The following is a 144,179-nucleotide window of genomic DNA, read 5'->3' on the forward strand; positions in this document are numbered from 1 at the left end:
AAGTTGGAGGTGCGCTCGGTGATCTGCTGCAATGCTGGTGATAAGCTCCATGCAAGACGCCATGACCTCGTCCTGGGTAACCGGAAAATTATCGGAAATTAGCGTCAGAAACCGTTAAACGTAGAACACCACGTTTACGTGCTCGCGATTCCCCCAAAGAAGAAACGTTTCATACACAGCTTTATTCTTGGAGCATCCGAAGAGTTTTTGCTCCCAAGTCTGACCGTTCACGATGCTAGGAAAACCATTGCAGAAAAAATATTTTGTATAGAGCAAGGAGTCGACTTGAGCTAGAACAAAGTAAAAAAAAAAACTTTGCAGAACTTTAAATAGTTTTTTTTGCAATCTGTTGGCAAAAGGTACAGCCTAAGGCCCGTTCGAGAACCATGTAGCGAGAAGCCATGGAAGAATCTATACTTGAAACTTCGGAGAAAACAATATTTCGCAATCAATATTAGCTGTACGAAAAAATACTTTGCGTTACACTCTCACCAGAGTAATGGTTTCCGAACGAAATGCGACGAGCCGGAAAGCTGAAGCTGTGACGTCATGGCCGCGGGAATATTTTGCGCTGATGCGTATAAAATGTGCCTCCGTTACAGTTAAAATAGAACTGGGTGAAATTAGCGCAACTGTGTAGCATTATTGTTAGCGGTTCCAGGCCGACGATTGTAGATGAGTGTGTCGCGTAAAATGATATACTGCCCGTGGAGCAGCACTGCAGCACTGCATTCGGGCCGCTGAGACCGTCCTTCCCAATTCGTTATTATAACAAAGCCCAGAGATCAAATTTGAGTGACAAGACCGCATGCATGTGGCGAAAACAGTGGTATTATACACACTAAATATACACCCCGTGCGTGAGTGTGCGTGATTGTCGGTATCTGCGTGCGTGTATAAGCGTTCTTTTTGGACATGCGTGTGTGTTTGCGTGTGGCCAGTACGAGCGCCCTTTGTCTTCTTGCCAACTATTGCTAAATCCCCTCTCAAACGGTTAGCGCCCACGGTTGTGGCAGTTGTCCACTCGATCGACAGCGCCGAGGGCCGCTCCTGCGCTCTTTGAAGAGGGGGATCATGGCGGGTTGGTTTCATAGTTGGGTTTCCGGACAAAGGGGCTTGGGTTCGATTCCCAACGGTGATCGACTTACGAATTTATTTTTTTTTTTCACACAGCGGAAGTTTTCGAGGAGCACAGCGATGCTCCGCGGAATGCCAGGATTACTGCAACGAGCTGCTCTCATAAGCGAACAATACTTATAATAAAAAGAGCGCACATTTACGACTTCAGCTTGGTATAACACCTTCAGGCGCTGGTTTGGCTAAATAATTTTTATTTCGGAAGGCTCACTAAAGACGTACTTACACGACGCGAGTCACTAGAATTACTAATGCGCAAAGCCCCAGAACATCACGATGGCCTTCCCTGAGCCTGATACCTAGAAGGCTAGGGGACCTAGCTCTCCTCTTCATTTAATTATTCAGCGAACTGAAGTATCGTAAACAGCTCCTAAATATGGAAACGTAGACTGCCCTGAGCCTGCCAATGTTCAATTTTATACCGGGATATTGTAAGCGGCATTGTTATTCAGCTGAAACGAAAGCGTAAAAAAAAAGGCGGAATGAGTTTATCGAGTAAACGACTAACCACAAGTGTGAGCTCACTTGCGGCTTACCAGAGACGTAAGTTAACCTTGTTGAAGACGGAAAGTTGGGATAGGTTGACAACGTACTCAGCGTCGAACTCGCGTTTAGAATGGTTGACAATGTTCACAATGCCCCAAGGTTGACCATGTACCCAGTGTCAACCTTTTGTTTACGCAAGAGCGGCTGTCAGGGCTCGCGGCGTTCAAGGCTATAGGAAGGCCATTATTGTAACGAGTGTTATTAGTGAAGGTGTTACCACTACAATTAGTAACGGAGAAACGGTCACGAATCGAGCGGCGCAGGTAGATTTTTTTCTCTAAGTTGTGGCGATGATAGCTTGATGACTGAGCAATAGACATGGGGCTGATTATAGTTGATGATGGCTAAATATAGTTCATGAAGCATTACGTTGTTAAAAACGCCATTGCTTTCTCATTGTTTTTTTTAGAACGTATTTGTTTCGAGATATCGCGCACGGCCGATGACAATATTTCATCACAATGGGAACGTCCCTGCAGTAGCTCCCTCATCCGCGCTAAATATAAAAATTATAAAGCCTTAAACCCGTTGCTAGCTAGACAAATTAGCAGAATTGCCTAAATGGTCAGTGCAAAGGTTTTGTAGATCGGAGTCGTTTGTTTGTAACTGGGACATCCTGATGAGTGACCTTTTTTCAGGAATTAATGCGACAATGTTTTGTACGCGACTACATATAGTAATAAAGCGACACCACACTAAACGCGGCACTAGACGTGGAACACGGATCGCACATCTCGCTTCCCGACGTGAACGCCTGACTGTGCTGCCAGCGCAGATGGCACGTGACCTAGCTTTCTTTTAAGACGGAATCTTCGATTGGCGAGAGCGTAATTGACGTGCACAAAAAATTAAGAAGGTCCGTGTACTCGTTGGTGACAACCAATAGATCCTGAATGGATGCAACTGGGATGGTTTACGTAAGAGGAAAGTCACGTGCGCGACTTGGGGATGCGTTGCCCCTACGTTGCAACACTGTAGCCGCACGCGTATGGTTGGGTGAATTTGGGCCAGGTAATGATTAAATTGTGACGTTTATAACACGCGTCAGAATATAAGCCTCTCAAAAAATACTTCAGAACGGCGGCATGCGTGCGGCAACCGTGTTCATGCAGATTGCCCTGTTTGATTCTCATGTCCCCTCACATCCTGTGGCGAACGACGTTTCCGGCATGGGGCAAAGTCACTGACCCGCATACATGCCGAAGCAAAAAATATCAACGCAAAAAAAAAATGGCCGCGTATCTGCTCCTTTCGTTGCAAATGTCGACGCAAGACGATACTCGACTCGCGCCCCTGGCAAGTAAATGCATCCCTTCTCTTTCCCATTCACCTCTCATGCGGATCCTCTCCTGTCGCGTTCCACGATAACACGCTAGAGGTTCGCTCAAGTCAATTTAAATTTACCGCGTTCCACTGCTTCAAGCCACGTGCCTCGATGCCAGCGCTGGTGTACGACGGAGACGCGCGTGATTCGAGGCACCCCACTACAACGTTTATAGAACCTCGCTACCCTACTCCACGAGCGTTCCAAGCGGAACGCGAAACGTCTCATGGAACCTTTCGTTGGTGTTGCCGTTTGATATTTTGGAATTCCGCCAGGTAGCGCGGGCAACAGCAGGCGACCGTTTTCTGCAGTTGATGTAGTATTTTATTTGCTATCGCAAAAAGCAAGCACTCGTAATTTTTAATAAAGGAACACTGCAAATACTACTCATGTGTTGATTTTCTGCCTTATATTCGCTTAATGGCTTGTTCTTGTTCAATAATGTTGACAAGTATGAACATTACAACCGGACTTTGACGTTCAGATTTGAATATGAGTACACAAGACTACTGCGCAGCATGTGCTCAGTTTGGCCGGCTGGCTGAACCGAATGACCGACATACAGACAGACAGACCAAAATTTTCCTGTTCAAGTAGCTCAAGAAAGTCTATCGTCTTTAAAACACTGCATGTCGTCAAAAGCTCTTTGCACTCTACTCATCCACGTCATCCTACAGCTCATTCCACTGGGGTCCCCATCTCACCTCAAGCGTGGTGTTGACGTCCTTCTGGTCATGCGCTTTCGTCACGGCTCCGGAGTCTTGCGGGCCTCGAGGCACCGGTATGTCAGCATCGTAGACGGTGTCTGCCATGACGGGCAGCCAAAAAGCAGCAGCAGCTGTTGCCCGGGCACGTCCGGGCACGTCCTGAACGTTCGAACGTGGCAGAGGCTTGCGGGGGCTGATGATGATGATTATGACGAAGACGACAACGACGACGGCGACGACCGGGGTAATGATGATGATGCTTACTGGCGGCACATACCTAATCAAGGGTCGGCCGCGTCTGAAACTTGTTCGCCGGCTTGGTTTGAAATCATTATAGTAGTGGCGATGACTTGTAATATTGAAGTTGAATGTAATCACAATTATGGTGAGGCCTTAAATTGTTTGTGTAGAACCAAAGACTCACCTCACCTCAAAGAACCAAAGGGCTCACCTGATAACACCATTTATAGTAAAGAATAGGAAACACCACTGATGGGTGGAACCTGAAACAAGCATAATGCGCAAGAGCAAAAAATCCTCTCGGCAGAATTTAAGAAGAGGGTCTTTGAAAAATGAAAATGAAGGACCAGAAGCTGCACGTCGTGCCAGTTCCAGACCCTCGTGGCTCCACACGCGCACCAGGAAAAGTCGCCAGCCTGCTTGGTGTTCGTAAGAGCTGTCGGAGTGACTCTCATCGTGTCTCGGGTGAGAAGTGCTTCGACTCCCGGTGTATCACTAGCTTCTAGGTCGGCTAGTTGCCGCATACGACGCAAGTACGCCGACAAGCCAGCGTAAACCAATGCCAGTGGAAGCGAAATATTTTCGCATTCAAGACATGTAAGCAGGCTTAAGTTCTCCCCAAAAATTATGGTATGCTATGTACAAAGCGGGGAAGAACAGAAGACGCGACGCAGCCATATTAGACCGTTTACAGCAAGCAGTTGCGCTTACCTCGAACAGGTGGCGGTAGCGCCGCACTCGCCATGACTGGCCTTTAGCATGGGAAGGTTTCGGTTTCCGCCTTAGGCTGCCATGGTACTCAGCGAAGTGCACAGTTAGGAGATGGGCAATTCACGAGGGCAAACTTGCGCCGTAGTCTGATGTACCAGCTGTGATCGGGACCTCAAGGTGTGGGACTTATTGCCATGCGAATCTCACTGGCCGCAACTTCACAAAGACTGCCAGTGTGTGCGGCCTTTCGCAATGCACCGTTTTCCGCACATTGAGCGCGACATGGAGACCAGGCTGCGCTGGATCGACATTCTACGACGGAAGAATTTTGTTCCAAGAACATCGGCAAGGTGATTTTTTCAGGCCGTAACGGAAGGCTGCCGGCAAGCGTAGTGTAGTGCACACCAATCTGCATCGGCACGCTTGTACCGAAAGCACGCCTCCTGTTCTGTTTACGCGTTGCGTGCGTGTCTTCGCGACGAAACGAGTCAGCCTGGCGGTTTAAGCCGATCGGAGTTGCGACTACCATGCAGCGCAGTTCGAGCTGTCCTCTCTCGGTCATTGTTTCCTTTTTGCGCTGTTTTTTTTTTTTTTTTCAGATTCTTTTCTACTTTTCGCTAGCGCATATCAGCTTTGCCACGAAGTACAAGCAATTAGTGCCCTTCCACTCTATGAAGAAAAACTACCTGCGAAGCTGGGTGCAGCCCAAGGACCGCACAAAACAAAGCATGTTTGTAATTTGCGAGGTAGTATACTTCTGAGCAAATTAGCTGAATCAAACTTGAAGGAACTCGAGATTTAGTCTGACAGACAAACATGGAGCTGTCTGTTTCACTCCCGCGTTGTAGGCATTTTGCTGTTTTGACCGGTGCAAATAAAGGAAGTGAAGACGTTATCTGGTTAAGTGTGAAGATGGGAGGCAATTCCAACTGGAATCGATCTTGCTTTGTTCCGGCCTAACCCCATTTGAGGTTGAAATTGTCATCTCAGCCTTCACATAGGAAGTGACAAGGGGAGGGGGATGCCGACGTCATTCCGAGGCCCGCAGGTTGTACACCCCCCGTATACAAGGTTGCTGTGTACGTATAAAAATAAAATGCAGAAAAAAAAATGTACAGAAAAAAACGTTCCCGAGCAGTCATGAAACGCGAGAACAGGAGCTTAGGCGATGGGTCCCAGTCGGTACAGCGCTTTAAGAAGCTTTACGGGCCATTTTTTCGGCCTATAAGCAGTCTCAGAATATTGGCACACAATATCTAGTAGCCCCATAAGTGTCCATGCACAGCGACACTCCAAAATTGCGGAATTCGCCCTTAAAGCCGCTCCGGCGCTCGCCGATGCGCCCAGTCCCATGGAAGGCCACGGCGAGAAACGCGTTCTTGAAGCCAGCAGTGGCGAGTGACGCCAAACCATCCAACATGGCTGCGCCCAGGCCGCTGCTCTGCAAACCGTGTATATATTTTTTTCATTAAAACCAAATTGGTTGCTTTCATATTGCAACTAATGTGTAACTATTGTGCGCCTATACATCTCAAATCACTAAAGAAAAAAAAAACCTTCCGTATCACCATACATAAATTATTTATTTCACAGTGTTAGATATGTTTACTCATGGCGTGCCTCCTCTGAATATAAATATGCGAATGAAGAAAATAAGTGAACAAAATAGTCCTAGAAGCACTCGTTCCTCCGTCTTGCGAAGAGGGCCGCGGCACGCGGATAGGGCCAGGATCGTAGCCCTCCTCGATGAAGCATCACCGTTATAAATCCACAGCACACAGAAAGCCCGTTGGCACTTGATGCGGCTCGCGCACTTCTCTGTGTCGTCCTGTAGTCTGGGCTTGTGCCTGCTGAACGATTTGTTGAGGCAGGCTGGCCCGTCACATTGGTGAACTTAAGAGCAGGCAGCAAACGCCTGCGTTCAAAATAAGCAGATTTGTACCGAAGTATTGAAGCACATTGCGAAAGCTTGCACGTTGCAATTAGTTTAAATTCAGTTTTCATGAAGACGCATGCATAGCAAGGCGCAACGTACTTTAATTGCTCAAAAATTTCAACGACCTAACTTGATAGTTCTCTATTCCCGCGACGACGTTCGATGGTCGTTGGCAGACATGCGCGCTTCCTCTTTGGTTACTTGCTTGCTCGTGTAGGGGGCTCAAACAGCACTGATAAAACGCTGTTCGCAAAGATGTATCCTTGCCTCCGGGCTTAGAAGCAGCGGAGAAAGCGATACTCAGCTAGCGATTGGCCACACAACAGAAACGCCAAGCACTGGTCCACTTCACCATTGACGCGCTCTTCTTCCTGGCGTTTCCAAATTTGCTATTACTGAAGCCAATTCCCCTCATACCAGTGACGTGGATGGGAGGTAAAGGCGCGCCTTTAACGCAGTGAGAGGTTGCTGGAATCGGAAGTGGGTGAAGCAAAGCGAGAGCAACTGTTCCAATAAACATTTCAGGGCCCGTTCAACGTTCCGAGCGGCGCTTGGGTCACACGCCGCCCACCTCAAAGGCTGCTTTCCTGTAAGGCATCCAAGTGGTCGCTGCGAAGATGCCGACGTCACAACCGAGCACCGCTTCTTCCGGCAGCTCGCTAAAAGTCCCCGGCATTTGGCCGGCGACCAGCCTGCGCGTCTCGCTAAGGTAGCTGGCAGCCATGGTCCGCAACAAGGGGCTGCGTAGTGCGTGTTTACAGCGCAGTGTGTAATTACTCCTCGACTGCACACAGGACTCGCTACGAGTTGTGCTGTCGAATCACCCGGGCAGACAGTAACTGCTAAAGTAGTTAGGCATACCTGCATGGGGTGTCGGGCAATGCTTTGCAAACAGGAATGTTACCGTTTCTGTTCGCAAAGCATTGTCCAATACCCCAATGCGGTCATTCGCAGCTTTGTGGGTATGCATCACTTTGGTAGTATAACGTCAGCACCAATCGATTATGCGCTAGATTGCTAGTGCTTAGGCTGAAAGTTTGCTTTGAGTACGTCGACCTCTACCTCGCACCTTGAGGCACGCTGAATACAGCAAGTTTTCGAATGGGCGCCGTTTGATGATGTTTGACTTTAAAATGTAAATTTAACGTTAATTTCATATGATTAGGCCTAACGCTAGGTAACCAAGTTGAACCTTACGCCACACCAACCAATTTCATACTCAATTGAGAGTTTTAGCAGTCCGTCCGTTCCGTCGTGTACGTTGTTACCGGGTTTACCGGGACCCGTCTGCGCCTGCGTGCGTGGAAGGGCGAGGAGGAAGGGCGAGGAGGCGCGGACATGGCGAAGGCAGGCCCGCGGAACTTATCCCCCCACCGTGACGAATGCCCAAGTACCTTTACCGAGATTTAATAAACTTGTTATAGATATTGCTCAAAAGAACCCTATAAACATTTTGACAACATTCTATAGAATATTTCTATTGAGTTTTCATTACAAATTGGCCACCGCGTTTCAATTAAAAGTCTATAGAGCAAAGTCAGTAGGCCTTATCGGTTCTGAATGTAGTTTCTTATGAGTTTCTTATGGGGTTTTTATAAAATATATTCAATAGGTTTTCTATGCAATTCTTACTGAGTACAGTCGCAACAGCCTGCTGCGTGGAAATCAGGTTTGAATACAGTTTCTGACGGATTTTTATAAATTTATGGCAATTAATGTTTTATAAAATTCCTATTGAGTATAGTCGTAACATCGTGTTGCGTGTAAATAAAGTTTGAATAGAATTTTTGATGAGTTTTTATTAAATTTGCCTGGATCCGCTTTTTTTAAATTATTATTGAGTATGGTCGTATCAACCTGTTGCGTTTGAGTCAGATTTGTATACAGTTTCTGGCGGGTTTCTATTAAATTTATCTGAATTAAATTTCTATAAAATTCTTATTGTGCGCAGTCATCAAAACCTGTTGCATATGAGCTAGGTCGGAACAGAATGTCTGATGAGTTTTTATTAAAGTTATCTCTATTACCTTTCTATAAAATTCTTATTGAGTATAGTCATAATATCCTGTTGCGTGTGAGTTAGGTTTTCTGGCAAGTTTTAACAGAGGAGCTTTGCAGGGGCTCGAACTCTCCGGCGGTGATGTCCGCCATCCCAGGCGCCACCGCTCCCAAGTGCTCCCAAAACGAAGTGATGGGACGTCCACACGCGATCTCGCTTCATGAGCGGGGCAGGCGGCGCTATATAGCACCCTACATATATGCACCGATAAGCTACCAGACCTCCGTGGGTGGGCTATAGAAACGCAATACAGAGTCTATTGAAACTCAACATAATGAAGGTAATAAGATTCTTGCTGCGTGTTCGTTATAAAAAGTTTATTGCCTGTCTAATGACCACAGTCCACACATTCGGAGTTCAAACGACTTTATAGAAAGGCAGTACAAAGTTTTTTAAAACTCAATATAGTGAAGGCAATAAAATTCATGTTGCTTTTTTGCAATAAAAAGTTAATTTATTTTATATTGGCCGCAGTTTTTGAGATGGGAGATTTGGTTCACTCTATAAAAACGCAATATGAAGTGTATTAAAACTCAATATCTTGAAGGCAATAAAATGTTGGTTGAGGTTCTGCAATACAAAGTTTGTTGACTTTTTAACGAGCGCAGTCTATAAACGATGAGTTCTAATTGACTTTTTATTGACTCTATAGAAACACAATAGGGGGTCTATTAAAACTCAACATCAATTTTCATGAGGGGTGCCCAGACGGGTCCCGGTCAACCCGGTAGCAACGTACACGACGGAACGGACGGACGGCTAAAACTCTCTGGAGCAGCCGTACCGGCTGCTTACGATGTTGTACCTCAATGCGTGACGCTAGTCCGAAAGCCGGGCCGTAGCATACCCGCGTCACCTTCCACGCTTTGCGCAGGTAAGTTAAAACGGGAAAATACGGAAAGCATCACGCATTAGGCTCCTTTTCACGGGAAATCGACCAATGTAGTCTAATAGTGATTTCGCACTAATCAACACTATATTGTAAACGTGGTCCATAACTGCCAAGTATTTCGCTTTTAAAGAAGTTGACGTACCTTTTAAGTTTTGTCCGCACTTACATGGATCACGTTATATGATTATTAAACGAGCATTAATGGCATTGTTCGCGTCGTCGATTTTCGGTCGACATGAAGGCATTACCTCTTAACCTGTCGCCGACTCTCGGTGAAGGGTTCTGGGTGCAGAGGTTCTAAATATGCGGCGAATCCAGCAGCGAGGTCTCGGAGACGAGCTCTTGCGACGCATTTAACGACTGTCGAAAGTTGGAGGTGCGCCTGGTGATCTGCCGAAAGGTCGTTCCTGTGTTCCGTGTAGGTTCTCTTGACGCCATCCTGGATGGCCAGAAAATGGCCAGAAATATAGCAACAGTTAAAATGTAGACTTCACGATTTCTACGTAAAATAGCTTTACTCTCGTTTGTGGCTTCATAACAAACATTTTTGCACTGGTGTTACTCTCTCTGCGTTGCACTGAAAGAGAACTGGGTAATACTAGTAGCGTAGAACAGCATTCTCGTTAGGGATGTTCGGTCAACGGTTGGACATTCGTGTGCGTCTGAATTGGTGTTACCCGTGCAACTCTGAGGTCAGCTAGGCCACTGTGAGCACCGACTACCTTGTTTATTGCGGCGGCGCCAAACAAACGATCGTGAACCAAAAGATCGCTCGCATTTAGTTAAAAAAACGGGGGAGGGGAGGGTGCTGCATACGCACCGTACGATGGTTTAGGAAGGCGGCCCTCTACGGTGTGCGTGCGTGTGCGCGCGCGCGCGTGTGCATTTGTGGGTGTCGAAGAGGAGCGATGTGTGTCTATCCCTGCCGAATATTGCTCAATCCCGTCTGAAATGGTTAGCACCGCCGCTTGTGGCAGCTGTCTGCTCGATTATCGGCGCTTCCCTTCCTTCGCGTAAAAACTCAAAAGGGCTATCGCGGTGGTTTGGTTTCATACCAACTCAAGGAACAGTGGGCTTGGGTTGTATTTCCAGTAGTGGTTGATCTATGAATTCGATTTATCGCCCAAGTGGGGAGCAGTGCAATGGGCTTAATTCCCAGTCTTGTTTGAGCTATGCATTCGATTTCCGGTGCAGCTAGAGTTTCATTTCCGGGACAGTTAGACCCACCGTGGTGGCTCATTGGGTATCCTTGTGCTGCTGAACCCAAGGACGCGGGTTCGATTCCTGGCCGCGGTGGCCGCTTTTTTGATGGAGGCGAAAGGCGAGAACGCCATTGTGTTTAAGATTTCGGCGCACGTTAAAGATTCCCAGGTAGTCAAAATTATTCCGGAGACCTCCACTACGGCGCGCCTCATCGCCTGTGTTGCGTCGGCACGTTAAACCCTACAATCAATCAATCAATCAATCAATCAATCCAAGGCACTCAGCAATTGTGACAGCATTCATGTTCGGTTGAACACCCGAGACGCTTTGCTTCCGCCACGCGTTTTCGGAGGGCTTCTATTGGCTCTCGATGCGATTTACTTCGCGATCCGCTTCCGCCTTACACTTTCGAATCGTTTCTGTCTTTCGCTGGACGTTGCTCTGCTGCTCATTCGTGCTGCCATGTCCAGGGAGAGGTGACGACGACGGTGGATTTCCCTGTTGCCTCTTCACTCTCTTGGCCCTGTTCTTTCGCTTCCTTATTACATCTGCAGCCAGTTCTGGAGCGGACCACCCCCTTTCGATGCTGCCGAGTTTAAGCGCGTGTTATAGAACACCTCGCGCTGTGGAACGCCGCTGCAGCAAACCGATGCCAATTTTTTGTCGCTCAATTGGCGATTTATAGCTTTCGCAATAGAACATAAATCAGAGCAGCAACGTAGCTGCACGCGTCCCTTCTTGTCCTGCTGATGCGGGGGGTATAAATTGTCAGGATTGCAACACGCGTGAGAATATCAAACTCTGATACGGGATAGCCCCGTCTGATCCTCGTGTCCCTTCATATCATGTTTCGAACGACGTTTCTGGAGTGGGTGTACTGCAAAACAGGATGAGTGCGCTTTTCAAATTCACTTGAGGTTCTCGGAAGCTGCCCGTCGTAGAACTGAAAAAGTCGTCGTAGATATCAATTCGCTCACCAGAACGAAATATTTAGGAGCGATTCCCTCTTCAACGATTCACGCTTAACGACCATGCGGAATTGAAAGGGCGAATGTGAGCTCTTTTCACGAGGGTGAGCTCTTTTCCATGAAGTGCTCACGACAGGATGGCTTTCTGAGGAGCATCGCAGAGCACACGAAACACTTCGCTGGGGAAATGTAGAATTGACAAGTAGATTGCTCATTGAACTGCTGACGTGCTCTACTGCTTCAGAATTCCAGTGTACGGTCTTTATTGTCCACTTTGGTTAGTTCGATCTTTCGTTAATCCGAACTTAGATGGCGTCTCCTTGCGGTTCGAAGTAACCACCTTTTATTGTATTCACTTCGCATTCACTTGGCGTTCGCTTTCACATACGTTTCGGATTCCCGAGATTAAAAAAAGAAAGAAAGAAAGAAAGAAAGAAAGAAAGAAAGAAAGAAAGAAAGAAAGAAACGGCGTGTCATTCCACCACTCGAGGAGCGCGATTTGTTCTTTCCTGCTCATCTTTCCGTTTCTCACTTAGCGGGAGAGTGGAACGGCTTCCCAAAGGAGCGGAATTTTTATTAAACTCCAGTCGTGATAACGGTGACGACGGGGGTTCTGTGATAATCGGGTATACTTTTGCTTGGAGTAGGAATGCATCACATTCTACGTTAAAACTCGTGGATGGTCGCTGTGTCCCACTAAATGCGTCCAAAAGCAGCCATTATCCGAACGAAGATGTGCGCATCAGTGCAGACGAAATGGAGATGTCTATTTTCATTCTAAGGTGGCAGAACCTCCCTGCGCACATTTCCATGTAGTGGTTCATCGCACTTCGCTATCAAAAACTACGCCAGCGTGCTTGGAGAAACCTACGGCGTCCAGGTGCGCCATTTTCCACCGTGTTCATTAAGTTTGCGGTTTGCAGCCATGGAGACGCCGGATGCTGTGCTTCGCGTACTAGTACAACCAATTCCAAGAGTGCGAGGACTAACCTAAAACATACTCTGGTAAAGAATGCCAGTTAATTTTTTATCATACCACGAAATTTGACTCAATGTTTTCGCTCCTACACCATCACTACAATATTATATCCGCGTGGTTTTGTAGTGACAGTCTTGTGAAACCTATCTGTCTTCTGGCAAAAAAATTTGGGTTTGAAGATAAAATCAGAGCCCAACAGCTGTTGCAAGTCGTCTCCGACGAAAACTGATATTTGCGGACCAAATGTGGACAGCCCGAAACCCCATATTTTTGCAGCCAGAGTTCTTGTTCTGATTTCATGTAAAGAACCGAAAAAAAATCTGCACGCCTTTAAGAGCTCCTGTAAGTGCGGGTGATTCGACAGCACAACTCGTAGCGAGTCCTGTGTGCAGTCGAGGAGTAATTACACACTGCGCTGTAAACACGCACTACGCAGCCCCTTGTTGCGGACCATGGCTGCCAGCTACCTTAGCGAGACGCGCAGGCTGGTCGCCGGCCAAATGCCGGGGACTTTTAGCGAGCTGCCGGAAGAAGCGGTGCTCGGTTGTGACGTCGGCATCTTCGCAGCGACCACTTGGATGCCTTACAGGAAAGCAGCCTTTGAGGTGGGCGGCGTGTGACCCAAGCGCCGCTCGGAACGTTGAACGGGCCCTGAAATGCTTATTGGAACAGTTGCTCTCGCTTTGCTTCACCCACTTCCGATTCCAGCAACCTCTCACTGCGTTAAAGGCGCGCCTTTACCTCCCATCCACGTCACTGGTATGAGGGGAATTGGCTTCAGTAATAGCAAATTTGGAAACGCCAGGAAGAAGAGCGCGTCAATGGTGAAGTGGACCAGTGCTTGGCGTTTCTGTTGTGTGGCCAATCGCTAGCTGAGTATCGCTTTCTCCGCTGCTTCTGAGCCCGGAGGCAAGGATACATCTTTGCGACCAGCGTTTTATCAGTGCTGTTTAAGCCCCCTACACGAGCAAGCAAGTAACCAAAGAGGAAGCGCGCATGTCTGCCAAAGACCATCGAACGTCGTCGCGGGAATAGAGAACTGTCAAGTTAGGTCGTTGAAAATTTTGAGCAATTAAAGTACGTTGCGCCTTGCTATGCACGCGCCTTCATGAAAACTGAATTTAAACTAATTGCAACGTGCAAGCTTTCGCAATGTGCTTCAATACTTCGGTACAAATCTGCTTGTTTTGAACGCAGGCGTTTGCTGCCTGCTCTTAAGTTCACCAATGTGACGGGCCAGCCTGCCTCAACAAATCGCTCAGCAGCACGATCCCAGACTACAGGACGACACAGAGGAGTGTGCGAGCCGCATCAAGTGCCAACAGGCTTTCTGTGTGCTGTGGATTTACGACACCAAGCAGGCTGGCGACTTTTCCTGGCGCGCCTGCGGATCAACGGGGGGCTAGAGCCGTTTTGTGTATTTTGTGTTTTATTTCTACCCTTCGCACACCTTCGTTTGAAAGTCGTGTTCCACGAGCGCACGGGAAATTATTTTCGCCATCCGCTGCTCAGGTTGCGTATTTGACATGCATATGCACCTACACGCAGCTCCCCCCCGCCCCCCTCCCCCGCTCGCACCTCTTCCTGGCGTCGTACAAGAAGGATCGCAGGACTTACACGTGCTGGTGGGCTAAACCGACCTAAAAGATACAAAATCATTGTCATTTCATATAAAAAACTTCGGAAAACGTTTTGCCTTTAACTAACCGTGAGTCGTAGCAAAAAAAGAGCAATAATGTTGCTCTATAAGTTTGGATCCTGCTTACTTCCTGATTTGTGCATTGGCATCTCGACTGAAATTTTCTGTTCTGAACAAATAGAAACCATTATAAATGGAACGATCAGGACTATCCTGACACTCAAGTGGCCCGACGTGCGGCTTCTGGTCCTTCATTTTTCAAACGCCCTCTTCTTTAATTAGGCCGAGAGGATTCTTTGCCCTTGCGCATTATGCTTGTTTCTGGTTCCACCCATCAGTGGTTTTCCCTATCCTTTACTATGAATGGTGTTATCAGGTGGCTCAGTGGCTAAGGCGTCGCGCTGCTGAGCACGGGGTCACGGGTTCCTTTCCCGGCCGCGGCGGCTGCTTTTCTGAAGGAGGCGAAAAGTAAAAACGCCCGTGTGTACGAGATTTCGGCGCACGTTAAAGATCCCCAGGTGGTCAAAATTAATCCGGAGCCCTCCACTACGGCGCGCCTCATCGCCTGCGTTGCGTCGGCGCGTTAAACCCTACAATAAATCAATCAACCAATCAGGTGAACCCTTCCCAATATCCTTGGTGGACACAACCAATTTCAGGCCTCACCATAATTGTGATTACATTCAACTTCAATTTTACAAGTCATCGCCACTGCTATAATAATTTCAAACCAAGCCGACGAACAAGTTTCAGGCGCGGCCGATCCCTTTGATTGGGTCTGTGTCGCAAGTAAAAATCATCATCATTATCACGGTCGTTGTCATCGTCGTTGCCGTCGTCGTCGTAATCATCATCATCAGCCCCCGCAAGCCTCTGCCACGTTCGAACGTCCGGAACCGCAGTGGGAGGACGTGCTCGGGCAACAGCTGCTGCCGCTTTTTGGCCGCCCGTCATGGCATACACCATTGAAGAAGCTGACATACCGGTGCCTCGAGGCCCGCAAGACTCCGGAGCCGTGACGAAAGCGCACGACCAGAAGGACGTTAACCCCACACTTGAGGTGAGATGACCCCAGTGGAAGGAGCTGTAGGATGACGTGGATAAGTAGAGTGTAAAGAGCTTTTGACGACATGCAGTGTTTTAAAGACGATAGACTTTCTTGAGCTACTTGAACGGGAAAATTTTGGTCTGTCTGTCTGTATGTCGGTCTGTCTGTCACTCGATTCAGCCAGCCGGCCAAACTGAGCACATGCTGCGCAGTAGTCTTGTGTACTCAGCCAAATCTGAACGTCTAAGTCCGGTTGTAATGTTCATACTTGTCAACATTGTTGAACAAGAACAAGCCATTAAGCGAATATAAGGCAGAAAATCAACACATGAGTGGTATTTGCAGTGTTCCTTTATTAAAAATTACGAGTGCTTGCTTTTTGCGATAGCAAATAAAATACTACATAAACTGCAGAAAACGGTCGCCTGCTGTTGCCCGCGCTACCTGGCGAAATTACAAAATATCAAACGGCAACAGCAACGAAAGGTTCCACTAGACGTTCCGCGTTCCGCTTGGAACGCTCGTGGAGTAGGGCAACAAGGTTCTATAAACGTTGTAGTGGGGTGCCTCGAATCACCCCACTAAGCGCTGGCGTCGAGGCACGTGACTTTGAGCAGTGGAACGCGGTAAATTTAAATTGACTTGAGCAAGTCTCTACCGTGTTATCTTGGAAGGAACGAGACGGGAGAGGAACCGCATGAGAGGTGACTGGGAAAGAGGACGGATGCATTTACTTGCCAGGGGCGCGAATCGACTATCGGCTTGCGTCGACATTTGCAACGAAAGGAGCAGATACGCGGCCATTTTTTTTTTGCGTTGATATTTTTCGCTTGCGCGTATATGCGGGTTAGTGGCTTTGCCCCATGCCGGAAACGTCGTTCGCCACAGGATGTGAGGGGACATGAGAATCAAACAGGGCAATCTGCATGAACACGGTTGCCGCACGCATGCCGCCGTTCTGAAGTATTTTTTGAGAGGCTTATATTCTGACGCGTGTTATAAACGTCACAATTTAATCATTATCTGGCCCAAATTCGCCAAACCATACGTGTGCGGCTACAGTGCTGCAACGCAGGGGCAATGCACCCCCCAAGTCTCGCACGTGACTTTCCTCTTACGTAAACCATCCCAGTTGCATCCATTCAGGAACTGTTGGTTGTCACCAACGAGTACACGGACCTTTTGTCTTTTTTTTTCTTGTGCACCTACTTTACGCTCTCCTCAGTCGAAGATTCCGTCTTGGAAGAAAGCTAGGTCACGTGCCATCTGCGCTGGCAGCACAGAATCAGGCGTTCACGTCGGGAATCGAGATGTGTCATTCGTGTTCCACGTGTAGTGCCGAGTTTAGTGTGGTGTCACTTTATTCCTCTACATAGTCGCGTACAAAACTTTCTCGCATTAATTCCCGAAAAAAAAAACTCATCAGGATCTCCCAGTAACAGTGAAACGACTTCGAGCTAGAAAACCTTTGCACTCACCCGTCAAACAATTCTGCTAATTTGTCTAGCTAGCAACGTGTTTAAGGCTTTATAATTTTTATATTTAACGCGGATGAGAAAGCTACTGTAGGGGCTTTCCCATTGTGATGAAATATTGTCATCGGCCGTGCGCGATATCTGGAAACAAATACGTTCTAAAAATATACACTATGAGTAACAAATGGCGTTTCTAACAATGTAATGCTTCATGAACTATATTCAGCCATAATCAACTACCATCAGCCCCATGTCTATTGCTCAGTCATCGACCTATCATCGCCACAAGTTAGAGAAAAAAATCTACCTGCGCCGCTCAATTCGTGACCGTTTCTCCGTTGCTAATTCTAGTGTTAACACATTCACTAATAACACTCGTTGCAATAATGGCCTTCCTGTAGCCTGGAACGCCGCGAGCCATGACAGCCGCTCTTGCGTAAACACAAGGTTGACACTGGGTACAACTGGTGAAGTGTACGTTTAACGGTTTCTAGCGCTAGTCAACGCATAAATGTGGGCTAGTTGGTTCGAACTGTGAAACACGGTGAAGTAGCGCGGTATAGACGGGACAATATAGAAGAGAGCACATGTGCATATGTGCTCTCTTCTATATTGTCCCGTCTATACCGCGCTACTTCACCGAGTTTCACAGTACTATAGCGCTACTTTCCGATATTTTTCCGGCTACCCAGGACGAGGTCATGGCGTCTTGCACGCAGCCCGTCACCAGCATTTCGGCAGATCAGCGAGCGCACCTCCAACTTCCTCCAGTTGCCAATTGCGCCGCGAAGGCTCGCCTCCGAGACCTGGCTGCTGGACCCCACAAAAGACTCGCGGCCCAACATTTGGAACCTTCACGTGCCGAAGCCCCCAAAGCGAGGGAACGGCAGATTACAAGGTATTTACCTTGATCGACAACTGCAAGTGGGCATGGAATAGCATGCTCGATACAGCAACGGGAGGCTTCAGCGAAGTAAGAACAAGAACTAAAGATCCCAATCCCAACGTTAAATTTTCCTGCGGCAAAGTACTTAGCAGTTGCTATGTGTGCGGTTTCTATAGTGCCTTATAATGTGCTTCCGGTAGTGAGCGGGCTGTCTTCATATGTTAAACGAGTCGCGGACACCAGCATAACTCAACGGATGGTTATCAATGAAGCAGAATAAACAAACTAAGTGCGGTGCAATGAGGTCGCGTTTATTCATGTTGGGGATGAAGAAGCGGCATAAAGTATGGATACCACTGAATGTCGTCATCAAGACCCTTCCCATCTCCCTCCCCCCCCCACCCACCCACCCACACACACACACACACACACACACACACACACACACTTTTTTTGTATGTCGGAAAGCATCCACCACTCAAACAATCGCGGACTCTTACTCCGAAGAGGAAACTGGATTCTTAGTTAGAAACCTAACCGATACGAATTACGGGGAAAGCGTCACATTTGGCCGCAACCGGCGTGGAAACTTAGACTGCAGCTGCACCGCGTCATGTGTAGCGATGGCATCCACTGCGAGACAGCGCTTGATTTTGTAACTGCGTTATCCGGCTGGTTACGTGAATTGCTCCAATTCTGTTGGCAGGGCATAAAAAATATTCGGCAAGCGTGATTGTTTTACGAAAACAGCTGGAGTATTTGTTTTTTACGAGTACTCCAGAGTATCGAGTTGAAATAATGTTTGCTACAGCCACTACTAAAAAATTCAGATCAGGCAATTCCGGGGTTACGACGAACTCACAAATAACAGTATTACAAACCGCCTCGCCAGACTTTCAGGTACTTCAGTGCTGAACATTGCAGCTTTGTTTTCTTTTTAAACACCTAGCCTTTACATTTAGGTGGTGCGCCTGTTAAGACAATACGAAGCTCCGTGCGATCAGTTCACGCATTATCAACTTCCAGGATATTAGCTGAACTTGCACTTACGCATAAGCGTTTCCCACGTTGCGAAAAAAGAAAAAAAAACGGCTCCTCAGTCCACCACAGAAGGCGCGGGATTTGTTTCGTTCTCCTAGTTCCGTTCTCGCCAACCTGATTGGCACCGTGATTCGCTTCAGATACGTTATCCTGACCCAACTGAAACGTATCCGTCTCAATTCAGTGTGTAGCTGGTCACGACGATGACGCCGACTGTGATTCCGTGACAAACTGGCAAATTTTTTGTAGCCGGAATACATCGTACTCAATGATGAAGACGGCGGATGTTTTGTGATGCTAATCGCACTTTGCAAAGTGCCTGTGTCCCCAGTGAAAGTGTCCGAAAGCAGTCATCATCCGAACGGCAACGTGTGTATGAGTGCGGACATAGGATAAGATGCCCATTTTCATTCTGAGCTGTCGGAACCCGCCTTGCGTATATTCCCCAGTGGTGCTGGTTCATTGCTGTTCGGTACCAAAAACGCTAGCGCAACTTGGGGGACCTATAGAACACCCAGGTGTGCGCTTTCTATCGTGGTCAATACGTTGGTGGTAATCAGTGGGCGCTGCAAAGTCCTCTGTGATGCTCTTAAGAGGACCTGCCGTATCCAAACATTAGAGTTCCAAAATATAGCGCACTGCCCCGAACATACTATCTACTATATTTACTAATATACCTACATGCTATATTTAGAATAGCAAAAAGAAAAAAAAAATCCAATTGTGCGCCCTTAAGAGCAAGTCTGTCCAGGTAATTTGATAGCACGGCTCGTAGCGAGTCCTGTGTGCCGTCGTGACGTAATGATGCACTGCGCTGTGTACACGCACTACGCAGCAGCCTGTTGAGGACCAGGACTTTAAGCGACCTCAGCGGGACGCGCACGCTGGGCCACGGCCAAATGCTGGGGCCTTTGAGCGAGCTGCCGGAAGGAGCGGTTCCCGGATGTGGCGGCCGTCTCATCGCAGCGACCACTCGGCTGCCTTACAGGGAAGCGTACTTTGAAGGTGAGCAGCTACGTTCCCAACGCCGCTGGGAATGCTGAGCTGGTTCTGAAGCGTTCACTGGTCTGGAACAGTTGCTCACGCTTTGCTGCGCTCAGCTCAAATTCCCGGCACCTCTTGCATGCGCTAAAGTCGCGCTTTTTGTTCCCAACCCCGTTGCCGATGTCATACGGCTGGGATGCGGGGGAGTTGTTTCGGTACGATAACAGGGAAAGTGTCTGGTCTGATTGCTAGGGAGATCGGGGAGTGAAGAAGACCGGCGCATGGCGTCCCCTTTGTGGGGCCAATCACTTTCTCCGCTGGTTCTAAGCGTGGAACGGAGGATGAATCTTCGAGACCGGTGTTTTAGATGCGACGCTCAGAGCATCTCTTGTCGGCGGCCCTGTCCTTTCTGCGTGCGTCCGTTGTTGTCCGCGTGCGTCCGTTGTTGTCCTCGTGCGTCCGTTGTCCGCAGCCACTCTCCCGCTCTCCTCTCCGATAGCGAACACTCTCTCGCGAGGGGCATTGGATTGGATTGGATTGGATTGGCTTGGATTGGATTTGGATTGGATTAAAGTGGATTGTGTTGGATTGTGTTGCGTCATAGCCGCGGCAGACGCACTGGCGCCGGCGTGTGCCCAGGTGAGAGCGTGTGCGGCCCAGCACGCTCTCACTCCGCCGGTGGGCGGCGCTGCGCGAGGTGCTGCGCATGTGCAGTACTCTCTCTCTCTCCGCGGTCTCCTCTCCTTCGGCCGCGCTGCCCATATAACCGGTGTACCGCTCTCCGGCGGCCTTTCGGTCGACGGTTGCTCTCCGCATGCGCTTGAACCCCCCTCAGCGTCGCATCACACCAGGGTTTCCGCGAGGGGAGGTGGGCGTAATTTTTTTATCAGCGCCTGTAGCCGACGGGTATGGACGCATGCATTGGCGCATGTCGCTCAGTGACCATCGACCGTCTTCGCTAGTACAGATAATTACGGCCTTCGCTTCCAGAACAGCTTAAGCAAATAAAGTACAATGGGAACACCTTTGCACACTGCACCGTGCGATCTTAATTCAAGTGAAATGCAACATGTATCCTTTAGTAAAGTGGTCTAACAAATCTCCTTGCCCTCCACGCAGGCGGGGGCGTGTAAATTCACCAACGCAACGAGCCAGCCTGTCTCGGCGGATAGCTCGGCGCCGCAAACAGGGACTACAAGACAACCGAGAGTCTGCGAGTCGCATCGTGTGCCAGCGGTCCTTCTGCCCGCTCTACATTCGCACACGCCGGTGGCCGTCGGGACAGGCGACCGTACAGGCACGATTCTCGCCGCGACCCGCTACGAGAGACCCAGGGACAAGAGCCTATTCCTTCTTTTCTGTTTATTTTAATTATTTGTGAATACTTCATATTGGGCGCGCCATCAGTAAGACAATGAAGATGAATAATAAACGATATAATTGCCGTCACCCGAAAACGGTGTTGTGTGTGTTTTTGTGTGTGGGTGAGTGGGTTTTTTTTTTTTTTTTTGAGGGAGGGGTGGGGCTGACGTAAAGGCACAATAGTAGCAAATTACCGGTGAGATAAGTCGGGTGTTCATAAAAGTGAACGGTAAGCATCTTCTACAAAACAATTCCTGTTACGCCTCTACAATGTAGGCTTTATATCCACTAGTCTACAAGGCATCTATAACAGTTCCTAATAAAATAGTGAATAGCACCCGACATCCGCGCAAGACATGTCGCATGGTCCAGTGCAAGTAGTAAGCTGCAATGCCCATAAGCATTTGAACAGCAACGCTTAAACAGGACCAAATAGTGACAGTACAGGGGCGCTGCCCTCTCATTCTTTTGTCCCGCTTAAGCGCTGTTGTTCAAATGCAGACCATAAGCAACCAGCATTTGTAATGTGTGTGCGCATTCTTCGCTAAGAGTTGTTTCTTTGTAGGAGTTCGTGCGCCAGGCAGATCCCACTCCTCTTCTCTCTCTTCCCAAAATAGGCTACCAAATCACCAATAAAGTTTTATTCATTTATGTTTCCAAGCATTGTGGGGGTGTTGAAAGAGCAGTATATCGTGTTCAATTTAATAATGCGTATTTGAGGACATCATGCTATATTAGGACTAGTGCAATTTGTAGGTGTTTTATGGTGCGTACGTCTTGCCTCTCAAATGAACATATATCGAACTATTGATGGTAATTTGGGTAATAAGATATTGGTAAAAAATTTTCACAGAGATAATTTGGCACGCAGTTGGCAACGATAAAACGGGGTCATCAGCCAACTCAAAAAGATATGTTCGACGTCTCGGTACCCCTATGGGTACATTGCCCACGATGAGTCTTTGCTGTGGTAAACGCTTTAGGCGATGTAGTGGCCTCAGGGCCATACCCAGAGAAGGGATTTGGGGGTTCGAACCCCTCCTGAAATCTTTTCCAAGCAGCACGTAAGCAATACTTGCTGTTGCTTTCAGCAAAACTACCCCCTTCCCAAAATCCATAACCCCATCCCCCCCCCCCCCCCCCCGAAAAAAATTGCTGGCTACGGCCCTGAGTGGCCTCGCATATATATGGTTCAGATTGAAGTTGTAACGTTTCCCAATCAGTCCATCAGGAATTAAGTTGGCGAGTGAGTCATTTTATAGTTGTGTGTCTTAATGATTGCCCTGTAACTAACTTGGTTGTGCGCAATACTTTGACGGCCGCTACTGTGGTTTGGCGCTGGCGATGGCGTCGTAACCGAGCGAGCGAAGACAGAAAGAAAACGGCGGAGGAAAGTGTGGTGAACGTGTGAGGGGGAGATCAGTATATATGCTTAGCCCGCACGAGACGCTTGTCGGCGGTGACGGTTGACGCAAGCGTGAGGGAGAGGGGGGGGGGGGGGCAGTGAGACATGCACCTCGTTGCCTGGCTCATCAGAACCCGATGACATTTGCGCGGGAGATTCAAACACGATTTGCAACAGCATGCTCGGCGGCGGCGATGCGCTGCGACATAACGCCAGAGTAGCGCGTGCCGCCGTGCGCTCGCTGATCCTGCGATCACTTTCTGAGACACAGCAGCTATGCGCCGTGACCGAGAAGACAGCCGTTCGTGCTGTGCACAGATTTCACATTAAGGAGTACAGTAATCGTCAGCCACTTTCTGCGTAGTATAAGGAAGACAGACGATAATCATAAACGTCACAGTGCACCTTTTAAATGCGATACGAATACGTGGCCCACTGAGCGGCAAAGCCAGCGTCTATGGGAGCGAAACGGCGCATAAAATATATAGCCGAGGGCGCGAAGAGAACAAAAGTTACGAAATCAAGCCGAAAAAGAAACTAGATGAATCAGTGGCTGGGTGGGATTTGACCTCATGCCTCCGGAATGCGAGTCAAGCACGCATCTCTCCACTTCGACGCCATGGTAGTAGCTTACTGAAGGCGGACTCAGAGTCGATTTAAAGAACGTCTAAAAACAACTCCACGTATAAGTTTGACGCTGCTTGGCACGTGGGCAGGCTAAGCGTTCTGGTAACCAGACGCTACTCTCTATCACATGGTCTGGGAGTACCAGAATTGCCCAGACTTGGAGGCCTCGAAGACCAGCTGCACTTGATCCGAAGTGCTGTCGACGCTGCCCGAGCTCAAGTCACCCTGGAATGAGGACGCCTCTCTGAAGCTTTTCCTTGAGTTATTTAAAATTTATGCTCTCTCTCTCTCTCTCTCTCTCTCTCTCTCTCTCTCTCTCTCTCTCTCTCTCTCTCTCTCTCTCTCTCTCTCTCTCTCTCTCTCTCTCTATCTCTCTCTATCTATCTCTATCTCTCTCTATCTATCTATCTATCTATCTATCTATCTATCTATCTATCTATCTATCTATCTATCTATCTATCTATCTATCTATCTATCTATCTATCTATCTATCTATCTATCTCTATCTCTCTCTCTCTCTCCAATTCACAGTCCTACCTAAGAGTAGTCGGAGAGTGAACTTGCCAGCTCTGAGCTGAGTAGGCAGCTGTCTGACCGAAAGGGCAAAGACGGCGAGTAGAACCACCAGCTCTTCAGTTGAATAAAGATTCTCCTCCTCAACGCTGAATGTGGATAGGCCAGTGACCATGGCAAATGCCGCCACGAGCTAACGGCCGTTTTGTTTGCGGAGTAAGCATACCCACCCACCATTCTCACCGACACGTCTGAGGGGATTTGCGAATTATGCTGCATTGGACGTTAATTCTTTCGCATCACAACTCATAAAAATCGCTTAGGTGTCCTCGACGTCTTTTTTTTTTTATATGGAGGGTCATTTGTCAATTGCCGCCCCAGAAAGCATAGTTAGCTGCTGAGAGTTAGACGACCATTGGGGAATTTAATTCCGTTACATACTATACACGTAGTAAAGGGATATGTTAGCAGGAGAATGCTCAAGAAATATGAGACCGTGGTTTGGTGGTTCTGTCTTTTTATGTCGGTTTCAGCTACTTTTGTTAAATATTTTTTGTACACCATGTTTTTTTTTTCTTGAATGGGTTTAGATTAACTTTTTCTTTCAATTTGGGCGGTTTTGTCCCCTTTATGTTGGTTTCAGCTCTCCGAATAGGTCAACAAAGGGTAAGAATATATGTACACTATTTTCTACAACTGGGTTGTTTCCTCCATTTTCGGTTAGCTTTTGCTGTTATTTAGTTTAGTTGTGATGGTTTTGTGTGCTTTAGAGAGGTTTCTGCTGTGACATAACCCCCATAGCTAGCTCAGATGATTGCTCACTGTGCTTACTAGGAAATTAATAAAATTGCAGGAACTCCATACAAAGGGGGAATTGTCGAATAAATGCTTGGGCCGCCCCGCGGTTCTTTATAGTTGGCTTCACTAGTTTGCACAAATGCACTGCCGGGAAGACATTTTTTAGAGTTAAATATAAGCAGTCTGAAATCAAACTATGAGGGCCTTTCAATAAGTATCTTGTCAACCGGAGGACCAGACTCTCCTGGTGACACGGGCCAAGACGGCCAGGGCAACGCACGGATTCCCGGACTAGGGTTCCACTCTCACATTTGAGCTCATTAAAATGTTTTATATATCTCTCTCTCTCTCCTAACTACCCAATCTACCCATATAAGATGCTATGCACTGAGCCAACCTAAAGTTAGCTTCACAGAAATACACAAAATTATTGCTAGGGAGGCATTTTTAGGAAAAGAAAAATACTCTGATATCGAGGTATGAATGCTCTAGCGCATTTGATTAAATACTGCTATAAGACCCCACTTTCGCTATGGAGCGCTATACAACGAGCCCCTTTTAGATGAAGTTGGCTTCACTACTTCACACAATGCCAAAGTTGGCTTCACACAATCCCATTTTTTTATATAAGACCTCAGATCCGTTATCTCCTGATACCTGTCATAAACTGTCTGTAATTTCTCTTGCATATATTTAGCTTGACTTTGCTCATCTGGATCACGCTGCCGTCGTTAGGCACTACGGCTACCGGGATGGAATTTAAGGCCATTTTTCATGTACGCGTCGAGGGGCAAGTCTGCGGACGAGAGCCTCCCAAACCGAGCGCCCCTCAAACTTGTTGCGTTCATATCCCCAATTGCGTCCACAGTTAACAACTGCCACAGTCGCCAATACGCCGCAAAGGCTGGCCTCCGAGACCCGCCCGCTGGACTTGTCGAACATTTTTATCTTTCTGTGCACGAACTTTCAATAAGAGACGGCGACAGATTCAGAGGTACTGATCTACAATTGGCAAGCGACAATGGAAAGGATGCCACTAATACTTTATAGGTTCGATTGAATAAATAAATTTTAACCATGGAGCAACTTGCTGTTGTTAGCGCACCCGCACTGTGGAGGGCATCATATATCCGGGATTCACTGGCTATCGCTGGCTGTCTGGGACCTCTTCATCAGTTCTTGCTGGGTGTCAGAACCCTCGCGGGTCAGACATGCCATCCGCAATTAAAGGGCGATCTTGGGAAAGAAGTCATGGAATACGGCGTGCCGTGAGAAGGGAAGAAATTACAGGTGGTTGGGTAGTAAAGGGCACGGTAAATGACATAATTGAGGCTATTATGAGGATATGGATTAGTCTGTATACCCTCCGAAGGATGGTGGCTCTGTGCCGCGTCAACTTGAAACTTTGGGTGTGGCTACGAATATTTTCTTCATTAATGTGCCAAGGTGTTGGCGAGTCTTGGAAGCAGCAGGCGAGGTAAGGGCCCTTGGTAAGGGCCCAGAGAGCGTGCGCGCATGCAGCGGCATGTGCCGCCTCTTGGCCTCAAGGAACTCGTTTACGGGTATGCAGACTAGTTGTATTTCGGGGAACCATGAGATGGCCTCTTGAGCACGATCGTATGTATCTATCCACGGAGGTAATTACGGGAAGCCTGCTTTATCATTAGTATGTTGACGGCCTCTTCTTCTGTCGTGACGACTGGAGCTACTGTCGTTTATTTGGCAGTGCCCATGGAGTTAGGGCGGATGTTCCGGGGGTTTAATTCTTGTTTGTCGGCGGCGGTTATGCAGACGGCGTGCGCTGGCTGACGATGGTATGGAGACGCGCTGGTGTACCTTGCTGTCTCGTTGCCGCTGTATTTGTACTGCCTAACTCGTGCTCTAGCAATGCGTCTGGTTTTATAAACTATGTGCTTCTTTTAAATGCAGAGCATTTCAGTAACTCACGATGTCACCCGCGTTGACGTCCGTAGGCGTAGTCCGCACCCCTCCCCCTACACTATATATAAAAAAATACTATCCGGCGCCTGGTTTCGATCCCTCGACCCTGCGGGCGGAACGCAATGTACATGGTGCTCTACCCACTGCGCCACAAAGCCGACACAGAATGGGAGGCTACGAACGCGCCTTATATCCTTGACTCATTCAAACTACGTCAAGAAGCTGCTGATACAACGCATTCACTACCACCAACTCCCCAAACACTAAACGTTAACGCAATACACCCACCCCCTATGCGACGCATTTACTCGAGTCCCCCTCGCGGGGAGATGGGCCCAATTTTTCGGTATTGGGGCCTCCAATATGGATTGCTAGATGCGTTGGGAAATGCTGCCCGTGTGTTCTTGCGGTGGTGGCTCTTCGTGTGGATGTTAGTTTTCGGCATTCCTGTTGGAAGATGTGATGAGCGTCCTGTATCTCGTCCCATTTATTAAGCACCAGGGGTTGGCGATTGATTAATTATCCTTCCGATTAATTGTATAATGCTTTGTTCGCAGTTTTAACAGCGCAGCTGATTAATCTTGAGCTTAATCCGGTGGCGTTTGCAAAAAAAAAATGCCTTGCAAAAAAAAACTGCTGAGCCTGTAAAGGGAGCACCACCGCAGATAGGGTCTTATAACAGTGAAGACGGCTTTCGCGCCTGCTCGAGTGTGACCACAAGGTGCATATGCGCATGCGCACCGCTTACTGTAACATTTTAAAGGGGATAGTCTTTATTGGGCTACTAATTAACGGAAAAAAAATTGCGCAGCTTGCACTAGTGGTGCAATGCTGGAGAAACAGTGGAGCTGGGGGTTAATTCTTGTTTGTCGGCGGTGGTTATGAAAACGGCGTGCGCTGGCTGACGGTGGTATGGAGACCAGAACGGCCTTGTAAAATCCGGCTAAACTTGGCCTTACCCCTCAACACTTTGCCTATAGCCCAGAAGGAACATCGCAAAACCTAACAAAACTTAACAAAGCCTAGAAAGACCTAGTAAAACCGGAAGAAGCTACATCGACCCCTATCCCCGCTGTTTCTCCAGCCTTGCACCACTAGTAGAAGCTGTGATATTTTTTTTTCACCTGTTAATCGGTTCCTGTGATCAAAATAAACCACGAGTGCACGATAAAATTCTGTGCAAGCATATCGAGAATCATAATCATGTTCAAATAACCCGCGTTACATAATAACAGATGATGATTCAAGTCTGCTGCATAAAAAAATAATGCACCCGGATTTCCGTGCAAGCCAGGTGAAATTCCCAAGCGTTGTAGTCCCACACAAGGGCCGAGCGCCAGGCCGGGGAGTCGCTTGAACCTATTTTACCGGTAAGTGCCCGGCGCCACCAAGGCACACGAATGCACATGGTGCCTTCCACAGCCACGGTGGACGCTCAACTGGCAACCGCCTGTGGCAGGACATGCCGCCAGATGCTTTCACCCCCGGCAATGCGGCAACGCGGCATTATGGCCGGGGTCCCCGCCAGATGGACAAGGGTCAGGGGCCCCTCGCAAGGGTAAAGGCGACTTTCCAGGCGTGGTTTCCCCTTTCAAGGGTCCGCACTCGACCAGGAACGCCTGTAGCCATTAAAGAAACCGGTGGATGCCCGGCGGTACGAGGATTCGAACCCGGTACCGCCCGCATATACAAGGCGAATGCTGTACCTCTGAGCCATTGCTGCGGTTCTGCGATGTCCTGCACCTCCTGCACTTCCTGTCCTGCGCCTCCGCGCGGAATGCGTTCGGACGGCCGAGCGAAAACACCCCCTGGAGCTCGTCGACGACCCGTCATGCCAGCACCCGCAGGCGGCTGTCCAGACCCTGCCGCATCTGGTCCTCGAGTGCCCCCAGTTTACGGCAGGGAGGGTTGAACTGTTAGCCACCTTCAGGGGAAGGGCTCGGCCCCTCAAAGAATTTGTGTGGCCGCCGAGCAGTGCCAGAGAGCGGGTCGGAGTCCATGAGGTCCGCTTTCTTCCCAAATTGACTGAATTGTGGCGGCGCGCGCGCTCGTGCGTGCGTGCGTGCGCCCATGCATGTGTGTGTGTGTGTGTGTGTGTGTGTGTGTGTGTGTGTGTGTGTGTGTGCGTACATGCGCGTGTGTGTGCGTGTGTGTGGGGGGGGTGCGTGCAAGTGTGCGTGTGTGTGTGGACTTTTTAAATGCAGAGCATTTCTTTAACTCACGATGTCACCCGGCGTTGGCGTGCCTCGGCATCCGCAGCAGCCGTTCCAGGTGCGCCCTCTCCCCCACTCCTCCTCTCCCGCATCACGCTACCCTCCTCACTCTCAACAACAGGTCCGCACCCCTCCCCCTACACTATATAAAAAAATAACACTTACCGGCGCCTGGTTTCGATCCCACGACCCTGTGGGCGGAACGCAAGGTACATGGTGCTCTACCCACTGCGCCACAAAGCCGACACAGAATGGAAGGCTACGAACGCGCCTTATATCCTTGACTCATTCAAACTACGTCAAGAAGCTGCTGATACAACGCATTCACTACCTGTGGGCGGAACGCGAGGTACATGGTGCTCTTCCCACTGCGCCACAAAATCGACACAGAATGAAAGGCTACGAACGCGCCTTATATCCTTGACTCATTCAAACTACGTCAAGAAGCTGCTGATACAACGCATTCACTACCACCAACTCCCCAAACACTAAACGTTAACGCAATACACCCACCCCCTATGCGACGCATTTACTCGAGTCCCCCTCGCGGGGAGATGGGCCCAATTTTTTTTTACCCTAGTGTTCCAAGCATTTAGTCTTGTATATATTGTACATATATGTCCTTATTAGTCGTGTATATATATGTATCCTCCCCTTCTCTGGCTCATATCTTTCCTGTATACACTGTATTCCCCATTTCCCCCACCAGCAAGCGTTCCGGTGTCCACACTTACGTGAGACAACTACGCCTGCTGGTGGTCTTTCCTTTCCATTAGGCCATTAAATTCGTGCATTCATTCATTGCAGGACCGACAAGAAAAAGTCAATTTTTGTAAGAATACAAGGTCCTCTACGTACATAATTGGGCAAATGGGTTCGCTCGCCGTCTGCAACGTCACTTCAGACTATGCCGCTCTTCTCAACTTTGGCTCCAAAATCGCCAATTTTTGATCATCGCTTTCGCGCCGTGGATACGTGTATTTCAGCTGTCATGTGTTGTATCTTGCAGTCTTTCGTAAACAGACTATACGGGCATAAGGTTTTCAAGGGGCCAAATTTTGAGTGCAGTTGGCCTTAAAGCAAGTGTTCCCATCTAAGTACTGACAACCAAAACCTTTTAGTTTTGACATCTGCGCTGCAAATTTAATTACCACTTCTGATTGCATGCCCAAAAACGTGTAGACTGTCCAACTAACAGAATTTAATTCTTAAAAAGTTATCGCCCTCTTCTTCCAGCTCTCTTGGATCAGAAGGGGGTAACGTAATACACTCGCTTGAAATGGTACAGAACAACTCAACTCGTTTTATACTTTGTAATTACAACCGGACAGCAAGCATAACAGCCATGAAATCCAGCCTTAACTTGCCTTCACTTTCATCCCGTCGTAAAATGTTCCATCTCCACTTGTTTCACAAGCTGTTTCATCACCCATCGCTACAGGACGGTCTTATCTTGGCTCCTAGTTATATTTCACCTCGCCTGGATCATTCCCATAAAGTCGGGTTGCCCCTTTGCAAGACTCGCGCTTTCTCTCAGTCTTTCATACCACGCACCTCTGAGGACTGGAACCGCCTTCCCACTTCAGCGGCAATCATTGAAAATCACCTTCATTTCAAAAGTGCGTTAGCTAATTATGTGTAATTTAGGTCATCAAAGTATTGTATAACCTGATGTTGTGTTGTTCCTGTACAGTATTTATTTTCTTGTCATTTTTCCTTTCTTGGTCTAATTTTCATAATTCCCGCGCCTTTGTTTGCTATAAAGCCTGTTAGCTAAAACTGTATAATTAGGAACTTCTACTCAATGTAAGATTCACAGCTGCATTTTGTATAACTTTTGTGTTTTTTTTTTTGCAACCGCTCCCCTCTGTAATGCCTTTTGGCCCTGAGGGCATTGCAAATAAATAAATAAATAAATAAACGTGGCGGAGTAAATAGCTCCCACCTACCCTGCACCCTAAATTCAGGCCCCTGATGAACATAAAATGTCATATTTCTCATGGTACCAGGCTACATTTCTAATGCTAAAACATCAAGATTGGTAGCTCATGCAGACAAGGACTAAGGACAAGACCAATTGATTAATCTACAGTAGTGCTTCATAAAGACACATACTCCCAAAGCAAAGATTTAGTGCTCTATAAAGATATGCACTAGCAAAGCAGACAGTGAAGAGGAGGGCTCACTCCCACTTCATTCTCTCTGCCCTTCTTTTTCACCTTACCTTCCATTCCTCTTTCCCTGCCTTCTTAGGTGTCAAATGCCGAGGCCTTCCTGTTTTCCCAGAAAGGCCTTTGCGAAGGAACCTTTGCAGGTTGGATCTTATGCAGAGTCCAACTGTACAGCTCTGGGGCTTCCATGATCACTACATTGATTGGATAGACACACAAGTGTTCTCTAAAAACTGTTCCCATGAAGAGCTCTTCGTGTTGACCATGCCAGTACAACTGCCGCTACAGCATCCCTTGTGGTTTCCCCAATGCACGACGGTAGCTCATGACAAATGAGAAATAACGTGTACCAGGTGTGAAAAAAGCTAGCACAGGCTTGTGTTCAGGGTTTGTTCTGTGCGTACGTGTTTGCAAGAGCCTGTACAAAATACTGCAAACTAAAGTTCCCACTGCTAGCATATGGTTCTTCAGAGATAGTTATTGTAGTAATGGCACTGGCCTTGGCCATAAGGTTGCCACCTGCCCGGTTTTTGACCTGCAGTCCGACCGGTTTTTTAGACAGCGGATCGATTGTCGGCCCGTACTTAAAATCGGCCGTCATTGGTCGGTGTCTTTTTTTTGGCCATGTTACGAATCGGCCAACGTCGCCGTATTTTCCCGCATCAGCCACCACGTGCGAAGCCACCACGTGTGCCACAGCCGTCAGGCGCCCGCGTGTCGGTGAATCATACTTTCGTGTCTTTACATGCCCAGCTCGGACGCTTCGCTATCGGCGCGATCAACATTCGGCGGCGCGCCCAGGCATTCTTCTCGGACGTGCGCCCAGCCGTCAGGTGCCAGCACGTCGGTGAGTCACGCCTCGACATGCCCGGTGAGCCATGTCTCAGCATGTTTGAAGGACACTCTCTCCCCTCTCTCGGACTCCACGTGCAACGAGGCCATCGATGACTCACGAACTGTGGAAAGAGCGTTGTGTGTGTCTGTGACGTTCGTGGCGTGTTGCTACTTGGCGTTTTGACGGTTGCTGCTTTTGGGTATAAATAGAAGCAGCCCAAACGCTGAAATTCATTCCTGTCTGAGCAGCGAATCCATGCGGTCGCTCTGCTCGAGTCCTGTATTGTAACCTCGCCCGTCGGGGCATTGTATGTTTTTTTGGCTTCGGCTCACCTCTCACTATGAAGTAAACAGTTACGTTAGCCTACTGCTTCTGGACTGCTTCACGGTTGCAACAGCGGCTGGCCGCTCGCATCATACACGCTACCACTCGTATGTCGGAGGCCACGGAGCTCGGATCGGGTGCCCCCTCCCGGTCGCAACAACTGGTGTCAGCGCTGGGATGACACGGTTGCAACAGCCATCAAGCCGCAATTAATTTCTTTTGCACTTTATAAGGGTCAATTCAGCAATTACGACGATCAGCTCCACAATGACAAGCCAGCAGAGAAAATACTGTCACAAACTCCTCCCCCGGACAATTGCGTCCGCTAACAAAAACCAAAGAAGGGCGCGAGACAACAGTTATTTGTATTTTAGCAGGGTGGTCGGCCCGTGAGTTTTCACGTGTGCCGAGATTGCTGGGGTGAATGAAATCACAACGGAGATGCTCGACTACGTTTTGAACTGTATAGGTTTACTGCACAAACAAAAAGACTACAGGGCAACGCCCGACACAAGAAGAGAAAAAAAAACCTTCACACTGCCATCGGCCTCGTGCGCGCAGGCACTAATCGGCCATACACTAAGCGCACGCGCGCACTGGGAGGCTAGCGCACAGGGCTAACTACGCAGTAAAACAACAGAAGAAACCCAAATACACAGGGTGGCCACTATGACGACACTCGATCCACCGTGGCCTACGCCTTAACCTTCGACCTTGAACTTATAACTCAGACAGCCGCGCGCGACACGCGAAACACTCTAGAGGCAAACACGTGTTTAAACCTCGACAACGCAACTACCAAAAAATACTAACAAGTACACAACCGGCATAACACTCTAGAGGCCAACACTTGTTTAAGCCTCGACACAGCACTTACCATAAAAGAAATCTAGCAGCTCTGCAAGCTGTACACGGCGAGCAAGATGCCCTCCAACATCATTACCCTCAGAACACACTACTACAAACAAGACACAAACCCACAGAAAAAACTCTCAACCCGTTAACTACAAGCGACGCCGGAAGAAACAAACCCGGAGGAATGCGGCCATCTCAATCCGAGGCAACAAACAAATTACAAAGGCGAGGCGCGGCGAAAGAAAGTCTCTACGAGGAAGGAGAACCCGCAAAGTTCAACGGCGGAAAAGTCACGACGGGGAAGAGCCGGCCTCGGCGGGGCAGTCGCTTACGTGTTTCGGGACTCCAGAGTGCAGAAGCTGGCCGGCCATGGGACTCGCGGCGACGGGCGAACTCGAGCGCTAAGCCGAGGCGTGGACCGATCCGTCGCGAGCCTACCGATGCACTTCCGCTAAAGCGCGTCACCCCCGGACCGTTCCCCACGTAGCACGTTCACGAATCTCCAGCCGACCGCCACAAGTGACTGCGTGCGCTCCCTTAAATAACCTTCGCCGGCCGCTGAAGTCCTGCTCTGACGTCTTCCCATTGTTCCTCTTTCCCCCCTCTCGGGGCCCTCGGCAACTCGCCTCGATCGTCCGCGAGCGTCCGAGCTAGCGATCGTGACGTCACCCTACGCACCTGCACGCTGGAATGCGGCAGCTCGCATTGTCCTTGTAGCAGGCAGGGCGAAACAAAGGAGGTGAGCACAAAGCCGAAGGGGGGACCCCGAATTCCTCAGCGAGGCGCAAAATGGCCGGCTCCGTCCGGGAGGCCGTCATGTCGGCCGTCCGAATATAAAAAAAATGGAGGGTCTGGCCTGCAGTTTGTGACAAATACGCAAGTGAGCACACTCCCTGAGATGGAAGCGGACTAAGGGGAGGAACAACCACGGCGCGTCCAGACCGGCCTTGGAACAACACAACATGTTGCCACCACGGCCAGGTGGAGTCGCGTGTTCACTTGAAAAATATATTTATGCTTTGAAACGCCACTGCACAGGGTTGGGTCTCGAAGGGCAGTACTATGGTCCCTAGAATATACTCTAGGGGCCGTAGCAAAAAAACACACACACCCACACAGAATTTTTAGTACAAATTCAACCTTCCATAACCCCCCACCCCTCTCACCCCGAAGGGCCTTTTTTTTTTTTTTTTTTTGCTGGGAAAGGTGGCAACCGTATAAAATTACTAGGCTCCCGGTTGTATTACTGAACAGTTTCGTGACCTGAACTACTATATACAGGGTGTCCCAGCTATCATGCACCAAGATTTAAAAAAAGAGAAATTGCATAACTCGAAGAAAACCTAGTGCATAGTGTTTGCAGTACTGTGAAGAAGCGGAGAGTAATGTTTTCGTTAATGAGACTTCATTCATTAATTTTAATTAATTATCTAACTCGAGAAATACTGTCCTAATCACTAAAGTGTCAATGAGGCACTTGTAGGTAATCACGAGGGGCACCTAACTGCGCTATTCTCAGCGACGAACTAATTGCATACTCATTTATTTTGACTGATAAAGGACACCCGCGAAATATGAAAAATACCACGTGACGACGCTTACGCACGCATTGTAAAGCAGCGTCCCCAAACAAAGCTGATTGAAAGCAACTGCTTCGTGTGTTACCCGCCCGAAGAGACAGCGCATCACCTTGATAATAGCATGCATGGAAGCAGCAGCAGCAGCAAGATTCCGGGACGCGTGTGCAGATAAGGAACAAACTCGGTCGAGATTTCTTCTTTCTTTCTTTTGTCAATTTCATTCTGGCTAACTCAGAGGCAGCCAGTTTGAGGGCGTTGCTTTACGGTGCGCGCGGAGGCGCCGTCACGTGGTATTTTTCATATTTCGCGGGTTTCCTTTATCAGTCAGAATAAATGTGTACGCAATTAGTTCATCGCTGAAAATACCGCAGTTAGATGCCCCTCGTGGTTACCTTCAAGTGCCTCATTGACACTTTAGTGATTAGGAGAGTATTTCTCGAGTTAGATAATTAATTACAATTAGTTTATTAAGTCTCATTAAAGAAAAAAATACTGTCCGCTTCTTCACAGTATTGCCAACATTATGCACCTGGTTTCTTTCGAGTTACGCCTTTACTCTTTTTTTAAATCTTGGTGCATGATAGCTGGGACACCCTGTATACTCGCTTCGTTTTACCAGAACACAGCAATATAACCCGCATAAGCCAGGAATTTCAGTTTCGAGAAGGCAGAACCCACAAATCTCAACATCTTTAAGGATATGCAAACACAAAGTTTCAATGTAAATGCAAAACAAAAGTGGGCTGACTGGGCTGCGCCCTGGCACACCAAGTGTTGCACATCCATGGGTGCTCCCAATGCCTTATTCACCACTAGCACCGTAGTGCAATTCCGGTATGCCAGAGTTACCCTTTCTTTGATAACAGAACCAACATTAATATAATCGAGCATACAAAACAACACTTCATGTGACACAATCGAAAACTTCCTCGAGATCGAGCTGAAGCACTGTGATGCTTATTTGTGTGGCATCGCTGCACTTAAGCACACACCTGACCTTGTGAATGTTAGTATAGATTTTCCTCGCTTGATGAGAGCTAGCCTACTATTTTGTGGACCATTCCCTGTAGCCTACTTGCTAGCGATTTCATAAAAATTTTGTAATCTACATTCGTGAGTGAAATGGGCCTGTATGAAACAACTTGTTTGTGTTTACACATCTGTTTTTTGGGATCAATACCATGTGAGAACATCCATAAAAAAGTGGCAGGGCATTCAAATTAAAGGCTTAATATTGAAAACAGCAGTTAGCACCGCAACTATTTCCCTCTTAAGTTCTTTATAGAATGTTGCACTTAAACCATTCGGCCCTGGAAACTTCTCCAGGTTTAAAGGTTCTTAAACTTCTCACTGTTATTGGCTATTATATAACAGTTCCTGTTCCTTCATTTCATCATCCAGTCTCGGAATGTTATCAAGAAATTTTTCTTGAATCTTTACATATATCAACAACCCGGAAGGAGAAAAGTGACTTACGAGTGCTCAAAGAACGCACAATCGATCATCTGATGTAACACTGTTCCAGTCAACCTCGTTATGCGGTTCCGTCGGGCATGCGCTTTCTCAAGCCCCAAAACCCTCTTCAGAGGTCTTTCACCCGCTATCACCTGGTCTGCTCTTGCTCGCAAAAGCACTCCATGATAGAGTTCGTCTTTTATTTCTAGTTTGTTTTGGTTGTCTTATGTAGACTCTGTAAGCCCCAGGCTGTTTGCTTTCTTGTTCTGTTAACATTTGCAGCAGAACTCAGAGCAATGTTTTCTTTTTATTTTGTTTGTACTTAATGCAACTGGCCCATTCGATAGCTTTAATTTGGACTTCTTGTTTAGCTAGTTTTCACATTCTTGCTACCACATTTGGGCCGCACTGTCAATGTTGCTAAGTTAGTCCATAACTATGACAGTGAAGGTCTCGTCTCTTCAAAGCTTTGCATTTAACTTCCACAGGTTCCACAGAACCAAATTTGCACGCAACCAGACAATGGTCAGAAAAGGACATTGGTAGAACATTCTAGTTGCGGCACTTCAGAATCATTTCTAAAGATACATATATATATCCAATCCAGATGGGCATGGCTTGTGCCCTGAAAATGGGTGTGTTGCATGCTTCTGGCACCCTCCATACATTCAGCCATGTCCTCCAGCCTGAATTCCACAATCTGCTCACATAGCAACTCCGTGCTCGCATCCCTAAAAGGCTGGCTGCTTGTCTTGTCACGTGCGGTTATTACACAATGAAAGTCCCTTAAAGGAGCACTGACACGAAAATTTTATGTTACACTTTTATTGCTTCAAATACTTCAGCGCACGATAGTTAATTACATTGAACGGCCTGAAAATCGTTTGTTTCAAATTCCCGCTTTCATCCCGAACGGCGCATATGACAGCCTCCCGGTTTGACCTCACCGCTTTGTGCGGACGTCACCGGCGCCCGCTTGAGAGGGTGTTGCCCCGCTCGCCGCTCGTGGGGCCGCGCACGTGAAGTGACGTCACGAGTTTTTGGCGAGAGCTGTCGCGTCACTTCTTTTAAGTGCGAATAGGCTGCTTCGTAACATATCATTGGATCACATGAGGTCATTCGTCATAGGGGCAGTTCCTCATTTAGTAAAGTTGGTCCCGAGGGGGAGAAACAAATATAGAGTATATTTTTGTGATTTTTTGCCAGAAGTCACAACGCTGATTTCAGTGAGATACAATGAACGGCGATCTGGCGTCGCTCGTTTTCGGTCGTGCCGTGCCGATGCCTGCGACAGCAACATAAAATATTTTTATCAACACTTGCTGCGGCAGTCTTACTTTATTAACATCAGCATATCTCATGATTGACAACGCTCAAGCTTGCTTTAGAAAATTATCTTTATTACTTGAAGTTGAAGCATTAATCTCACAGGCTTCTCTTTTCCGGGTGCCCAATAGAACGTCGCTTCGTTAACTTCGATACGAGTCTGGCAATATCCGCCACGCAGTTGCGTCGCACACCCTCTTTTGGTGGTTATTAACCGCACGTAAGAATAAAGAGTGAGATAATTCAGAAAAAAAAAATACTTGAATATCCGTTGGTGGACCTTTCTGAAAAGCATCTCGCCCCTCTCTCCCTCTCGCAAACTGAGGCTCAGTTCGACGCGAACGCTTTGCTGGGGCTTCAGAAGTCCGCAACGCGGTGTTTTAAGTGCGAATGCACTTTATAAGCGACCCCAAACCATCCACCGCCGGCGGCGGCGGCGTCCGCAGTGCTCCTCTATATTTAAAAAAGAAACAGCATCCGGAGCCGGGTTTCGATCCGAAGACTTTGCGGCCGCAGCGCGACGCGCTACCGACTAAGCCACGGACGCCACGCTGATATCAGTGTGAGTAACGCGCCTTATATCTTTAACGCATTCAAACTACGTCGTCAGCGGCGTGCGTTGGCGACTCAGCGGCGTTATAGCGGCTTGATAACTGCGTGGTGTACACGTGATACTACAAACCCGATGGAAGAGATGGAAGAGAAGGCGGCGAGGCGGTGGGCTGCGGGGGCCGAGCGCAAGCGCCGCAAGCGGGCCGACAACCGTGCATTCGCACTTTCACATTCTCCCCCTCGGGGAAATGCGGGGGAATTTTTTTCCTCTCCTGGAGTGATGTCACGCTGATGTCCATTTGCTGAGTGCCGCTCCGCGCGCTGCTCCGTCGGCGCGATAAATGCGATGCAATTGAACTATGTTCTTCGCGTCGCAAGCCGCTCATATTTCAGCCAGGATATTCTGTTGAGTGAAGGAAGCGAACTGTGCAATAATATTAACGCCGAAAATTGGTGTCAGTGCTCCTTTAATAATTACTGTCCGAGTGGTCTGGAGCATTAGGTCTCTTGTTTTGCAATTCACAAGTCCGAATACTCGATAGCCCATGTCTTTTTTTTTTTTTTTTAAGTTGATTCATTTGATTTTGGGCAATGTTTTTTATACTGAATTCACCATTTTTTGGGCTATAACAATAATTGCCCAACGAGCCAGTTCGCAGAGCATGTGCAGACTGACACTGACACGCTGACAAGTTCTTGTTGGCGAGGTGTTGCCATAAGCACCGACTGCTTGCAGGAGCGGTCCCAAATCAGCCGACCCTTGGCCGAGTGCAAACATCCCTCTTACGATACAGGCATGAGCCAGGCAAGCTCCAAAGGTGGGAGAAAAGCGCATCAGATTTCAGCATCTTTGGTGATGTGGAGGGTATTCACCCACTGTGAACACCTCAGCTAGTGATCGTTACGATTCCAAGCTGTGCTGGCAAACTTATCGTCGCATTTTACAGCCGACAAGATGGCAGAAGTGCGGTATGCTGAAAACTGAGATATCGAGAATGCCCAGCCAACGATAATGTCGAATGCTAAGCATGTTGTTTCACACAACCGAAACCAAAACTGGTTTGAATTCAAATCTTGGTCATCGTCCAATCACAGCAGCACCTTGTATGGACGTCACTGCTTTAGTTGATGCGGCCGTCGCAGACCACGCTTGGTAGTTTTTCTACTTTCATGCTTTATAATGTAAATACTGCTTTATCGACGGGATAAACGATGAAAAGTGTGTTTTTTTGAGCCAGTCTACGCAATTCAAGCAAAAACAGAAGCTTGACAAATCCACTTCAGTGTCCCTTCAGCTGTACCATCATTGTTATTGTATGCCTCTAAAGTATGCAGACGTTCTTATTTGGGAAATTCATGAATACTGGGGGCTTGTCCCCACGCATTAAGAGTTTTATAGAAATTCAAGTGAACGTGCTGATCAATTACTCCAACCTCACTGAAATAAATACGGTATTTACATTTTTTATGGTTGTCAGCCCTCTTCAGGTAATTTGAATATTTGCATAAACACACTTATTTTCTCATAAACAAGGTCACATACTACGTAGCAAGACACCATGTTTTTGGAGTGTAAGACGGCTTGTGGCGTTGTATACTCCTACTTTGTAAAAGACCCCAGACATGGGTTGTCACGGTGGGTGTTTCGAACGCAGCACAAAATAAAAAGAATGTGGCAGCATTTGACAGCCATCAGGAGGGTGTCAGAAAATGTTTTTTATTGTTTTCACCCACGCCCGTTTCAGGTTTCTTGCGTGCGTAAAGACGCAGCTTTGCATCCATTAGATAACGTCAAATGTGGGGCTGCGGCCTTGGATCTCTCTGTTGTCCTCAAGAATGATTGTTCGCTTTGGCTGGCCATCGAGATCAACAAACAGGTAGCGGTACTCATACTTCTTGTGGCTGTCCTGTAAGAAAAAGTGAAACAAATAAAATGGGCAAAATGAATATGTAATCATGCATTCAAACAGTCGTCCATTCAATTCCCTGTTGGGGTTGAATATGTAACGAAAGAAAGACTAACACCACCTCACTCTGTGAGCAGTGAAGCCAACATGAAAAATGAAAAAGCCAAGCTAGAAAAGGACTCAGAAGGAACTCTTTTTGCTATCCAAAACCTCACCAGGGTTGGAGTCATCGCAAAGCTTCAAAGAAAGTCACAAGGAATTATCGGACGCGAGCAGCACACAGGCGCCAACATAGCGAGGTTATCAATTGGGAGAAAGAGATAAATCAAGCAGCTCTAACGAATTTTAAATGCTTATGTTTCTTTTCGTTACAGTATGCCAATGCGACATTCCTTTCGCAAATTTTATGCCACAAACTCTCCAAATGAACATTTACTTGGTAAGGGTGATGGCGTTTGATATTCTAGAAGTTTTCTCTAAATTTAAAGCCTTCTGACACTTCTCTTTCTTCACCTATACCCATTTGATGTTAAGCGATTTATAGGTGGTGATAAATTGAATATTGCAGCATGGTAACATTATGAAACCCACTATCGGCACTGCCCAGAGGGCAAACACAGTTACCTCATGTAGCTGCATTACCTTTGGAACACCACTAAATCTCGCAATTTCTGCTGTAAAAATAAGGCAAAGAGCATTTGCAGCCCTTAAACAGCTCAGCAAGCAATAGGAGGTATGGCCACATATTTTGCACTTTTTACACCATTATTTACACCATCATTTACAACAGTGCTTCCTTCCCTTACTGCATTTTTGCCTAGTTTTGTCCTCTGGTGCATCCCGCACCAGGGAGGACTTGAGGCTGATTTTATGCACTTGACACCACATTTATCTGACGTCTTAGTGTGCACTGCCGGATAATGTAGAAAGACATTCCGATCAGCCCACTGCATCGGATGTTTATCGGCTGCAGCAGAAAAGATTGCATTCTGGTAAAAACAATGAAGCATACGTATCTTGTGTGACAGACAGCGTGCCGTTCGTGCCTTTTTCTATCTTCCCTGTTCAAGCTTGTTTTCACGGCATAAACTTTTTTTTGTACACCGTGTGCTACTGTAACTTTAGCAAGCATCTGCTAAAGACACACAAAGTGTTAAAACAAATTGGCCTACTATATCAGTACATTACTGTGATGAGAAAACAAATACTGAAGTTTAATAAACTTAAGAAATGCCACAAGTGCAAGAAGCAGGCCAATGGCACCATAGTGGAACACGCCACATTATGGCTTCATGTTACAAGTTCCCCATCTTTTTATTTCCTTATCCATCCTCCCATCCCTCCAAGCAATACTTCTGAAGATCGTGCAAGCGAAGACAAATAAATGAAAAATGTCGGCACTCAGGCGTAACTTATTTGGTGGCTCTAGTGAAATCATTCTGCCACTTTGCTGGCCCCAGCCGGGCTGAAGGGGCGACGTGCACTTCGCAGGTGTTGGCACCATGCCAACATCAACTTTCTGTGTGCCTCGCCTATAGTCTCCTCTATCTTGCGTCCCCCACCTCCTGACATCCACTCTGTGTACGGCAGTGGAGGAGGGTGAAGGAAGGGGGGCACCCATGACAGCAGCGTCCTTTTTGGTTGCATGTTCATTCCCTCTTTCTTTCTTTTGCTGCGTGCTGTCAGTTCTGCTGAAAATACAGGGTGATTCCACGCAATACATCTGACACTTGGCGTGGGCGAAAGGCCACTGAAGTGACGACTGGGATCACCTGGTGCAATCGGCTGTACCAAAGCTGCACCCTCGCACATGTTTGTTATATCTTAAGCATCATTGCCTTAGTGCAGATGGTTATGGTCACGCTACACTCGTTTGTTATAACCGAGCATTTGTTATAACAGCAGCCATTAAAAGTGTACTTGGCTGTGTACACTAGCTGTGGATCAGCAATCTCATTACCTTACCCTTCATTCTTCACTCTGCCAAAGTTTCTCTCGAAGAGCTTCTTAAAACTATTCATACTCGCCAATAAGACAGTGAGCAGACTTGAGTTGCAGAATGTGGTTGGCTGCAGACCAACATGGCGAAATCTGCAACCACCACACCCACTATATGACCAACCAGGTAAGACATTCCTAATTATTATTGAAGGTCAATTTGTGTACCAACTTTATCAATAAAATGACTGCACATGATGTAGTTGACAGAATAGTGGGGCATAGTCTGTGAGCAAGTTTACTGCCTTTTTACCCTTAAAGTTTATATTGTTACAGGACTCAGGTGGACAATGCCTCACAGCACCTTGACCCAAGAACGATGACGACAACAACGAAGTGCCTGGCGCGCAACTTGCGTGAGCTCTGTCATGGCCGCTATGTACACAGTGTAAATAGATCTCTTCACCCCATCACATCATTCGTCTCATCTTGTCCTGCCGCCACGTAACATTTTGGTAAAAGTGCGGGGAGAATGACCCTGTGCAGAAAGCACGGAGAATGACCTGCGTTAATATAAGCGATATCAAGGGCTGCATATTATTTGTGCAATGCAGGTGAAATGACCGGTCTGTCAGAGTAGCCAAGATTGTAACCTGATGAGTGCACAATAAAAAATTACGATCTTATGAACAGCAGAGCTGTTTAGGCCAACACAAATCCGTCCGTCGTTGACAGAAAACCCCGAGTCCCCGAGAAAAAATATGGTTAGGGAGGTCCCGAGAATCGAACCTGGGACCTTTACGCCGTGAAACCGGCAACCTAACCACTGGGCCACTCCAAAGGCCCCAGGGGTACGGGTTAGCAGCAAAGGGGAACGATAACATCTGCAGCGAATTAGAAAAAAACGCTTCTTGTGGTCGGAATCGAACTTGGGTTCCTTGCGTTATGAAACCAGCATCTATCCTATTGAGCTATCATGGCATTCCAAGCGCACAGAATTTCCTTTGGGTTCCCAGCACGGGTGTTGGCTTTAGACTTGGCCACAGGTTCTAATGCGTGGTAACGCGGTCCACTTTGGGGGAGATGTGAAAACCTGCGGATGAAACAATCCAGACGTGCCAGTCATGGAGAACTGTCAGCAGCAAATTCAGAAATAAATGTGAAGTGATGACATATGGAGCAGAAACTTGGCGTTTTACTAAACAACAGGTCAGCTCAATGAGCCTTGGAACAAATAATGATCAGAGTAACACTTAAAGAAAGGAAACTAGCTTCCTGGATATATATATATATATATATATATATATATATATATATATATATATATATATATATATATATATATATATATATATATATATATATATTGTCATGTAGCCAAAGACACGCAGCTGTCTTGAAGGAAAACAAGTTTATTGGAGCGAACTTGTGCTCCCCTAACAACTCAAAGAATACACAGGCGGTGAAGCAGCAGTCAACAAAGAGATGTGCGCAGGCGAGTGTCGGCGAATCGAATGCCGCGGCCTTCTGCTCTGCGGGCTTTTATCTCTCGGCGCGACTGTTTCTCGAACCGTCGAATTGCATCCAGAACACTGCAGATCAAAGAAGATTATTCTAGGCTGGTGACGTTAGTTCGAAACACTCTCCCTATCAAAGGAGATAACACGTGCAGCATAAAGAATGGAACATGCACTTCCCTTGGCCCCAATGCATCGTTCGCGGCATTACCCCCCTCTAAGAGTGCATCAACCCAATGCTTCAATGAAAGACAGTCCGAACAAACAACAACAAAAAAGGTCCGTTATCTTGCAAAGTAAGGTTTCATAGGCGAACCACGTGGACGACTTCGGGACACGTGCGTCGTCGTGATGTTCCCGAATCGCCATCAGGGATCACTTCGTAGGTAAGTTGGCCAACACGTTGTAGAATCCGGTAGGGTCTAAAATACCATCGCAGAGGCTTCTCAGTGAGCCCACGTCATCGGATGGGAGTCCAAACCCATATACGATACCCGGGGCGGTACCCGGTGTTGGAGGTTGTAGCGTCCGGCATCCACCAGCTGCTGGTCCACTGTGCGAACTCGGGCGAGCTGGCGGGCCTCCTTCGCACGCTGAAGGTATCGTGGGACGTCGACGTTGAGGTCGTCGTCTTCTACGTGCGGAAGCATGGCGTCAACCATCGTAGTCGGCCGTCTGCTGTAGACAAGATCGAACGGTGTCATCTGCCTAGTTTCCTGGATAGCCGTGTTGTACGCAAACATGACATACGGTGTGAGGGGCGACGCGGGCCAGCGAGGGCCCGAGACGCGACCAAGGCACTCGAAGGCAGAAAACTAACTTTATTAGCGAGGCAAGACGCCTCGAGGAGCCTCTCAAGCTACTACCGCCGGCCGCGCGCCGCACACTCGCTCTGCTCGACTTCGTGCTCGCTTTCGATGTGGCAGGCAGGTGTCGCCGTAGTCTGTGCGCTTGCGGCGCTGGCTTCTGATGTGTCGGGCAGGTGTCGCTAGTAGTCGGTGCGCTGGCTCACATCCGGCTCCTCTCTGTTGGACCAAGTCCCTTTGGTCAGGGAAGTGGCACTGCTTGCTGCCTTCATTGCGAGAGGGAATAGTCCTTGAAGCGCTTAGGGGTTCGGGCGGCTTCCGCTCCAGGGGCCCCGCTGGCAGCTTCCACTCCAGAGGCTCTGGCCGTAACTTCCGTTCCGAGGGTTCTGGTGGTGGCTTCTGCTTTGCCGACACCGGGGATTCTTGAGCGAATTCTTGGGCTGATGCGATTTGGAAGACTCCTTTTTCTTCCGTTCCGACTCCTTCTTTCGCGGTTTGTTGGAAGGGGGAGGCGGCGGCGATGGTGGACGACGTAGCACGGAGCTGCTCATTGAAGGCTTTACGGAGGCGGGTTCTGCGTGCGCTGGCGGTGGAAGTGAAGAGACTTTCAATGCTGCTTCCTTTTGAGAACTGTGCCCCTTGGAGGAACGCTTCTTGGAGCTTTTGTCCTTCGACTTGTCTCGGTGCTTCTGCGTTGACTTCTCTGCTCGCCTTGAATCAGTTTCTGACGATGAACTTTTGGCCTCAGACAATTTTGGCTCTGGAATTTTGCCTTCCAACTGCTTTAGTTCGGGTGGCTTGTGCTCTGCATTGTGCTCAACATCTCCTGCAGATGAAGGTTTGGCGTCACATGACTTGTTTTTCTCCTGGGGTGGATCTTTGTGCCGCTCCTTGTTTCTTGAACTGCTCTTGTGCGCTTTACTGCTCGATGAGGACGAGGGCTTGCGGGAACTGCCACTTGTGCTGTTGCTGCTGCGACTTTTGCTCAACTTGCTTTTGGACTGGCTGCGTTTCTGCTCAACTATTGGAGAAGCAGCTTGCTTGCATTCCGGAGAGGGGCTGTAGGTGTTTGGAACATCATCTTGGCAAGATAGTGGTAACCACGGCTGCTCTTCTGGGAGTGGCAAACGCTGGAGGCCTGCTGATCTGTGATGTCCAGGCATGTGGTGATTGAAAGAGGGCCCCTGGATCATAACAGCATTCGACATCCTGGGCAACAGTCGTTCATGGCACCGAACAATCGTTCCTGTGGGTGCGTGGCGAATTTCAGTTGGCATGGGTGGCTGAAACACCAATTGTGCATGGCTTGCAGAAAACCAGTCTTCACCTAATATAAGTGGCACAGCATTATTATGGAGGGCGGCTGCTTCAACCAAGGCGGTGATAGGTCCGACAGAAACCTTCAAACATACGGCACCAGCTGGAGCTACTGTTTCGCCACCGACGACAACTAGAGGGGGTCTAGTCCAGGGCAAGAGGGGCAAAGAGCTGACCAGGCAGCGGGAAACAAGCGTCACTTTCGATCCACTGTCGGGAAATGCATCCACTTGACCAATCCCAGCAATTGTGGTGGTAACAAGGGCACACTGGACCAGTGATCCATCGAGGGTTTCCGAAGGGGTACTGTGGAGAGCTGGGGAAGAATGTGTACTAGACGTTGGAGCGGTAGCTCTAGATGGACACTTGGATGCGAGATGTCCTTTTTGGCGGCATTGGAAGCACACAGCTTCGGCCAAGTTCTGTCCAGGACGGTAGGCAGGAGCACCATGTTTAGCGGAGATGGTGTGGTATCGGAACTCTTGTTGGTCTGGTGGCAGGGCTGAAATTCGCTGTGGCCGGCTCGTTCTGTCTGACACAGCCTGAGGATTCATGTACGCTGAGTTGCGGGAAGGCGACTGTAGGCTTGGAGTGGGTGGTGTGGCGTTTAGATACCCTGGGCGTGAAAATGGAATGGCCGAATGGCTCAGTGTTTGATCAAGCTGAGTGACAATGTCCATATATGCTGCGACGGTCGCTGGGCGTTGTGCTGCTATAGTAGTGGCCAGGTTCGAGTCGGCAATGCCTTGAAGGGCGTACTCTATGCGCTGAGTGTCCGAGAGAGTGACTGGGCATCCAGAGATGAGCTTCAGCTTTGCCAGAGAGTAGTTGACAAGATTCTCTTCGTATGCTTGCACGCGACAAGTAACTGCTTGTTGCCACTGCAGCAAGGTCTGCTTGGCGCTGAATTGATCTAGGAACGCTTGCCTGAACGTTTCCCACGTCGGGCATTGACGGCCAATGACGGCTTTCCAATCAGCGGCCGCTCCACGAAGTTTGCCCATGGCGACGGCGAGTAGTGTTGAAGGCTGCCACGAAGCAAGGTTTTGAGTTCGCTCCAACTCTTCAATCCAGTGGGACGCTGAAATGCCGCCGTCCCCACTGTAAGTAGGAAGCGATGCGGACAGGTCTGGAAGAGTTGTGACTTGAACAGGGACTGCAGCGCGTTGCGACACATGAAGGAGCTGCTGAAGTAAACCTGTCAGCAACTCGGTAGTTTGTGCTGCATCGGAGCTCGGCGGAGGCGGTGCTGTGTCAGGGCGCTGGGTGGACGCCGCGGAGTCTGGGGAAGTGGGCGTGGCTGAGCGGTTTTGAGCGATGTCGGCGATAAGGCGGTTTATTACTTCTTCCTTCGGCCCGGTAGCGTCCAGATTTCGGCGAGCCAACTCTTCACGGAGATAATCTGCTGTAAAGCCTGCGAGGTCCTCTGGCGTAGCCTCGTTCCAATTCACGAGCGGCATGGCGGTACAAGGCACCAAACTGGTTACGAGACGAGAGGGCGAGTAGGGCGAACGGTTTGGGCACTGAAGGCAGGTTACTTCATCGGGCGGGCAGGCGCCAACACGACAGTCGGTGAAACACAGGGCGAAGCGCGAAATGGCTCCGGCGAAGTGGGCGGTAGCACCTGCACACGGAGGGAGCGCTGGGCGACGAAACTTCACGGGGCGATGCTCCAGGCACGGTTCGGGGTCGACTGCGCCAGTTGTGAGGGGCGACGCGGGCCAGCGAGGGCCCGAGACGCGACCAAGGCACTCGAAGGCAGAAAACTAACTTTATTAGCGAGGCAAGACGCCTCGAGGAGCCTCTCAAGCTACTACCGCCGGCCGCGCGCCGCACACTCGCTCTGCTCGACTTCGTGCTCGCTTTCGATGTGGCAGGCAGGTGTCGCCGTAGTCTGTGCGCTTGCGGCGCTGGCTTCTGATGTGTCGGGCAGGTGTCGCTAGTAGTCGGTGCGCTGGCTCACAACGGAAAGGCGCCGTCCCAAGTCTTATGTTCAACATTAACGTACATAAACAGCATATCCGCGATCGTCTTGTTCAGAAGTTCCGTTAGACTTCGTTTGGGGGTGGTATGCCGTTGTTCTTCAGTGATCTGTGTTGATGTAGCATAAGATTCCTTGCGTAAGGTCCGCAGTGAAGGCCGTTCCGCGGTGCGTGATTAGGACTTCAGGGGCTCCATGTCGCAGCACTGCTTGGTTTATGAAGAACTTGGCGACGTCTTGTGCAGTCCCCCTCGGAAGAGCAGCGGTATCTGCGTAGCGCGTCATGTAGTTTGTCGTTACGACAATCCGCTTGTTCTCGGATCGTGACGTAGGGGAACGGGCCCAGAAGGTCCATTCCAATCTATTGGAAGGGCCTCGACAGGACGGCGATCGGCTGCAGAAGTCCGGCGGGTCTCGTCGGAGACGTTTTTTGCCGCTGGCAGTCACGGCAGCTCCGGACGTATTGGGTGACGTAGGATGTGAGGCGGGGCCAGTAGTACTTTGTCTTGATTTTTCCAATAGTGCGGGCTGTACTGAGATGTGCGGAAGATGGGTCGTCGTGGCATGCTTCCAAAATTTTGTCCCATACCGTATTTACTCGCGTAATGATCGCACTTTTTTTTTTTCAAAAAATATGATGCATATTTAGGGGTGCGTTCATTACGCGAGGTAAATTGTTTGCGAAAAAAGTTTCAGCGCCTAAAACGCAAGCAAGTTGCAGGTCAGAATTTTTATGATAGGTCTCCTGAACATAATAAATATAATAAATAAAAACATAATAAATACCCCACAGACCACCACCAGCCGCGTTGCAAAGTGACGCAAAATGCAGTGTTTTCATGAATTACGTAACGCGCCGGAACGAGTTTACTGCAATGTGAGAACAGGTCGACCAACAAGTGGCTGCTGCCGTCACAGTGTGGGACATCAAAACTGCCGACACAGCTGCCGCCACAGCAAGCTGAACGTGTGTTTTTTTTCTTTGTCTTGTGGGTACATTATGTGCATTTAGTGACAGTTTCTTCCGCACCAATAATGAACTCATGCTAGCCGATATCGCTAATATTTGAAAGTCTGCGGCAATAACGTAGCCATGTCCACTTTGAAAAAGGAGGAAATATAGCTAAGAACGACCATCATCACCTAGACTTGACACACATACGACATATTGCTGCAGCAAGCTCAGGGTGTGATCATTGCGCGGGAAATAAAAAAAGTCGTATTTTGACGACGAACTTCAGGGGTGTGATCATTACGCGAGTGCGATCATTATGTGAGTAAATACGGTAGGTCTGCGGGGATGACAAGAAGGTAATTTGTTCTCGTTCCGGGGCTGAAACAAGTTTTTCAGGCTGAATGCTGGTAAGTTCCGTTTGAACACCCTAGGCACAGCCACGTTGCGCCCTTCGAGGTAGTCGATCTCGACGTGTAAGTCAGGGTCGGCACGCTGTTGGGCGGCTAGGTCGCCGTCCGTCACGACTCCGAGGAACGTGCTGTCTTCATCGGAGTCTTGCGGTGGTGGGTCGACGGAGGCACGGAACAGGCAGTCGGCGTCAGAGTGTTTCCTGCCGGATTTATAGACAATTGTAACGTCAAACTCTTGCAGGCGCAAGCTCCACCACCCAAGATGTCCAGAGGGGTCCTTCGAATTGGCGAGCCAACACAGCGCATGGTGGTCTGTCACAACTTTGAATGGTCTACCATACACATATGGGCGAAATTTTGAAATGGCCCATATAATTGCAAGGCACTCTTTCTCGGAGGCTGAGTAATTTTTCTCTTTCATCAAGAGACCACGGCTGGCATAGGCGATTACTTTCTCGCAACCGCTTTGCTTTTGGACGAGGACGGCACCCAAGCCTATATCACTGGCGTCCGTGTGCATTTCCGTTTCGGCGTCATTGTCGAAGTGAGTGAGCATGGGCGAGTTTTGCAGGCGGTGTTGCAGCTCGCAGAATGCATTTTCTCGGCCGTTTTCCCGGCTGAAAGGGATGCTATCTTTCGTCAAGTGCGTGAGTGGCTCTGCAATGCGTGCGAAGTTTGCAATGAAGCGCCAGTGGTATGCGCACAGGCCGAGAAATCTTCGCACAGCCTTCTTGTCTTTCGGTCTTGGGAAGTTCGCTATGGCTGAAGTTTTCGCCGGGTCTGGCAGGACTCCCACCGCGTTGACGACATGGCCCAAAAACTTGAGTTCCTCGTACGCAAAGCGACACTTTTCAAGCTTCTGGGTTAGCCCCGACGAGCGAACAGCCTTGAGTACAGACTCCAACCTTGCAAGGTGTTCGTCGAATGTTCGGGTGAATACCACAACATCATCGAGGTATACGAGACAGGCGTGCCACTTCAGGCCAGCTAGCACGGTGTCCATGAGTCTTTGAAACGTTGCTGGTGCCGTGCACAGCCCGAACGGCATCACCTTGAACTCGTTAAGGCTGTCCGGGGTTATGAATGCTGTCTTCTCTCAGTCTCTCCCATCCACTTCTATTTGCCATTAGCCTATCTTTAGATCCATCGATGAGAAGTACTTCGCGTGGCAGAAGTGGTCGAGGGCGTCATCGATTCATGGCAGTGGGTACACATCCTTTTTGGTGATTTTGTTCAGTCGCCGGTAGTCAACGCAAAACCTTAATGTGCCGCCTTTTTTCTCCACGAGTACGACCAGCGCAGCCCAGGGGATTTTCAATGGCTGTATAATGTCATCGCTGAGCATGTCTTCCACTTGTGTCCGGATGGCTTACCGCTCGTGCGAGGACGCAGTACAGTGACTGTCAGGTGGGTCGGGTTCCATCCTCGGTTATAATTCGGTGCTTCGCTAGAGTAGTCTGACGTAACTTTGATTTCGACGAAAAACACTTGCTGTAGCAATGCAGCAAAGCCAATAATTTGTTCCGTTCTTCTTGCGGTAGCGCCGGATTCACGTCGAAGGGATGTGGAAGCTTGAAGGTATCTTCAGGTGCGTGTTCAAAGTCGGCGACTGCGATCATGTCAATTGCTTCTTGCATTTCTTCGAGGAACGCAATTGCCCAAGAAATTGCCCAAGCCCAAGAACACAATTGCCCAAGCCCAGGAAAGCCCTAGTAACACTGCATGGCCTCAAATAAACAAGCAATGTGCCCACTGCGGGAGAAAGCCATCTGGGCACTGACAAAAGTGCCCAGCACAGAGGCTGCTCAAAAACAAAGTCAATGAAGTGACACAACAATGTAGGCCCCACCACAACAGTCAATGACACAGGGCACCTGCATCATCTGCTAGTTGTGCAATCGAAATAAGTATTTGCAGGAGTGCAAACTGCGGAACACTGCGCAAACGGCGGAACTGCGCAAACTGCAGAGTGCAAGGCTCCACGGTTACCTTTGGTGTAATGAATCAGCGTGAATTCACTGTTGCCTAGTGGTGAGCTGAGCAACGGAGGTTTTCTGTATTGCGGCAAAGCCTGCAATGTGGCGGAGCCTTCCATCTTGGTAGATGCCAACACACACAAGGCTCTTTCTGGCGAAAGATCTTCCTATGCATGCGTGCCAGCCTGAATGGCTGCTCGTAGCCTCTGAGTCACCACCTCTCCGAATAGTAGGAGGTGTTTCGTGTATTTTTAATTGACTCCTGTTTAGAAACTCTCGTGTGTCATGCGCAAACTCGACAGTACCAATTTGCGCTTATAAATGCTCGTTACGCCGTGAGCCAGTAATGCCAGTGAATTTTAGACAGGGCTCGAAGCATTCATTACCCTGCCAGTTTGAGTTCTCATGTTATCACACCCCAGTATGTTGTAACATGACTATGCTTTACTCCTCACCATGAATTGAACATTTTAAGTTTGGTACCTCGCTCTTCGTTATGAGAACAAAGGCAGCTCTTGCCTTTAAGTAGCTCACCAGTCATGCCACCTTGATGCTGACCAACGTCATGGGCTCGGTAGCAGTACTAATAAACAAAAATTGATGTGGGAGCCATCTGGCCTCAGCCCACAAGTGCAGGAAAAAGACTGAGAGAAAGCAGAAGCAGCTTAGGCAGCTTGGCAACAAAACTAAAATTAGCTCTCATGATTGACTGAAATGCAGCAATCCTTAGACATGACCTGAACAATGATTAAGCAGCAACTAGAGGGACAAACCAATCAAAAGCTGTCTTTTAAGCATAAATTGGCAGTACAAGGACAAAGCACGCATTGCCTCTACCCTGAAAGCAGTTGCTATGAAAAGGGAAATAATAAGGCAGCTCATTTTTCCTGGTTACACAAACATGGAAACAATTACCCCAGACTCTGGTACCAAAAAGGCTGCCAGTACTGGCACAAAATCAAGAAGTTGAAGCTCAACGCCAATCACTGACCATTGGCACAGGCTACCCCACCCACAGGGTTCTTTCCAGAAATTTTTGAGAGGTGGGCATTTCAAGAACAGGGTAGGGGAGATGTTAAGTTCAAGAATTTGAAATCTTCATCACAAAACTTAAACAACTCTGGTCAAATACTGCGTATTGTCGTGCCAGGCATGGTGAAAAGTGGAAGCTCTTAAGAAAAATAAAAAAGCGACAAGCACAAGCATTGACTCCAATATTTGCACACAGCTGCAAATTTTTCAGATTTAAAAGCAACTTGTTCAGACTCTTCCACATATACAGGTTGCAAGATGTGCTGCCCGCTGCCACTGGGGATGCTCTCGCACAGTGGCCATTTTTAGTTCCCCAGGCGCGCATTTTAAACGGGCCAGTCGGAGCGGTGGGGGCCTACTGAATCAAGGAAGTGGGCGGTGGATCCGAGTCATGGGTGGTGAAGCGGAGCAGTGGGCAGCATTTGCGCTTCCGCCCACCATGGAGGGAAGTCTGCACCCCCCTTGTCATCATCATCATCATCATCATCATCATCAACAGCCTATTTAGGTCCCCTGCAGGACAAAGGCCTCTCCCATTGACCTCCACCCACTCTTGTGTTGCGCTGCCCGAGTCTATTCTTGGCCTCCGCATTTTCTTATTTCATTTCTCCATCCAGTTATTGGCCTATACCCTTCTTCTAGTCCCGTCTCCCGGTATCCATTCTGTTAGCCTCGTGGTCCACCTGTTGTCGCTTCGCCTCACTACATGGCCAGCCCAAGTCTACTTTGTCTTCTTAATTTCAATTGAACAATGATATGTTCTACTCGAGTTTACTCCCTGATCCAGGATGCTCATTTCTTGTCCCCAAGTGTTACTCCTATCATTATTCGCTCCATGGCTCGTTGCGCCGACGTACGTTTGCTTTCCAGTTGTTTAGTAGGGTGCCAAGTTTCTGCTCCATATGTCATGAACAGAAGAACGCATTGGTTAAATACTTCTCTCTTTAGGGATAGAGGTAGCTTACTTTTCATTATTTGTGAGTGCTTGCCGAGTGCACCCCAACCCATTCCTATTCTGTGCCGGATTTCTTTCTCGTGGTTGGGATCAGCAGTGACAACCTGTCCAAGGTGGTTATATTCTTCTACTTGTTACGGTATTTCGCTACCTATGCTGAAGAGGGCACTTTTAGCATGCTTATTTATCATTACTTTAGATTTAATCATATTTATTTTTAACCCCGCTGCGAAGCTTCTTTATTGTAGATCTTCAATCATTTTTTCAGTTGTTCTGCTGGTTCACTGAGTAAGACTATGTCGTCTGCAAACCTCAGATGACTCAAGTATTCCCCGCTGATCCATAAACCTGCGTCTTCCCAGTCAAGCTTCCTGAATACCCCTTCCAGACATGCTGTGAACAATTTTGGTGAGATGGTACCTCCCTGTCGCACTCCCTCTTGGAACGGGAACTTTTCGCTTTGCTTGTGAAGAAACAGCCTGCCCGTACATTCCTTATATACATCGTCTAGGAGTCTTATATAGGTCTCTTCTATTCCTTGGTTTTTTAAAGCTGCCAACACTGTCCCTCATCATGTGCTGTAACATAAGCCAATGACACCAATTACCCTACCCATCATGCACTCCATTCTGGGCAACTTGAAACCACATGAGACATGACTTGAATCATGTCTGGGATCATGGAGGACTACCGTGAAATTCTGAACATGCGCCCCCACCCATGTAAGGCTTCCCCCTAAATTCACTGCTCATTTTAAATTTCCGTGCCATTTTGAGAAAGCGCCCCCTTTTGCTCCCCAGTGTCCAGATCCCGAAATCTACCACACCCAGGCAAAACTGGCATGCCACGGCCAGTCTATAATCCAATCCAATCAATCTTGGTTAGCAGCCCATTAGCACAATCTTTAAACGCCATTTCTCGCTTTTTTTTTTTTTTTGGCAGTCCTGGATTCTTTTGGCGGCAGCATGGGCTCGAATTTCTTGCCGAGGCGTGGGCCGCTGTACCCAAGGATACTTAGGTACAGCCCTTCGGGGGCTGGGGCCCCCGAAGGACTGTCGTGGAAACACGGTGGATGACTCGGAGAAAGGCAACCTGCATGGTGGACTGGCAGGGCACCAGGAGACCGGAGTGGACATCGAGCGGAATTCTGTGAACTTTTCTTCTGGACTGGCTCAGAGGAGTCTTTTGATGGTTTTGAGAGCGATGACTAACATTCTTTGGCAAAATGTTAGGGGCATGTGCATTCCACATTTTTTTCCTGGCGGGCAGTTGTTGTCACTGCCATCTTGAATTTTGGTGTTGCTCCAGTATAGCGCCCCCTCCCCACTTTGCTGGTGATCTCGGCTTGCCTGCAGAGGGGCGCTTGCTCGGAATTGTACGATAGACAAGCAGACTCGACTCAATCGGTAGTAAAAACCTCAGGGCCAGCCTTAGAACAGCGGAGCTGTTCTAGGGCTGGCCCTGACCACAGCCTTTGCTGGTATCGCGTCACGCTCTCTGAAGCAGGTTTCTCCACCATGCAAAAACCAGTTCCCAGTGCAAAAATTCGTAAAAAGAAAAAAAAAAAGGCCCTAGGGCTTTCACATTTGCATATAAGACGGCTTATGTTGCCCCTGAAAAAACGTCTTCTGAGCAATACATTTGTGATCAGAGGTAAAGCCGACTTTAAGGGGACAAATGAAAGCTTGGTCTTTGTAAGCTGGCTTTTCCACATTGTGTGTTGCACAGTGAAGCATGGCCATCTACGGAGGGTGTGTGATTACAGAAAATGGCTCGCACTCTTGTGTTATCAAAACTATCCTGAAACAAAATATACGACAATTAGCCGCTAAGACGACTCTGCCATTATGCTGAGTTTCATCTACTTGTCATAATGAGTTAGTTCTCAGTGAAGTTCCTAACGTTAAAGAATTGCTGCTGTCAATATATGGCCATCCACGGAGCTATCTGTTTTCTGTATGGTTACAGAAAACAGCTGTAAAAGTTGTTTTACCTATCTGGAAACAAGTTGTATGATAATTAGCCTCTAAAACGACCCTAACATTATGAACCACAGCTTCACTGGTCATCCTTCTCCACAGAGGAGAGAGGCACTGAATTCTTTAAAAATTTAGTACAGCTGAACTGTCCCCGGAAATTTGCCATAAATAAAAACATTTTCAACAAAATGGGTCAGCAGAATGACATGCAATACTCCTACACAAAACTTGGGAGCCATCATAAATCTGTACCATGGAGAGGACGCTTGAAATTCGTACAACGCAGTACGACTGCCCACTGAATGTGCTGGTTATGGAGACGATCGGTGACAGGCTATTAGCTCTGACACACTACGTGAGACCATCTGTTCAGCAGTCAGGGAGCTGCAGAAACTTTTCCCACTGACGTCGCAGCCCCAAGTCACTTTCATAAGCGATGTGATGCAAGCAGAAGTGTAATAGACAATGTTCCCAGTCTAATTTAATGGTTCCGGAAAGAAGAGTTCCGAGGGATAAATGCTTGCCGGGCAAACGCCGTAGCATTCCATTTGCTGACTCTCAACTGTGCATATCAGTTTGTTGACTGCTTCCTTGATGCTTGCGATTTTTACGGAGCACAAGTTTCTTTCAATAAAGCTTCCTTACTGAAAGAACCCTGCATTGTTCTTGGCTATGTGACAATATGCCCTTAACTTTGTGAGCATGGGCATTTTCATATTGTGCTGCAACCGGAAACTAAACCTCCAACCTTAGCAGTGATATATCCTCACCACTGAGTCCCAGTCGAACCTCAATAAAACGAAGTCTCAGCTACTAGTGAAAATTCTGCTGAATAAAAATTTTCGTCAAGCTGAAGTTGCTATCTTTACATGAAACTAGAACCAGGAAATATTTTTGAAATATTTGTTATGCTGTAAGCTTTGTTGGATCAAGGTGCATTACATTGAGCTTGTGTTATGACTCCTCTAAATATCTTCTTAATATGCTGATGTACATAGAGAGCTAACAAAAGTGCATATGCTAGAGTACGCAACCACTGGGGAAAGTAGTTTTCATAACAAAAACAATAAAGAGTTCAACAAGGCATACCTCTCGCACTTCAAGATGCACAGTGCCAGACCTGATAGACCCCTTGATGTAGAACTTCATGCGCATGTAGTTGATGCCATCCTTGATGTACTCCATGTGACTGACATGCCTAGTGAGAAAAAAAAAAGAGGATTTCTAGCACTTCACAACTGGTTTTTACATGACACCTGAGCAAAATATCGCGTGTTGCAATATTCACCGAGCGTAGTCCTTCAATATGTACATGCATGTACAGTGGAACCCCAATAATATGACTTTCAAGCGACCGTGCGAAACCATCATATGACCGGAATGTCATATGATTGGGGTATGGGTAAATGCCGGCCTAGTAGACGGTCTCACACAACAGGTGGGCTAAGAACTTATTTAAACTACTACATTTAGCCCATTCTCATGTAATTTGTGAACCTTTAGCTAAAATCAGTTTCTTAAAAATAAAATAAAGAAGCCCCTATTTTGCACCCCCCTTTCCTCCATGGCATCTGCGCTAGCGTGCCAGCCATGTGCCACACACCACACGACTCCCATGCTATGGTGTCTAGAATATATGTACAGTCGAACACGGATATATCGAACACGGGTATATCGAATTATTGTCTATATCGAACTCATAAATTATCCCCTTGAAAATTCTGTGTAAAAATATAGGAATTCGTACGTTTATATCGAACCGTTTTTTTCCCGACATTGGGTATATCGAATGCCGCGCGAGCTGGAAGGTGCTCTTCGGCGGTCGCGGCACCCACGATTGAGGTTCAGGAGGATGTGGGGGAAAACGCGGGCATGGGGAAGACTGGCTCGCGGAATTAATCCCCCCTACCGGAACGAATTTGCACTGGCCCAGTCGGGCCCCGCTGCCGGCCGCCGTAGCGTTAGCGGACGAAGCCCGGTATGCTAAATCTCTCTAGGCACACAAGCCCGAACGCTCGGAAAATGTGACAGTGCGAGGTAGGGATGCCCCGACTGCGCAACGTCCTTTTTTTTTTGCGACTGCGTACGTTCCCTGGTTTGCCGAAAAAGAGTTTTTTTTCTCTCTCTCTGGGTCTGTCTTCCCCCGATGTCGTCTCGGGAAAGGGTAGAGGGAACGAAGGCGCTGGCGGCCTCTTCCTTCTTTTGCATTTTGCTGCTGTTGCTGCTGTTTGGCGAGTTGTCCCGCACCTTTCGGAAATCACTGTTTCTCTCGGAGATGACCATCGCGAGCACTTTGTTGGAGTCCGTTGAGAGAGCCTTGGAAAGGTTACTTTCAAAGTTCTTGTGGTACGTGCGCGCTGTTCTTCTTTTGCGTGCGTGTTGTGCATGGTGTGCGGCGAAGGCGCAGCTTACTGCTGGAACTTTCTACTTGTGCAGCCTCGAGAAGATCGAGACCAGCGTCTTTAATTTCATTTCCCGGACGAAGAAGCAGGCCAAGATCAGCGATTTTTTTTCCCGAAAATAAAGCGTCCTGTTTGTTGCGTCATGAGTGCGGAATTGGTTGTCATTCTTGAATGCGACGATCAGTTAGTGATCGACCGCCATAGGTGAGGTCTCAGAGCCCATATTTTTTATATCGAATTTTTTATATATCGAACTATTTCGCGATCCCCTTGGAGTTCGATATATCCGTGTTCGACTGTGTGTGTGTGTATATATATATATATATATATATATATATATATATATATATATATATATATATATATATATATATATATATATATATATATACACAGTCAAACACGGGTATATCGAATTATTGTCTATATCGAACACATAAATTATCCCCTCGAAACTTCCGTGTAAAAGTATAGAAATTAGTACGTTTATATCAAACGGTATTTTTACCGTCATTGGCTATATCGAACGCCACGTGAGTTCGAAGGTGGTCTTTGGCAGTCGCTTAGCGGGCGACATCGCGCGTTCGCCGGAACCCGACACGGACAGAAGCCCGAAATGCCAGGAAAATGTCACAGTGCAAGGTAGGGATGCCCCGACTTCGCTCCGACTGCACACGTTCTCCGAAATGAGGAACACTTCTTTTTTTCGGCTAGCTACGTTCCCAGGCTTGCCGAAAATATTTTTTCTCTCTCTCTGGGTCTGTCTTCCCCCGATGTCGCCTCGGAAAAGGGAAGAGAAGGAACGAATGCGCTGGCGGCCTCCTCCTCCTTTTGCATTTTGCTGTTGTTGCTCTTTCGAGAGTTGTCCCGCACCTTCCGTAGATTGCTGTTCCTCTTGGAGGTGACCATCGCGAGCGCTTTTTGGAGAACGTTCAGAGCGCCTTGGAATCGTTATCATCAAAGTTCTTGTTTTGCGTGCGCGTTGTTCTTCTTTTGCGTGCGTGTTATTTGTGCATGGTGTGCGAAGGCGCAACGAACGGCTGGAATTTTGGAGTTGTGTAGGCGTCGTGTACGTGTCTCACGACACGTGTGACTGGGTGAGGGTGAACCGACGAGGAAGCAACGGCCGCTACAACTGCGGCCAGCGTAGAGAAGCGCAAGAACCTGGACTTTGCGACAAAGCTGAAAGCCATTCAGCGGGTCGAGGCGGGAGAAAAAGTCGACGGAGTGTCTGGCGACGACTTAGTGAACGCTGACAGCAATGTTCAGGCTGTTTCGAGCGTCGATGACGAGAATATCGTAGCTCCGGCAGCAGTAACCCAGGCTGTAAGCTCGAGTGGCGCAGATCGTCCGGACGAGGTGGCGGCTGCTCGATCGTACTCCGCCGGTGAAGTGGCGGCTGCGTTCAGCTTGATTCGCCGTTGTTGCAGCGACATGGAAGGAACTGGGCTGTCGCACCTGGATAGTCTCGAGAAGATCGAGGCCTGCGTCTTGAATTTTATTTCCAGGACGAAGAAGCTGGCCAAGATCAGAGATTTTTTTTTTCACGCAAATAAAGCACCCTGTTGCGTCGTGAGTTTGGAATTAGTTGTCATTCTTCAATGCGCAGATCGGTAAATGATCGTCCACCACAGGTGAGGTCTCAGAGCCCATATTTTTTTATATCGAATTTTTCATATATCGAACTATTTCGCGATCCCCTTGGAGTTCGATATATCCGTGTTCGACTGTACTGGCTAGTGTGCTGAGGGCAGGCAAGGAGATGGCCCCAACGCTGATGATTTGTGGCAGCGCCCGCTTATGTGCTATTGCGCGAGTGGGTGCATCTGCGTTCAACCCGCACCATCCATGTAGTGATCCACGCGCTTCCCAAGCGCTGCGAAGCTTCCAGTCAGCCAACCAGCGTGACGCAAGCATTTACTTTTTCTGTGTATTTGGAGTGTTTTTTTACAAAATGCCATGTTATATAAGAACTACGCCAGTTCGTTTACAGTGCACGCATTTTGCAATACAAAATGTAGATAAATTTGTGACGTATACCTCGCCGTCTGCTCCCGCCCGCGAAAAACTTAACTTGACAGTAACCCCTCAACCGATTTTTTTCTTTCTTTCCCTTTTGAGAGCAAGAAATGTCCCAGAAAGTTCAAAAACCCTTGCACATAGCCTGAATTCGGCCAGAAATAAAAGTGAGAACAAAGAATGACAACTATGTCAAGCAATTAACCTGGCACTAAAGCAATGCTTGGGATTTAGAAGCTTCTTTTTGCACTGTAAATCAGAAGTGAAATAGAAAACATTATAGCAGTGAAATTTAAAATGACACCTTCGATTTGTTTTAAATGGACACTGATATTTGAAAATGTCTCTCAGGGGCTCTCTTTGTTGAAGACAAACAATTAACAACTTAACGATAACTTCACCTTATACTAGGGGTGTGCGAATATCATTTTTTTAATTTCGAAGCGAATTCGAATAATAAAAACAAAGTTCGAATCGAATCGAATATTTTTCGAATATTTTTCGAATACGAATACTTATTGTTTTTTGTAAAATTAATGTTTTCACCATCTAGAGACACAAAAACTGCAACTTTATTGCACAACAAATCACACAAAGTAAAATGAGGAATTACACAATACCATTGCACTCAACAGGTTAAGGTTTGCACTCACTTAAATGTTAACATGGAGAAAGGTTAACTGCTCGACATGTTCGGGGAGCAGTGACAACCTCCTGCTCGTCACCACTTTACCAGATATCGAAAACAGCCGCTCACTTGAGAGAGAGAGAGAGAGAGAGAGAGAGAGAGAGAGAGAGAGAGAGAGAGAGAGAGAGAGAGAGAGAGAGAGAGAGAGAGAGAGAGAGAGAGAGAGATACAACTTTATTACGCAATAATGCGAGAGTGGTTCCTCAGTCCAGGAGCCCATGTGCTGTCCAGGCTGCCGTAGCCCTGGTCACAAGCAGGAGCTGGTCCTCAGGTCGACAGCTGGACAAACTAGTAGCTGGCATGCCCTAGCCCGTGCACATTGCCGCGCGCTGATACAGTAAAATCTTGATGATACAATCTCGCGGGACTGCGAAAAATATTCGTATCATCCGAAATTCGTATGAATCAACACAGACCAAAAAATTTAGCGCTGAAAAAAGTTTTCGTTTGTTTTTTTTCCTACTTTCGCGTGAAGAAATTCGTGATTTTTTCTGCTTTTTTGAACCCCCCTTTCGCAAAGCAGTCCTTTCTGGAGCACGTAAAGCTTCGCGCTCGTCTCCTTACTCGCTGTGCCCAAGCTCGCTACACGCCGCAACAGCCAAGCATGAACCGCATGGTGCGTTTTTGCACGCGATTCGCTCGCCTCGGCTCTGCGAGCGCTGTATTTTCACGCCCACATCGACGATTTCGCGCCCGCGGTAGCGCCTACCTCGGTCAGAAAATGACGCACGACGCGCGCGGCAGAATGGAGGAGCCTGACTACTTGCGATGAGATCGAGACAGCCGGCTTGGCTCCGCCGGAGATGGTTAGGCTTAGCACCCCGGCAAATATTTAATGGGCGCTTTCACTAGCGGCGCGGATGATGTTTTACAGTACCGTTTTCGCATGCATTATCAGCTCCTTTACCGCACAAGCAACTTCGTGTCTCCCTTGAGCCGCATTTTAAAGAGCGTAGAAGCGGTCGCTCGAGCGCCCGCGCCACTTCGCGGCTGGTGCCGACGCCATGTTGACGCCGCCGGCCGCGCCGCGCGCAGCGTGGGGGTGGTTTCGCGGCGGTGTCAGCGCGTTGGGCGTGCGAAGAGCGTTTTCGCGAGCAGAAAACAATAGCCCGGCCGTTTCTGGAGAAAGAGTGACAAACAGGGGAGCGAGAGCCTTCACTTGCTCGTTCGGCAGTCGGGTGCCTCGCCGGCTCGTTCGTATCTTCCGCCGGGCCCCGCAGGTCCGTTCGTAACAGCCGAAATTTTTACCATTGCAAACGATGCAATTTCGCCGGGACTTTTCGGAAATTCGTATCATCCCGAAATTCGCACCCCCGGAATCGTATCATCGAGAGTCCACTGTAAATAAACACCGATACAGACACGCTCTGAATTTTTTTTTTTTTTAGTTTTGGGTGGTTCGAATATTTCGAACAATAAAAGTGTCGTTCGAATCGAATCGAATACCAAAAAATTCGAATCGAATATTCGAAGTTTCGAATATTCGCACACCCCTACCTTATACAGCTTTAAAATACTACAAAAAACATGTATTGGCTTTCTAGAAAACTGTTTAATAACATTAATATTGGCATTTGAAGTCTTACAGCAGCTGTTGTGCTTCACAAGGCAAAGGATTAAAAAGATTGTTCATCTCCTACTTTACATTGATTCTCATGAAGGGAACCACGATTTATTATTCCTCAACCGATCCCAAGAGTTTACCCTTGATTCAACTAACCCACTTGCCAAATAGCTCAGTGTGACGTTAAGAACTGAAGCACTGTATTCAGTGCAGCACGTAAAGGCTGGTGTGCCAAAGAATGCATTTGGCCCGTTTCTCATTTTGCATTCTGAAAAAAAAAAAAAAAGAAACAAGCTTTTTCTGACAAACCTTATTTACACCAGTGTTCAAGTACTCTGTCCCTATGAGTCGGGCCACTGGTAAGTGTATGAATTAGATCTAGGGATATCTGCAAACTATAAAAGTGATACAAGTATGAAAAAAAAAAAAAAAGCTCAGCAAGTTTGCAAGGCATGAAACGAAGTACTTTGTTTACAGAGCACTGAACACAGTAACAGTGCATATTGTGCACAAGTCAGGCACTATAGAAAGGTACTATAATCAAACCAGTATTATACGCACTTCACCCTGTTGGCAGAGGCGCAACATAATGAGTTTTGTCGCTGCCTTTGACCTTCTCTTTTCTTGTTCAGGCTCTTAACATAAAATCTGAACCTTAACAAGACAGAGAACTTGACCACTTCGGACAAATTTTTTTTTTCTTGGCTAGAGCAGCCAAGCCGCGGCAGAGAAAGAAAACGTAGGCACTTTCCAAAATCGAGCAAACTCTTTTCATGCAAAATGTTCTTGCTAAAGAAGGCAGTGAATTTGTCATCGGTTAGCTTGACTGCAGCCAGTGGACGGGGTGGAACTGAGACAAACAAGCCCACCATTGTCAAAATGAGTCAAGTAAGAGCTCTCATCCGTTTTTGCGTCATTTGGCATAACACAAAGGCAAGATGCACACTGCGTTTCTTGCCATTGTTTTTCTCGTCATATAGCCCTCAGCATGGTAGATCAAGGCAGCGGTACTTTTCCTTTCTACATACCTGGCATGATCATTTAGAACAGAACACTGTCAATGGCCTCCTAAACTTCATCAACCTTTCCATGGTCAAAGAAGTCATCAGTAATGTTCAAAAGTAGCGCTGCCCCAGTGTTAGACTGTGATGTCGGTGCTTCGTTCAATAGCGCTTTGGTAACATCTGATGAGCAGTTTGTTCCTCACGCTGGTTTTTCCAGGTTATAAAACGACATTAACTTACCAGTCACCAGAAACTGTGATGTAGTAAGACAATTGTTACAACTGGATGAGTGCCTCACAATGCCTAAAACGCTTTCCAGTTTGTCTTGACTTACCGTATTTACACGATTGTAAGGCGACTCGAATTAAGGTCAATCCCCCCTCTCCCCCCCCCCCCCCCAAATTGCATCTAAAAAAAAAATAAGTGCCACCTACAAAATCGTATCACAAAGAGAAGCTCTTCCGTCAACTACCAACACCCCCCATACGGCGCCTCTTCCATCAGTGATCGATGCTCCCACAATAGCCGTGTGGTCGTGGTGTGCGGAGTAAATGTTAAAAAAGAAAAGCTTTTGTATAAGCACATTTAATAACCATGGTCTGTGGGTTGAGCAGGAAACTTTATTCGCAAGTATGAGAACACATTCTCTGCGAGATGAATCGAAGCAACCGGCAGTGGCCATTGCCATGCGATACCAAAACAAACAACATAGTGGCTGATGGAAGCGGCCGCAAGCGGTTTCCTTTTATTTATGAGTACGTTACTCGCATTCAAGAAGCGTTTTGTTCAACTCTAATAAACCATTTTAAAATGAGTATTAGTGAATCCATTGATTCAATGCACAGCACTAACGTAGCCACAACCACATCACATTGTTCTGTACACTTCCGAACGCGATGGTGGCAGGTTAGTCGATCTAAGTATGGTGGACAAAAGGTACAGATCGGGAACGCCAACTTTAAGTCGGCATCACCTATATTGACGCCACAATGTGTGCAATGGTAAATTAATATGCTATGCTTTGACCATAACCATGGAAACAAGGGTGCAAAGCTGTCCCCTTCTCGTAGCACTTCTGATTTTTCATTGCTCTTGCCGTTACTTGCAGTACACAGTTCGATGTCGATTCTAAGTCGACCCCTCAACATTGGATTGTCAAATTTGAAAAAAAGGGTCAACCTACAATCGTGTAAATACGGTAGACGCGATGGGAAGAGGTATAGTTGTACTTGACAGTGGAGCCAAGATAAGGTAGCAAGTCTAACGAACTTCTCATCGTAACCCTTCATCTACAAGCCATGTTGTCAGCATGAAATCTACCCCCAGCTGGTTCCGTGTTCCACTCCCATGCGTCTAAGTAATCTCAAACATCTTCTAGGAACTTTGGATCTGCATAACAGGCTTCAGAGCCCTTTGGCTCATCCTTGAGGTTATTATGCGGATAATCCAATTCATTCGCTTGCTAAATTCCTCTGTTGGTCGCACATTTGTGTACACGGAATCTATATGTACCCTGTGCACATAAGAGTACTTTGATCACCTAATCCCCAAAAAGTTGGAACGTTAAACTAACTCTCATGGAACACTAAATCTAGCGCACTTTGCACGCTATAATGCGGTAATTACCCTCAACAACTAGAGACATTCCGCCGGCATCCCAAGGCCCACTCGGCACTGCTTAGACCTAAGACAACAAAGGTGCGGCTCGCCACAAAAGGACATTTCAACCATTCCCTGGCTGGGAATATTTCTATCGACTAGACGCGCATTCGGGCCTTCCCGGACAAACGATTAAAGGCAGAGAGAATTTCTGTGGCTGCACTATGCCCCCCTTGAATGCCACGTAAGCCCAAACAGCATGAAAATAAGCACAAAGGAGCCATTCAGGCTATACAACAACAACTGAGCTACCAGCAGTCTTCATTGATTAATTGAGGTACTCAAACTTTACAGCCTGTCTCCTGCCCAAGCAGCTTTCGAACAAGTGAGAAAAGAGTAAACTGCATGAGGACTTCGTGACAGGAGCTTGGCAGCTTTCATGCACCCACTTAGGGTGCCTCAATTTACTGATTGTGGAGCTAATAATGTGGGTGAAAAGTGCACTGTAAAATGTCATACGCGCCACTTAGAAAAATGCCCATAAAAAAAAACTGGGCTGCGGGATCTACAAAATGTGCGCTTGGGAAGAAGCACCACGAAGTTACGAAGTGTATCTCCTTTTTCACACAGGACAAAAATCTACCCCATTGAATAATGAACAGTCTAGATGAACTTATAATTGCTTAGGTAAGGAGAAAAGCACCAACACAGGTAAGGAGAAAAGCACCAAGACAAGTATCACCTCACCATTTACGCATCACCGTAAAAGAACAGCGAGATAACAATACACACGTACCACGCTGACTGCGCTAACCTAACTCAAGCCTACAGGTAAGCACCAACACCGGTAAGCAGGGGTTAGACAGCTGAATCAGATTTCGGAGCAGTTTCTGGAGCAGCGAAATCTCGATTTTGGAGCAGAAGAATCTTGATTTGGAGCAGAAGAACGACATTTATTATGTCACCTTAGGAGCCTAACGAATCACATTTTTGGCAACTCATGGGGGAAAAGTGCACTTTTTAATCGGTTTTGAACGTGCACAACACTGAAACAGCCTTTCAATAAAGTTTTTTCTACCAGAGTATCACAAGGTATACCAACTGCACTGCCTTTTTAGAAACCATTTTTAAATGCTTAGGCTCAATGTACAGATAACGTGGAGTGCCGTTGATAATATCGAATTGAAAAACTAAGCAATTGTAAGGCATTTTTATTGTCATGTAAATGCCGAAATTCTTACTCTTCTATTCCCAGATGGGGCTTTACGCACAAGTGTAGAGCCACGGCAAAAGTTGCGCAAAGCGCGGTGACAGTCGTAATGCCCCACCAGCCCTCCCACTTCAATCCCCAAAGTGCACGTTCACTACGATCGTAATTTGAGTAACGTTGATAATTTTAAACTCCTCCCTCTTGGCATGAAGTTTCACTTCAGATAGATGAACCATTAATACTAGCGTGCAATAATAGCCCGTCCCGCTTTCGGACACTGCTTGAACATTTTGCGGCCATGTAGCCTGCGCCACCACTTCTCCAATGTCGATCATCCCATTCCCGCCGCTCGCAAGCTCACTGTCAAAGGCAGCCATAGCTCAGCGTTTTATAACACCGCAATGAGTCCAAAATTTCCCTTCAAGCACGCACAGCGCCTCACACTCAAGGCCAAAACACGGCGAATTTGCGGGCACCCCTTTGTTTTTGATGAACTCCCGTCTTTCAAGTCGCGCAACTTCCCGCAACAGATCAAACGACTAAATGTAAACCCAGACACCCACATAACCAAAACCACGGTAGAAATCGGCGAGGGGCCCTCTGCCTGAACCACGAACAACTGCTTCGCCCAGCGGCCATGTTTTCCAATCTTCACCACACCAAGATGGCGGTGCCCAGTGATGTCGTTCCGGAGATACAGCACTCCCAAAATTGCCGTTTTTTCATCAACTTGCACAAGTACCTTGCGCATCAGTACACATAAGTATTGTTTTACAAGACTTTTCAATGGTTTTCAATGACAAAACTTTAAAAAACTCCAAAATATAACATTGCCAACCCGACATTGCTACGTTCGAAAAAAAAACTATCTCGGGGCCAATTTTATGCGGGTTTTTTTATTGAATGATCAATCAATTACCTTTACAAACAGCATCCGCTTGGGGGTGCTGGAAAATTATGCCATCAGTAATCATTCTTCCGCACTGAAACTGATGGGAGCACTAAAATCCTTGGCTTTCAGACTGTTTCGGAGCAGTTTGGCGCAATTTTTGCAATTTTCAAGCTTTTGGAGCAGTCTGGCGCAGGAAAACACATCTGTATCAAAACTGCGCAATGTGCGCAGCTGTCTCACCCCTGGGTAAGGAGAAAAGCACCAACACAAGTATCACCTCACCATTTACGCATCACCGTAAAAGAACAGCAAAATAACAATGCCCACATACCACGCTGACTGCGCCTGTCGCGGCATTGCCGGACTCACGCGACCCGCATTTCGTCGTATGAGGCATAAAAATTTGGTCGCTACTTCCGGTCTGAAATAACTTGCGTTGAAGTCGCGTGATGCAAGTAAGGTGTTTATTTTTGAGTAAAACAATAATATATACCAAGAAAACTTATACAACATCAAAGTTGTTACAAAAATTACATTTAAATTGCAAGACTGTGAAACACCTAACTCAAGCCTATTTCGCGAACAAGCGACATATCCCGTGACTGTGGTGATCATCCACTGCCCAACGCGATGTCCTCTGCTCAACTCTGCTTTGCGTTGCGTCGGCGCGTTAAACCCCACAATCAATCAATCAATCAACTCTGCTTCCAGAGGTACATACCTCGCTCGCGAACAGCGTTAATCAATGTGCGTCAGTTGCGTTACCCATGGATGTTCTGGCATATATTTCCACGTGGTAAGTGATAAGTATGAGTCATCACGTTACCCTTTTTGCACTTCTACCGTATTTTCCGGTCTATAAGTCGCACCTTTGTATAAGTCGCAGCCCCCTCAAAATGCCAGTTTTTCCGAAAAAAAACGTATATAAGTCGCACCGGTGTATAAGACGCCCGGGTGTACAAGACGCACTTGTTAAGTAGGTAAACTCATAGTGAATCAGGCCGTTAAAAAGAGCGGCGAAAGTACATGGTTGCGGCGGCGACCGCCTATCAACTCGCCGCCCGGTAAGGAGGGCTAGACACGTGCAAAGTCTAGACAGCACTACTTTCTAAAAAATGGTTTATTGATACACACGGATGGCATGTACTTACAGACGGCGTTTAGGCAAAACCATCTAAGTCTTCTTCCTCCGACTCGCTAACAAACAATTCAGCAACTTCAAGTGGGAGTTCCGCCGGCACATCACTGTCCTCCTCCGACTCACTGTCTTCTTCGCCAACATCGTCACCACTCGCGGAACGGATCATTCCGGCCTTTATGAACCCGGCTACAACTGTTTTTGTAGAAATGGAGTCCCAAGAGTCTGAGACCCATTAAGCCACCTCTCCAAACGTCGCGCATCTCTTGCGTGCTGTCGTATATCGGCACAATAAAAGGTGTCATGGCGGACGGAAGTGACGCTGGTGACGCGCCCAGAAGCGGCCCGAAAATCGAAACTTATCACCAAGCTGTCATTTTAAAAATTAGCAGCACGTTTAACTCCTTCAGAGTAATTCTCTGTAATAATTTATAAATAAACTGCATTTTATTTTTGCAACCCAGTTTCATATTACTTTGAATTTATTCTGAACTGTAGTTACTGCGCATGGCAGAAATTGGCGCGCGGTTATCGCAGGCCATTATCATTGTTTTTGAGTAGAAAAAGCTCCTAATTCTTTGGTTTAACTTCCCGACTAATGGGCTATGAGAAACACCGTAGCGGTGGGCTTTGGATTCATTTAGACCACAGAGTTGTGTCTCTTAACGTGCGCTGGCCACGTGCGGCCGCCACGAACCGGATTTATTTCATACATAAGTCGCACCGGTAGATAAGACGCACCAACAAAAATTTCAGAAAAAAACCGCGACTTATACACCCGAAAATACGGTACTCTGCCCAGACGATAAAAATTTCTGCGTGCCCAACTGTAAAATGTATTGCTTTTATCTCCACTAAGATGCGTAATTGGCAAAGCTAACCCAATTAATAGTTCTACCGTATTTTCCGGTCTGTAAGTCGCACTTTTCTATAAGTCGCACCCCCCTCAAAATGGCAGTTTTTCGGAAAAACAAAAAGGATATAAGTCGCACCAGAGTATAAGACGTATCAATGTACAAAACGCCCTTGTTAATCAGGTAAACTCATAGAGGATCAGTTCGTTAGAAAGTGCGGCGAAAGTACATGGTTGCGGCACCGCCTCTGAACGAATCCCCCGGTAAGCAGTGCTAGACAAGTGCACCTAGCGTCCAAAGTCTAGACAGAACTAACTTCTCAAAAATGTTTTTTTTTGACGCACATAGATGGCATGTACTTACAGACGGCGTTGAGGCAAAACTATCGAGGCCGCCTTCCTCCGACTCGCTAACAAATAATTCATTCATTTAGACCATAGAGCTGTGTCTCGTAACCTGCGCTGACATCATGCAGCACACAGGCACCTTTTCGAACGCGGATTACGCGCAGCCGCCATGTACCAAATTTATTCATACATAATCAGGTGGATAAGACACACCAATTAAAATTTCAGAAAAAAAAAAAAAAAAACGCGAGTTATACACCGGAAAATGCGGTAATTGTGTGACTGTACACGATCGATACCTTTCAAATTCGTGAGGAATGATTTAAATGAAAAACAAAAACAAAATCCTCGAGGAATTTCATAAAGCCTGCTTACGTCCTTTGACGAAGGCGAAAGCCTGGCGTTACTTATTAGCAACTCCTTCACTGGTGCTTTGTATTTCCGTATATTTCTTTGCATTCGTTTCTTCATCTTATGACAAGAATCACTTCAAGCGGCTTTTTCTCTACTACACCATGTTTGTTTCTCTTTCTTCCCTCTGCTGACTCCAAAAACGTGGGATCGATACAGGTCACGGCGGCTGCTTTTCTGATGGAGGCGAGAAACAAAAACAAAACAACAACAAAAAAAAAACGCATGTGTCGAGATTTCAGCGCACGTTAAAGGTCCCCCGGAGGTCAAAATTAATGCAGAGCCATCGACTACGGTGCACATCATAGCCCAGGTTTCTTCACATCAAACTTGTTTCTTCGCTTTCATTTCTCCGCCTAACGGTGCAAATTACGTCTTTATGTATCCAATTTTACGTTTGCAGTTCACAATTTTGTGAATTTTAGGGAGGGGGCACATCGGTGCCTCGAAGCTCTCGATTCCTGGCCAATCCCTCTCGTGATATGGGCCACAGGAACACCACCAACAACTTTTGTTCCACTCAGTTTGAGTAGCCCGTTCTCTACCGCAGCGAGACAGAGAGGATGAACGTCTTTGTGAGCAATAAATTAGCAGAGTGGCGTCTTCATTTCAGAACTCCATTGAACCAGAGAAGTGAACTAGAGAACTGTAGGCCGTCTGGCCTTAAAGGCACATGGTTAAGCAACTAACGAAGCAGTGCAGGGAGATACGGGCTGGGCGTCGTTTGAAGTTCGAGAAGCTCAAGGAAGGTGAGAGCAATGTATCAACGTAGGTGGACAGCTAAAGTTTTTATGGACATAAGCATGAAAAGCGTGGACACACAGAGGCTAAGGAAGACTAGAAGGCTAACGATGAACTGTGAAAAGAACAGTGGAGTATCAAAGACAGTCAAGGTAACCAAAAGAAGCAAGGCAGACTGAAACAAAAAGAGCACACCGGGACACTCATTTTCCAACGCCTCGCGCTAAAACGTTTTTTTCTCTATGGGCAAAAACACGAACTAAAATCCCGGGCCATCTTTAATACCGTGAAACCTGGGGAGGGGCGAAGCATGCAGTGTATAAGTGTATTCTTGGCGCCTTGGCGTTTTTGCCAACGGAGGTGAAACTGTTGGGGGCGAGGTATACAGCTTTGCTGTAAAAGTTTGGCATCTTTAAAGAACGAAGCGTTCTATCACGCGGCGTAAATGAGTGTCCCGGTGTTTTTTTAGTACGCGTTACGTTCTAGCGTGAGGTGTAAAACGAGTGTCCCGGTGTTTTAGCACCACGACTACATGAGACAACGGTTACGATGATGACATGCGATGTCAACAGCCTGAGCCTCTGCTGCGGTAAGCCTAATCATCTCTGGCGGGGCCAGCCGCATCCCTGAACGCTTCGAAGCTCCCACCATACAGTGCGCACCTCCCCATTGGCGAAAGTCGTCTGGCTCCTCCCACTGCCGTGCATGGCGCGAGTTGCTTTCTGGTTGAGGCAGAAGCCGGCGGCGGCGCGCAATAGCGGATGCAGGCATGAAAAAAATGCGTGCGCCAGGCTCATAACATAAAATTTCTTACAATAACAACTAGAGAGGATTCTGGCGCTGCGATCGTCCGCCGCGATGGGCGTGATTGGTAGCTCTGGATTCGGATTGGCGCTCGACGGCTTGCAGAAGCTATTTATTGAATCGTGTAGCCAGTTTCACTTTCATTTTGGACTTGCATAAACGCATTTGCCTATGATGGAAGAAGCGTTCAAAAACATGTTTCTCCTTGAATTGAATGCCGCACGCGCCAACGCCGCCCTGAGTGGAAATGTTTTGTAACTAAAGTTGCGAATCGGGTTGGTTATGAATTCATTGCCGGCACAGCAAGCACTCAAACACAAATGGTGGTGCTGTATGTGGCGAAGTTGCCTGCGAATTAGGAGTTGCAGCGCTGCTCATTCGGAAGAACAATGTATTTTTTGAAGCCGACGATGGTTGCGAACTGCTTGGAACAGACACACTTTTCGTGTTAATGCCGGCTCCTACAGCGTAAACCAATTGTACCGCCGGCTGATAGGAACGCAGCTTGAATAATGTCACTAATTCTAGCTAGAATAACTTCTCCAAAGGTAATTGGTTTCTTTTTTCTTTTTTTTTTCTTCGTATTAAAAACTACAAGCTTAGTACTACAAGCGATGAAACTTTTACAAATCGTTTTTAAAGAAGTCCGCATCCTGTTGTAGTTGGCAGCCATTTGCCGCCAACTACACAAACCTCTTCAACTCCGCGTCTGCTTTTTATTTAAACACGCCATTTTATTTAGTACAAAACCAGATTTTGGTCACTAAATTACTTGTTTGCCATGTGATTCGTAAATGGTGAACCAGGCAATAAGAGTTTTTTTTATCAAAAAACACAATTAGTGCAGCATCCTACGCAATCCTATTCCAGAACTACCCATCATCCTCATCGAAGCGTAAGTGCTGCCTCAGTGTTCGCGTTGATACTAGTGCCAGTTCCCCCTCTAGTTATTATTGTATGAAACTCTATGGCTCATAAAGACCCACAAATGAATCGCCAAGCACTTGCTGGAATGATGGAACCCAACAAGCATGAGCGAACTCGAACGAAGGGCAAAGCGGCGGCATACAGCAGCGGCGCCATACGCACTTATAGGCAAGGAGCTTGTAGGCAAGGAGCTTGCAGGCAAGGAGCTCGCTCACGTACTCTGTGACTCGATGCATCCACGGCATTGGGCAGCCCGAGTCGCCGTTCGCGTTTTATCAAGACCCCATTTTGGCGCTTGCATCTCCCAAAATCTACTCTACAACCAAAATTTCGTGCCTAGTTGTTCATGAAATTTCATGCATTGAAATTTTGGCAAACGGGACTTCGTTACACAGAGGGTGAAAATACATGGTGTGCATACACTTGAGGTTAAAAAATTATGCAGTTCGTTACATAGGGGGTTTCATTGCATTGAAGTTCGTTACATCAGGGTTTGACTGCATTATTACTTTTTCTAGACAAGCGATGTTTTGCAGATATGTTTAGAAATGTGTGGCCGACACTACTACCACTTTCAAGTTCCGTCATCGCAGATATGGAGATTGGGGGCGACAAAGTGAGCAACAATCTAGCCTCCGGTGTGATTTCATGATTTATTTTTAAATTTCTTGTTCACAGTAGAACGCAAGGTTTGCTTTTAACTGTCTGTCATTCTGGAGTAGCTTTTGGTTTCAGACAAATTTTGGACAGAAGTCTTACACCTTGCTGTGCGCACAGCCCCAAAGTTGGAAAAAACTGCAGCTATCGGAAACCGCGTGTCACCCACACCATCTTTACCAATTTTCTTCTCGCAAAGTAGGCACTTTAGAGGAAAACGGACCGCATTATTGGTCTATTCTCTAGTTTGCACATAGCTCATAAAAATATGAATAAAAACAAAAACAAAAAATGTGCGTGTACATGCATGTTCAATCTATCATGGAATGAGCGGATAGCACATAAGCGTGCTGGAAGCAATACTGATTAATGAAAAGTGTTGGCATCGACACAGAGCCGTAGATGGAAAGACAGCATTTGTATAAGTGACCCGCCGCAGTGGCTCAGTGGCTAAGGCGTTGCGCTGCTGAGCACGAGGTCGCGGGTTCGATTCCCGGCCGCGGCGGCCGCTTTTCTGATGGAGGCGAAAAGCAAAAACACCCGTGTGTACGAGATTTCGGCGCACGATAAAGATCCCCAGGTGGTCAAAATTAATCCGGAGCCCTCCACTACGGCGCGCCTCATCGCCTGCGTTGCGTCGGCGCGTTAAACCCCACAATCAATCAAGCATTTGTATAAGTGGCTGAAAGAAGTGGCAGACTTTTCAGCATTATCGTGAACTTTCTGATGTTCACGAAAAAGTAATACTCAGTTGATAAGTCTTATAGCACGCACCCTCACAACTGCTCGAATTCGTTTACAATGGTCACAGTGTGCTCTAAGACCCCTTTTAGGCACATAAGTGTCTTCAAGGCCTAACAATGATAAGAAGTACATTTTCAGCATGCTCTTAATATAATGACGGTAGCAAATCTCCTGAAAGGTTTCTGTCATTTTTTTTATATATTTTGATTTAAAACAACTTTTCTCTATGAATTCAAGAAAGGGGTTTTGTTTTCTTTACCATTTAAAACCATGCTCAAGACAACCTAGATTTTCTTCGATGCTAAACCAAAATGCCCAGAACGGGGGATTGGTCAGGGTGGGTGATTATTTGTTCATTTGAAATTCACGACAAGGTTTCCATGGCTCCTCTATGATGCCAGACAGCACTGTCTAAAGCAGTTACAGCTCTTTCAAAGCTAAAGGGCTTAGGCTGCAGGGCCTGAGGCTGACACCGTTTTCTATGTTCCAATTTAGTAAGTCTAGGTACTCTGAGCCCCAATGAACAATTGGGTATCCCTAGAAGGAAAAAACAAACATGCCTGCGGCGTCCACGACTTGTGGTTTCCCCGTGTCCCTGCAGGGGTTCACCAAGTGCAGCCTTCACCCCGGGGTCTGCTCGGCAGCGTTCCAGGGCTCGTGAGTACACAGAGTTGGGGCTGTGTCCCGAGAAGAGCTCGTGGAAAATTGTATAGAACATCAGCCCTACATTGAAAAGGCCCAACTGTTTCAACAGGTCCAATAGTTTCACTGTTATCAGCTCCAGATAACAGTTAAACTTGTTGCAATATAACAAGTGAGTATATAGGTGTGCTTGCACCTGAAAATGCCATAAAAGCAGTAACACAGTTCTTTTAAAACCATGCAGAAATTAAAACACTGAGGGGGCCTCATTTATAGGCACGAGACTTGGCTAATTAGCTCGCAGGTGCAAACCCAGGCCCAGAACAGGCCCACATCATTTTACCTAGCTCAACCTGGCCCACACAGCTCCGATTTCAGCCTAGTCTGAACCACATGGCGCGTCTTTGCACGCAATTCATGCATGTTGGCGCTGTGCGTGCACTTTTTTCATGCCTGCATCGGAAATTCCGCGAGTACAGCGGCTTCTGCCTTGATCAGAAAATGACGCACGACACGCGCGGCAGTGGGACAAGCCTGACAACTTGCGCCAATGGGGTGGCGTGCGTCTCATGGCGGCAGTTTCGAAGCGCTCAGGACAGCCGGCTGGCCCCACTGGATGGAAGCAGATATTTGATGGCCACTTTCCCTAGTGGCACGGATGATGCTTTACAGTGCCGTTTTTGCCCACATTATCAGCTCCTTTTCTGCACAAGCAACTTCGTTTGTGCCTTGAGTGGTGTTTGAAAGAGCGGTTAGAAGCGATCACTGGAGCTACCTGCACCACTCCGCAGCCATTGCCGCCGCCTGCTGTGCTGCATGCACCGTGCGGGTGGTACCACAGCGACATCAGCACACCTGTAGCATCCCCAGTGCATTTTCGCTTGCAGAAAACGCTCCATGCGGTTCACACTTAAGGCCTGGTTATGGCTCTGCTTGTGCCAGGCTCACCAGTGGTGCCAGGCGTAGTTTCCTGGGGTGGCAGGGGAATAAGCCAGATGCAGACTGCACAATGTAAAAATGTAGCTAACAAACATAACTAAATCAGTCAAAGCAGAATTCGCGAGAAAGCTGGTGCCCAATAAGAAGACCCAATGCAAAAAAAATGCGTCTGTCTTTTCAAATTGTCACACTATTTGTTTATACCATATTTTCGTGCATATTACCCTAAACCCCCTCGTTACACCTCAAAGAAAACAAAAAAGAATATCCCCACATATTGCCCGCATCATTGACCACATGATGCAACCTATCTTCAAAAAAAAAGGGGGGCTATTACCACACTAATACGTCATATTTATTGAAAAAATGAACATACCAGCAGTTATCAAACTTTGCTTCCTTTCTTTTCTTTTTTTTTTAAAAATAAACAGTCCATTCGAGGAGTGGGGTGGGAAGTTGCAAGCAAGAAAACCCACATTGCTTCTATTGCAAGGCACACCTACTGAGCACATAACTTGCAGACAGCTGCAAGGTTGTCAGAAGCTCCCCTTTCCCTTGTGCCAGGGGCAGCGCTTATTATCTCAGCTTCTTTGACTATGGCATCTGTACCTTGAAATGCAAGTGGGCTCACGACAAAGATAGGATGGCACAGGTTCAACTCTGAACAGTAAAACTTCTCTGTTTTTGACTGACAATAAGCCATCTCAAATAGAGCAGGAGGAAGTCCGCAACTGATGGCCAATGACGACGCACACATCACAGCACAGCCTACATTGCAGTTAAGTGGCACTTCTGAAAAACAATTCACCTATTACCTGCACTCCAACTGTAAAAGGATCATTAAAAAAAAACATGATCTATTTAAGAGTTAACTTTCGTAACTCATTCAACTTCACTGTTGCCCCTAAGGGCACTGTTGTCACTGAAAGATGATAAGAACTACGGAAAAAATGTGCATGCGTGCATGTGTCCACGTGCATGTGTGTTAGCATCACAGTGGACAATGAAGCGGAACTAGAGGCACCATTACGATCGCACGGTCATGTTTCTCGGCAGTGGCTTCAGTGGGAGGCTGCCAATCGCACAAATAAGTCTATGCAACATCTAAGGGCTGGAAAAACAAAACGGCTCGTCATTTGCACTACATCTGTTTTCTTTATTCTCTAGCTAAACTGTCTGATGTTTACATTAAAATTTGCAAAATTATTATGGGAATAAAGCAGCCTTTTAAATGAGCCCAAACTTGTATTTTGCCTTCATGGCATTTGCCATTTATTGGTGCAGGCTGCACGCATGACAATACAGCAACTTTTTGTTTCAAGAGCCGAAAGAAGCTTGGTGCATGCATCTTGAATAAAAAGCATTAATCAGAATTACGTGTGTTTATTTTCAATCAGAATGCTTCGTATGGCCCTGTATTGTATCTTAGTGGCCCTTCATGCATCTTAAAAGCTTCCCTTTTAAATCTGCATGGTGAATATGAAACAGGAAGGAAGCTGTTTCTATTCACAACAGCTGGGATCAGCCCCGTACTGCACAACTTTTAATTATGCGTATCCCGGTACTGCAACAACAACCTATGAATGCTATAGTTGGTGCATATATTTGTATAGCTGCTTTATAAAGCAACTATAGGAAATACTAGGCTAGAGAGACAATGCATAAAGCTACATTAATTTAAAAAAAACGTAGTCAGAGCAGACTTTTATAAAGAGCATTGTTATTTTTCCTTTTTCAGGAGTTGAGATTACTTGCATTGCAAGCAGCCATAACTACGACCAACCAGCAATGTTCCCTTACCTGTAACTCCAAGTCCTGCAAGTATCACACCTAAGTAGCTTGCATCTTTCGTGCTCTGCTTCACTGCAAGAAAAAGAACATCTTGTTAATTACTGTGAAACCCTGTCCCAATGTACCTGCTTAAGCTACAGCTTATGATTTAAAAGCAGCCATGTCAGACCTCAATCCAGTGTTCCCAAATTTATCGAAATTGGTCAAGCCATTTTGTAAGTGGCACATCCATATCCTCACCAAATACGTATAGCCTAACAAGGTTCCGTAGTATTAAATGTAAACTGGATATAAGATTAGCATTATTATGCCAGTGGCCACTACAGACAGACTCATGTTCCCGAACATGTGCATAAATTTAAATATCAGGCACATGCAAACGCCATTTCTAATTACCCTCCCAGAATTGAGCTGCATTGTGGGTTTCATGTAGAGGTGTACAAATTTTCTAAACTTTGAATATTCCCGAATATTGATTGCTAATGGGTTCGATTCGCAACACTGCTTTACCTTTGAAGTGTTGGATGTTTCCGAATATTCAAAATTTACGAATAACAAAGGACTAAGAGTTGGCTTTGCCGCATGATGTGCAAAATTTAAAGCTTCACTGCATGGCATGTTTCTTATGGTCTGCCTTTACGCATGACACTGAAGCTGTGCAAAAAGCCCAAGACGTTTAAGTCTTGCGCGAAGCAACTTCGATGTATGTTAGCTGAAGTGGATTGTTACTTGTGTAACATTTATAAACCCAAAAGTAGTTTCCTGTCAATACAGTGAAGAATCAAGAGTGGAATAAAGTGAGGAATCAAGTATTATTACGAGTTCACATACCAGCCATTATCCTTCCTAGACCTTTTCAATGACTGAATGGACTAGTCAAATATACTTCCTTTTTTACCACATGTTGAGGAACCCGCATTTCTTGATGGCAATGTACGCTAAATACTTGTTCCATTGGTTTGCCAGGTTATCCACACCCTCTAAGTTTAAGTTTTGCACCATTTTTGCACCATTTTCTCATTAAGCCCCACTACATGAACCCTTGGATGTGTTAAGTCCTAACTGCCCATGTTATCATTTTCTTTTTTGTAGACATGTTTTAGAAGCTCTGTAAAGCTTAGAAGCTGTATACACACTAAAGCAAAGATAAACATTTTTGAAAAGTATTCTATTAGTTTCCCAGTCGGAACTAATTGTATTAGAACATATTCAATGCAATTCAGAGCCAGTTTTTACTATTCGTATTCAATTTGCAGTGCCAAGTTTGTTCAAGGCACCACTACTTTTAAGACAAGTGTTACCCCCTAGTGTACACATTCATGCAAGAGGCTGCCTCCTGTCTTTTATTTCTTTCCCTCATAATACAATAAAGTGTGGCTGTCACAAGGGTGAATGGGGGCAGAGTGTTGCCAATACTCTAGAAAACTTGTGTACGACCTCTAGCTGTCCATCACCCTCAGCACATTGCACACATCCCCTTTATTTACGCTACAGAATTTGCTGCTTCTCCTCCCCCATTTCAAAGATTATCTGCGCTCCTCAACTCAGAGCCTGAGAATTCTGAAAAGGATGCATAAAAGGTGATCATGTTCCTGTGCATTCTAAAACAAAGGCAGCTGCTGCATAGTATCGCAGCTACAGTGCCATATCTTGAGCTTGTGAACAGGGAATGTGCGCTTGTCATCTGCAAATTCTTCGTGACTTTGGTTGGTGCAAAGATCACATGCAGATGGTGCAGTCCTGTAACACGCGATCTTCCCACCAACCAGAAGCCAGAAGAATGTTTCAGGTAACAACCCTGAAGCAGCAGGGATTGGGAGTGCAGATAACATGCTGACAAATGCCATGCAGCACATGTCTTCTTTCTAAGTGTACACTGTTTCATAGCATACAAAGCCTTGGCTGCATTTTTTTCTTAATAGTGTCAAGGGACAGGTGCATACCCCATGGCGCCATGGCCTGGCACCGAAGACGATGAGGAATAGTCTGGCGTGCAGCCTGTGCTACCTGTCCCATGAGAATATTTTGGCCTTAGGGTGAAAGGTGTCACCTTTACATGAGTAAATAGAGTATCCTTTGTGGACCTTCAACTAAACCAAACATGGTATCTTAATAAGATGCCTACATGTTAAGCAGGCATGTTTACTTGTCAACTATATATGTTAATGTAAAGCCCTCTTCACTTGGTTTGAACTCTAGGCTTTTATTAAAGATTTAACTTCCTGCATCTGGTTTTCTGCTAGACCTTGTCACCATGCTCAAAATATCTACCAGACAAGTTTCCTGCCTTGAGGATCATTCCAAACCAATGTCTCTGATGTGATTTTTTATTATGTTAGATTTGATTTATAAATATTTATGGTAGTTAATGAAACGAATTTTGCAAAGACATTACTAGTAACACATGGTGTTCAGTCCCACAAGGGTCATTTTGGGTTCCATGTGCAATAAAATGTTTGGATCAGCTAAAGAAAAACTAACGGTGGAAAAAAACACCGACTGCATTTTACAAGACCTCATTTTTGAGCTTTTTATGAGTTATGAACAGCCCACCCATTGACTCCTGCCAAAAACTTGGTTGGTCAAAAAATCTAGGGGGAGTTTTATGTGTTAAAGCTACGTCAGGGCTATGAGGTGTGCCGTAGTGGAGGGGAACCTTTAAAGGGGCCATGCAGACAAAACACATGTTTGGTTCACACTAAAGATTGCCTGGTTAGAATCATACTGACACCACTTTTAACAGAAACTTCGTTCAAATAAGCTACATAATGAGGAAAAAAGGGAACGGCCATGTGACCCACTAGCTCATTTCCCGCAACAAAACCTATGATGTCGTATACCCAGCTGTGCGATTGGCTGAGGCCGGTAAAAGCAAATGCAAATTAGGCAGGGCTTATAAGCTTGCTGCTGAACGAGATATTTACGCTTAAATGTAGGGCACCTTCTTTTTATAGCAGTAAAAATTGTAGGGTCAACAATTAAAGTTATGAACGGACACGTAAACACCAAAGCAGTTAGTGCGGTACTTTGCCGGCTGACACTGCCTAACACAGCCGTCAGACACGCTGGACTTGTCTGACACAACACTAACTGAAATAAGCGGCACGGTCACTTACATGACCATGTTTGTCGAGTCATAGCTTACGTATTAGGAAGCGATTAGCATAAACCATAATAAAAATATGGCAGGAACAGAAGTCCGGCCAGAAGCAAAGTGCAAACACTGGCACTTCAGCGGTTTTGCAGTGTCATCTATGAAAGTGGGCGATAAATAAGATAACCAAATGGCCGCCTGTGAGATAGTGGCAGCTATGGTCAGCAGGCTATATTTAGTTTCAAGGCCCTGCTCTGGATATGTCATTGTCGACAACACGAAAACACACTATTTAGTGGGGAACTGAAATTTTGGCTTAAAATGTTTAATTTCTCAGTGAATAAAGCACCGTTTGCTGCCGGACAAGTGCTAAGGGCACTATAAAACACTAAATCTTTCGAATAAAAGAAACTTGTATTTTGTCTGCATGGCCCCTTTAATGTGTGCCAAAATCTCAACAAATGGGCATTGCACAAGATTTTTTAATTTGACATATTCGACACGAAAAGTCCAAAATTGGCTCTCTCAGTTCTTTTTATATATATACACAAAGAGTGCGAGTTAATGAGTGCTTGTATGCAACAATTAGTAGGAATTACTAAGTACATTCACAGGTGGCCCCAATAAATTCCAAAACAGTGACCCCAAAAAGCCATGATATCACTGTTCCCTGCACTAAAATACATCGTATGTGTATGTAACCTTAGCAGAAGCTCTGCATGGCGCACGCGAGCATGTGGCATGGATGGCTTCAGAAGCAATGTAGAAAAGTAGCGCAAAACGCTCATAGTGACTACAGAAATACTAAAAATAAATAATCATTTCTTCATTTAGCACAAGAATCACACACGTCAATATTTCTAACACATGCATTGCATAGCCTTTCAAACTTATAACAGAACCACCCCAGCATGCAATTTGTGGCTTGACACAAAATAGAACAGACTTCCTCCATAAACCTCACAATTTATTGCGAGAAACAATTTTGGGGGGTAGTATATCTGCTTCAAAATATTTCCGACACCCATACAACCACAAGCAACAAAAATATTTTTGAAGCAGCTCAAACTCACTAATAAACAAAAAAACTTGCATTTTAGGTTTTCAATTTCTGACAAATGAAAAAATTCCCTGCAATATTTTTTGTCATACTTCTTTGATATCAAACTCCAAAGACACGGTGAAAAACCCACAATGTACCTATCAAACCACACTACTTATGAACTGTTGAAGTGCATTAATAGTTGTGTGCTTGGCAACAAAACAGAACTCATGAGACCAAACAGTTCTTCATCACAGAAAATATTATGGCAAAGAGTTGCCTGCTTTGGCATAAAGAACACTGAATTTTCTTCTATCCCAGAATAGTCCATGTCACCTGTGCAAAGTTCAGCACAGGATGACTCCTGAGAAATCGGTAGATAGGACGACAATTATTATTTTTTATGAGGCCAGAGGAGGTTTGTCGCTCGCTCTATCAGCAGCGAAGTTTGTGAACTCAACTATCACACAAGCAAACGAAAGCCATGAAAGGTGTCAGTCACCTTTCTGGCCCAAAGTAAGTTGCCCAGCGTCTGCATCCTTGGCTTCAGAAAGTGCACTGGTGTTTTTGTTGGTGGTCGTTGATGCGGGCCGCAGCCACAAAACAGCAGGACGAAGTCCAGCGAGCTTGAGCAGCATGCCATCCTTCTCACTCGACTGCAGTTGTCCATTTACAGAGCGATGGGCCAGGCTTGAAAAGCTCCTGAAACCTTTGGCTTTGCAGCCTGTCACCAGGACTTGAACTTTGGATGTAAGCGTCATCTGAATGGGAAAACAATTCACTTCATGAACACAGCAGCATGAGCAATTTTTTGCCAGGCTTCTGAAAGCTATATGCTCATTGACTCAGAAATTACTGCAGCCCACAACACAGTGATTAAGTTGAACAAGTGATTATCATTTTTTTCCCTGAGTGTCAATGCCTTCCCTAAGGTATGTAATAACCAGACAGAAAGTCAAGACAGCACTTCAGCCACAAATTTAACTAGGAAGAAAAATTGTTTTTTTAGTTTTAGTACCAGGCATGCTATGTGAAAATGTATAGAAAATGTATAATGAGAGATTAATGCAGCATAAAGCAGTTAATAGGGCACTAAAGAAACGACACAAGTATCCCTGTACCGATAGGTTGCTGCACCTAGCTTCCAACTAAACTACATTTTGGGACCATATTGACTTCATTCACCAGAAAACAAAAAAAATGTAGGAATTGGTGAGTTATCCCCAACTTTTTTCCACTCTATGGCCTTTACTGTCGGAAGTCACGAAGACAGTTTAGCAGACTGTTAAAAAGCTAGAACCTTGAACTTGGCATATAATTATGACAGTCTAAATGCACCTGGCAACTTCTGGTGCACAGTTTATGCCACTGCTACATTGGGAAGAGCTGTGACAAAATATGCTAAAGGATAGATAGGACATCTTACATAAACATTAAATGTTGACCTTCAAGTAAACGAACTACCTTTTGTAGCCAAACTAACGTTGAGAAAGCTATAAAATGACAGTGTTTATATTAAAACAATTCAATTTGCCTTTAGTGTATCTAATATAGCCAATACAATCAACAAGCACTTAGGACAGGAGATGCAGCAAAGCAACCAGAGGCACTCATCTTAAAGTGGGAGCAATCTTGATTCAAATGACTGCGCACAAAAGTGATTGTAGCTGCAGGAACACATGCGATATGGAGAATAAAAACTCTGCCAGGTGCCATGAAAGCTCTGCCACGTGCCAGGCGAGCAGCCTTTAAGGAAGTCCTTGAGGAGCCATGAAGACTAACTACAAGCTTGGTTCACTCAAGACTGTGACAAGTGTGTGGCGCCCCCCATCCCTGATATTCGTTGGCCGCTAAGTTCAGTGGCCCCACCAGGCTCGGTGGGCAACCTTGTGTGTGGCCGGGCAATAAACACCTCCGAGCACGGCTGCTCGAGGGTCAGTCACCGTCACCACCAGCACGCTGCATGTCGTCTCTCGGCTGGAGGGTACCCCTACCCTCCCAGGTTCACGAACGCGGGACTAGATCGTGACACTGGCGACGAGGGAAGAAGCCCGCGGAGCGGCCGAAGCCACCGTGAACGCCGCCACCGAGAACGCCGAGACACCGCCCCCTCAAGCCAGCCGCCATTACGCCATGCCGCTGTACGGGAGGCTCGAGCCGTTCGAGGGTGAAGGGTCCGCCTGGCCGGTCTACGAGGAACAAGTCGGCGTGTTTTTCCGGGCTAACGACACACCCGAGGCGAAACAGCGCGACATCTTCCTGGCCAGCTGCGGGACCCGCGTCTTCGCTCTCCTGCTCGACCTGCTCAAGCCGGCCACGCCGCACGACAAGTCGCTGGGTGAGCTGCTCGCGACGCTACGCTCGCACTACAGCCCGGCTCCGTCGACGCTAATGGAGCGTTTTCGCTTCAATAACCGGAGCCGCCGAGACGGAGAGACGCTCGGGCAGTTCGTCGCAGCGCTGCGAGGGTTGGCGAGCGGCTGCGCCTTCGGGGAGCAGCTCGACTCGCTGCTCCGGGACCGTTTCGTCTGCGGCATCAACGACCCCGCCATGCAGACGCGACTCCTGGAGCTTCCCGACCCCTCGTTGGACGACGCCGTGAAGGCAGCGCTGGCGATGGAGGCTGCGGCCAAGGACGCGGGCGAGCTAGCACGTGCGGCCGGCTCATCGTCGGCGGAGGCGGCGGTGAACAAGATGGCGGCACGGCATGGCAGGTGCGTTCGCTGCGGTGGTGACCACCCCCCATCCCAGTGCCAGTTCGCGCAAGCGGAGTGCTTTGCGTGCGGAAGAACTGGGCACATTGCTCGGGCGTGCCAAGGGGGGACGACGGCGGACGGACGGAAGCAGCAGCCGGCGCCGAGCACAGGTTCCGCGCCAGCCCACGGCCGAGGGAGTCGGCGCAAGGGTAGGCGGCAGGGGCGTGCGGCAGCAGTTTCGGGTGCAGCGGCTAGGCTTCACGTCGTGGCCGAAGACCCGCAGATGTTCGACATGTGGCACGCGGCCACAGTGCAGCCGCCGGTGCCACCATACTGGCTGACCGTCGAAGTCTGCGGGCGCCCCATCTCCATGGAGCTGGACACAGGGGCCAGTGTGTCTGTCATGGCCGGGAAAGTATTCAGACGCACCTTCCCTGGCGTGGCCGTCGAGGCGTCGGGCGTCATGCTGCGCAGCTACTCCGGACAGCTCGCCCAAGTCGAGGGTAAAGCCCAGGTCAGCGTCCGCCTTGGCGACAGGGAGACCACCCTTCCCCTGTACCTGACCAAGGGGCCGTCACCGACGCTGCTGGGCCGGAACTGGATCCTGGCGTTGGGCGTGAGGCTGCCGGAGTACCAGGAAGCAGTGCATGCAGTGGCAGACGGCCCGAGCCTCCTGACCAAGTTCGAGGCCCTGTTCCAGCCCGAGGTGGGGACATTCACCGGCCCGGCGGCAAGCGTTGAGGTGCCAGAGGGAGCACTGCCCCGTCCAGCCCGACTGCATGGACGGCGTCATCGAGCAGCTGCTGCACCGGCGAGAGGCCGGCACCAACGGCGTCGGGGTGCTGGGCACCAACGGCCGCCTGCTGCACCTGGTGGTTCTGGGTGCCAGGGTCAGTGCCCAGAAGGTGGCGCAGGCTATGCGGCAGGTGCACCCGCAGGGTTTCCGGCTCGACGTCAAGGCCCAGTACGCGCTGGATTTCAAGATCGACGGCGACGTGGGCCTGCCGCACAACTCGTTCCACACGGAGCCCCTGCCCCACAGCTGCCTGTGCGTGTACACCAGCCAGCCGGGGCTGGAGTACATCCGCGAGAGCCTCGAGAAGACCCTGCTAGCCAACCTGGAGCAGGAGGACCGGCTGCCCTTCCACGGCCTGCCCCTGGTCATGGTGTTTGCGGGCCAGGGGGACTGCCTGCGCGAGGAGGGCATCAACCGGGCCAAGAGCCTGCAGTGCCCCTTCGTGGACGACGGCGGCGGCCTGGACCCCGTGCGGCTGGAGCAGGCGCTGTGCGCGCTGGTGGAGAGCATCGAGCGGCTGCACATCTACCAGGCGCTGCCCGCGGTCGCGGGGCCCCGGCTGGACATGCGGCTGATGCTGTGCATGCTGTGCGGGGGCCCGTACGCGCCCGAGCAGGTGCTGGCGCAGCCGGGCTGCCTGGCCACGGGCCCGCTGCACTGCCTCAGCCCGGACTCCTTCAAGGGGAGCCAGCTTCACCGACCGCTGCCAGCACAGCACCAGGGGCTGGTGCTACTCGCGCCACTGCGGCACCACGCTCAAGTCCTTCGACACCTGGAAGGCTGACAGCTGGTGCGAGTGTGACACAGGCAGCACCTAATGCTGCCACAACGGCCTCGACACCTGTGCTCCGGCGGAGTGAGAGACTGCGGAGACCTCCGGACTGGTACTTGCCGGGGGGACAGGTGTTGTTTTGTGTTTGTGTAGGACAAGCAAACTTGGGGGTGAGGGGTGTGACAAGTGTGTGGCGCCCCCCATCCCTGATATTCGTTGGCCGCTAAGTTCAGTGGCCCCACCAGGCTCGGTGGGCAACCTTGTGTGTGGCCGGGCAATAAACACCTCCGAGCACGGCTGCTCGAGGGTCAGTCACCGTCACCACCAGCACGCTGCATGTCGTCTCTCGGCTGGAGGGTACCCCTACCCTCCCAGGTTCACGAACGCGGGACTAGATCGTGACAAAGACTATTTTGTACCAATAACCATAATGCCGATTTTAACGCAAACTTTTAACAACTAAGCTAGATATTCCTCAAAACAGATGAAGCAGAGGTGACTCACTGGCCACTTTCTTGCCAGTTCCTAATGACATCCACGGGAGAGAGACAAGGAGAAAAACTTTATTTGAACTGAGCTCGCTTATGATTGTGGAATGGCTCCTGCTGTTAGCTTGGTGGCGATGAGTGCAACTAGTTGGACCAGGGAGGTTTGAACCTCTAGGTCAGAGCTGCCCAAAGCTTCCTCCCATAGCTCACCAGAGTTAATGGAAGGGAAGGGGTCTTCAGTACACTTCTACACAGAGTGTGAGAAAGTGGCAAGGGTGTCACATTAAGGCAATTAGGGGGAGGGGGGAGATCGGGAGGGATGAATGCGATGCAATACTGCCTGGAAGGGCAGGGAAGAGGTTTAGAGGAGCCGCCATGGTCGTTCATGCCTGTATACGAGCTGTGTGGGTGCGCCAAGGGATATGTGCAGTGAGCAAGGTGGAAAAGCGCGACTGGATCGTGAAAGGTAGGCTATCCCTAGCAGATCGGGCTCCATGAACTTGTTTGTGTGATAGGGTTTGCAGACCAAAGCCACCCCCCAGAAACAGTGACTTTACGATTGTGGTAGTGCCTCTAGTTCCATTTGACCACATCATTTGAATGCTAATGTGCCGTTAACAAATTGCTAACTCTGTTTTTAGTATTTCCTCTATTGTAGCATCGCTGATGTGTAATGCAAAATTAGAAAGTTCCTCAATCTTTCTTACCTTCCTTAGATTCAAAAAACACCTTTAGGTGTTGGAATGGAGTTATGCGAGTTACAAATTGAACAAGTTGTATTTTGTCTCTGTGGCCCCTTTAGGCGAGTCGTTCTGGACTGAAAACCACTGCCACACTTGCAGTGTTTGCTGGCAGCCGCATAACAAAAAAATTTTCTCGACTTCATGAATCCATGCTCTGTTTAACTTTGACTGCAGGTGTCCTGTTGAAACGGCAAGTGACTTTAAATACTGAGACGTGCTTCGCCTTACTGCCAGTCTCTTGCCCAACCTAAAGAGAAAGCAAATATTACGCAAGGACCAGCGATCATTTTAACTGCTTGTATTGTTGTAAGCATTTTGTAAGCATTTAGCTTATCAGCTTTTCCCAGCAGACGACGCAGTTAGCTACAGCTGAGCACCTAAAGCATGTCTTTGCACCATTGTTTTAAGTGCTATGACGATCACACTTATGGGGAACACCATAGCGCGTGGCGCTAGCTACTACCAGAGCTTCCTAACGGCACCGTGCAAAAACAGCTCGCATGTGCAATGTGGGGGTAGGGAGATTAGAGTCATTGCGCGCATCCCGCCATCAGGTGGCAGCGCATCATCTGCTAGTTACCTGCTGCCGGCGTTAAATGAGCACCTGATGTTGCCAGTGGCCGTGAACAGCAATAATAAATAGTGCGCCTCTGAAGAAGTTTAGTGCTTTTTTTTTCTGCAGAGACGCAACGATTTGATACTGGCAATCAAGAACACATCTCGGTCTTTCCTTCAGATGCACATCACCATTCTGCCGCCTTGACGTTCACAAGCATAAAACGTCACCGCGAGCTGCTGGATCTATTTCATGCGCAGCCACCGCACGCATCGTATGGGAGTGTGATCTTCCAGGAAAATTTCATATTTGTGGGCGTAAATATGCAGAAAATATTGGTTATTTTGTAACACGTTTTATGCCAGTAAAGTGGGGATGCACGCTGCTATTTGTGGTGCGTGTTTCAATTTTTATCAACAAGTTTCCATCGTTTTCCTGAAGTTTCACTGTCTGAAAGACGCTGTAAAATGGGCAAGCAATCACACCAGCAACAGAAGGGCCGTAGGATCTCCGTATGGCAAGGGTCCCGAAGAAGACAGGCGTCGGATCAGCGATATGTTTTGCAATCCGTGGCAACGTTTTATGCTTACGAGCATCAAGGCAGCAGAGTGGTGATGTGCATCTGAGGAAAAAACCGCAATGTGTTCTTGATTTCCAGTATCAAATCATTGTGTCTTTGCAGAAAAAAAAAGCACTAACCTTCTCCAAAGGCTCACTATTTATTATTGCGGTTCAGAGCCACTGGCATTGTCGGCTGCTCGTTTAGCGGCGGCAGCAGGTCAGTTGTGGACGACGCGCTGCCGCCTGATGACGCGATGTGCGCGATGAGCTCTGTACTTTACCTACCCCCACAACGCGCATGCGCACTGTTTCCGTGCGGCGCCGTTAGGAAGCTCTGGTAGTATTAGCTCGCGGAACACGCTCCCACGTTCCCGCTAAGTGTGATCGCCATAGTACTTTTCAAATAATGCTCAGATCAACAAGTTATGCGTCAGGAATACCTGAAAAAGTGGAAGGTGTTGATGACCTCATACATCGGCCACATTTTTCACAACTTGAAGAGGATTAAGGAGCTACTGAACGTTGAAGTGGTTTCCTTTCAGACCCAATAAGCTGAACAAGTTGCTGAACCCAATGACAAAGCTGAAAGTGCATACCAAGAATGAACAGTCCCCCAAACAAACACCAAACACAAGTTTGTTAATTGTATGAAAAAGTGTATAGCGTCTCATCGTGTGGCAGGCATTATGCAGGCCAAACCGAGATATGCCTGCACGGCCACTTTCGTGAATGCTCCCAACAGCTTCCAAAACCAAAACAGAGTAAACCTCCATCTACCGACCAGAACGTGGAGACGTCAGCCTCCTCTTGGAAGGGGCGTTACTGCCAGCGGAATAGTCATTCGCAATGTCCAACACTGCGATTATTTCCATATTATATAACACAAGAACACTACCAAAAAAAGCAACAGAGCTAACTTCTAACTTAAACTACTTTCCTTAGTTGTTTGCTCACATCTTTGCAACAGAAGGTTTTGGCCGGTTTTTCAAGGGAGTGGAGTAGCCATACAAAGCTTCCCAAAGTGAGCATCAGCCCAAAACATTTCGGTCCCAAAGAATGATCAGCATAATCACAAAATTTCAGACATTAACAACAGCATCAACGCATGCAACAGCTTAATAGATAGATTGATTGAGCACCAACAAGCTCATTGGTGGATAGAACAAAAAAACCAGCATACACTTGAAACACACCTCACCCCCAATCATTTTTCACATTGGCTGAGCTCCCATGTATGCAGGAGTGCATCTGAACTAATGTGGTGCAATGCAACAGCCCCGAAAAGCTGTCGGTCTTAATGACAGCGACGACACAGAGGTCCATCTGCTGCTATGGCAATGATGATGTTGAGTTAAACAAGCCCCTATGCAGCCAGCATGCCTGATTGTTGGGTCTTGGCATGGTATATATGTGCTTTCGATTTTAATAAATCTTTCAGTTGATAGTAAGCACTGGTGTCGTTTCCCTTTCTCGCCCCTGTGTCTGTTTGCGCTTAAGTTTCACTCATGGGCATTCCTAGTCCGTGGTGGGCAGCTACTATCCATTCTTAGCCAATGCTCCTCGTGGGCACGCGCAAAAAAATACACCAGCAGGTTCTGAAGTAATCATCGCCTTTTTTTTTTTTTTTTTTTTTTGACACGAGATCATTTTGTAAACCTATTTTACACTTCGATCACAGCTTTCTCCAGGTGAAGAAAAATTGTCAACTCAGGATCGTTATATTACGCGCCCTGGCGTTTTAACAACCTCTAAAATTTGGGTAAGGAACTCCTCTGACTCCCCTTCATAAGAGTTGTACCACAATGGGCATCCTCGATTTACCGGTCCTGGACGATCCGCAGACAGTCCAAGGACTGTGTTCCGACCGAAAGTCCCATAGGAATACATGGGAAAATCGAGCGCTGGATCGCGTCTCGGGCAGTTTGCGGACGATCCGGGACTGATAATCGAGGAGGCCCAATGATTACCGCCCTGGCTTCGGAAACGGTGGGACTGGGATTCGATCCTCTAGAACTGACAACTCGTGGTGATAAGCGGAAAGGGTAACAGCATCTTCAAAAACACGCAGTGAACAACCTTGAAGGCACACACCATTCTTTTTAAATGTTAATTTTATTACTTGCAGGGTTTTTCTTTCTGCGATCACGACACAGAAGAGGTATTTGCCTTTTCTGTGCTCGACTACGAAGTTCCAAAGAATTCCGAAACTCACACTTGCACAAGAGGATCTGCATTATTACGCGTTACTTGGCAAAAACTGGTAAAACAGGAAAACATCTAAATAATTTGTGCATAGTAAGAATAGCTCCACCAGTTGAACAATGTCGAAGAAGATTACTAAGTCTAAAAACGCTAGGATTTTGTACTCACGACGGGTGTCCGAAGACAAGCTGACTCTAACTTCTTAAGTTTTGATAATATTTCACATCAGCCCAAAATAATGAACACATGGGACTGCGAAGACTAGATACGAGCAAAAGTTTGCAAGCACGGGGAAACGCACGATGCCCACAGGACGACCTGTTTACAAGAAGTTAATAAGCGCAATGTCAGCAGTGTTGCCTATCTATTTTCGAGAAACCCCCAAGCTAGCCCCGCAGTTTTTACTACAGTTTTTAACTTGTCTCATTGTTGAATAAGTCACACTAATACAGTAAAAAATCGCCACAACAAGCCATAGGTAAAACAATCAGTGCAGAAAAAAAACTCACTGGTAAACGATTATCTCTCCCGTGCATGGGGCAGAGGCAAATGTTAATCCATTCCCGCGCTTATTTAAAACAAGGATGCGTGCTTTCCTTTCCTTCATGGATGCATGCCCGTGCGCCGTGGGATGGAAGCAATCCACGTTTCCTCAATGGAAGCAATCAAAGTGCTGATGCCGAGGGGATATGAGGCAGGAGTCGTGGAGGGCTATGAAATAAATGACGAATACCACCTGCGTTCTTCAGCGTGCACAAATCACATGCCTTGGCGTCTAGCGCAACCCTGCGCTGCAGCTGAGGGGATCTCGCTTGTCGTAGAATTCCACAGCTGCTACTGCAGGGAAACGTTGCGCAAAAAAAAAAAAAAAAAAACAGACAAGCGCAGAAAGACGTGGTGACGGGGAGACAAGCAGGGGCGGATCCAGGTGCCTACTTTGGGGGAGCGTTCCTTTCCTCCATGTCCATAATGCTAGGAAGGGGGTGGGGAGGGTGCAACCGACCAAAATGTCATGATTTGTTCTCGGTTTCACGTCAAGTGTTTTTTTTTTTTTTTTTCATCAACATATCCTTCAGACAACCATGCGACCGATTTAAAAATGCTCCCTCTGATCGCTGCCACGCGATACTCTTTGAACGGGAACAATTAGCTGTGGGGAAAACGCGATTAGCACGCTCCCACTAAGGCGGAGGTTGCGTTAGACGATATCACGCCCAACGTTACTCTGAAACGTTGATGATGCTCAACAGAAAGTTAGAAGTGAGGGGCGCTTTGCTCGCCGCGGACAGCGATGGTCCCGACCGCGGTCTAAAAAATTACACGTGCCGAAAAATCAGTGCCGATGGGGTGTGGAAGGAGAAGGGGGATTATTTAGTGGCTTTTATGGGGGTTGGTGGGGGGTGGCAATCACCCCCACCCCCTTCCCTGGATCTACCACTGGGCACAAGACGCTTGTGCCCGACCCGTCTTCTGAACTTGCCCGTTTTTTGCGCTACACAAAGCTATGGACCACCGATACCAACTAGCCCAAACCGAAGCTCTATTAAGGTTAACTGATACATCATAACTAGTAAAAACTCGACAAAAAATGTTGATAGAGTCCAATATTCGATATGCTTGCCTGAACAGCAAAATTTGGTGACATAAAATGGACCTTTTTCCAGTAGCGATCTGCGCATGCGCGGGCTGCCGGTCCGCCATTCTTGGCAGGCGCCTCGGGCAAAATAAACAAAAGGGCGCCCCTCAGTTCTCTGCTTAGGTTTTCTTTTTTCTCTCTCTCTTTAGCCACCTCGTGGTGGGTTCGTACGTGCACACAATAATGGCTTTCTAAGAAAAGGGGCAAAGACGTTTGAGGCTGACCACGCTGCCATCACATGGCTGCCAGTGAGGGGGTAACGAAAATGAAAAAAAAAAAAAAAAACAGAAAAGGGGCGCTTCGAACACTGCAGATTAGTCACGGAACGTGCGCCTGCTTTGATGACATTCATGTGAAAGGTAGGGGTGACGGGTGAGTGCGGGAGAGACTGCAGTTCCAGGATATTTTGTGAACGAGTTCTCCGAAAGCTTAACAATGTTGGGGGAGTGCCTTACTGCCATTTTTAGTTCGCCGTGGTGGCCGCCAGAGGGACCGGTACTAGAAAAAGGTCCATAAGCTGTACATAAGCTAGTGAATATGGGGGGGGGGGGTCACTTATACTCACCCCGCACTCTTTGTTGTTGAACTGATGCGCGGTAGCGCCGAATCGCAGTATCGAAAGGCAGTATCGAAAGGCAGTATCGAAAGGACACGAATGAAAAAGGTCAGTGGCTACAAAATCTGTTGCTGCTGTAGCAACCGCACCAAAATGGCAGTCGTGATAGAAAATCAGATATAATTTCACAAGAACAGACCAACCAACCGGAGAGGGGATATCCGCCTTAAAGGGGCCGCGCAGACAAAATACAAGTTTGTTTTATTCGAAATATTTGGTTCTTTATGGTGCCCCCAGCGCTTGACCGGCAGCAAACAATGCTTTATTCAATAATAAATTAATCAATTTAAGTTAAAATTTTGATTCTCCCGCCAAATCGTGTGTTTTGTGACGTCCGCCATGACGTAACAGGGACGGATCTTCAAGCGAACTGTGTGTTTAGTCTGCATCGTACTGGGGAGCTTTACCGCCAGTCCTCCTAACCCTACTGCGCTGCACCGCTTTCTGCCTTTGTTGCTTCTGCCTTTGTTGCCTCTGCGTAAGACAACGTCGCTTACGCCAATCGGCCAGTGTCGTGCGAAACAACCCCAAAGCGCCGCACTGCTGTGCAGTTATAACAAGCACCCGCCGCGGTGGCTCAGTGGCTAAGGCGTTGCGCTGCTGAGCACGAGGTCGCGGCTTCGATTCCAGGCCGCGGCGGCCGCTTTTCTGATGGAGGCGAAAAGCAAAAACGCTCGTGTGTACGAGATTTCGGCGCACGATAAAGATCCCCAGGTGGTCAAAATTAATCCGGAGCCCTCCACTACGGCGCGCCTCATCGCCTGCGTTGCGTTGGCGCGTTAAACCCCACAATCAATCAATCAATTATGAAATGTTCCTCGTCGTCGTCTTGGCGGGCTTGTTACTTGCGCTCGGCTTCTCCGGCGGCAGATCCTGACGCATGAGCTCGCCCTCGAATGACGTCAACCCTCTTTTCGCAAGCAGCTGCAAACCTAGTCTTTACCAGGGACACACAGGGGGTTCCATCGTTCACAGGAGCCTTATCATCTATCGTGCGGTTTGGATGCTTGTTTTCCGGGGTTTTTTTTAATGAATACTGAACATAATTCAGAATGAAGAATGCTGTGTGCTGATTGCAAAGAAATATTGCGCTGGGCTTCTCTGGCGGCAAATGCTGGGTCCTGCCAGCCTGACGCATGCGCTCGACGTCTTGGGCAAGAACTTCTGTACTCCTTTGAAGGACGTGACCTGAACATTTGCGTATGATTGCAGGGGATACATGTGCAGCTTTCCCGCTCATGGCAGTCCTTTCAACAGTGATTACTCTGCAATTTTTTAGCGAAATGAAAAGTTCTTTTGCACAGCTAATATTTGGGGTGAATACTTGCTTTGTGCACAGTTTCCAGTCGCGCACGTTGCGCGACTGGGTTTGTGAGCCATGGGAACTATCCCACAGAAATGCATGGGGAGTTAGATTTGACAGCGAATTACACAAAAAATATTCAGAAACCTGAAATGTTCTTTTAGCGCTTTAACCTTCACGTGGACTTCTAGCTTTATGCCAAATATCATTTTCCTAAAGTGACCCGCCGCGGTGGCTCAGTGGCTAAGGCGTTGCGCTGCTGAGCACGAGGTCGCGGGTTCGATTCCCGGCCGCGGCGGCCGCTTTTCTGATGGAGGCGAAAAGCAAAAACGCCCGTGTGTACGAGATTTCGGCGCACGATAAAGATCCCCAGGTGGTCAAAATTAATCCGGAGCCCTCCACTACGGCGCGCCTCATCGCCTGCGTTGCGTCGGCGCGTTAAACCCCACGATCAATCAATCAATTTTCCTAAAGTGGTTTTTCTAGGTTTCCGAGAGGTTGTAATTTTGAGCGAGAAAGCTGGGTATGAGGTGTATTCGTGCGCGCACGCACTGCGCTCCTCAGCTGAAGTTCGCTCCACACTGACGTGGGCAGTGGATGACGCGCATAATATAACTGGATCGTGATTGCGCTAAATGGCATGTCGACAGTGTCGCTCATGAGGAGAGGCATGCCCTGATCTACTCTGTTGTCTGCTTACTAACCCCTGCCTCCAAATTCGTCTACAAAGAACATATATGTGGGCGCTCTAGTAAACGTCCCTGTCAACAACTATGCACCAATATACTTGTGGTTTTTCTCATGGGAGACCAGCTCGTCCTTAATAGGCGAGGGTTATGCGCACGTCGGCATTCGCGTAAACGCAAGCACTACGCGTTTACTGTCACATACTTTCTGATCGTTGTCTACGCATGCAGGAATAGGTGAGATTTGCGCTTTCACGGCCCCACTCACATGCCGACGATTTGCGGTATCCACCCAAATGCATTTTTATCTTCCGTGTGCATCGGCAGATGAATGCATGATGAATGCAATGAAGGTTCGCTCAGTTGAATTCAATTTTCCGCGTTCGCAGTGCTCGAGCGCCATCTGTTGGACCCTTTTGTTTGTTCGGTGCTGGGCGCAACTCAAGCTCCAGTTCGAGCTCCGTCGTTTTAATGTCCGCATTTATCTCTCCCCTCTTCGATGCCGTTTTAATGCGCTGTTTTTTTTTTTATTTGCCAAGTTTAAAACCAATTCCACGCGTATTTTCATTAAAAGAACGCTGCCTGCTACTCTCAAGTTACGTGTTTACGTTTTGTTTTAAATATGCGTAATGTTTTCTTTGCACTGAGCAATGCTGACACGCCACCAGTTTTAGTGGTTCGGAAAGGTCTTGCCTATACATACAAAATCCTTTTACTGCTTTTTGGCCGGCCGGTTGAATCGAGAGCTAGACAAAGGATAGACAAAGGGCAGACATAGGACAGACAAAGGACAGACAAAGGACAGACAAAGGATAGACGGCGGGCGGACGAGCAGGCAGGCAGGCAGGGAAGTGCCCGATGATTTTTTTCGTTAACATTGAAAAGAATGTAATTGTTAAATGCTGCATCACAAAAGTCCCAACAGAGCTTCCGCTCTCAAAATCTGGGCACGAATTCACGTTTAGGCATGAATTTCAGAAAGCGCTTTCCTCCCTGCAGGTTGGACACATAACAATAAGTTTACCCGGAGAACATCTTTCTTGTTTCTTTTTTTTAGTGTTATCCTGGTTCAAAAAAAAAAAAGAAAAAAATAGAAACCTCTCTTTTTCCTAAATTTTAACAGCGGAGCTGTTGCACAAGCCGTAAGTTCGGTGTTGCAGGAAAAAAATACCAAGAAAATGCCGAGCGCTCGTGAACGCGGGCACTGCGGCGACCACGGAGCGTCCTCGGCACGCGCAGTGGCTTTAGCAAAAAATAAAAAAGCTGGTAAAAACCTCGAGGAGCGAGAAAACGCCCAGCGCTGGTGAGTGCGCGCCTCGCGGCGACCGCTGAGTCCCCGGCTCGCGCAGTTGCTTTAGCAAAAAAGAAACTCCAGAGCTGTTGTCAAGCGCTACCGCGCATCTAAAAAATACTCCAGCGCTAATGCTAAAGATGAAAAGGCACCCTGCTTGGGAGGTCACCGCGGCCGCCGCATTCCCTAGTCTCCATTATGTATAATTGGAGACATGGCTTCGAGTGTGCCAATCCTTCCCGAGACGACTTGCAGATCCCGCCACCGCTGCCTCGAGTCGACGACGAAGAGCTGTTGGAAGTATATATAATGCTGAGGATGACTTTGCATCCACTATTCGCCGCGAAGAAGACGAATACCTAGTCAATGCATGGCACGACGATTACTAGCACCGCAAATATGCAAATAAACGATGATACTGAAACTTAACTATGTGTCCGGCAATGCTCACCTACAACAGCTTCGCCATTCAAGTCTTGCGCGAGAGTGCAAGCTTTCCTGATTTTTTTTTTCAACCGTTCACGCGTCTCTAACACAGGTAAGACTCCTGATCTTACCACGCCCTGTCCTAATCGCGCTTAATATGGGTATTTACGTGTTCTCGTCTCTCAGTGTGTGAACCTCATGCGTGGTTAAACAGGCACGCACGAACGCAGCACTCAAGGACGTGCTTAGGCGTTCATGAGCACGGGGACGCGGGGTCGATTTCGGACGTGGCGGTCGTTTTGTGATGGAGGCTAGAAACGAGAGATGGCCGCGTGTCGAGATTTCGGAGCACGCTAAAATCCGTAGTACGCACGGGGCTGCCTTAAGCCAGTTCTACATGGTGCGAATGTCGCTGCGAATTCGCAGCTGCGGTGCCACTCGTGCGGCAAAAAGATTTATTTTCCTATTTTCACTTATGCGACAAATTGCCAAATGCCAAGCGGCGTTCACAAGAGAAGACTGTTCGAAACATTTGAAAATTTGCCTCTGCAACGAGACTGGATCGTTTTGCCGCACTAGAGGCGCCGCAGCTGCGAATTCGCAGGCGAAGTTAGCACCACGTAGAACGAGTTTAGCTTACACTTTAAAAAATTAGTCCTCTTTAGATCTCCTGCTGTAGAAAAGAAGCCGTGCATCTTGCAAGCCCAAACACGACCCCACCGGTAGAACGGGTTCAGTAAATTCCTGAACCAGCGCTGCACGTTTGCTGCACCTTTTGAAATGAACAGCAGGGGGCGCCAGGCCGCGCTGCTGAAAGGAATGGCGTGGAGAGTATGTAGTACCTTTGCGTGAACCTGTTCAAGGAAGCACCCAAATCGAACGGATCCTGGAGATGGGATCACGCCTTTCCCTTAATGGACTTGTATATGCGTTTCGCAAGCTTACAACGCATTGGTTGGAAGTGAGAAAGCGGTAACTGCTCAGGGGGAACAAACGTCTCGTGCTTATCGCTGGCATTTTACCTGTAGCAGTACTAATACAACAAATATGCTATAAACTACAATGTGCCTATCCTAACGCAAAAAAAATATCGCTTGAAATACTAGATGGTCAAGGAGTTTTCTTCCTGTTTAATTTTAACATCTACTCAACATGACCTTTTAAAATCAAAAATGAGTTGCGCCGAGAGAGTAGTGTTGTTCAGATGTACACATTGTTAATGCAGAGACCCGCCTATTGTAGACTTTTATACTTTGGACTTCCAGGCGAGGCACAGTGCCAAGATGACGAGGGGAGTAGCCGTATTTGGAAATTGTGCGGGCCAAGTTGATAGCTCGTGCAGGCTAACGAACGGTGGAAGCAAGGAGTGTTTCTTGGAGCCCGAACGCAGAGATGGTCAGTTCGCCCCTGCCCTCCCATGCACGCCGCTTCACACGTTTCTCTCGCAAACAGGTTGTCCCTGCAGTGCGAAGGTAAAATCTTGCTAATCTTACGCACGTAATTGTTAAATAACGGTCTCTAATTTGTCGGGTTAAACGGCGCAGTGGTTGGAGGCAGTTGATTAGGCGTCTGTGCACGCGAGGGTGCAATACAGCATATCTTTTCTTTCACCCTGAAAGAATGGGCGAGCCAGCAGCCCACGAGGCAGCGTATGATGTTCGTCAAGACGCAATGAAAGGAGTCGGCGGCACCCGATACGTGCAGCGAGCGTTCCACTGCACAGGCGGGCCGCCGTCGCTGCGCCCCGGGGTCCGCGGGCCGGAGTCCTCAGCGGCCAGGGCCCGGGGCCCGCCGCCTTTGATCTGGCGCGCCAAGGGGACCCCGTGCTCTCTCGAGGACCGGCTCGAGAGGGGCCCGCCGGGCACCTTATTGATGCTGGCCGCGCCGCACCGCCACGAGCCACTTGTTCCCATCCTCAAAAGGCCGCTCGCTCTTTGTGCCGCCCCCGCCACGGTCTTCCCACAGTGGGACACAACCGGTGGAGGCCCCGAGCGATGCCGCTCCGCGTAACGTGGACTCCATCCAGCGTATGGACGGCTCATTTTATTGGATAAAAGAAAGAGAGAAGTTTTCTTTTTCGCTCGTTATGCATAATGCATCCGCGCACTGAGATGTTTAAACGAAGACTCGGTTTATTTTCAGGGGCGATTCTATCTTGAAGCGCCCCCAAGTCCATCCGTTTGTCCACCCGCGCGTGTGTGCTCCCCTTGTATTCACACACAAACGTATGCAAAGCAGTGTTGCCAACCAATTGTGGCCGCAACGCCCCACACCGCACCCAAAAAAGCCCTAGATCGCCCTATATACGCAATAACCTTTGTGGCCCTACGTTACGCCCTACTCTAAAAAATGACTATTTCCCGATATTTATGTCATTTGAGTTGAGACTTTTATTTGTGTTGATTCAAGTTCATTCTTGCATTTTCTCTTCGTTTGTTTGAGTTATTTTACAGCGAAGCTGTGTTTTTTTTTTCTCGGTATTACAACCTGGCGTGCGCGAGAAATCGGCGTAGAACGGAAATTTTTGTCTCCAGAGCTATGGTTTTGTGTTACCTTCTTGAAGCATTCCTGGAATTATCTGGCCGTTGTTTGTGCCGTGAAGATGCGAGTACCTTGAAGGGTTCCGGAGGGACGTTTTGGCCAGTGTTTTTACCGTCTAAGCACGCGGACATCACTGGTCACCCCTTTATGCGTGCACATGGTTGGTGGGCTAGCCCACGCAACCAGGTTTCACGCGCTCACTGATTCAGAGCCTTCTGGTAGAATGGTAAAACTATCACGAAACACCATATATGGCAATTAGCCGCAAAGACGACTCTAACCGTACCCCGAGTTTCATTTAATTTTCGTGATTACGTAGTGCACAGTGAAGTTTTAAATATTTGGAACTGGAGTCTACAGTACACTCTATCCTACGGGAGGAAAATGGACGTCCTCGTGTCTGTCCGCTACAATAAAATTAGAGACCTTCCCAGTATCATTCAAGAAATTAACTAGGACGCATGCTGAATCGCAAATTACCTCTAAACGTGGTTTGTTTCGTCCACTCCTTTGACTGCACCCGGCTTCGCTGGTCATCCTTCTTCACAGAGTAGAAGGACACTGAATGTTTTATACACTAACCGTCGGCTTCCGAATCACGAAATACTTCGATCGCATGTTGACGATGGACAGATACTAACCCCGTGACGTAAACGGAAACCCAATACAATTGGTACAGTTATAGTTTCATAATATTATACGCTATATATTAGTGGCAATATTCAATCTTTCTTACGCAAGTAGTTACTCTTTTCTCCGTCATTATCATGGAGGACAGCTTACTTGCTGATAAGGAACATTCCGTTCATAACTATGACGTCTTGCCTCTCTGCACGCATACCGTTCGCGCTCTGTCGTTTTCTGACGAGTCTGATTTTATATCGCTCCCTCTCTGTAGGTCGAGCTACAGAAATGCAATACGCAGCAGGAGCCAAAGTTGGCGTTATAACACGTTAGATGAAGGAATAATTTCGCACGTTAGCCGGTTTATTTGGATTAGAATAGCAAGTTGAATATCAAAACTCAATAACGCCCTACGCCTGCAGAGAAAAGGCTGAACGGCCTTACGGCCCTACGACGGCAAAAAATTGCTAAAACGCCCTACATGTAGGGCGAAACCCTACAATTGGCAACACTGATGCAAGAGCCGCTATTTTTGGGCACCGGATCAAGCTGCTCTTTCCCGTCACGAGGTGGTGGTAGCGCGCCAAGTTTGAAACCGTTTGAAACTACATATAGCCAACCACTGAAAACGTTCTCATTAGTTGTGAATCTAAAGTCCCTTCATCGGCTTTCAAGCCGATGAAGGGACTTCAGGTGAATCTAAGGAACTTTGAGGAACCACTAAATAATTACCATACTTGGTTGCAGCATTAATTCGTCTTCACGTCGAATCAGCTCGAGCTAGATTGCGTCCCACTCAAATGTTTGTGAGCAATGAAGAGTTAAAGATCATCGTCCATAGTGCCGTGCTGGTGTTCCTGATTGCACCAACAGATGATGCTAATGTGACCGGTGTTAAATGTCCCGCCATGGAGATTAGCAAGAAGCGACTAGAGTGCTGTTTAGGGAAAAATACGCGGGAAGATACAGTGACAGGAGCGTCACATGAACCATACTTTGAATGTGTATGTTCAAGAGGAGCTTAATATGAACCTTGAAATATTGACCAAAGGAAATATGAACCTTAGTCTGAAAAGTGTAAATAACAACAGCTAATTATATAGCGTACACAGGATATGTTCGTGCACGTGTGCATCATAGTGTCCCCCGCGCCGACGGGCCGATTGTCTCCAGAGCTCCGACGATCGCCGACCTAGGTAATCAGCGCCTGCTGGTGTTGAGGGCCGCTGAAGCTGGGAGGAGCCTTTTCGCGTGAACCTAACCCGTCTGCCAGCCTGTAACGCTTGATGTATGATACTTTCGGCGCACTAATAACAGGTGTTAGGGCCATTATAGTTTGGTTTCAGATATTCTGTATTTCCCCTAATGGATCTTCCAAACAATGCATTTTTGTATAATTGCAATGCCGACTCTTAAGGGGCCCCGTGTATAGCTTTAGGGATGCTTAGGGTTTAACAGAGGTGTGATGGAAGAACTCAGAGCCTTTATAATTTTATATAAGACTTTCTATATTGCCCTAGAAAATGTCTTTCTATCAAAGCATTTATGTATAGTAGTAAATCCGACTTTAAAGAGGTTTGGCAGACAGTGCTGTATTTACACTATATGGGGGTATTTATAAAACGATCTATGATTTCCTACTTTGGTATCAGACAGCCCCTGAAAAATGTCTTCCCGGCAATGCATGCGTGTATTAGTGAAGTCAACTTTAAAATTATTTGAAATTCTTACTTTGGAGTTTCTGACATTTTTTTTTTCTTTTGGCAGCTCTTTCTCTCTCTTGGGGAACGTACGTTGAGATTCATGAGGCGGTATTGATGATCGAGCATTTCGCTATCTCCACACACCATATACATCACCTCCTTAACTTTTTTACACTTTAACCAGCCGCCGCTGGGGCGTTGCGTTGTTACAAGAAAGGTCGTGAGATTTATTCTAGGGCACGAGCGCTGCATTCGTGATGGGACAGAAAAAAGCAGGAGACCCGTATGTAAATCGTACTTCTAAGCGCGCTAAATAACCCGAAGTAGTCCGAAAAAATTTCATGGCCCTCAACTACACCACGCCTCTTGTTTCACAGCATCAAACCACAAATTACAACTATGCAATGATGGACAATTTTTGGCTTTACTCCACAACCCGTTCCACACAGCATCTATGTTCAGCTCTACCTGACAAAACCTCGACGTTGTTCGCCTTTTTAAGAAGACAAAGAAGAAAAGGGGAGCCGGTTTGGTAGAGCTGGGTTCCGCACCTTTGCACGATAAAGATCTCTTTAAGCTGAGCGAATAAGTTTCCCATAGTTATTTTTTTTTTTTTTGCAGCTGCTTTCGAGGCGATAATTATGTGCTTTGTGATTATGTCATAAGTGGGAATACAGCATAGTAAACGATCCCATGTTGAAAAACTGTACCTTCCAACTGCGGGTGTAATCCGTTCTTTCTTTTGATCGTGCCTCCAATTCTAGGGCCTCGTGCAAGGCTCTCGGAATTCTTTGTTATACATTGTCGCTCTACCCCAGGATAGCGGCTGCATCCATTCACCTCATGCTCTTCCGTACAATTTTTCGGCCTTTAACTTCACATCAAGGATATTCCCCATGCGAAGGTGTCCGGAACATTGCATGTGCGTGGTTGCAATGGCGTACGTAGGACTTCGTTTCGAGGGAGGGAGGGGGGTCTGAAAAAAGGGAAGGCGAACATAAAAAACCGTAAAGATAAAAAAATGGCTGCGGCGTAGCCTTGGATATGCAAAGCAAAAGCTTGGCTTAGTCTGGTAGAGTCTTGGTCTCGCTTGGTTAAACTTTGATGCAGCTGTGTTGTCGACCACGGCTCAAAGCCGTTCGGTCCCGTGCAACGCTCACAAGAGGAGCAGCCGGCGTCGCTTTCATTCACGGCGAACGTGGTGTTCCTCTTCGCAGGGCGCGAGACGTCACGTAGCCCGAGACGACCCAGCGGCGCATGCATGGGAAGCAATGGGGTTGGTCGGCTGCCGATCAGCTGAGCGCCCGCAACCGCGCGTGGCTCAGCTGATCAGTTGAGCAGAACGGCTGAAAACGTGGTTTTGTGCGCAGCGCCGAAAGCGGGCCCGGTGAATCACGCGATGCGCTTCGAGGGGTGTGTCGCAGGGGGTGTGTCTGCGGTCAAAAGGTGAACTTGCGCATCCGCAGCGAAACCACTGGACGAAAGTAGTAAAGCTTTGCTTTAAAACAACAAAAAAAAAGACGAAATAAAACGCCATAGCAAAAAAATTATTCAGATTAGAACAAATACTTCGCTATCACGGCGTGCATAACAACTTAGTTGTTTTGTTCCTTATTAAAGAGCACCCGCCGCGGTGGCGCAGTGGCTAAGGCGTTGTGCTGCTGAGCCCAAGGACGCGGGTTCGATTCCCGGCCGCGGCGGGCGCTTTTCAGAAGGAGGCGATAAGCGAAAACGCCCATGTGCTCGAGATTTCGGCGCATGTTAAAGATCCCCTGATGGTCGAAATTAATCAGGAGCCCTCCAGTACGGCGTGCCTCATCGGCATGTGTAGCGTCGGCGCATTAAACCTCACAATCAATCAATCAATCAATCAATCAATCAATCAATCAATCAATCAATCAATCAATCAATCAATCAATCAATCAATCAATCAATCAATCAATCAATCAATCAATCAATCAATCAATCAATTCATTATTAAAGAGAAAGCTGTCTTGGTGGGACAGATGGCGTCCTGTCAAAAAAATTGGCCGCGTATCTGCTTCTTTCGTTGCAAATGTCGACGGAAGACGATGGTCGACTGGCGCCCCCGGGTAAATGCATCCCTTCTCTTTCCCGCTCACCTCTTATGCAGTTCCTCTCCCGTCTCGTTCCTTCCAAGATAACACGCTAGCGGTTTGCTCAAGTCAATTTAAATTTACCGCGTCCCGCTGCTCCAAGTCGGGTGCCTGGATGCCAGCGCTGCCCTACGGCGGAGACACGCGTGAATCGAGGCATCCGACTACAACGTTTATAGAACCACGTTGCCCTACCCGTAAACGAGCCGGCGGTGCAGGGACCGACCTCCGCGGGCGGTCAGCGTAAATCGCGGCGGATATTTGAGCACCGCTTTGAAAACCACAGCTAATGACACAATCTAGCACAATTTTTCACCACACTAACATCCACTTACACCAATCTGGAACTTCTTTTCTACGACTTGTGCGGTTTTAAAAAGCGGCGACAAGTTGTTGCTGCCTCGACCTGCATCGGTTCGAGCCGCTCCGTCGGCCGTGCGGGCAGGCACGGCGGGTGCGTGTGCGGAGAGTTCATGCGAGCAGTAAACGCTTCATGATTTCCTGCTTTATACATTTCTTGCAAACAAGAGAAATCTAGAAACTTAACTCGGCGATGGTCATAGTCTACATTGCTGATCGGGGAAACAAGCCGCAGCTTACGCTTCTGTCGCATACGTCATACACCACCACGCTCAAGTTGTTTGAGGACAGTTGATACAGTTATATAGTCCCCATGAGGTTAAACTGCGCTTGACGCACTGAGAATTAACTTCAAACGGCGGATATTAACACGAAAATACTTTTAGAACGCACGTCCTAAACGGATCCGAGTGTCACGCGCTGCATGTGCAGCAAGATAGGAACGGTGATCCTACAAGTGACGTCAAAACGATTGTAGCGCCGGCCTCTCCAGTGGTGGGCCTCGCGGTTAATAGGACCTCTGCAGAAGTACGACCTATGTTTACAATATCCACATGACTAAATAATGGTGCTCACAGCAAACAACAAATCCTGAAAACTATAGCTCACTCCATTAAGACGGTTTCGTGTGAATCCAGGCCCGCTGCACAGATGAAACCTAACATGGCATACACAATATTAAAAAAGATGTAAGCAATACACTATTACCTGAGCTATTACAATATATAGCTGCTTTTACTGACTCTCTCACCAAAACGCCAATCCACTATGTTTCCAAGGGCATGTAACCCTCCTTTAGTGACACCACAACGTCGCCTACACTGAAAGCCCGCTTGTTCAACTTACCAGAACGGCCTCTCCAGTGTGTCACCAGTTTCTCAGAAACAGGAGCGTTGCACCAAAATTTATGACATAAAACTGCAAATCAAAGCACGGCACATATTCATTACATGTGACAAATAAGACCAGTTTGTTGAATATACATGCTAGAGTACGCAGTTCATGCAAATGTGTCACAACAGGAAGCTGCTTCTATCTGACTCGCTAATGGCTAAACCAGAACAGGTACGGGCATGTGGATTGTTGCCTTTGGTAACTCCATGACACTGACCACACCTAAAAACCTGCTTGTTGAGCAACTTACCACAACTGTCTTTCTCTTACACAACACACGTGTAACAGAATATCTTCATCATATAAAAACAGGACAAGCAAAACAAAGGATGGCAATATCGTGCTTGCATTGTGGAGTCACCAGCATAGAGTGGAAAGACAAGAACGTCGATGGTATCAAGCGACCATTGTGATGAAAGCTAGAGGTCGGCGAGTGATACATTAGCATACCGATTGATCGATTAATGCATTAATCACGAGGAAATTTTTTGCGTTTTCATCGCTCGAGCACATTAAACCAGAAATCAAGCTTCCAGCTTATCTCACGCTGTCATATTACATAATAACAGCACGCTCGTTTGATGTCATAATTAAAACCCCGCGTATGAAGTGCCAACGACGAAAGGCTCCGCGTTTGCTTCTTTGAGAAACAGCGACACTATAAGCACGCGTTCCAGCCACGATATGCCAGCTACATTTACTACGCGAGGAACTGTTTAGCGCGCCATCTGGACAACCACACACATAGGCGATATATGGCCTTAAAATTCAAGAATGTATGTGATTTTGTCTCTTCCGCGGGGAAGACCCCATAGCAAAAGAAAAAAAAAAGTCTTCGAACTCAAAATGTAGTTTTTGGCACCGACCGATCAATTAATGGAATAATGCCTGTCGACTAATCAAATTAATTTTTAAATAGATACCCACCCCATGCCAGGCCCGATGCTAGCTCATATTCTAGGGCCGATTAGCCTAGCCACAGCCAGCGCATATCGAAATTTGACACGAATTGTCCGATCAGGTGTTCGTCGATAGGCTGAGCTAAATGCGCCAAATGCCTCGCGCTCTGCGTTCGCATTTATTTATCGCGATCGGATTGGCGGCGATGACACTTCTCACTGCCGACAGCGCGTTTCGACGGGCGGCGTGCGACAACACCGCGCCCTCCCGCTTGAATTTGGCGCCTCGGCGCCCTAGAAGCAGACGATGCGCTTCCATGGCGCTTGCCCAGAGAGCAGTGGGGGTGAGATCAAGTGCGAAAAACCGCTCCCGTTGCCCTACTCCACGAACGTTCCAAGCGGAACGCGAAATGTCCAGTGGAACCTTTCCTTGCGGTTACCGTTTGATTTTTCCAAATTCCGCCAGGTAGCCCGGGCAACAGCAGGCGATGGCTTTCTGCAGTTGATGTAGTATTTTATTTGCTGTGGCAAAAAGCAAGCACACGTAATTTCTAGGTTAAAAAAAAAACTCTGCAAATATAACTCATGTATTGATTTTCTTCCTTATATTTGCGTAATGTATTGTTCTTGTTCAACAATGTTGACAAGTGGGAACATTAAAACCGGCCTTAGACGTTCAGATTTGGCTTTGAGTACATAAGACTACTGCGCAGCATGTGCGCAGTTTGGCCGGCTGGCTGAATCGAGTGACAGACAGACAGACAGACAGACAGACAGACAGACAGACAGGCCAAAATTTTCCTGTTCAAGTAGCCCAAGAAAGATTATCATCTTTAAAACACTGCATGTCGTCAAAAGCTCTTTGCCGTCTACTCATCCACGTCATCCTTCAGCTCATTCCACTGGGGTGAAATCTCACCTCAAGCGTGGTGTTGACGTCTCTCTGGTGGTGCGCTTTCGTCGCGGCTCCGGAGTCTTGCGGGCCTCGAGGCACCGGTATGTGAGCTTCTTAGACGGTGTCTGCCATGGCGGGCGGCCAAAAAGCAGTCGCAGCTGTTTGCACCTCGACCTCCTCCATATAATTTTTAAGGGGTTCAAATTATGTATAATGAGAACATAAGCATAGTTACGTATTTATTTTAATGTATATAATATAGTGGTAATTATAATTAGTTAATAATATTGTAAAATAATAATTTATATAGTATACTTCATTAATATATTAACTAATAGCAATGTACGTTACACATTCCGGAAAAATTCTTGAACCCTGCGTACTGTCAAAAACAAGGAAAATAAAATATTTATTTATAAAAAAAATTATTAGTACGTTCCGAGAATTGTAGCAAAACTCCTATCACAGCTTGCCAGTTTCTGTTTTGTCTACATAAGAAGAAATAACACTTAAAGAAATGGGGAAATGTAGAACAAATATAAACATATATACTGAACTAACATGGAAGCAGAAGACTTAAAGGTAAAGAACTACATTAATCTAAAACTAACAAATGATCACATGGAGCGGATATTATAAACGTTAAAAGCACAAAGCAAACAACTTGTGGGTGGACGTTTTATTTTAATCTCGCTTTGTCATCCAATAATACTTCTTTTTTCATTTTTGAACGCATGTGGTGGTTAGGGACAAGTCTTAACGCCGCTGTGTTTTATGTCAATTTATTGTGTAGGAGCAGTTTGTCAACCGTCGCGCATACGGCGGATAATGGCACCAAAATTAATCACACAAAAATACGTCAAAATGCACACTTGCAGTGAAAAAAGCGACGAGATTACGTTTTGTTCCGGACAGCAAAAGTCTCACTGGAAACAAAGTGCACATTTATACAGAAAGCCCGTTCTACATGGTGCGAATTTAAGTGCAAATTCGCTGCTGCGGCGCCGCTCATGCGACAAGACGACCTGTGTTAGTAGCTGTGGCAACAGATCGTTTTGCCGCACGAAAGGCGCCGCTGCAGTGAATTCGCACGTAAATTCGCACATGTAGAACGGTAGAAATGGGGGAGATCAACCTGAGAAGAAAGTCCGCGGTAAACCCGCCCCGCCCGGCTACTTGCAGGCCGGCCAAAGCTCTCAGGAACTACGGTGGAATACCGCCCATACGTTTTTCACCGGACCGGGAAAACAACCAGGAAAACGTAACAACCACGAAAACGCAACCGTGAGGAAACCTTCAAAAATGAACGAGAACAGTGTAGTATTGACTTGCAACCATGCATGTATTTCTGAAACTTTGGCTTTCTAGCCTTAAAAAAACGAGAATTTGGGATTTCTGCTTTTTGCGATCGCTGGAAAACACCACGCGTGGCAATGTAAGGTCCCTAGCAATGTCGACTCTCTTCTGCGCTGGCTGCTTGTCTTCTGCGTTTAGTACATCAAGCTTTTCCTGAAGGGAAAGCGCCTCGCGTTTTCGAGACGCCATCAAGGCACGACAAAGTTCGCGGTAGCAAGCTCAATGGTGTTCTCAAAGCTTGAAGAACACGTTGACGACGACAGCGCGTTCTATTCTTGCGGTGGTGCTTTTATGGCAAACACGCATGCACTTCCCGCATTCCGAAGCGAAACTACGATGTAGTGAAACTTCCGTTGTAAGCGCAGTGACGATGGTGATAGCATAGACCATAGAGTTACATAAGGTCATCTAGTGATGACGAATCGCAGCCGCGTGCGGCTTCATACAGTCAGTTCCGTAACCAAGCCTGGTCAAGGCTCGCGAAACGTCAAAATGGCGGTACACGCATGTTGTCCGGTCGGCGTCAGTGTGTCAGATGGCGACGCGTGTTCCGGGAACGTACTCTGAGCCACGACGTAACAGTAAGGATTTTAATACGTGGGACTCTATGTGGGACTCTATGTGAGACTCTACGATATACGAGCCCCGCCCTGCGGAGCTCGTATATCGTATAGGTCCGGGAGGTGTTCACGAGAAAAAATAACTACGGCATCTTCGCGACACCATCGACCTGCGGAAACGAGTGTCCACACCTTTGAGCAAAAAGTATACGGCAAACGCTTTAAAAAAGAACACATGAAACCAACTGAAAATAACCCGCACGGAACAAGATTCACACATGAGTAAATGCAAGACGGGGAGAGACGAAGCCCGAAGTCGTGAGCGCACTGGTTTCAGGCGGTGGCCCTGGTTGCACGGAGTTACTGAAACAGCCAGGCCTGCGGTTTCGCCCGCGAACCTCCCCTTGTTTGTTCTGAGCAGCGACCCTCCGGCTCTGGCGATCCGTTCGGGTCCTCCGGTGCTCCAGCAGCACCCGCCACAGCAACCACCTCCATGAACGGCTCGGCCCGGCCACAGGCGCCGCCATGGGGTCCAAGCTGGACTCGGGCTCGGACCCTCTGAGAAACTATCGGGCCACTGAACGAAGCTCTCTCTCTCTCTCTCTCTCTCTCTCTCTCTCTCTCTCTCTCTCTCTCTCTCTCTCTCTCTCTCTTGGATGAAGGGCCTGCCTAGGAGTTAGGCATGCCAGGAGGCAAAACGGGCCACGAGGGAGGGTGGGTTCGCGCGGCATCCTTCTTGTAGCAAACTGAAATTCCCAAATTTATAATTTATACTGGTTCCTTAAGTGTTCTGCGGACATTGTTATCTCAGAAACGTTCTAAAACCCATGTGGTCAATCTTCTCATTAATACCATTATGTCTGTATACGCGTTAAACCTGGAAGTAACCGTGTGCTGGGTGCCAGATCACTCTGGGATTGCAGGGAACGAGATCGTAGATCAAATGACCGCCGCTACTGCATTTACAACTACAGTTGACGTAACACTACCCTACACCGACCTCAAGTCACACATCAGACAACCCCTTCGCAAAACATGGCAAGCACACAGGAATGAACAGACAGACAACAAACTAAACGTACTAAAGCCACTCTTGAGACGATACACCAGCGACACACGCAACAGACACAATGAAGTTACCCTGGCTAGACTACAGATAGGCCACACACCAGTAACCCACTCCCACCTGCTCACGCGATCTCCAAGACCTCTGTGTAGCAGGCGTGGAGACGGCCTATCCGTAATTCCACGTACTACTTCAATGCAAAGCACTCCACACGACACGGCACAAACACTTCTCCGAACTCTACAGACAACACATTCCAGCACATCCAGCGTTTTTCCGGTCTGACAACCCAGGCTTTTCGTCAATGTGTTTTTAACTATTTAGCAGAAGTGAAATTTTTAAACCTAATTTGATACCACGCATAATCACAACCGGGCCTTCTACACCAGCCATCCTCACTGCCTTTGACTCCTTTTATTTGGGCTCTTCCTCACCGATTTTAGTGCTCACGTCTTCATCTCTCATATATAACCATTGTTTTGGCGCTCTTTGCCCCAGTTGGCCTTAAAGGGGCCATGCAGACAAAACACAAGTTTGGTTCATTCGAAAGAATGCCTCGTTAGAATCATACTGACACCACTTTTAACGTAAACTTCGCTCAGATAAAATACACATTGGGGAAAAAGGGAATGGCCGTGCGACCCACAAGCTCATTTCCTGCAACAGAACCTATGATGTCATAAGCTCTGCTGTGTGATTGGATGAGGCCGGCGAAAGCAAACGCAAATTTGCAGGGCTTACACGCTTGCTGAACGAGCTATTTGCGCTTAAATGTAGGACACATTCTTTTTATAGCAGTAAAAATTGTGGGGTGAACAATTAAAGTTACGACCGAACACGTAAACACCGAAGCAGTTAGTGCGACATTTTGCCGGCTGACACCGCTAACACAGCCGTCGGACGCGCTGTACTTGTCTGAAACAACACTGACCGACTGACACAAACGGCACGGTCGCTCATGTTTATCGAGACATAGCTTAAGTATAAGGAAACGATTAGTATGAACCGTAATAAAAATACGGCAGGTGTAGAAGTCCGGCCAGAAGCAAAATGCGAACACTGGCATTTCAGCTAAGGCCCTTAGCCACATCCACATGAAGAAGGAGCGGCGCTGGTCGCGAAGGGGTATCTGACGGGCCTGCCATGACAAAGTAAGCTCGTGGATGCTTTCAATGCGAATTTGAAAATAGTCACTCGTAGTACCAAAATCTGAGTTACCGCATGAGGGCGAAGTGGCTGCCAACTATAGTATCAGGAGACAGCCGAGACGCAGCGTGGTTTCCTCATTGGCAATGATCTGACTGAAGATGTAATATCTGACTCACTCTCCACTACCACCAGGTTCCGCGGGCTCGTGCGTGGGGGCTTTAACGTCGAAACGATACGGGTACTAGCCGGCATTGTGTGATGCGCTGTTGTGTAACAAACAAAAATAAAGAGAGTACTCAAAATTTTGCGAATGAGGTCTAGAATGTAGCAGTGTGTATACTAGTATTCATGTATGACGCCATAGGCATACTTGGAGAGTTCTGTAGCCATAAAATCGTTCGATAGCAGAGTTCCTTGGAGCTAAATGGAGCGTCTTTTGGTTAACGCTTGTACAGCAAACTTCTTAATCAACAACCAAGGCATTGCTTAGAGCAGGCCCTAGATTTTAGTGCACATAGACAGCATGCTCCGCCGTAATTTATACGCCCATCACCGGAAATGTTGGTTGCTATCCTTTTGCATCTTGAAACAATTTGCCGGAGCTTGCAAATTGGCGCAGCTTGCACTAGTGGTGCAAGGTTGGAGAAACAGCAGAGCTGGCGGCCCCGCTCCCTTTGTCGGAGAGCCGGCTGTTTCCCCTCACATGGATTTCCGAACTTGCCGCTGCAAGTTCTGCATGACTGGCAGACCCGGATCGTTTTGTACGCATGCCTTCCACATCTCCCCCAAGGTGGACCGCGTTAGCACGCGCTAGAACCTGCGGCAACAGGCTTCGCGAACTCGGCGTCTGTGCTCTCACTTCAGGCACGAACACACGTGAACTGGCCACGAACTCTGGGCAGAGTGTTTTCGAAGGTCGAGATGGCCAAATTCAGGCGCTCCTTACGAGGCGCACACTCACGTGCAATTAGTATTTTTTTGTTTTTTATAGCTCCTCAAAGAAGGGTCTGCTCTCATGCGACGTCCGCCCCACTTCCCGAACCTGCCCTCAACAACCCCGTCGTTGAACGCCGTATCCGAAAAATGCGGCGACGCCGACACCTCAAGGAAACGACCCCAAGTCCAGACCAACCAGTTTCCGAGGACATCCCGCGAGGCCTCCAGGTCCTTCTACACAAGGCCCGCTCCGGCACAGCGGTCACTCCTGACGTCCGCGACCGATGGACCTGGTACCGGCGTTTCGGCAGAAAAAGACCAGATGGCTCCACACCTGTTCCCCCTCCTACCCTTCCCTGCCCCCTGTGCAGTGCCGACCAACCCACCATACACCACCTTCTCTGGGACTGTGCCGGACTCTCCGAGGAACGGCGTAGGTGTCTACCTCCTCACGTCACTTCCCTTCAAGAATGGATAACGCCTTCGAGCGACGTGAAAGAGACTTTACTGACCCTGTGGGCATTTGCTGAACGTACTGGTCTAGTGAAAATGACCTAAATCAAGTGGTCCGTGTGCGGGGCGGACATGCGTTGTGATTGAACCCAATCCCCCCGCTGGTTTATTTCCCCTCCTCTACCTCCCCTTCCCCTGCACGAGGCGTTCGACCTCTCCCATCTAAATAAATTCATTCATTCATTATAGCTCCTCACGTGGCGCAGGCCCACGTGCAAGCCTGGCCGACGCCGGGCACTCCTCACGAGGCGAACCCTCACGTGCGCTCCGTCTTTTCTCTCAATATTTTTTTCTGGTAACGCTACGCAGCGGAACTTCTGGTAACGCTATAGACTGGAACAGCGGGCTTTTCCATAGAGACCCTTCCCGTTCCACCAAGGTATAATGGGTAAAGAAAAATACACTAAAATTTTATTTTTGGATTTAAAATCGGGAACAAATGTAAAAAAGGTAGTTACACGAAGAAATTACACAGAAAATAACTCAATGTAAAACGCCAGATAAATACACAAGATCTAAAAGTTATTATCGCGTTATTTGCCGCTGATTTTGTGTGTGGCTGTGTGTGAAATTGTGGCAAAATATTAGAGGGTTAGTATTGTCAAGTATTACCGTTACTTATAAGATTATTATTTCTTCAAAAAATTTTAATGTCTCTGTATTTTTTATTAGCTCAGGTTTCTTTCCTATGAAATTATTTCTATACACAGTAAAAAAGTTGTTCTCTTTGTTCTTTTGTTATGGGGCAGTCCTGTAAATAAGCTGTCTGCTGGTAGGTTACATTTACATTTGTTGTTATTTGTAATGGAAAACCTGTGACAGTAGAATGGAAATCTACCGTGTCCAGTAATAACCTCCGAGGGATAATAGTTTGTGGGAAAGTGGGCCGGAATTTCGTGAACATTTTGTATCCATTGTAATGTGTAGCTTTTATATCCGTCTTGTTGCCTGTTATTACAAACGTTATGCCGTAGGCAAAAGCCTGGATGCAGCCATCACTAGGAAAGGTGACCCCCGCGGAGAATTAACCTGACTCACAATCTAATTGAATTCTGGATTTCTCCATGTTATAGGTAATTTTTCTATTTAAAAAAATAATGAGCAGGAAGGATCAGATTGCTTGGACAGCCTGATTTTTTTAGAAAGTTTACAATGACGGATGATTTGACGCAGCTAAATGCGTTCTTTATATCTACAGCGATGACAATACATACCGGTTTATCAGATATTGCTTGCTCAATTTTCTCTTTTTTTTAACTCTGTTAAAGAGATGCTTGCTAATGTGTTATGATTGAATCCAAATTGTTTTCTGCTATTGAGCTTTTTCTTTGTAAGACGTAATATTTTGGGTTCTTAATTATTTTTTCCAGTATTTTCCCTAATATAGAGTTGACTGCTATGGGTCTATATTTGTTGGCTCCTTGATTGTCTCCTGGTTTTGGTATTAGGGTTATATTTGATTTCGTCAACCATGATAATGTATCCTGTTTTGGTACATGCGTTGTAAAGATCAAGAAAGAATAATTTAATATTATTATATAGACATTGTACAAAACGTGGCTCGTAGACCATCTGGTCCAGGGGCTACATTTCTGCGCGATTCAGAAATAACTGTGTTAATTTAATTTCCTGATATAGTAGCTTTATCGTTATCGTTTTCAAGGAGCAAATTTCTTCCTCGTCACAAAACGTGTCGACGTCGTATAACTCTCTTAATATATGTTCAACTGTTTCTTCAGTTGATTTGGTTTTTCTCCATTTTCTTTTTCTAAACTTGAAATGATGATTGGTTGCTTTACTGTTCCTCTGGTAAATTTATACGGTAATGTGAAGGGAAATAAAAGCTTAAACCGCTCTTCTGTTAAAACACCTGTTTATTCGCATTTTCTCCTTGCAAAACAAGTATGTAAACTGTGTTATTAACGTGAACTTTCTTAACAGCAAATATCGGACCCGTTTTACAAAATATCATTTTGCCTCGGTCATGCAGCCGAACCACATTTATGGTGAAACCACTTCTACTGCATCCATGGCTTAAAATTTCCTTAGAGAAAGCACACAGTGTGAAAAGTAAAAAAAAAATGGAGGACAAAATCTTCAGAAAAAAATTGGCGCAGCTTGCACCAGAAATTGTCATCATCCCTGGCGAAACAGCAGAGCTGGGTGTTGACCTAGCTTCTCCCCACACTGACAGCGGATCTCAGAAGAGAGGGAGCAGCCGGAGCGCAGCAGGGAAAAGCCGTTTTGTACGGCACTGCAAAGGAAATGCCATTAAAGTATGTACAGTATTTTATTCAGTAGAAATTGTCATCATCCCTTTCGCCGACGACAGGTGATGATGATTACACATAAGATTTCAATAAGTGAAATATTGTGACGCGGAAAACTACAGTGCGTACACTAATTGTCCCCCTAGTGAAAGGCGGACGGCCGGCCGCTGGTGTTTACGAAGCGCGAGAATGGAACTTTTTGAGACGAGCGGCATGCACAACTTCTGTTCGACAACAGCGACGGTCCGTGCTTGGAGACACTGGGGGGACCCGATAGTTGACTGGCGACGTTTCTTCCACAACTGTATAAGGGCCGATGAATCGCTTAAGAAACGTTTCGCATAGCCCAGGCACACGAATGGGAGTCCGTTACAATAAATGTATAATGTCTACTGCAGGGCCAAGGCCTCTCGCCTACCCGCCGCGGTGGCTCAGTGGCTAAGGCGTTGCGCTGCTGAGCACGAGGTCGCGGGTTCGATTCCAGGCCGCGGCGGCCGCTTTTCTGATGGAGGCGAAAAGCAAAAACGCCCGTGTGTACGAGATTTCGGCGCACGATAAAGATCCCCAGGTGGTCAAAATTAATCCGGAGCCCTCCACTACGGCGCGCCTCATCGCCTGCGTTGCGTCGGCGCGTTAAACCCCAAAATCAATCAAACAAGGCCTCTCGCCTCTCCCAGAGACCCCCAACCACTCTCCTGCCCTGCGCTGCCCGTGGCCAATCTTTTCCTGCATGCGGTCTTCACCTACTTGTTTAGTTCCATCTCTCCGTAGCCACTACGTTCCCCTGGTGCTCCGCCGGGTGTCATTTCCTCGCATTGCGTGCTAAGCCCAAGCCCACTTAGCTTGAGCTATGATGTCTTTACCCCAGTTTGTTTCCTGATCGAAGACGCTCGTTTCCTGCTCCTAAGCACTACATCGTTTGTTTTATTGCTCGATGAACTGACCAGGTGTTTAGTAAATCGCCAAGCTTCGGCCCCACAGAAATTCTCGATCGGCAATACGCCTTATCTATGTCCCAATTTTCTTGTGAAAGAGGTAGCCTATTTAAGTGCGCTGGTCGAATGCACCCCAGCACATACCAATTTTGCGCCGGATTTGATTCTAGTGGTTGGGGCCAGTACAGTGGACGACCTGCCCAAGGTAGCTGTGTTCGTGCACTTCAAGTCCTTCCTTGCCCATTGACTAAAGAGGGCGCTTCCTGCACGTCTATTTAGCATAATATTGATGGATTCGTCAAAGGGGAAGGCCAATAATATGATGGAGGGAAGAAATATTCGGGAGCCAACAGTGGACTCGAGCCACGCAGTACAGGAGTGGTTGGAAGTCAATGGGAGAGGCCTTCGTCCTACAGTGGACCTGCGTAGTCTGTTGGTACTAGTGATGATGATGATGATGATGATGATGGTCGTGACGACCACGCTTTCCGGGCGCAGGTCCTGAAGCATTTTGTGCAGGTGTTCTTTGATATTGTCGGCTCTATAAAATTCTCAGCTCTTTTAAAGCGAAGCTTATTACCTCTACCCCCCCAAGGGTTCTGTCGCGACCGTTGGTGTCAATATAAAACTCCCGCGAAAAAATAAAAGAAGTTGCTGGCACCGCCAGGAATCGAACCTGGAACGAATAGAGGAACGGAGCGAGAGCCCGTTGTCTTGCCGATTGAGCTACGAGCCCAAGCGGAAACGCGGGAGACAGACGGTGCACTCACCGAGTACATCTGCGGGTTTACCCCCTGCGTTCTGGCTGAATAACGCGTGATAGAGTCACGCACCCTCTCGCGTCGCTGTGCGCTCCACCCACGGTGCGTGTAATGGCCGTGTGCGCGCCTTGCGCATGCGCTAGGAGTGTTTGAACATTAAAGGATGCTCATACCAATCCGTGGCATCGCACTTCTCCATCTCTGCCACCGATCTCGTCGCCTCCTTCGGCGGCGGCAGAGACGGAGGAGAAGTGAGAACGTCCAACACCGGGTTTGAGCTTCATTTAATTTTATAAAGTGTCCACTCATGTGCTTCGCCAATACGATTCAACCAACCACTGTTATGAATCATGCATTGATTTAACCTTAGCAAAGAATGTCTCTTTCATGTAATAAATGGTGTGGTTAAGTGCAATTCACTTTTCTGTGGTTTCACTCTTTGTAGAGCCACGAGTGTTAATTCAAGTGACGTCGCATGGGTAATCGTTGTGGGTGTCGTTTACAGCTTCGCTTTCCACCCCCTTCACAGGGTATTCGCCCCGAGCGCGAACACAGTCGGCCCCTGGCGGCAGCGGGACGAACCGCTCCTAGTGTGGATGGCGCTCTCGCGTCGTCTGCTTTTTCACGTTGCGCGCGGCGCAAGACGCGTGCTGCACACGACAAAACAACCAATATGTGTGCTCGTTTGGCAGTAAGCAATGACATAGTTACCTCTGCTTGCGCATTTCCTCTAGAAACGCAATAATCAGCGGTCGTTGCGGGTTAATGCGCTGGTTTAATTCCACGAAACATCTTCGCCCTGGTCACCGCTTGAGTGTGAAACGTGTTATAAACATTGCTTCCACACATTACACTTTTCTTATTGTTGAGTGCAGTCGTCTGCCGTTTCGGGAACGTCGAAGGGTGCTTTTTGAAGGTGGCGTGGTGATTATTTAAAGGATAGAAGTTGAGTACGCGAAACGGGTAAGAAGCGACAAGACCTGTGCATACGCGCGCAAATTCGACACCCTTGTAAAATTGCGCTGTGTCCGTATAGAAAAAAGAAACAAATAAAAACATTTACACTGCACACGACCCGTGCGCTATCGCCCATACATTACCGGACACGTATTTTACACCCGCAAGCGCCTGTGTGATCGTGTCCTTCCCGTACCTTTTCTAAAATAAATACCATTTTTGGACAGTCGTTGTTTATACTGAGGAGAAGGAATAAACATGTATTCAAGTGTATCGAGTTTCTAATTTTACGTGTTATTTAAAATACGTTTTCCGTGGATGCTCAAGAGTATTTAGGAGGGATTTTTTGGTAAAATTAAGCAATTGTGAGTTTGCGTCTGTCATGTGGCGTCTGTCATTTTCATACATATCATTTTCAAATCCGACATGAATCACCTTGTCCAGAAACGTGTCTCACTCAGCATAACCAAATGCCTAATATTGTCACGTCTTAACCTCTTAAGGTGGACCTCAGTTTAAAGAAAGAGGAGAAAACGTGTAATATAATGCACGTTGTTGCCCACATGTGTGAGGGGTGTGTGCCATGACTCGCTGTTTTTTTTTTAATTTTTTCCCACAATGTTTGCTTTCAATACAATTTCGAAAAAGGCGAGCCACAATTCCTGCCCAATCCCGGACAAAAGGGGGGTTAATCAGTTTTGAAAATACGTACTGCTTTTTGACCGCTACAGAACACGACGCCTAGTGTAGTTTCGATTGTAAGTAATACTGATAACCATAGTTTGGATTTTCGCGTTACCTGCGTTCTCTTCTCGCTGCCCTTGCAACGTTGGCAGAACCTTCCCCACCTTCCCGAAAAAACAACAACTAAATGCACAGAATTTCATTTTTTAACCAATCCTCAAGAATTAAATGCCAAGACAAAGGCGATATTCAGTTTACAAAACAAAGTAGTTACCGGGAACCCGTTGCGCTGATTCACAAAGAGAAATAAAAAGGAAATGTTTTACTACATATGCAACAGCGCAACTTCATTTATTGCCATATTTAGGGTTCGTAAGCGACCTTATACGCAAGAATGCAAGCACATCTCGCTGTTGCAGGCACCTGTTAGATTTTAAAAGGAACGCAAATGGTCAACAGAGCAGCCGTAACAGAAAATTTGTGCTCACTGTGAGGTCCCAGAAGCTTGGTTTGCACACTGTAAACCTGCTTGTCACTTTGCGAAAACCTAGCTAAACATGAGATGTTGATTGTTCTGCGTGCGTTGACAATTCAATTTGCAAGTTCACTTGCGACGAAAGCCGTAAATAAGTGATCCGAAACCGTTATTCATCAAACCTTCTTTCAGAGTCGTTAGACCTGTTAGAGCGGTTACATTTATTTCTCTGCGCTGATCAAAATTCAGTAATTTTATGTTGCCTTTTGAACACACAAAAGATATCGTAAGCTCTTAGAAAGAATTTCGGGGCAGTTAAGTAGTGTTACCAATTTAGGGCATCCCACAAATGCAAGAATGCGTCATGCTACCAGTGAAAGCGATTGAGATTGCCGTTGTAAATTGAATTTCAGAGATCGCTTCCTGATTTGTTTCTATTTATGGTCTTATTGAAGGCTCAAAGCCGTAGTCTGGAAAGATCGAGCTTGCTACGAGCCACAGCGTGCAAGTTCATTGTCACAATTACGGCCATTCTGAGATTCCCGATGAGTCGTCGCTTTTTTTGGCGTAGTAATGAAAACTGACTGCCGCTTCCATGCTATACATTGAACGTTGAGGAACCGAACTACAGCATACCACTCTTGTTTGCACCTTTCGTGCGCACATACGGCGGGAAAAAGGCACGAAGCGCACCCACAGTTTGCATTCTTACGGGCCGCTCAGCGGAGCATCCACACTAGCAGCACGACGCTGTCGCCGCCTACATGTTGAGCTCGCGGCGAATATTGGTGCGCATTTTTATTGATTTTTTTTAATTTCAGTACGACAACGTTGTAGCGTACAATGCCGCCCGTATATCCTCGATCTTGCTGCACTTACGTTACAGCACGGATAAAGGGGCAGCAGTTGTAAATCACATCGTGGTAAACTACATCACTGTTGACTCGAAACTTCCCTAAATGCGCCCTCGCATCACACAGCTACACACACGACACGGTTGACGCCAGGCATAACTCTCACGGGACGCTTTTTATTTGATTTTTTTTTCTTTTATTTCCTTTTTTTTTTTACAGATGAGTAGAGCACGATGCCGCCGTAGCTTGTCTTTCGTACCGCGCAGACGCATGAGCGGGGTAGAAAAGGAGCGGTCATGCAGCGGCAGTCGAACCAATTCCTTTGCCGGTCCGGTCCTTCTTGTGGTGGGAGCGGCGCCCCCCAGTGTCGCCGCCTCCTGCTGCTCCCTGCCCACCTTCAGCTCCGGTACGTCGGACTTCGTCACGGCGACGACGCGGCATCTTTCCCACAGCGATCCTGGAGGTGTCCATGAGCTTCCTGCTCATGCTGAACATCAGCGCACGTACTTTTGGCATGTCTGCGAGCACCTCCCTGGTCAGCTGGTCGATGAAGTTACAGGAGGTTGATCCCTGAGCATTCGCGGTGTGGTACTTCTTCCGAGAGCGGCTTTTACGTGTGCTGGCTTTCCTTGCTGAGCCTTCGCTTTTGGGGGGCGCATCCTTGCCCCTTGCCCCTTCGTCATCATCACGCAGGGTCAAGCGGGACATCATCAAGCACAGTTCATCCATTCGGGGAGCGTTCAGTCGTGGCGCTTGACCACCTGTGCACAGGAGATGGAGAAAACAGGGATCCAGTGCGAATCAGAAGTTCGATTGACCTGAGCGGACAATTAATATCACGCTCCGGTCGCTTAGAGCGCATCCGTTGCCCTACATGGCAGCGTAGCAGGTATCGATGAGGCGTGTGCTAAATTTTTTATTTGGGTTATGGAACATCAGGGATGTATCGAGGATGTAAATATGTATCGGGAAGCACTGTTCCGTCATGGCGGTAGTTTTACCCAAAAGCAACAGGTTCGCGGCATCCCCTGTAGAGGGAGGACACACTTTTTCCGCTCGATCCCGGCCTCGTACGGCAGCCGTTTTTCTAGTATAGTAGTTTTTATAGTATAGTAGAGTATATCAACGGGAGTGTGCAAAACCTTCAGTGATAAACATGCGAAAACTTTCATTAGGATAGGCCATACATCCCCATGACTCCTACGGGATGGTGCCTATGGGAAAACAGTGCAGCTGGAACGTGTACAGAGCAGCCGGAAGACAACACCCGATCCCTGCGCAGCGGGTGAGGCGCTTCGCAGCGGCGATACGGAAACCCTCGTGCACGGTTCAGAAGAAACGTACCTACATTAAGACCTCTTGTTACTGGGGATAACTTGCGCTAAGGTGGAGATCTTGGCGCGTTTTTTTAGAAATATTTGGCACAAGAATAGCGCAACTGGCACAAGTACAGAAGAGTCCTGAACTCTCGTTCGTTCTTTTGTTTCTCCTGAGAAGCCAGAACATGTATGGGTGCACGTCTCTGGTGTCCTTGATCCAGCTGCGCTGGTTTTCTATCACTACAATAGCCACGCTGTTGTTTTCCACTATGACCCAAAGTGCACATTTTTGCTCGTGGAGCATATGACGGTGAATTATGGCTGTAAATTATATATTATTCTAACTAGATCGGCGATGTTGCCGGTACGATTGGCAGTGTCAACTAAAAAAGAAAAAAAAAACGATCTAAAAAGGAAACTGACAGGAAGTGACCTAGGGGCAGAAAGCAGCCTACTTAATGCGTGCGCACTGAGTGGAGCATAGTTTCATGCAGCAGCCAACTTACGAATGTCGCAACAATCGTCGGCGGTCTGCGGATACGGAAACGTTATTAGCGTTGCGTGCGCGGTTATTGCTCCAAATCGGCGCAAGTCCTGCTATAAAGCAGCCATCTAACACACCACGCATATGCCCGCTATTTACCAGAACATTATGTAAGCATTTTACATTTCATCAAGCTTATCACTCAGAAATACCATAAAGCAGCCGTTTAAAACCAACAGTTTTTTTCGTGCGAACGCTTACTTTATCTGAAGGTGCCAGTTAATACGCACTCTAAAAAAATCCGTGAGTCTGCTTCCCCACAATGCACAGAGTAGGCGATCAAAGCAGTAAAATAAGCCAATGACAACGCCCAACTAAAGAATTGACTTGAAACATGGGGTCTGCGCTGTGAAATCGCGCAAGCAAGCATGACGATTTTCATTTCGCGATGTCACAGCGTAGATCACCGCTTTGAGTAAAATAGTATGTCGACCGAGCCTCTTTATTTGCCATATTGGTTCGCGCGGAAGCCGCGACTGGTCGTTCAAGTTCGTTGTGGCAAAGCAAATATCCACGGACATTTTTCAGTGTGCGGAGCATGGGGCTCAGAAGCCTCACGGTATACATATATACTACTTACAGCTATTTGTGCCGTATTCTCGCTTCATTGGAAACAAGCCAAAATAACGATCCCCATTGCTGGTTATCTTTACGCATTAGTTATTCTTCTTACACTTATAGAGTCAGCATATCATCCCTCAAAGCCATTGATTATACTTATGGTCTAAGAAATATCCGCCGGTCGGCGTCACCGCAACAATGCTGAACGACAAATAACCGTGACCAAATGTGCGAATTTGGCGACTGGCGAGGCCCAGAGTGCGATTTAATTGAGTAAAAAATGGAATTTGCGCAGTGACAACAGCTCAAGGCGTGCTAGCCGACCGGTGGCTATAGTTCTTAAAGTGCATGAATGGTGCTTGCATTTCACCGAGATGTTTCTAGTCTCGCCCTTTCCAAAAGGTATTTCGCAGCCGACTTGGCAAAACACAGATTCACCGCGCACGCATCTGTTATCGCACATGTTACCAACAGAAAGTGGCACGCCACCCTCGTCACTTCTCCGTCTTCATTATTTTTGATGCGCTAGTAGTGGTAGTGAAATTTCGCGAAACCCCGTCGGCGCTGTGAGAAGCCGCGGCGAAAAGGCACAGGAGGGCAGAATGACCACCAGGGTAATGGGAGGAAGGGGAGTGGTGAGTGAAGGGAACTTAATTCCTCAACAGAAGTTTGCCACACAATCGGGTTCGCCCTGCTAGCGCCTGCAGACCCGACCGCCACCAACCGTAATGATCCCCCGCAAATTTTAACGCGTAGCGTTAAGGGGCCCGTGTCGCAGAAAAGCCGGCATCGTCGGCGGCGTTGACCGTGGGCGAAAAACCGGCGGGAACGAAAAATCCCGACGCGCCCCCTTGCCCCACCAGGTGGAGTGCGAGCAGGGGCGGTAAGTTTTCACCGCCCGCCGGTGCCGTGTGGCTCAAGAGTAAGACGAACAAAGGCTAATGTGATGTGAACGGGGCCCAGTGAAGCTGTAGCGTTGCACGCTCAAGATAAGCGCCCGCTATTTTTTTTACGCGCCGCCGTGGGCTGGAGGTCCTTTCAAGTGAGAGCCCAGCTATAAGCTGTCCAACATTCATAAACGTCGTCACAGCAGCATAATACACATTACGCACCATTTTCAGTATATCACATCCACTACGTAATGCCCCTCGAACAGGGTTTTTCTCGAAGCGAAATGAAATGATAGAGCACGCGAAAACGCGCGACGTCAGGCCTAACCTCGAACCGCTCAATGCCGCGTCGCCCCCTTCTTCTGCATGCTGCGGAACAACGTGTGCGCAAGCTCCTCAAAAACCGGAAAATACGGGGCGCTTCACAAAATTCACGAATTTCCAGCGACGCCGGCAGAGGTAGGCTAACATTGCTTTTGCTCTAAAAATGAAAGAGCGCGCGTGCCGCAAATTGTCAGCTTTGCTAACTGCAAGGCTTGCGGTATACTTTCAACGATTAAAGCGATGTTAAGGCATGAGTCGCACAAAAGGAACAATAGCACGAATATGCATGTGCATGCTTACCGACACACCATGCAAATTTAAAATGTCCAGATGACCATTCACAGTCCATAAAAAAGCGCACAGGGGGATTTTGGATCCACGATTAAGGCTGTATTAACTGGAAAATGCGCATACTCCCGCGGAAGTCGATCGCGCCAACGGTATCATCCGAACGCCGGCGCGAGAGATCACCATCGAACCCCCACAGCTCCTCGTCAGCGGCTCGTTACTCTGTAGACCGCTGGGATGGGCCGGGAAACAACAAGCAGCGACAAATTGCAACACTTACCGTACACGGCGGAAGCGACCAACCCGGCAGGCTCGGCTGCGTCCTTCTGGTAGGGGACAGCTGGCTCTGTCTCGTCTTTTCCTCGCGACGCGACGGCCCTTCGCAGCCGGCACGCTCAATGATCGTGCGGATGCTGACAATGATATTGTTGATCATTATTGTGATGATTACTCTGTAGGCTAGGGGTCCATGCACCGGTTTGACGAGGATCAGGATATATTCACTGTGCGTTGCGTGTGTCCGCAGTGGTGCATCGGTTAAAATTATTTATTTTAGTCAGACTGGATAATGGAGTTGAGCAAATAAGCAAAGAAAAGGAAATCGAGGGTTTATTAAGGCGAAAGCCTCATACACCTTGTCAAACACCAAAAGTGATCATGAAAAGTGAACGTCCGCGTCGGCGTTGGCACGATCGAGACGGCCGCCGCTGTAAAGAGAAAACATACAAAAAAGAACACATTTGGGTTCGTGTGAAATTTAAACCCGGGTTTCCAGAGCAAGACCCGACTGCGTTACCACTGCACGCAACCAGGCACCCGGATGGGGAAGAGGAGGAAAGTAACTTTATTTCTACAAGGAAACCCTCGTCCGGAGCTCCCGGGATAGTCGACAGGGCCATCTCTGCGTGCTCAATCAGTGCCCTTTGCACTTCCGTACTGGAGCCGGCCAGCCTACTTGCACATGAAGATGCGAAAAGATTATGTATGGGGGGCACTTAGGGCTTCTGTGTGCAGGTCCGGAGAATATGATGTATGTTGGAACACTTGGGAGTCCCGGTAATCGCTGGAATCGGTGTGTCAGGTAGTAGCGTGTTTGTCTGCATCTGCCTTTTTACGGCGGGGAGAATTCCGGCAAGCAGACTTAAATGCCTGAAAAAAAAATAATCCAAAAAACCACATGGGTGGCTACCAGCCAGACTCATGCTAGCATTACCATTAAAAATTCCCTAAGAGCCGTCAGGGGCTCAACTCTTGAAAGCCAACCCCCCGCGGTGCCTGAGTGGCTAAGCCGTTGTGTTGCTGAACCCAAGGTAGCTGGTTCGATTCCCGGCCACGGCGGCCGATTTTCAGATGGAGGCGAAAAGCAAAAACGCCGTGGTCAAAATCAATCCGCAGCCTTCCCCCCCTCGCCCCCCTCTACAGCGCGTCTCAAAGCGCAGGTGTAGCTTCGGCGCGTTAAACCCCCAAATTTTGACATTCAAACTCTTGACAGCCACTCGGCACAGTGGCTGGATGAACTCGGGACAGAAGCTTATTGTTAATATTGTTACGCAGCGGCAGGACAAAGATTAGACGATCCATGATTGATGGTGAAGTGATCTATTTACAAAGAGATGCGATCCATGTTGCCAGTGCCGGTCATATAGGGGTGGGCGACCAGGGCGCCAGAGCACCGGCGAAAAGGGGGCGCCGACCTGCACTGAAGCCCCACCCCCCTCTCCCTCTCTCTTCTGTCCACCAGCCTCTGTCTTCCATTCATCAAAAGAAGAGACTACAGCGGTGCCCTTTGAAGCGAGGGAGAAAAAGCCGGTGCCCAGATAATTCCAAATTATCCAGCTTATACTGAGAAACATGGACCCACAATTTCACACCCAGGAGGAGGGTGCGAAGGTGGGATTGGCCTTCCGAGAAACCGCATGAGGAGGCTTCAGGGGACCGTATTCACAAAACAAACTCAAGTCTAACTTCTTCCTTCCAACAATTATGCTTAAACTAAATACTGAAACAAGAACAAAACTTATGCTGAAATGGCGCCTTCTTTCGAAGTTATCGGCCCTAAAAGTGAGCTATACTTAAGGCAGAAAAAAGGGACACAGAAAATTGAATGTATCTTATTTTTGAGTAAAGAACTATTTTTTGCTACTATTGTTGCTTTGTGCATGGATATGGAAAAAAAATCGCACAATGGTCTGGCTACTTCGGAAAGAGAGCTTCCATTTCCGGGGTCTAAGATTATTTTAAAGCCCGGGTTGGTTTTATTTTAAGAGCGACAAAGAGAAGAAATGTTCATTTATCGAGTAGAGGCTTACGTTATAGGCTTCGCCCCGTGGAAGGCATCGCTGGGATTTCTTGGCATGGATTGAAATCTTCTCTCTCCCGTGTTGCAAACCAACTGAAGAAAAACTTTATTACGGCAACCCGTGGCTGCAGCTGTCTCCTCTTATGCACATTTCTAAGCAGGGCTGTTTGGTAAAGAAAAGAAAGGCAGAAATGCCTAATTCGCCGGCACGTCTTGAACGTTTTAAAAAGAAACAGAAGAAACTGAAGAATGCCCTTTAAAGCACTAGAGAAAGCCCAATTTTCGTATTAGGCTACCTAACCTCATCTATCCTGACAAACCTTGCATGGTCTACATTCTACTACATTAGTTGAGGTGGTTCTGCTCATATTCAGAGCAATCATTTTGCCCCGACTTTTGTCCATGTGTGTGAGGAAAAGTGGTGCGCCAACGCCTGACCACAGCCCAGAATAAATTCAGGATTATAAAAATAATATGTGGGCATTTGTTATATAAAAGCCAAGAGATGCCCCCACTCCACTGTCATCAAGTTTAACACTGAAACTTTGTCCTTCTGTCAATATGTTACCTGAAGTGTCTACCTAGAGATATCGCAGCCATAGTTTTAGTTATTTAGTAGTATAAGACTGACACTTCCACATTTCGACGATGTTCCTTGTCGGTCTCGTCCTCTGCGCAGCACGCTTAACCAATGAGGAGGCGAGCGTGCGTGGTACTGTAGAAAAAGCCGTAATTTTCGGGATTATTCTACGAAAAAAAAAAAAAACGAATGCCTTATTGGTGCCTTCAGTACGCAGACCTTATTCCTGCTCCTGCTATTTGAGAGTAGCTATAGCACTACTTGTTTCGCTTTGATGGCCGTCGTATTCGTGCCTCTAACACTGGTTGGCTGCTTGTAAAGGCTTGCTTGTAATCAGATAGTCAACCGAAGGTTTAAAATCAGACAGACAAAATCAGACAGTCAAAGATACAATATTGGGCTTCGCTAGTGCGCGCTAGCTTCTTGATGAATACCTGAAGTTGTTTGGGATTTTGGTTAAAACAACTAACCTTTCTTTTTATTGGTAAGCCTCTTTTCGTTTGTGCGCTTGAAGCAGCATTATCTTCTTGAAATGTACATGGTCTGTGACCTGATCGGACCTTAGGCGGCGTCATGCATGGGAACCTAATTCTGGCTGGCGCATTGATTGGCGGTACCCGTTACAGGCTTCAGCCACTGTAATACATAGCTCGCGTGAATGAACTGCCAAACACCATTTTGTTTTACGATCAGACATCCTACTAAAAAAACGAAAAGAATCAATCGCAAAAAGGTAATTATAAAAAATCTACCATCCCTTCCCAAAGAAAGTTGCGAGAAGCGCGAAAGCTACGATTTTTCGTGCACTAAAAACGCAATTACGAACAACATAAATGTGTCTATATTTACGTGATTTATGAGATATATACCATTGTACTCCTTCTAAACGTTCGATGCATGTATTGTGTTATCCAGAACCGTTCCTTTTTCGCGATATTCAACTGACCGTTTTAACGCAATATAAGCTCGGTTTCACGCTTGTAGTGTCATCTTAGTGTTTAATCGTCATGTAATTTGTATCGGGCTACTTTTGTGAACAGAAGAGTTAGAGCCGATTTCTGTAATGATACTCCTTTAGTAGATGGCCATGCTTTTCTGCAGAACAGGCAGTGTGGGGAAGCCAGATTACAAAGGCCAAACTTACAGCGATACCTTGAAATTCGGCTTCACCTCTTTAAAAACAGATGCATTTCAGCAAACACATTCTTTTCAGGAGCAATTTAAGACAAAAATATGACGGCCCCAAGACCTCTGGGTGTTTATTTTTATGTGAGCTTATCGGTTGGCCAACCAGTCTATGGGGAAATGCATTAGATTTTTGACAGGACGCCATCAGTCCCACTCAGGAACTTTTCGCTTTAAAAGAAATTCAGTGTCCTTCCGCTCTGTGAAGAAGGATGACCAGTGAAGATGGGGTGCCGAGCCTCAACGTGGGCGACCGTATGCTTTTACCGGGGCGCAGTCCGAGGAGTGCACCAAACAATACAGTCAAACCTCGATATATCGAACACGGGTATATCGAATTATTGCCTATATCGAACACTTTCTATATCACGCGGGAAATTACATGCATTTTTAATTTTTTTTTTCGAACTGGGACCGACATGAAATGGGTATATCGAACTCCGCCACCCCAGACTGCCCAGACCACTCGCGCTCTGTTGACAGGCGGCGAGCTATCCCGCAGTACCCTCGAGGATAGCGGTGGTGCGATGGGCGCTTCCGACTGCTGCGCATCGGTTGCACCGAAGCAGAATTGGACGGTGCAAAAGAAGAATGCGAGCTTGAAGAAACCTGGGGCCAGCTGGAGCGCTTTGTTGGTGCTGAGCCACGAAGCATGTGCATTGATGACTTTGTTGGCGGCGACGACAGCACCGGAACGACGGCGGAGCTGACGGATGTGGAGATCCAAGCGGGGGTTACTACTGAGCGCACAAACGAAGACGCTGCCGAGGTTGTACCCGCAAGCGCTGATAGTGCCCCGCTCCCGACTTCGACCGAGGCTTCAGCGGTTTTGGCCCTACCGCACCGCTACTGCAGCGCTATAGAAGGCACCGGCCTGTCGCTTGTGGAACGTTTGGACTACGTTGAGGAAGTCGTGTATAACACGCCAGGCTACCCTGCTGCAGTACTTTAAGCCAAAAGAATAAATACTTTGAAGCACCAAGCGAGTATTTACTGCACAATTCGTTAATTTATTTATTTATACCAGTTTATGACGCATTTTTTACGTGATTTTATATATCAAATTCTGGTTATATCGAACTATTTCGCGGGCACCGCGCTGTTCGATATATCGAGGTTTCACTGTACACGTTTGTTTGCAATTTGCGGTTGAGCACACTTCTTGGTTAATTACACGAATGAAACTTGGACGGACTGGAGCGGCTAATTGTCGTATAATTGATTTTGGGGTAGTTTGCATGAACCAGGAGTTATATCCGCTTTCTATAATCTTACTCCCTCCGTAGACGGATGGGATTCACTGTACGCCACACAATGTGGAAAAGCCAGCTTACAATTAAAGCGCATTTAAAGCCGTCTTCCCCTTTAAGCACAAATTCATGGCTCAGTAGACATTTCTTCAGGGGCAATATAAGTCGTGTACATAAAAATATGGAGGCCCTGGGACGTTTTACTGCTTTTTATGATTTTTACTCACTCTGAAGGCGTGGCGCACAGTTTTACGATTCCAGGAATTTGAGTGGGCGCCGCCAAATGGCGCTACGCTCACGTGTTATTCTTGTCTACATCGCTATGGTGTACTGGAATAGATCCTAGCCATAGACAGCTTCGCTGTAAAAATGATTTTGACGGGGGGAGGGCGCCTTGGCAGCAGTTCACACACGACGCCGAATGAGGTAAGGCCGGCCCTGCATGTTGCAGTCGGTTGGTTGTTTGGTTGGTTGGTTGCCTCAGAGCATGTTGCAGTTCTAGCCAGGCTGCCCGCTGCCACTTTTTTGTTCTCGTCGGTGGTGGGTCAACATGGCTCTGCGCGGCACTCAGCAGTTTTTTTTTCCTTCTTGCGACGATATTATCATTATTGTTAGCATTGTTATCATCATTATTATTATCTACATTATTATCATCCTTCCTCTCCTCAAGGACAGTAGCGTGTAATCAGGTTTTCGTGATGTGATGAGGAGCTGTGATTCGCAATTCGTTGAAGTATAGAGCCTCTCATCGCATCGTGAAAACCTGATGACACGCTACTGTCCTTGAGGAGAGCAATAACTGTTTGGGTCCACATTCTGCCGATGACGCGTCGCTGTCCCTCAAGAGCCAGCAGGAAAGGGGTCGGGATCCCGCCGCTGTCACTCGCGAGTACCAGGATCACGCTCTCGCCCCTCCTCCTCCTCCTCCTCCTCCTCCTCCTCCTCCTCCTCCTCCTCCTCCTCCTGCTTCTCCTCCCGCTTCTCACGTCACCCGGTATGGTCCACTGAGAAAGGCCTGAACGGGATCCTCCTCATCAGACAATTTTAGCGTACCGTGTGTTCCGTACGTCCTGTATGTACCATGCATACCGGGACTCGACTGCGCCTGCGCGCGCGGGCACGGCGACGAAGGCCGAATCCCGCCCGAACACACGAAACGTACGGAACACGTGGTGTGTTCCGTACGTTTCGTGTGTCTCCTATGTGCGGAAAATCCGACTAGGAACGTGCGCATTCGTTCCGGTAGGGTGGCTTAGCTCCGCCGACGAGCCGCCCCGCCACGCCATGCGCGCATTCGTTCGGGCGGGGTACGGCCCTCGTCGCCGTGCACGCGAGCCCAGGTGCAATCGGGTCCCGCTACGCACGGTACATACAGAACGTACGTAACACACGGTATGCTAAAACTCTCTGCTCTCTATTATTTTGGTCCTCGCGTTAGTTACCAGCCCCCGGCTACCGTTTTGATGCATATGTGTATGGGAAACCTGTTGTTTTAAATCACGCATAGACCATATTTTATGATTTAACAAACCATTCCACTTTGTGAAGGTGGATTCCCAGCGCAGCTGTCTGTGGGTCACCGCGGTAACGGGAATGAGGTCCCCGGGCAACCACAAACGAGCGCCCACCGCACAAGCGACGCCGAAGTGATTGGCCACAAACTCTCGCTCAAACCTATCTAGTAACGTTGGCTCAAACCGTGCCGTCGCGCCGGGCAAGCGTTCACGGGGATCGTAGCTACGGCAAAGTTTTGCCTTTTCCACCTCGTGGTGTTCGGGGTCCAGACGGGTATCGCGGGCTTGAAGTCCGCGGCCCGGTACTCGTCGGTAGCAGGGGTTTATGCAGAATTTCGATTTTGGGGGGTGTCGGTAGGATGTTTGGGGGGGTGTTGTATAAATCCGTATACAGGGTGCTTGTGGTTATGGAATCTTTTTGGAGGGGTGTTGGGGGGGGTGTTAGGGGGGTGTGTATAAATCCCTGGTCGGTAGTCTCCTTCCGCCATGTTCTCGGGTATGAGTAGGCTTCACTGCGCAATTCATGGCGTGGGAAAGCCAGCTTACAAATACCAAGCTTACGGCGGTCTTCTTATGGTCGGCTTCGCTTCTAAAACGCAAATGCATTGCTGGGAATACATTTTTTCAGGGGCATTATGCGCCATTTTATATCAAAATATAAAGCTCCGGAGGCGAACAGGTGGCCGAAGGGCCTCCTGTTCACCTTTTTTTTTATTTTCTGTTTCCTTTTCTTATTTAAGTATCCAAAATAACTGAGATCACATCATAATTTAGCAGACTTCTTGGCCAACTCCCCGCGTGGGTACGTGCCATGCTCTGAGGCAACCAACCAACCACTCACCCTTCTGTCTCTAAGCCATCACTCTTCTGTGAACAAATCATTTCCAGGCGTAACAGCTGCGTGGAAGGTACGCCCCGACAGACCCCATAGACCCCCAAGATTTGCGCCGCGCTGAAGTCGACATCTCGAGGACCGAGTGTTCTGCACCATGCCTGTACCTCGAGGCACTGACACGTTCCTCCACTACACCAGACACCAGCTGCCATTCCCAAAAAGAACCACGAGCCTTCTCGGGGAACACTGACGAAGAAGATCAAGAATGGCTCACACTCTACCAGCGGGTGAGCCAGCACAACCACTGGGGCGACAGTGCTCAGCCCACAAATGCGTTTTCATCGACTGGAACAGCGTTGGCGGGTGCAAAAACTACTAAGACCCGCCTAGTACTTGAGACCTTTTCCCCGAAGAAATTTCAGGCACTTTGGTGACTCCATCGCGAAGAAGAAAATAGCCGAACAGGCGTTGCTTCAACGGGAACAAATTCCAGACGAGACATGCACCACCTATATTAAGGAAATACTGGAGCCTTCTCGAGTCGTCAACCGGTGTATGACAGAGAAATGCAAAGTAGGTGATTTTCTTAACAGAGGTCCAAAAGGCGTCTACAATTTTTTTATAGGCATTGAGAAATTGTAATCGGCTGCGGACAACATTAAACAATAAAATGTGCTGTTGGGCTAGTTGGTGTGTATCGCTACAAGAAAAAGAGCGCTAAAAACCACGACAGAAACAAGAACTACGAGACAAATAGCGCATCTGTCTCGTCATTCTTCGTTTTTCTGTCGCGGATTTTAGTGCTCTTTTTCTTGAAAATACATTAAACAACGCCGTGAAGTCGAAGCCTTGAATATACTCTGCCTTACGCCGAAGTTCAGTCGCTTGGGCACTGTCTGTACCATTGTAAGTGTTGACGGCAGCCCGCCTCCTGACTCGGCTGACACCATCTGCCGCATCGTACGTGAAGACATAGCGCAGCGCAACAATATCCCCCCAAAAAACGTGTCGCGTCAAGAACATTTTTAGTGTAGGCAGCATGATTACCATGTTGCACGAATGTAGCCTATAATCTTCAACCATGCTGCAAACTCAAAACAAACGTTTCAGAATTATTTGATTTCTCCCGCATCTTCTTGTGCCGAGCTCAACCTCTAGACGGCAGAGCAGTGCACAAAAGCCTGCCTTCCGGAGGCCTTGACGGATGGACTGAAGCGAAGGCACGGCATAGCGCACTTGGTGATAAAGCGAAATGTGTGGTACTGCACGATGTACAACGCAATGAAGCGACAGCAGCAGAACGAAGATGGCAGGCTGAACTTCACTATATTTTGGATAAGTTCAGAACTTCACGAGGCATTTTCGCGTCCCGGCTTGAATTGCGCAATAAGGGGGATCGTTACGAGTAAATGATTCTAGTTGAATTTCTTGACAACATCACTGTTGTACTGGCCACATGAGTAGGCGACTACTTCATCTTACGTTAACTAGATGGCGCTACAGCTGTGGCTGGCCTAATGACCCTGTTGGCTGGCCCAGAGTTCCTTCATATATAACTCCCGTAGGGAGCTACGGGATCTATGTAGAGGAACTCTAGACTGGCCGGCCAATCACAAAGAACGACGGAGCGCCCCAGCCTGGCTCTCCATTAATCCTGCTCATGAAGAAGCTGCTCATAAGGCACTGCACACAGTTCGATCTTAGATCCATCGTCTGGGCTTCAAATACGGAGGTGCACGGTGTGTTGGCTACAGCTGTGGTACCGAAACGACGACTGATTGAAATCATGCAATACATTTTAAGTATAGGCGTACCCTGGTCTATCGCTTCTAGTAGTCGCATAGAGAGCGCGTGAACTCATAAATGTATGTTTTATATTACGATGGTACAAAACTATCTGTGGTAATTCCGCCGAAGAGCAAACGTTAAAATTTTAACGACGCGTAGTAGTTCACCACTATATGAACGACATCAGCATACCCCGACCGTTCCTGTCTACTATAGTTCCAGGACAAGTACAAAGTCCCTCGCTTGCAGAACCGTGTAGTTCAGTACAAACATAGCCGTCGTGGGTATCGATTTCAAATTTGTCGCTGACGAGATCAGGGATTCATTTATAAACCGCACCGAACGTGCCCATTTTTCGGACAATTGGCCTAGAAAGTCATGCGTTGTGTTATGATCTCGCTGTTGACGGGGCAGTGCAGCGCTCTAGAAATATTAAGACGTGACAGGCTAGTTCGGGCAATATTCGCAGTGTATTTACGAGGCTCGACAGGCGTGAGAGGACGAGATTGTAGTCCCAATGGCGCCAGAAATTTGCTCAGGTGTCGTCATGACTCTTTTCTGCATAATAGCCTTTTTGTTGGAGATCGCAATGACAAAAATATAGCTCGTTGTAAATGCAGAATTGTTTTTTTTTTACGCCATAATAAGTTATAAGACGTTCCACTTCGTGAACGCCGGCTACGCGAAAGTTTGTCGATTGTTTTGTAAAGGCTTAGATGGTGTAGAAAAGAGCTAGACGTAGGCTCGGTGGAGCGGAAGCTGCTTCCTACATTTATTGAAGTGCAGGCCCGGCAAGAACTGGGAGCGCCGAAGACCAGCGACCGCCCAGGCGTGTAGTGGCGTTCCATCTGGTGCGTGGCAAAGCTCACGCGCCAGTCCAGTCCGCTGATGATGATGATGGCACTGATGTACACGATGACAAATGTGTCGCTACAATGGAACGGTTTCACTGCGCTAACAAGGAAATATCGTATCAGGGCAGCATACACATTCCTGCTTTTCGTTCTTTAATATCCTATTGCGGGCTTTTCTCTCTCTGTATGTGCGTGCGTACGTGCGTGTGTGTGTAACAATCCCTTAAAAATCCTCACATCTCTCTGTTCTAACACTTCCGTCTCTGTCTTAAGTTGTTTAGTTTTGCACGTGGTCGAACTGGACAAATTTACTCAAATCATTTCGACACTGTCCTTGTATATTGAGAAATAGTTTTATCAGTGAGACACCACCATAAACTTTCTTGAAAAGGGATAAGCACCCAAAGATCGCTGTAGAGACCGCAGTGCACAGAGATTCGCGAGACCGTATAATGGTGTGCCTACATGTCTTAATTAATGATACCTCAATTGTTTGCCAAGTATATGCCAGGTAGATCGCCGTTATGGTGTACTGTTTCGTCGGGCAGATAATGTACTCGCATATTCATCCCTCAGCTGCCACGCATTACAGTCCGCGCGATGCTCGGCGCTCCTGCGGGCACGGTGAGTGGGCGGTCGGCACGGCGTTGGCCAGTGGAGCGTGAGGCGCGCCGCAACTGTTTTGCGAACTATCGGGTGGGTCAAACGTTTCTCTTCGAACGACGGGGTCCCGGGCTGTAGCCGCTCATCTAATGCGTCGGTCCGGGCAAGTCTCCGAGGGTTACTCGACAGATGTCCGGCATAAATTGATCGAGCGCGTGCTCATGTTGATGGGCATTGTATGAGAAGCAGATGATATCCCCGAGCCTCCCGTCTGCGACTCCTGTGGATGAGCCATGCGCGAACACCGTTTCCTGCCACGCCATTGTTCCACGCGAAACAGCGGTAGTTTTCAAACCGCTAATGAGGGTATATTTAACGTACAAAGCTTGAAATAATCCGCTTGGCTATAAAATATGTCAGCGCCCCCAACTTGGTGCAATGTGATTTAAAGTAAGACCATTGTAATGGTACTTACGACAGCTTTCCTCATCCATAAGGTAGTCGCCAAAGCTACGCTATTCAAACTGCGATGGAAGATAATTCTAACGGGACCGTCTTGATGTTAGTACGGTTATATATTTATTGCAGTGGTCAAACACGACTCAACTCACTCGAGCGTTTTTGGACTATAACCAGAGTTGCATCTTAAGACCACTGAACTGAATGCAGCTCCGAAAAATAGGCGCCCCGAAAACGACGCCAGGTCTTTAGCAAAGTTATAACGCGACAAATGAGTAAACACTGCGCAGAACATTCTATTAGTAGATTTACGCACAATGTGTGCACGTACGCATGGTTTCTAATGTGGCCAAGGCTTGTTGTGCAAGTAAAAGGTTGACCTGAACGAAATTCTTCCCCGGTCCTTGCACAGTGTACAAAATGTAAAATATGGTAGGGCTGTCACATGCGTGTCACTATATCTGCAACAACACTACTAGGTTGAAATATACGCACCACCTGAACTCGGCTTCAAAAAACTGACTCTACAAAATCTGCGCGTTTACTTTTTGTTCATCGCCCAATATCGGCAATGCATGCCAAAACATATGAGCACTATAGCGATACTGTGCCGGCTCCCCTCAGGATTTTTGCACTCCAGGCATCCCATATCCATTAGCAATTTGTTCTGTTCGCTTATTGGAACATGGGCACGACACAATATGCGGACAAGTATTCCGTCCGAATATTCGACAATCGCCTGCGCACCTTTCTGACCACCTCTCCTGGTATTTAAGCCCCGTAATTTTTATTTAATGCCGTGCATATTTTGCGGAGTCTGTGCGTGTTCTTCTTTTCACTTAAAATTTGGCTGTTTGCTTTTTAATCGAAAAGTTGGGAGACGCAGTAGGGTCTGACATATCACTGCCTTGTATGAGGTTTGAACCAAACTAGAAATATTATAGGCTTTTAGATTGAATACGTGTCCTTCTGCAATGAGGGATTAATTTTTGTCTATCTGGCAGGTAGCGATTGATCACTGCATCGCTGGGCATGTTATTCGTTTTCTTCGAGAGCAGCTCATTGTAGATAAAAATCGCGCAACGGACGCTCACTCTGTCATCAGGGTAAGCTATACAACAGTAATCAGCAACTTCCTTTGCGGCATTTGAAAAGTGCGTAATTTTAAAATTGGGGTTCTCGCGAGACGATGCTACATCTATGAGGCTCACCGCACTGAAGCATTCCGCCTCGGGTTCTTTAACGTCACCGAACTCTCGTTCGTTCATACTACCATATTTTTTTTTCCTTTCTCGCCTTCGCAACGTCCGTCAAGTTTAACGGTGATCTCATGTTCAGTGCCACTGAGGCACCCTGGCAAGTGAAATTATACCAAATGTAAGAACTAAAGAACCAGCGAGCATGGACGGGCGCAGATTGAGAATTTCAGCTCTTTCCGAGCAACAATAAATTCAATCCTACTCAGTCCCCATTCATATTGTAATTAGTTCATCGAGTTTCAATGAAAGCTCTTGAATTTTCATTCGTTTTTTTTTTCTCCACGAGTGCACGCCCTGACTCTCCGTTTACTGCATGACGATTCTGAAATTCCATCTCAAAACATTGCCGCAATCTAAGAGAATGCTGCAATGAGACAGCCAACCACAGCCGATTAGAAAAATGAACGGGATGGCCCTGAAACCATTCGAGGCGCCCGTAAGCGCAATACAATTGATCCAACGGACCGCAGACACAGTGTAACTGATATATGAGTAGACGCTGTGAAGTATACCTGCGCTGGCAAATTTGCTGCTCTGAGGTTGCATGCCACTGAGCGCTACGCGGCTGGAGAACCGTGTTCATGTCCCCAGTCAGTAACTATCGTTTCTGTAGTTTGTTTTCACTGTGCCGGAATAATCTGACTTTCTGCACTGAATATAAGAGTAACAAAACGCATAAGCGTTATTTGTCAAACCGAAAAAGGTTTAATCGGTATATTGTAGATCAATTTACTCGAAGGACACCCATTAATTGCGGAATTTTCGCTCTGAAACTTACTTATGCATTATAAGCCTTGCATTTCATCGTCGCCATCATCATCATCATCAAGAAATATGATTGAAATTCATTGGACGGAGTGGAGATGAGAAACTGCGTTTGTTCCCATCCTAACCTTGTGCGGACGCCCAGGCATCGTACTGCCCTCAGTTGCTGGCTGTCCTCAGCTGAACCCAAATTAGCACTATTATGCGGAAGTTCACGACGTGTCGGCCTCATGAGTATCAAGGAGCCGCTAAATTAGCCTGTTTCAATTTATGTTCAGTCGAGGTGGAATGAATAGTGGCTAAAAAGAACACGTTATTCTGCCTTCGTAAAAGGTCAATATACCGCACAACACACTTATCGGAGCGGGCACATAATAAGATTTTTTTGTGAAGTTCTTTGTTACTTGAAATAAGTGATGGGAACATCTAGGAATGTTTAAAGCGGCTATGTAACTTAATGCGTCGCGCGAACTCACACAACCGCAGGTAGCACATACAAGATGGTTACATGTGCAAGCGAAATACCGCTTTCTTTTCGGCTTTGTTTGTAGAGGTACTTTAAATATTCGTTATGACGCCCTGTGGAGGCGTGATTCATAGAAACTGCACTACAATAAATTATTCGCTAAGACTGGGAGGCTATTCCTCAACTTTTTTTTCTTTGCGAGTTTGATCATTCGAACATTTGTATAGTCCCTGTCAGGTCGTAAAACCGATTGGTAGTTGTGATCACGTTCTGGCTGCCAAGTCGAATTTTAGTGTCAGAGGATTACAAAACAGTGAATGGCCAGCAGCGTGCGGCTTTTTTCTGATCTATGGGCCGATCGGCTCGCTCTTTCTCTCTACAGCTAGCGGCTCTCGAAGAAGATGAATTAGTGAGCCGTGTAGCGGTCCTCTAGCCAACTGCATCAACGCCGGCAAGATATTCTCATCTTCTGGGCACAAGATTAAGCGCAAACAGGGATGCCTAAGAGTGAACCTGCTCAAGCCACATACCCAGCTAAAAATACCTCTCATTTCGGAAGGCAGACTACAGGATGTTATGCCCCTCTTAGTATTCCTCCCTCTTCCCCTCACTTGCTCCCGTTTTCCCCCAACCCCCAAATTAATTTTCTCAAACTAAACTTTTGTAGCGTACGTTTTCGCATCGCAACTTTTCTCAAGGCAGCAATCAAAATAATTCTGTACTACTAAGAAAATTGCTAAAATAAGTAAAACTGTATTCGACAACTCATTTTTCGGCTAAATAATAGTACGCATAAAATACAAGTTGGCGCAGAAGCTGGTTTTGGAGTTGGAAACTACATGATCAGCCGGTTGTTACTGGCGAATAAAAGTGAGGGAAAAATCTCTTCTCAGTTATATTCCCGATGCATGTAACACGTAAAATTTATGGGGGCTAGGAAATATTATTCAGAAAGTTCGTACCTTTACGTGCTTTGCATCCCGGAAGACATTCGTAAACTAGAGTTCTCTGAAAAAAAAGTGAAACAGTTGACGTTGTTGTAACAGTCGCTCTATGATCTTCAAAAATGAACTCCTGGTCAGATTGGGGATGTCAACACAGCTCCCAACTTCAGTCTTCTCAACACCTTTTTTTTTTTCTTTTTTGAAGAGAACCCACCTGTTTCACCAGTACACACTGTCCACTTTTCTAAGCGACCTCGTTCATGTTTCACACCAAAAGATTAATGATAACAAAATCACCGCTGTTCACGCTACCTAGAACACATGCCGTATATTCGCTACTTCGGGAGATTAAGTCCACATGTATTTCTTATAGTTTGCACTCGTCCTTGCTTAGTTTCCAACCACCACAGACATCAGCCAGTAAGTGCACACGCACCCGGGAAACGCTGCGCATTGCGCGGACACGCTGCGTTTCCGCGCGCGGCGGGGCACAGCGGCGCTCGCGCTCTGCTCGGACTTGGATGGAGGAGACTAGACCAGTTGCGGTCCGTGGGTGGTCGCTATCGGGGGCGCATCAGCGCGCCGCTTGTCCCGAGCTCCCTGAGACGTGGCACGAGCTCCGACAGCCTCCCGCGCGACCAGCGGTTCGCAAATCCCGCGGATTCGTCACACTTGACAACTGTTGCGCGCTCGGTGGCGCCCGAGCGCGGACAATTGCCGGGGCCACAGGCCGCCGACGGCCGAAAGGGGAGCACAAAGAGGCCTGTGTGGCGCCGCTCACCAGCGTCGGCCAAAGCAGCCGATTAACCGGAGGAGCGCGGGGTCGCATCCATGCAGCGCGCTTCGCCGGGGCGGGTTTTGCATGCGGCTTCGAGGACGCCACGCCTCTCCGGGCGCATCAAAAGTGGAGACCTTTCAGATTCACTCCGGAGCGAATCTTTCTGGTTCCTCTTTTCCGAACCCTTTTGTGTGTGACCCGAAAATCACCGCCGCGGAAGGATACGTTTCGCAGGACGCCGACCTCTAGCTACTCGCGGAGTGTTTTGGATTGGGCCCGCGGAGTGTGCGCGGTTATGTGATGTCAGGGTGCGCGTAGCTTCAGCGCATGATTGAGTACCAAGTCCGCCACACGAGACGCAGCACAGTGTATCCAATTTTAACAGCGGTTAACCGACTGAAGAAAGCTAATTCGCTTTACGACCATGTCGTTCAGCACTGCTAGCAAGTAAGAAAATGACCTACAAAAACAAGTTCTCGCGGCCGAGCTTCGCATGCATTTGTTACTTACGCTGGCAAAACAAAATCTGGCAAGTCGATTTGTTTCTGTGCGCACGGCGCAGTTGTTACATTCCCCGGAGAAAAAGAAGATGCGGTCAGTGGATACATATCCATGCCCCGGACGATCTGTTAAACGTTACGTGCCAGAACTTAAGTTTCACGTCTGCCACTACCACCTGCTTTTCCGAAGACCGAGAGCTTGCAGCGAGAAGTAACTTGCGGTGCTTCTTAGTGGTGGAGCATGTCATATGAAAAGAAATTGTCGCTATTTAGGTGTAGGGAAGTCATCGCACCTAAACGAAAAATTGATTGATGCTGCAAAGAAAAGGGTCTAAATATCGCTGCGTTAACTGTTGCAGGCCGCAGCGAATCCGTGAGGAGTTTTTAGACAGAATTATATGCGCTTAGAAAATCGCAATGCGGTCGTCGATCGCATTAAGCACAAAAAAAACGTAGTTTTTTAAGGCGGCTTAGCGCTTGTCACTCGACCAGCCGCCGATAGATTAAGAGAAAAAAGACGCCTAATAGTAGTAGGTTACAAGCGGAAAACACAAGTTAAGGTGGAGTGAACCAATTTATCCTAATTCGGAATTAACCGAATAAAACATATCCCGCATCTGCGGCACAGCGGATAGTGTTAACACACAAAAAAAATGTTGTATGGGCAAGAATGTATAGAAAGGCACGGACGTCTACCGAACTCACCAGCATCCGGCGGTGGGTACGTGATTACGAGGCATCTTACGAATAGCTTCTCACCCGTTGGCCCTGTGTCCAAATGTTTCGAAGGGGATAGTTTGCATAGTTTTAAGGTGGCGCTTTTAATTGATGAACCTCCGCGGACTCTTTTCCGGGTCCGTCGATTTGCTTCTCTCTCTCTCTCTCTCTCTCTCTCTCTCTCTCTCTCTCTTGTTTTCTTTTTTTTAAAGTCGATTTCAGCTGATGGGCTTCAGTTTATGCCGCATGGTTCCGAACCCATCGCAATACTGCCGACTATAAATAATGATTATGATTATGATTCGCATATCAAGTTTTCCTCCGTACAAAAACTGCAGCGAATAAGTTCATGCCTGTCAACTTTTGTCATTGCATAAGAAATAAGGTATATTCAAAGCTATCTGTGCACGCTACTAGTGACGCTAGAGATATTACCTGATATTTTTCCTATGTATTGTTTTCTGTTCTCTTCCGCAGTCATCTCTGTTTAGTCATGGCGCCGCTTTTCTTGCGGCGCTTTTTTGAAGCCGAATTCAAGTCGTGCGTTTGTATAAAAAGTGCATGGTGGTGAAAAGAGACCATACCCTTTGTTTTAACGCAAATGCTCTGAAAAAAAAAAAAAACTGCACTACGTCTGGCCACGGAATCCAATTTATGGCCGTGGACAGTTTCAGTGAGCTGGCTTCGTTAAAAGTCCTACTAATCGCCGCCATTTGGCCGCTGAAAGTAGTCTGTAATCACACTAAAGTTATCAAACTCGGTATGTTAGACATGCTTTTAATCGCAGTTACGACGTTAGCTCCCTAATGTGCGATGTTGAACGGTGATGCACCCGTCTGAGCGTGTTCGTACTACAGTGCAGTGGTGCTACAGGCGAGGCGCATGGTAATAGACAAGTGCTATACTCGGGAACAACTTAAGAACGACCCCCTACACCTCATCACCGCAGCCGGATGTTCCTCCGCCCGGCGGAAAAGTGCCTCAGTGCGAGTATTTTGAACGTTACACGAGTCGTTTCTGTGTTTTCTCTCACTTGCCCTGTTCGTAAATCTCTGCAGCGGCGACAAAAAACTAGGTGTTAAGAAAAAAGCGATGATACGCCTTGAGCGCTATCTCGTTCCAAAACGCACGCGCGTGTTGACATCCAGGTCCGTCTCTTCCGCGGAGTGATATACTACACGAGCTATTGCCGTTCTTAACTTGCACCCGAGTATAGCTAGCCGTTCAGGATTCGCTACAAAGCAAACGATCCCCCATGGCGAATTATTCTTTACACAATTGACTAATATTTGATTCGCTTATTCCAAACCCCGTGACACAGGTTGAGAAGACATTTTCCTGAAAAACATGTTTGATTTCGCCATGCGGATGAAAAATTGCGATAGGATGGGAATATAGACACAAAAAAGTAAGCGCGCTTACGTTGGGTTATGCTCAAAAACCTTTAAACTAATCGACTGAAGCTAAAATTAAGATTAAAGCCCTCGAATAATTTTACCAGCAGGTCGCTTCCTTTATCCCGCCGTCATATGGTGACTTTGGTATGGTCTATTTGATATTGATTTCTTCCTGCTGCATGCGGAAGCTCATGACAGAAGTTCCCCATCTATATAGAAATCGCTCGGTCTACGATATAGCAATCTGCCCAAGTTATATGGCTTTCGTACAACTTACTGTAATTTGGTGGAACTATATTACAAACATTGAAGTTGAACTACGGCTGGAGACAAAGATCTCAGACCGGCAGAAAAAGTATTCCAATGTGTATCGTTCTTGGTGATTGCGTTAGACAACAACATCGTATATCGCATGTGAGCTTCTACTCATACTCTTTTTTTCCTCTCTGCCGCCCGTTTGCAGATCTAAAAGCGACGACCGTACACATCAGATTATCTAGGACAGCCGCAGCTAGGGTCCTCCGCATACTTGCCCGGAAAACAACCCTCTCTAAATGGTCTACCGAAGAATTCACCTGTTCACGTTTCGGGGGCCCTTGACCAGCACCTGCATAGTAGTCCCCCTCCACTAAGCCTCCCATGGTCTGACGCAACTCTTCTTTGCTCTCCCTGGATGGGGGTGGCATTCACAAATGCTTACTCCTACTTGATAGGAATGGCAGCAAGTGAGGAGTGTGAAACTTGCGGCACGCCTGAGACGATACGCCGCGTTTTATGTGAGTGCCCAAATTACTTGTCTGAAAGAAAGAAGCTGTCGTCAGTACTGTGCAACATGTACTCTCGGCGGCCATTTACGGGGGAGAAGATTTTATGCCACTGGCCTTCAGCTATAATAAGGCGACTAAGGAGCTCATACGCTTCCTGCGGGCGACGAACTTAAATACAAGACTGTAGACTGAGAGACTGCAGTGACAATTACTGAACTTGAACGTTTAGTGCTCTAGCGCTGGGCATACCTGTCTGCTCCAACCTTTCTTTTTTCTTTGCTTTCTACTTTTTTGCCAATTTCCTTTTCCCGCGTGCAGGATAGCAAACTAGGCTCAAGCAGGTTAAATTTCCTGCCTTCCTTCCACCGCCTTCCTTCCTTCCTTCCTTGTTATTGATGATCTATCTGTGAAGCAGTATTTCGTCAAACACTGAATGGGCCTACTTGCTCTTAACGTTGTGAATTGTAAGAAAAATTCGCTTGCTTATAAAAGCTCATAAAAAGATGTATAATGCGGGGCGACCAAAGCCCGTAACCGGTTTTGTAAGCCCCCAGAAGGCGCACCTTGTCGTTATGCGACGAAGCTAAAACTCGAAGTTAGCAGATGGAATAAAGATGCGGCGATAGCGGCCACGAGATGGACCCGCTGTGCGAATGCGTCGCTCGATACCAGAGCATTTAAGGCACGGAAATGAACTCTGTGGCTTCACGGGGTGTCGCATTTTCTGTCTTCGACGCCCCTTCTCCGGGAAAGCGATGGTTGCGGGCATAATAAAGTTGAGGCAGACGGGGATCTCTTGTTCCTCGCTCACTACCTTTTTGTCTCCCATCAGAGCAGGGGGCGAGTTTTGAGGTCGTCGAGCACCGATAAGGGCCGTACGTGCGCAGAATGTGGCACGCACGTCTGCCACTCCTGTGTCCACCACCATTCGACGCCTCGGACCGACGACGCTGCTCGGGAAAGGGTCCCAATCGCCCGTTCAGCGCCGAGCGAGATATTTCACTCAACTGTTTCTTCACTAACAGACAGCGCTCGCGAACAGCTCAGTTTAGAAACAGGTTTATACCCGCGCCGCGCAGAGACCCGAGCCGGCGATTATATTACTCGTGTTGCTCCCTTTCATCATCCCCTGCACAATTGTCGGCGGCGCGCTGTATTTGCCGCGGAGACGGGGAGCGGCCCTCCTGGCTGCTGCTGCTGCTGCTGCCCGATACGGCGTCTTCGTCCATTCTTGCTCGGGGAGCTTGTCACTCGCAGAGCCCGCTTACGCGCCAGCCACGCGCCTAGGCTCCAGGCCGGAATCTTGTCGCCGCTGACATTAGGCATATTTCTTTCTTTCAATAGATTGAACGAATCCCTAGGGCGCCGCATAAATCAATCTGGTCGAGGATTCCGCGCATTTCCGCGGTCAGCGTGCAGCCAGCAGAGGTCGTGACCGGCGTCCATCGGTCGCCTTCGTTGTCTGACCGGCGCGTCATGGTTTATTCGCCGCAAGCGCTTATCGCGCATGCCGGCTCGATGGATGAGCGCACGCCCGCGGAGCGCACGCTCCGGCCATCGCACGGGGAGGACCGAGCAAGACATTCCATTTCCCTGTGCGGAAGTAGTCGGCGCTCTTCAAGAATGCGCCCTTCATTTTCTTCATTCATGAGGGCTGTAAGTTAGAAGTCCACGCAGGATGATTTAAAGATACACAGGAGCACTGCGGAGAACCAAACAGTTTGACCAAACAAAATATAAACAATGATCAGAACGCAATGTATAACTAGTTGCAATCACAGGCGCATGTGTCGTGATGTAGCTGCATATGTTTGTCATTTTTTATTTCTACCGCAATCATTAATAGCGGCACGGTATAAATGAAAAATGACAAACATACTAACGGAAGAAGAAGGCGTTCTATATTACACGCTTGAAGAAAAAAAGAGCGCTAAAAGCACGACACAAAAATTAAGAACCACAACGCAGTATATTACCCGTAAGGCAACAAAGGGAGCATTTACCGCAGTGCGACGGGAAGTTCTAAAATAGTGCATCCGTTGGTTTGTTTTAACTATATGCGCACATACAAAATGGCCGCCCACTGCTGCTGTTCAACGTACCGAAGCTACAACTGGGCTACAAGAAGCGCCGTGGCGAATGACTACGGATTAGTTTGATTGATTGAAGGGTTTAACGCGCCGACGCAACGCAGGCGATGAGGCGCGCCGTAGTGGAGGGCTCCGGATTAATTTTGACCACCTGGGGATCTTTAACGTGCGCCGAAATCTCGTACAAACGGGCGTTTTTGCTCTTCGCCTCCATCAGAAAAGCGGCCGCCGAGGCCGGAAATCGAACCCGCGACCTCGTGCTCAGCAGCGCAACGCCTTAGCCGCTGAGCCACCACGGTGGGTCTACGGATTAGTTTACGCGGGCGGCAATTTGAATAGGGCCCCTGACGCGCTTGCCGCGCGTCATGTCGCGCTTGCCTCGCGATCAGTGCCGCACTTTGCGCAATTCGTCTGCAATTCCATGGCGTAAAAATAGCAAGGGACACTGTCTAGAAAGGTACGAGTGTGCACTGTCCGAACTTCCATGGTTGTTTGTTTTTTTTCTGCAGCACTAACCCGCTACACAACATCTCCGCGTTTCGCTTCCAATTCAGTTGCTTTGTAAACAGGTTCCAAATACCCGGCCTCTGTGCAATATGTGGTCGGCCCCGACGGGCGCGTGACATAGCGGTTTCCTATCAGCCCTATGGTCCGATACGTTTTCACCAGATACGTTTGCACCGTCCCGCGTATGGCGAGCGGGACGGTGCAGATGGGCGTCCAGCAACTATATATATACTGGCATCTACAGGGCGTCGGTCGCCCGGTCGTCACTTGGATTCCCGGACTAGGGAACCACTCCTACTTTATAAGGCTCATTAAAGTTTCATACTACTACTACTACTACTACTGCTACTGGGCAGGTGGCTTCGTGTCTCTGTTTTGCGACCGGCGAGAAACCGGACAGAGTTCAGAAGCGCCCATGACTGCTCTTTCTTTGGTAATCATGGTAACCCAGGCCTTGTGTTGGGAAAACGCTGTCAGCACTGGGTAAAGACAAACAAGCAGGACAGAAGCACTGGGATATAGATGAGGCCTCGTGGATGAGGCCCCGGTGCATACCGCGCCTAGCGAGCCCGGCATCCCTTTTTCGGCGCTGCCTATCGCGACGCTCGCATCGAGAGAGAACAAAGAGAAGGGCAGCGCTATTAGCGGCCCCCGAGACGGGCAGGGCGTGCGACGGTATACGCACGAGCCGCAGGCGTGTCCGCTGCGGCCGGCCGCACGACCCCTGGGCTCAGTACGCGCGCATGCACGCGGCGGCCGCCTTCCTCGGCTGAGCGGCCGTGGTGTGATTTATGGAGATCAGTTTCTTGCGCGATGGCCATCGGGGTGCGTTTGCCGATGTGGCCAGCACGGAGCCATGTCAGCGCACGGCCCGCGCTGCCGGCCTTCCCCGGCGCCTCCCACCGGATTATCGGCGAGATATTGGCTGGCATGCGGGCATATGAGTTGCGCGGTGGCCCGCTTGCATCCAGGCCCTGGATCCTTGATGCCGAGCCGCGATACGCAGAGCCCGGCCGCCTCGGGCCGCGCCAAAAGCGGCCCGAGTGGGGCTGCACGACGGCGCGATGACTATACAAACCGCCATGGTGCTCGAGCTTCGCTGGGCCGTACGGGGGCTTGTCAGAAACGGGCCGTGGAATTCGTTAGCGCACTATACCACAACGCGATGAAGGCGCTCGGTAAGCAGCGTGTCGAAAGCGCCTTCGCAAAACGAGATTCGCCTGCGGGCAGTCTTCAACGGAGCGCGTGTAACGGGCTGCCTTTCAGGCGACCAGGAAGCTCGTAGGCGCTGGCGAATCAACTCCCGCGCAATTCTCATTGATATTCGCTGTTTAGATATGAGATCTTGGCCAACTACTGGC

General features: G+C 47.7%; 1 protein-coding gene across 5 annotated transcripts; it reads right to left on the reverse strand.

The window, feature by feature from the left end:
• Positions 1-39,428: 39,428 nt before the first annotated feature.
• Positions 39,429-89,379, reverse strand: LOC144155031 (mitochondrial import inner membrane translocase subunit Tim21). Of its 5 annotated transcripts, none has more exons than XM_077686229.1 (7): positions 88,997-89,175; positions 86,551-86,687; positions 80,517-80,775; positions 75,888-75,950; positions 73,067-73,229; positions 55,595-55,703; positions 39,429-39,639 (listed from the first exon to the last, which is right to left on the reverse strand). In XM_077686229.1, the coding sequence occupies exons 2-7, from the start codon at positions 86,659-86,661 to the stop codon at positions 39,514-39,516; spliced, it is 831 nt and encodes a 276-aa protein (XP_077542355.1). In that variant the 5' UTR covers positions 86,662-86,687; positions 88,997-89,175; the 3' UTR covers positions 39,429-39,513. The 5 variants fall into 5 exon arrangements, with proteins under 5 accessions (XP_077542355.1, XP_077542358.1, XP_077542356.1 ...); XM_077686232.1 differs by lacking the exon at positions 86,551-86,687 and adding an exon at positions 87,067-87,208 and having other exon boundaries at positions 88,997-89,173; XM_077686230.1 differs by lacking the exons at positions 86,551-86,687; positions 88,997-89,175 and adding an exon at positions 89,338-89,379.
• Positions 89,380-144,179: the final 54,800 nt, after the last annotated feature.

This window comes from Haemaphysalis longicornis, unplaced genomic scaffold, assembly GCF_048455015.1.
Source record: "Haemaphysalis longicornis isolate Haplotype H1 unplaced genomic scaffold, Haemaphysalis longicornis Haplotype H1 scaffold_1, whole genome shotgun sequence".
Classification (NCBI taxonomy): domain Eukaryota; kingdom Metazoa; phylum Arthropoda; class Arachnida; order Ixodida; family Ixodidae; genus Haemaphysalis; species Haemaphysalis longicornis.

Coding starts and splice junctions, on each gene's coding strand:
- LOC144155031 (XM_077686229.1), bottom strand. CDS start 86,661: ATGCTCGTAAGCATAAAACGTTGCCACGGATTGCAAAACATATCGCTG. Junction 73,230..75,887: donor TGCAGGACTTGGAGTTACAG/GTAAGGGAACAT, acceptor TTTTCAATGTAG/GGCTGATGTTCTATACAATT. Junction 39,640..55,594: donor TGCATCTTGAAGTGCGAGAG/GTATGCCTTGTT, acceptor TTTTTCTTACAG/GACAGCCACAAGAAGTATGA.